This window comes from Meles meles, unplaced genomic scaffold, assembly GCF_922984935.1.
Source record: "Meles meles unplaced genomic scaffold, mMelMel3.1 paternal haplotype, whole genome shotgun sequence".
Lineage (NCBI taxonomy): Eukaryota > Metazoa > Chordata > Mammalia > Carnivora > Mustelidae > Meles > Meles meles.
Genome location: NW_025721272.1, coordinates 1 through 144,179, shown reverse-complemented (window position 1 = coordinate 144,179; position 144,179 = coordinate 1). Strand labels below are relative to the sequence as shown.

At 38.6% G+C, this 144,179-nt stretch overlaps 1 protein-coding gene and 1 long non-coding RNA gene across 2 annotated transcripts; both read left to right on the top strand.

The window, feature by feature from the left end:
- The first annotated feature begins 65,440 nt into the window (after positions 1 to 65,440).
- LOC123936271 lies at positions 65,441 to 116,354 on the top strand. Its single transcript, XR_006817200.1, has 3 exons — positions 65,441 to 65,547; positions 114,885 to 114,956; positions 116,295 to 116,354. It is a non-coding gene; the product is annotated as an uncharacterized LOC123936271 (long non-coding RNA).
- A 2,472-nt stretch (positions 116,355 to 118,826) lies between these two features.
- LOC123936274 (phosphatidylinositol 3,4,5-trisphosphate-dependent Rac exchanger 2 protein-like) lies at positions 118,827 to 139,994 on the top strand (the record flags this gene model as incomplete). Its single annotated transcript, XM_045996918.1, has 4 exons — positions 118,827 to 118,876; positions 126,165 to 126,266; positions 129,872 to 130,033; positions 139,989 to 139,994. Coding segments are annotated over exons 2-4 (264 nt in total), but the record flags the coding sequence as incomplete, so codon positions are not given.
- Positions 139,995 to 144,179: the final 4,185 nt, after the last annotated feature.

Sequence of the window (144,179 nt, the reverse complement as noted above, 5' to 3'; positions counted from 1 at the left end):
GCTCCATCTATCCTTGTCAGGATTGAGAGATTCCCATAACATGCCAGACTGATCCACAATCTTGATTGGATGCATGTTCTTACAAATCTTTTACAATTACCAGCTATAAACTTTACTGAAAGGTCTTTTTTCTGGCAGGATATGCTACTATTTAAAACATTACATAAAATACTGCTGCCTTTTTCTGATATTTAGCAATCCTACTCCCACCATCTATGTTAATCTTTGTTACATTATAATTATAGTTAAAATATAATAAAATCCAGTCAAAAATTAACACTAAATAAATCAAAATCCCAGCAAGGTTTTCAAAATGGAAGTTGATAATCTGGCTATAAAATTTGTATGATATTGGGAGGGAGACAAACCATAAATGACTCTTAATCTCACAAAACAAACTGGGGGTTGCTGGGGGGAGGTGGGGTTGGGAGAGGGGTAGGGAGTTATGGACATTGGGGAGGGTATGTGCTATTGTGAGTGCTGTGAAGTGTGTAAACCTGGCGATTCACAGACCTGTACCCCTGGGGATAAAAATACATTATATGTTTATAAAAAAAAAAAATTGGAAGGGGAGGCGAACCATAAGAGACTATGGACTCTGAAAAACAACCTGAGGGTTTTGAAGGGTCAGGGGTGGGAGGTTGGGGGAACAGGTGGTGGGTAATGGGGAGGGCACGTTTTGCATGGAGCACTGGGTGTTGTGAAAAAACAATGAATACTGTTACGCGGAAAAAATAAATAAATTAAAAATTTGTATGATATGCAAAAGGCCAAGAAATGGCATTCTTAGAGAAGAATTAAATAAGAGAAAGTATTATACAGATACCAAAACTTAATATAAAGCTATAAGAAGACAGTAAGAGTGAAACAAGAATAAAAAATAAACCAATAGAAAAGAAGTGTCCAAAAACAGACCCATGCATAAAAGGACACATCATCTATACAAAGGAAGTACTAAAGATTAGTGATAAAAATTAGTATTGGTGCTAGGTCAATTATACAACCATATGTAAAAGGTAAATCTTGAGATCTGTCTTATACCACCTACAAAAATCTATTCCTGAAAGAATTAGCTTGGAATTGTAAAAAATAAATGTTTTATAAGATAAATTATTTTTATAACCTTGAGGTAGGAGAGGTAGGAAATGATTTCTTACCTTTTTTTTTTAAGATTTATCTACTTATTTGAAAAAAGGGAAGGGCAGAGGGAGAGAAGCAGACTCCCTCTTAATCATGTGGAACCCACACAGGGCTCAATCCTATGACCCTGAGATCATGACCTGAGCCAAAACCCAGAGCTGGATGCTTTAAAAAAAAAAAAAAAAGATGTTATTATTTTGAGAGAGAGAGAGAGGCATGAGGTGAGGAGGGGCAGAGTGAGAGTGAGAATCTCAAGCAGATCTAAAGTCTGAGTGCTGAGTGCAGAGTCCAATGCAGGGCTTGATCTCACAACCCTGAGACCATGACCTAAACTGAATTCAAGAGTTGGATACTTAAACAATTTAACCACCCAGGCACCCTAGAAATGTCTTCTTGAACAGATTTTAAAAAGCAATAGCTATAAATGAGGAGACTGATAGACTAGACTACATTCAAATCAGGGATTTTTTAATCAAAGACACCATGGTGAGAGTGAAGAGGCAAGTAACAGTGTGAGTAAATATATGCAACACATATAACTGACAAAGTTCTCACATTCAGAATATGTAAAAACCTCCTAAAACTTAATAAGAAAAAGTCAAATGATCCAAGAGGAAAATGAATAGAAGATCTGAAAGGGTAATTTGCAAAAGAAAGTATGTGAGTGATATTTACTTTCATTAATAAATATATCAGAGCAAATGGAAATCACAATAATGAGGCACCACCACACATACAACACTAGCTAAAATTGAAAAGACTGACAACCCTCAATGTTCACATGGATGCGGAGCAACAACTCATTTGCTGCAGGAGGAAGCACACTGAGTTTGGTGGTGTATTCTAGATCTAAAAATTAGCATACCCTGGAACAGCTGGGAAGATGACAAGAATAGGAGGGCCCTAAGCACACCTAAACCCATAGATAATACTAAATAACACTTGCATCAATGTAAATAGCCCAGAAAATGACTCCAAGACTGGCAAAACAAACCCCACTAAACTAAGTGTAGAAGAGAGGCCAAATGGAAGAGCATAGGAAGGGCAGAGACATGGTTCCTAAACAGTCCCTTGGGATTATCCACAGCTGGAAGGGATGTCACAGGTAAAGAGAGGAGAGAGAAACAGGCCCTTACACTGGGGAACCTGAAAGGGCAAGACGAATCACCATAATATTTGGCTTAGAAAACCAGAGGGGTCAAATTTTATAAGTACTTATAATCAGTGGGACTTTAACCTGGGATTTAAAAAAATCAGTGGGCTTGGCTCTGGGAAAGATGGGAGGTCCATAGCAAAGAATCCCTACCCTTAAAGAGACAACACAACAAATAGTCCCACAAGATACAGCATAGAAGTAGCAGCTTGAAAAACGTGTGAAGCATATGGGGTGAGAGAGTTGTTTACTCATCTCAGAGCATGTCCGAGAGGGATTAGGTCACTGGCAGAATCCTGCAGGAACAAAGGAAATGGCAGGCACCATTTCCATCCCCATGTCTCCCAGCATAAACACACAGCCACCTCAGTACCTAACTTGATTAACAGTGTGCCCCACTCCCTTCATCCAGGTGGGCCTCTGTCCCAGTACTGCAGATACCCTCCCCTAGAAGACACGTGTGAAGACCTTGCAAATCAGCATGCATCCTGCTTCCATGCACACTGCAGATCTGTCTCCTCCAATACGTCTTGGCCAGAGACCAACCAAAGCAGTATCACAAAACTGGCAATGTGCAAGCAGCCTTGACAAGAGCCAGCACCCCTCCATACTGAGTCCTTCCAAGGAAGAGTGAAAGATAACTACACACAACAGTAAGACCACCCAACCCAGAAGTGGGCTGGTAGCAAACAGCTGGTCTGAATATAGCCCCACCCACTAATGAAAGCTTCTCAGGGGAAAATACCCTGCAATTTTGTGCTATTATATCTCTGACAAACAACTGGGGTGACTCAACTTCAGCCCAAGGTGGCCCCAGAGTAGCCTACTAACACCACAGGGACTGAAACATGCCCACAATAAGCAAAGAGAGCCATTACAGACAACTGGACTAAAGGAAAATTGACTCAGCCATAACATCAGGGTACATACAACACACATAGGAAACACGCCTGAAGTATCAGGTTCTGGTGAACAAGGGACAGGACACTGCAGGGCACCATAGGAACTCTTCTTCATAAGGACACTATTTTAAAGAGAAGGGGACATAGCTAACTTTCTTAATACCTAGAAACATACATAGAGAGTTAGACAAAATGAGGAGAGAGAAAAAATATCAAAGAGGACAAAAATCACAGCAAGAGAGCTAAATGAAATAGGGATGAGTAATATATCTGATAGAGAATTTAAAGTAATGATCATGAAGATACTGGGTTTGAGAAAAGAGTGGAGGACATCAGCAAGACCCTCACCAAACAGATAAAGAAGAACCAATCAGAGATGAAGAGCACAATAAATGGAGTTCAAAGTACACTAGATAGGATAACTATCAGACTAGAGGAAGCAGAAGAAAGAATTAATGGTCTCAGGACAGAGTACAGGAAAATAAGCAAGCTGAGAAGGTGAAAAAAAAAAAAGAAAATGGACAAAAATGAGAATAGACTTAGGGAATCCAGTGACACCAGGAAACATAATGTCATTGACATTATAGAGATCCCAGAAGGAGAAGAGAGAGAAAAGGGGGCAGAAAATTTATTTGAGGAAATAATAGCTGAAAACTTCCTGAATATGGGGAAGGAAATAGAAATCCAGACTGAGAAGGCACAGAGATGGCTCAATAAAGTCAACCAAAAGAGGTCCACACCAAGACACACAGTAATTAAAACTGTTAAAAGGTAGTAGTAAAGAGAGAATTTTTTAAAGCAGTAAGAGAAAACAGTCCCATACAATGGAAACCCTGTTAGGTTGTCAGCCTGATTTTTTGTAAAGAGTTTATTTATTTATTTGAGAGAGATACAGATAGTGAGAGGGAGCAGGAGTGGGGAGGAGAGAGAGAAGTGTGCTCCTGCTGAGCAGGGAACCCAATGCAGGATTCCATCCCAGGACCCTGAGATCTGCTGAAGGCAGATGCTTAATGACTGACGACAGGTGCCCCTGTAAGCCTGATTTTTCAGCAGAAAATTTGCAAGCCAGAAATGAGTGGCATGATATATTCAAAATGCTGGGGAAAAAAACCCCCCAAAAAACAAAAAAAACCACCTTGCAACTTAAAATAGTGTATCGAGCAAAGCTATCATTCAGAATAGAAGGAGAAATAAAGAATTTCCCAGATAAAAATTGAATGAGTTCATGACACTAAAACAATCCAACAAGAAATGTTGAAGGTGACTCTTCTAGTGGGAAGGAAAGGCCGTAAGTTAAGAAAAGCAGGAAGCACAAAAGCAGAAAAAGTAAGCATATTTGTAAAAATTAATCAAAGGACTCACAAAAGAAAAGGATGTAAAGTATGGCATTAAATACCTAAAACACGACAGGGAGATGAGGCAAAAATGGGTTCAGACTTAAGCAAACATCAACTTAATATAGACTGCTATATGCAGATGTTATATACAAACCTCTTGGTAAGGCAAAATCAAAGAACTATAATAGATATACAAAAAGTAAGGAGAGATAATCCAAGTAAATCACTAAAGAGAGGCAAATTATTATGAGAGAAGAGAACAAGGAAGAAAGGAACAAAGAAGTTCTATAAAAACAACCATAAAACGAGCAACAAAATGGCAGTAAGTGCATACCTGTGAATAATTATTATTAATGTAAATAAACTAAATGCATCAATCAAAAGACGTAGGGTGATGGAATGGAAAACAAATAAAAAAACACCTACACGCTACCTACAAGAGACTCATTTCATATACCTAAAGATACACACAAACTGAAAGGATGGACAAATATTCATCATGCAAATAAGTGTGAAAAGAAAGCCACAGTAGAGAATCTTATAGCGAATGAAGCAGACTTTAAAACAAAGATGATAATAAGAAATAAAATAGGGCACTACTTGATAATATAGAGGAAAACCCAACAAGAAGGTATAGCAAATGTAAATATTTATGCCCTCAACACAAGAATAAACAAATGCATAATATGGTTAATAACAAACATAAAGGTAGTAATCGGTAATAAATCGATTATAGTAGAGGGATTTAACACCCCACTTACATCTTTGGAGAGATCATCCAAACAGAAATTCAACATGGAAACAGGGAACTGAATCACACATTGGACCAGTGGATTTAACAGATACACTCAGAACATTTCATGCTAAAACAGCAGAATACACATTCTTTTCAAGTGCACATAGAATATTCACCAGAATATATCACATATTAGCTCACAAAATAAGTCTCAACAAATTCAAAAATATCAGTCATACCATGCATATTTTCTGACCATAATGCTATGAAACTAGAAATCAACCACAAGAAAAAAATCTAGAAAGAGCACAGACGTATCAAGGTTAAGCAACAAGCTATGAAACAATGAATGAATCAACCAAGAAATCAAAGAGGAAATAAAAAATTTCATGGAGACAAAGAAAATGAAAACACAATGGTCCAAAATCTTTAGGATGCAGCAAAAGATGTTCTAAGAGGGAAGTTTATAGCAACACAGGCATACCTCAAGAAGCAAGAAAAATCTCAAATAAACAACCTAATCTTACAATCTAGAAAAAGGAGAACAAAATTGAAAACAAGTAGAAGAAAGGAAACTGTCAAGATTAGACCAGAAATAAACAAAATAGAAACTGAAAACAAACAAACAAACAAACAAAACAATAGCACAGATCAATGAAACCAGGAGCTGGTTCTTTGAAAAGTTCAACAAAATTGATAAAACTTTAGTCAGATTCATCACAAAAAAAGAAAGAAAGAAAGAAAGAGAGACAGATAGAGATACAGAGAGATGAGAAAGAGAGAGAGAGAAAATCAAAATGAAAGAGAAGAAATAACAACCAACACCACAGAAATACAAAGGATTATAAGAGAATATTATGAGAGAAAATTACATGCCTAGACATTGGTCAACCTAGAAGAAGTGGGTCAATTTCTAGAAACATACAACCTCCCTAAACTGAATCTGGAAGAGATAGAAAATTGGAATAGATCAATTTCCAGCAATGAAAGAATAAGTAATTAAAAACTCCCAATAAACAAAAGTTCAGAACCAGAGAGATTCATAAGTGAATTCTACCAAATATTTCAATACTTGCAAATCAAACAACATGATACATCACATCAATAAGAGAAAGAACACAAATCATATGATCAATTTAATAGATGCAGAAAAAAATATTTGAAAAAATACATCCAATCATGATAGAAAGCTTGTAGGTTTAGAGAAAACATATCTCAAAAAAGTCTATAAATGAAAAACACATCACTTACCTCGGAGTCAATGGTGAAAAACAGAAAGATTTCCCTCTAAGGTCAGGAACAACAGAAGTATGTGCATTCTCACCACTCCTTCAACCTAATACTGGAAGTTATACCCAAGCAATCAGACAACAAAAAGAAATAAGAGGTGTATAATTGGTGAAGAAGAAATAGAACTTCCACCATTTAACAGAGGACATGATACTATATACAGAAAACCCTAAAGATGTCACAAAAAACCATTAGAACAGATAAATGAATTCAGTAAAGTTGCAGGATAAAAAAAAATCAATATACAGCTATCCACTGCATTTCTATACACTGGTCATGAATCAAAAGAGAAATTAAGAAAACGATCCTATTTACAATTGCCCCAAATTAATAAAATACCTAGGAATAAACTTAACCAAGGAGTTCAAAGACCTGTACTGAGAACTATAAAACACTGATAAAAGAAATTAAAGAAAACAGAAACAAATGGAAGTCATTCCATGCTTATGGATTGGAAGAACAAATATTACTAACATGTCCATACCACCCAAAGCAATCTAGAGATTTAATGCAATTCCTATCACAATGCCAACAGCATTTTTCACAGAACTAGAACAAACAAACCTAAAATTTGTTTGGAATTCCCACAGACCCCAAATAATCAAAGCAATCATGAAAAAAATAAATAAATAAAACAAAGCTGGAGGTAACACATTTCCAGTTTCAAGCTATATTACAAAGCTGTAGTCATCAAAATAGTATGGTACTGGCACAAAAACAGAGAGGATCAATAGAACAGAATGGAAAGCCTAGAAATACATCTATAATTATATGGTAAATTAATTTATGACAAAAGAGGCAACAGTATGCAATGGAAAAAGATAGCCTCTTCAACAATGGTTTTTGGAAAACTGGACAGCTACATGCAAAAGAATGAAACTGGACCACTTTCTTACACCATACACAAAAGTAAACTCAAAATGGAGTAAAGACCTATTTGTGAGATCTGAAACCATAAAAACCCTAGAAGAGAGCACAGGCAATAGTTTCTCTGATATTGGCCATTGCAACTTTTTTTTTCTAGATATGTCTCCCGAGGCAAGGGAAGCAAAAGCAAAATAAAGTATTGGGACTACATAAAACAAAACAAAACAAAAACCTGCTACACAGCAAAGGAAACAATACAACTAAAAGATAACCTACTGAATAGGTAAAGATATTTGCAAATGACATAGCTGATAAAGGCTTAGTATCCAAAATATACAAAAATATCCAAAAACTATACAACTCAACACCAAACAATACAACTTAAAATGGGCAGAAGACAGGAACAGCCATTTCTCCAAAGACGACATCCAAAGGGCTAACAGATACATGACGAGATGCTCAACATCATTCATCATCAGAGAAATGCAAATCAACATCACAATTACACCTCACACCTGTCAGAATGTCTAACATCAAAAAATAAGAAACAGGGGCGCCTGGGTGGCTCAGTGGGTTAAGCCGCTGCCTTCGGCTCAGGTCATGATCTCAGGGTCCTGGGATCGAGTCCCACATCGGGCTCTCTACTCGGCAGGGAGCCTGCTTCCCTCTCTCTCTCTCTCTCTGCCTACCTGTGATCTCTCTCTCTCGCTATCAAATAAATAAATAAATAAAATCTTTAAAAAAAATAAGAAACAGTGTTGGCAAGGATATGGAGAGAAAAGTACTCTCATCTACTGTTAGGAGGAATGTAAACTGGTATACCCACTGTGGAAGACAGTATGAAGGTTCCTTAAAAAATTAAAAATAGAACTACCTTTGATCCATAATTCCACTTCTGGTATTTCATATTCCAAAGAATATGAAAACCCTAACTTGAAAGGATCTATGCACCCCTATGTTTATTGGAGCATTATTTACAATAGCAAAATTATGGAAGTGTGCATTGGTAGATGGATGAACAAAGAAGGCGTGCTTTATACATATAATTGCATATTATTCAGGGATAAAAAAGAATGAAATATTGCCATTTGTAACAATATAGATGGATCTATAGTATATAATGCTAAGTAAAATAAGTCAGCCAGAAAAAGATAAATACCATATGATTTCACTGGTACATGGTAATTTAAGAAACAATATAAATGAACAAAGGGGAAAAAGGACAAAAAAAATACTCTTGGGCACCTGGGTGGCTCAGTTGATTAAATATCTGCCTTTGACTCAGGTCATGATCCCCACATTGTGCTCCTTGCTTGGCAGGGAGCCTGCTTCTCCCTCTCCCTTCTGCGTCTGCCTGCTGCTCCCCCGTCTTGTGCTCTCTGTCAAATAAACAAAATCTTTAAGAACAAACAAACAAACAAAAAACAGACTCAACTATAGAGAAAAAAATAGATGGTTACCATAGGGTAGTTGGCTGTTGGGATGGGTGAAATAAGTGATGCGGATAAAAGTACACCTATTTTGGTGAGTACCGAATAATATATGGAATTGTCAAATCACTAATTATACACCTAAAACAAATATAACACTGTGTATTAACTGCAATGGAATTAAAATTTAAAGAAAATTATTATATCTTAGTATTCAGTTATTCTACTCTTTTGGTAATGGAAAACAAGGCATAGGTACCCCAAAAGTACGCATGTACAAGAATGTGTGTGTTCTTCTTTGTCTTAGAGAAAAAATACCTTGAAAACTGAATGAGACTTCTGTTTTCCAACTTGGAAGTCATCACTTCCAAGAAGAATGAAGCTGAATGAATAGAACACCAATGACTTTTTCTTAGATTCATCCAAGAGTTGTGTCACAAGGTTGACCAATGCCTCCCAAATTGGTGACAGGTGAATATAGAGAATCACAGCTTACTGGGAACAAAAGCCCTGGAGAAGCTGGCTGCTGGAGTCAACCAAGGTAGGAAAAATTAAATTATAATCAACAAATCCCTGGAAGATCAATATGCACAATGATGGAGAGTTAAAAATTAGGACTGGGAGTCTTAGGGGCCCCACACTTCCATGAGTTACCTCTATGAATCCCATCAGGAGCTCTAACTGAAGATCAGGCAGCTTCCTTTGGGGAAAGGAGAATTAACCATTCTGAAATATGCCAAGAGCATTTTGTACTTCTTAACACAAGCCTACCCTCAAAGGAAACTATTTCACCAGAACCTAACCACTTTGGGTTTTCCAGAGACTTGACAGTACTGGGGGAAGAGAATTATTGAACTCCAGTTTCCTCTAGTCCTCCTGTCTCACCTAAGCAGAGACGGGAAGTGGCTCAGAAGCACTTGGGAAGGTCAAAGCCCAGTGGCATAGGATCACTAAAAGATTGAGACCTAATCATGAGACTATAAAACACTTCTCCTCACCCCAGTCCTTACCACCACCTCAATAATGCTCCTGCACAAAAGATTACAAAGAGAAGACTATAAGCCTTAGTCCTATTTTAAGAAATTTCAAGGAAAAGACAAAGACTGTGAGGGATTAAAAATAAAAAAAGTGACACCGATGAAATTTTGGCCTTTAATACTTAACAGCTACAGCAAATAGCAAACACAGCTCAACTCCTAGCCAGGGAAACATAAAAACTTCTGCTCACGGCTTATTCACATAGATCCTTTTCCTGAGAACATTGTGTCCAGGTTTCAACAAAAATTTAAAAGTCATGCTAAAAACAAACAAACAAACAACAACAACAACAACAACAAAACATAAAACAAAAAAACACAGCCTAAACAGATAGAGCTGTCAGAACCAGACTCAGATATGGCAGAGATTTTGGAATTTTCAAACTGGAAATTTAAATTAGCTATAATTAATAAAATAAGAGCTTCATGGGGAAAAGTGGACAACATGCAAATATAAGTAAGTAACGTAAGTGGAGAGATAAACTCTCTGAAAGAGAATCCAAAGAAAACAGCAGAAATCAGAAACACTGTTACAGAAATGCAAAATAAATTTGAGGGGCTCATAATTGGACTAGACATAGCCAGGAAAAGAATCAGTGAACTCAAAGATACATCAATAGAAATTTCCCAAATTAAAAAGCAAAGAGAAAAAAATAGTGAAAGAAACAGAACAGAGTATTCATGAATTGTGGAACGATTAAAAAATGTAGAACACAATGGGTAATGAGAATACCAAAAAGAGAAGAAGGAAAGGAACAGAAAAAATACTTAAAGGAATGGCTGAGAAGTTTCCAAAATAAATGACATACACCAATCCATAGATCCAGGAAACCTGGAGAACACTAAGTAGGCAAATATTAAAAAATCTACATTTAGGCATATTTTATTCAAACTTCATAAAATCAAAGACAAAGAGAAAATCTTGAATGAAGCTGGGGGTGAGGAAGAATGCCTACATACAGAGGGACAAGAATAAGAATTACATCAGACTTCTCTTCAGAAACCATGCAAGAAAGCATGAAAAAACCACAACCTAAAAATCTATTTCCAGCAAAATTATCCTTCAAAAGTAAACAAGAAATAAAAATTTTCTGAAACAAATAAAAATTAAGGGAATTTGTTGCCAGTAGTTCTGCCAAGCAAGAAATGTTAAGAGAAGTTCTTCAGAGAGGAGGAAAATGATATAGGTCAGAAACATTTTTGTGGTAAAGATTTATCTACTTATTTGAGAGAAAGAGAGAGAGAGAGAGACAGAGCAGCAAGGAGGGCAGAGGGAGAGGGAGAGAGAGTTTTAAGCAGACTCTATGAAGAACGCAGGACCTGACACAGGGCTCAGTCTCATGACTCTCAGGACCTGAGCCTGATCACAAGAGTTGGACACTTAACCAAGTGTACTACCCAGGTGCCCTAAAAACTCCTTTCTACATAAAGGAGAATATTAGAGAAGGAATAAATGAAGACCCTTCTCGGTTCCCTCCCTGAGGTAATGGCACCACATCCAGCACCTGGACCCTCCTAATATATGCTGAATAATATGGACATGGAACACCATGGATTGTTGACTAAAAGAAAAAATAGAAGACTTATGCCCCTGACTCATGCTGAAGATACTGAAATGAACATGGTGAGTTCTCAGACTCCAAGAAGAATCTACTCTACAGGAACTGGGTAAAACTGTCAATGAAAAATGAAAATATGATGAAAGTTATTTTACTTTCTGCTTTATAAATGTGAATAATTTTTGTCTTATGCAAAAGAACATTTTGTTATAGCATTGTAATCCTAGTTAAATTGTGGCATTATTTTGAGATTAATCATTAAGAATTTAAAGAAAAGGGAATTGAGTATTTATACTGTGGACACTATGAACCCTTTAAAAGCCAAATATTAGTTTTGAACTGGTCATTTGTGGCTAAAATTAATTAGAATGGTATAGAAGTCTTTAGACAATAGTAAATTGTAGTTTGTTGATATTAATACTATTGTTATAAAACCAGCTCAAGAAAGTGATGGCTAGCGTTCTCTAAGACAAATGCAAATGAGAACTAATTCAACACTTAAAAGCAACTCAGAAAATAAGACAGTAAGTGCTTCCCTATTAAATACTTTTATTGCATTTATTTCTATAGAACCATCTCCCCTCTCCCATAAACATGCAAAAGAAAGGAAGAACAGGTGAAGGGAGAAGTACCCTGGGAAAAATAGTCCACCGTCTGAAGTTTCACCCAGCTGGTGGTAAATGATTGATTTGCAGCTAGTGCTGGCTGGCCCAATAGGCTCCTGTCAGTTCTTTAAACTTAAGTTTAGCAGTTCTTTTAGATACAATGCTTTTGAATTTCATGGGTTGCTGGATACCTTAATTTGAGCTCCATGGCGAGAAAGCAACAATCTGCACACCTCCATCCTCTACTGCTCAAATTATGGGAGAGGGGAGATGGTTCTGTAGAAATAAGTGTCTGAAGACTTCTATACCATTCCAATCAATTTTAGCCACAAATGACCAATTTTCAGACTGGGAAATACATGCTTAGTGAAGCTGAGGACCTTCTTGCAAATCACACAGCTGGTGAGTGACTGAGCTTATGCTGTGTGATTGTTCTCTCAACCTCAGTACTATATGGTTTTCCTCGACTCAGATCTGGAGGCCTCTAGAGTCCTGTTTTAAGGTTAATTATAATTGTGTCTCTCAAATGGACACTTCAAATTCACATGAGCGATGAAACAATCAAATTGCCTTGTGTAGCAATTTTTAGTGCTCTTTGTGAATTAATTTGCCTGCAGTCCCCTAGGTTGGCCTCTGCATAGGCAGGACATAGTACAAATTCTACTTGAAAAATGTGGACAAAAAAATGCAGCTATCCAGAGTGCTGGAAATGCTTAGACAGCATATAGAACCTCACAGTGTTTAAGTTTAGAGGCCCTTTGGCACACAGGTTGGCCTTCTTGGTATTATAGCTTTAGCAGAAGCCTAATCCAGGTCTAAAGCAGAGGACAGTGGCTAGAAAAATGTTCTCCTTCCCCCTCTCCTACTTCATATCAAAAATTTCTTTCGAACTAATTAGCAAAAGTGGAACAATGTCAGGAGGATGAACATTTCATATTTTCTCAAATTCACTTATTATACTAGAAGATTCACCTTTCCCTATCCCAATCCTTTTGTATTAATATATAAATTAATTTATCCAGAAAGTTAATAATTTGACTCTTGTGCAGATGTGAGCAGCTGGATATGTATAGAATATACACAAAATGTATTTTTGAAACTGTTATATTTATTGGATAGCTACTAACTTCTTGCATGGTGCTAGAATAAGAAATATGAGTAAAATATTACTTGTCCTTCAAGAGCAAATATATTAGTTGGAGATTTATTCCCAAGCATTTGTTGAATTACCTTCAAGTTCTAAGCACCAAGCAAGTAATAAAGAAGTATCTATTTACCTTTATTTGCTGAATGCTGAAGATAAGTGTGGATGAGGGACATTTGATCCATCCTGGGGGAGGAGAGAGTTTAGGGCTGGTGGGAAGTAGAGAAGGTGAGACATCCTACAGGACCCAAAAGAAGTGATGACCGAATGGTCTTAAAAGATGAGTGGAAGTTAGCTGGCTAAGGAAAGAGGGTAGGGTAGATCTTCAGAGTGCCGGCACTGAGAAAGACAACAGAGTATACATTTCAGGGGTATATTTCAGCAGTGAACACTGTGTCTATGGTGAAAACAGCACTCCTTTCATTAAGAAAGGTAGAGCAGAAGAAATAAATTCTAAACTGTTGGGGCTAATAAATTCAGAAAGTCCACTTCACCACTTTGTGGAGTTACCTAAAACATAGATATTAATAAGAAGATTTCAAATGCATAAACTCAACTCTTTCCAGAAGATGTTCTATAGAATATAAGATGTTTGTTATAGTAACAAAAAGCACTTAATAAATAGGTCCCAAGGTCAAACCAGTCGGGAAAATGTAAATATTCATTGTGAATCTTAAGAAGGGACAAAGTGTACAGTTTTCCAGGAGGTTTGGATAATTTTTCACCTGAGCATCTTGAGAAACTTGTTCTCAGAATACACACTGGGAAATGACACGTCAGGACATGGATGCTACCTGGCTAGTCTAATAGACGCCATTCTTCGAATACAAGCTGACTCTCCTGAGATCATTCAAGCTAGAAACAGGGTGGAGGGAGGCAGCTATAGATACATTAATGGTGGGAAGACCCCAAAATGCAGAGTGAAAGTTGTCTAGATAACTGGCTTTTGACTTAACTCACTGCTCATCTGCAGTGTGCTATATATTAGGTCCTTCAGCTCTCCAAAGTGCCAGCTTTCTGCTATGGCCAAGAAGCATCTCCTCTTGTCTTCTCTCACTTCTTTATATTTTTCTGACCTCTTTAGGCAGTACAGTGACTCACATGGATATTAGAATCAACACTTGCTTTTATAGCTAACCTATTAGTTGAGAGAAAGTAGGAATTCTGGATAGGGATAGGAAAGGTTGATTGGGAAATAATTTGATCTGTTTTGGTCCCTAGACACTTGAGAAAATTGTGCCCCCCACAAAAGTCTAGTTTTCAGAGTCAAAAGAAGGTAGCTAAAATTTTAAATGAAAGCTATGTAAGAGTTATCTCTCATCTATATTGGAGACATCAGGGTAATTGGCAAGGGCTGGCCTCTTAGAGAGGATCTGAACTACTTTTGGACATCAAAGGGGAAAAAATAATAAATTTGTTCTGATTCCACATAGCCTTTAGTTTTACATCACTTGCATAAAGTAATTGCCCCATTTATTCTCCTGATGTCAATATGTATCTCCCAAGTGTTAATTTCAATAGGCTGTTCATATTTTTTATTATGCTTATAGATGTGTAAAATCCTATCTTTAAAAAGATCTTTACAGATCACAGAGGATAGTGCAGTAAGTTTGAGTTATTCCATTGTTCGTAGAGGTAGCCTTTATTGTGCATCTATTAGGATGCAGAGGATCTATATATAAGAGGAGGAAATGGTAGAGATGGAGGCACTTGGGGTATGTTGAGGGGAGTAGTTCTTGTGTTTGCCTTTCTCTCATGATTGACCGTGGACTCTGTGCCTTGTGGGACATGAGGTTAGGACAGTGCAGCAGTGATAGGGTGAGAACAATCACACAGGAAAAATGTATATAGAGAAAAATTTTATATTAAGCATGTTATGTTTACTTCACAGGATTGTGCTCGGTGTCAACTATGTCTAGCTTATACCATTAGCATCATTTTTTGTCCATATAGAAATTTATCATATAAATGCTTAACTTTTCAAAGTCACATTGTGGGAGAGGGGACAAAGATTGTAGAGTAGGAGACCCTAATTCAACCAGTCCTCTGAATTGAGTTGGATATCTGCCAGCCCACTCTGAACACCCACAGAATCAGCCTGAGATGTAAGAAGATATATCCAGATCTCTATAAACAGAATATCTCTGGTGGTTGGTTTTGAGGTATGAAGCAGGGAGCCATGGTTTTGAGGGCAAATATTGGAAGATAAATGGAAGGGAGAAGGAGCCTCCAGGATCCTGCACCTCTGGAGCACAAAAGCCTCCCCTCTGGGGACCAGGCACAAAGACCCATTAGCTAGCGGTGGGGAAAGGACTTTAGGGCAGCCCCCAGACTAAATCTGGAGCCGCGGGGGCACACAAGCAAACAGGGGGTGGCTGGCAGTTTTAGAAGCACAAAGGGCAGAGACTTGTCTGGACTTGGAAGTGAGCACTGGGAGTGGTACTGTGGGGTGTACAAACTAGGATGTTGCCCCTTTTAGCAGCACAAACAAAAACAGAAACAGTGTGGCCTACAGAGTTCACTGGAGAACAGAATGCGATTTCTCTGTTTTGAGACAGAAGTTTGGATATGGTCACTTCTGCTCTGACTCTTGGAAAGATGCAGAAAGTTGCCAGGGAAAACTGGCAGAGAACAAAAGCCCCTTAAAACCAGTTTTCGCTGAGCCTGTTCAACTCTGCCTAAACAGGGTTGCCTTAGTAATGGCATTACCAGTTCCAGTCCCAGAAGAAGAGGCCTACAACCTTAAAGTCCCTATAAAAGAGGTGCATATTGTTTGGGTTGTGATCAATAATTTCAACTCTGTACATTAAGCCTAACCCATGCATGAAAAAGGAAATAATTAAGATTAGAGCAGAAATCAATGAATTAGAAACCAGAAACACAACAGAACACACCAATGAATCTAGAAGCTGGTTCTTTGAAAGAATTAATAAGTTCAATAAACCACTGGTCAGACTTATAGCCAAAAGAAAAGAGAAAGGACCCAAATTAATAAAATTATGAATGAAAGGGGAGAGATCATGACTAACACCAAGGAAATAGAAACTATTATCAGAAATTATTATCAATAGCTATATGCCAATAAGTTAAGTGACCTAGAAGAAATGGATGCTTTCCTGGAAACCTATAAACTACCAAGACTGAAACAGGAAGAAATTGATTAGAGACTGATTAGAGCAATAACCAGTAAGGAGATTGAAGTAGTGATCAAAAACCTCCCAATAAACAAGAGTCCAGGGGCTGATGGATTCCCTAGAAAATTCTACCAAACATTCAAAGAAGAAATAATACCTATTCTCCTGAAGCTGTTTCAAAACTATAGAAACAGAAGGAAAACTTCCAGACTTTCTATGAAACAAGCATTACCTTGATCTCCAAATCAGACAAAGATCCCATTAAGGAGGATTTCAGACCAATATCCCTGATGAACATGGATACCAAAATTCTCAACAAGATCCTAAATAATAGGCTCCAACAGTATTTTAAAAGTATCATCCACCATTATCAGGTGGGATTTATCCCGGGGATGCAAGGGTGGTTCAACATTCACAAATCAGTCAATGTAATAGAACACATTAATAAAAGAAGAGAGAAGAACCACATGGTCCTCTCCATGCAGAAAAAGCATTTGAGAAGATACAGCATCTTTTCCTGATTAAAACTCTTCAGATGTAGAGACAGAGGAAACATTCCTTAACTTCATAAAATCTGTGTATTAAAATCCCACAGCAAATATCATTTTCAATGGGGAAAAGCTGAGAACCTTTCCCTTGAGATCAGGAACACAACAAGGATGCTCAGTCTCACCACTATTGTTCAACATAGTACTAGAAGTCCTAGCAATAGAAATCAGACAACAAAAAGAAATAAAATGTGTTCAAACTGGCAAAGAAGAAGTCAAACTCTCTGTCTTCAGAGATAACATGATACTTTGTGTGAAAAACCGAAAAGACTCCACCCACAAATTACTAGAATTCATATAGCAATTCAGTAATGTAGCAGTATATAAAATCAATGCACAGAAATAATTTTCTTTCTTATACATAACAATGTAACTGTGGAAAGAGAGAATTGAGGGGCACCTGGGTGTTTCAGTGGGTTGAGGCCTCTGCCTTCCGCTCAGGTCATGATCCCAGGGTCCTGCGTTGGAGCACCACATTGGGCTCTCTGCTGGGTGGGGAGCCTGCTTCGTCCTCTCTCTCTGCCTGCCTCTCTGCCTACTTGTGATCTCTCTCCTGTCAAATAAATAAATAAAATCTTTAAAAACAACAACAACAACAACAACAAAAAAAAAACTAATGATGGGGTGCCTGGGTGGCTCAGTGGGTTAAACCTCTGCCTTTGGCTCAGGTCATGATCCCAGGGTCCTGCGTTGGAGCACCACATTGGGCTCTCTGCTGGGCGGGGAGCCTGCTTCGTCCTCTCTCTCTGCCTGCCTCTCTGCCTACTTGTGATCTCTCTCTCTGTCAAATAAATAAATAAAATCATAAAAAAAGAAAGAGAGAATCAAGAATTGATTCCATTTATAATAGCACCAAAACCCATAAGATACCTTGGAACAAACCTAATCAAAGAGGTAAAGGATCTATACACTAGGAACTACAGAACACTAATGAAAGAAATCGAAGAAGACACAAAAAGATGGAAAAATATTCTGTGCTCATGGATCAGAATAATAAATATTATTAAAATATCTATGCTGCGGAGAGGAATCTATACTTTCAACACCATCCTGATCAAAATACCAATGGCATTTTTCCAAGTTCTGGATCAAACAATTCTAAAATTTGTATGGAACCAGAAAAGACCCAAATCACCAAGAAAACGTTGAAACAGAAAAACAAAGCTGGGGGCATCACGTTGCCCAATTTCAAACTATATTACAAGGCTATGATCACCAAGACAACATGCTACTGGCACAAAAACAGACTCATAGACGGATGGAACAGAATAGAGAGTCCAGATATGGACCATCAACTCTATGGTCAAATAATCTTTGACAAAGCAGGAAAATATATCCAATTGGAAAAAATCAGTCTCTTCAATAAATGGTGCTAGGAAAATTGGACAGCTAAATATGGAAGAATGAAATTTGACCATTCTCTTATATCATACACAAAGATAAACACAAAATGGATGAAAGACCTCAAGTGAGATAGGAATCCATTAAAACCCTAGAGGAGAACATAGGCAGTAATCTCTTTGACATAGGCCACAGCAACTTTATTCGACACATCTCCAAAGGCAAGGAAAACAAAAGTGAAAATGAACTTTTGGGTCTTCATCAAGTTAAAAAAAGCTTCTTCACAGCAAAGGAAACAATCAACAAAACAAAAAAACAACCTGTTGAATGAGAGAAGATATTTACAAATGACACTATGAAGGGCTGATATCCAAGTTCTATAAAGAACTTCTCAGACTCAACACCCAAAAAACAAATAATCAAGTTAAAAAATGGGCAGAAGACATGAACAGGCACTTCTCCAAAGAAGACATATGGATGGCTAACAAACACATGAAAAAATTTTATTGGCAGCGATCAGGGAAATTCAAATCAAAACCACATTAAGATACCACCTTACACCAGAGAGAATGGCAAAAATTAACAAAAGAAGCAGCAGCAAATGTTGGCAAGGATGTAGAGAATGGGGAACCCTCTAACACTGTTGGTGGGAATGCAAGTTGTTAAAGCCACCTTGGAAAATAGTGTGGAGGTTCTTCGAAAAATTACCCTATGGCCCAGTAATTGCACCACTGGTTATTTATCCCAAAGATACAGATGTAGTGAGAAGAAGGGCCATATGCACCTCAATGTTCATAGCAGCAATGTCCACAATAACCGAACTGTGGAAAGAGCTAAGATGCCCTTCAACAGAAGAATGGATAAAGAAGATATGGTCCATATATACAGTGGAATATTACTCAGCCATCAGAAAGGATGAATACCCAACTTCTGCATGAACATATATGGGACTGGAGGAGATTATGCTAAGTGAAATAAGCCAAGCAGAGAAAGTAAATTATCATATGGTTTCACTTATTTGTGGAACCTAAGGAATAGCATGGAGGATATTAGGAGAAGGAAAGGAAAAATGAAGGGGAGGGGAAATCAGAGGGGGAGAGGAACCATGAGTAACTATGGACTCCAAGAAACAAACTGAGGGTTTTAGAGGGGAAGAGGTGGGGGGATGGGTTAGTCTGGTGATGGGTATTAAGGAGGGCACGTATTTCATGGAGCACTGGGTGTTATATGCAAACAATGAATTGTTGAACATTACATCAAAAACTAATGAACAAACAATCCAATCAAGAAATGGGTGGAGGACATGAACAGACATTTCTACAAAGAAGACATCCAGATGGCCAACAGACACATGAAAAAGTGCTCCACGTCACTTGGCATCAGGGAAATACAAATCAAAACCACAATGAGATATCACCTCGCACCAGTCAGAATGGCTAAAATTAACAAGTCAGGAAATGACAGATGCTGGAGAGGATGTGGAGAAAGGGGAACCCTCCTCCACTGTTGGTGGGAATGCAAGCTGGTGCAACCACTCTGGAAAACAGCATGGAGGTTCCTCAAAATGTTGAAAATAGAACTACCCTATGACCAGCAATTGCACTACTGGGAATTTACCCTAAAGATACAAACATAGTGATCCGAAGGGGCACGTGTACCCAAATGTTTATAGCAGCAATGTCTACAATAGCCAAACTATGGAAAGAACCTAGATGTCCATCAACAGATGAATGGATAAAGAAGGTGTGGTATATATACACAATGGAATACTATGCAGCCATCAAAAGAAATGAAATCATGCCATTTGCGACGACATGGATAGAACTAGAGCGTATCATGCTTAGTGAAATAAGTCAATCGGAGAAAGACAACTATCATATGATCTCCCTGATATGAGGACATGGAGAAGCAACATGGGGGGGTAGGTGGATAGGAGAAGAATAAATGAAACAAGATGGGATTGGGAGGGAGACAAACCATAAATGACTCTTAATCTCACAAAACAAACTGGGGGTTGCTGGGGGGAGGTGGGATTGGGAGAGGGGGAGGGGGCTATGGACATTGGGGAGGGTAAGTGCTATCGTGAGTGCTGTGAAGTGTGTAAACCTGGCGATTCACAGACCTGTACCCCTGGGGATAAAAATACATTATATGTTTATTAAAAAAAAAAAATTGGAAGGGGAGGCAAACCATTAGAGACTATGGACTCTGAAAAACAACCTGAAGGTTTTGAAGGGTCAGGGGTGGGAGGTTAGGGGAACAGGTGGTGGGTAATGGGGAGGGCACGTTTTGCATGGAGCACTGGGTGTTGTGCAAAAAGAATGAATACTGTTACGCTGAAAAAATAAATGAAATGGAGAAAAAAAAACTAATGATGGGGGGGCGCCTGGGTGGCTCAGTGGATTAAGCCACTGCCTTCGGCTCAGGTCATGATCTCAGGGTCCTGGGATTGAGCCCCACATTTGTCTCTCTGCTCTGCAGGGAGCCTGCTTCCTCCTCTCTCTCTGCCTGCCTCTCTGCCTACTTGTGATCTCTCTCCTGTCAAATAAATAAATAAAATCTTTAAAAACAACAACAACAACAACAACAAAAAACTAATGATGGGGTGCCTGGGTGGCTCAGTGGGTTCAACCTCTGCCTTCGGCTCAGGTCATGATCCCAGGGTCCTGGGTTGGAGCCCCACATCAGGCTCTCTGCTTGGCGGGGAGCCTGCTTCCTCCTCTCTCTCTGCCTGCCTTGTGATCTCTGTCTCTTAAATAAATAAAATCTTTAAAAACAAAAAAACTAATTATGTACTGTATGGTAATTAACATAACATAATAATAAAAAAAGGAAAGTTACATTGTCTTGAAAACAAAATCTGGATGAATGTTGAAACCTTCAACTACCAACCCTTTCTCCCTTGTCCCCTAAAATCTCTCATATATATTGAACTATCCTTGAGAAGTGAGGTAATATTGTCCTGGAATTGGTAGTAAAGATTAATTAGATACTTCCTTGGTTGCTGAGACATGTGTATTAAGACACAAAAAAAATAGAACTACTCATCATTTATTGTGTAAAGAAATGTCTTGCATTATTTTTAAGTAACAGTGTTGAAACATTGCAGTTTTTGGTGTCTCTCAGATGTGAAGTAAAAGATCTGAGACATTCATTAGTTTTAAAAGTGTCATTTACAGGAGAAGAACATAGAGACTCTGTACTTAAGAGAGTGATAATTCACACATGTATTTTTGGATTGTAATTTGAGGGAATGGGAATAATGTTTTTATTTAGGGCATGTATTTCTAAGAATAAGTACAATATGTTAACAAGGCAAGAGAGACCCAGAACACTACTTTCTCTTCCCTTTCTCCAGAATAGGCTAATGACATCATTTAGGGCTTACTCCTTTGCATTATCCCCTCTTTGATAATCAGAGCCCCTCTTTGGTAGAGTAGTATAGATGTTACTTGAGTGCACCCACTCCTGAGATACTGGCTCACATTCCCTATATAGTGTTCAGACAGTGCTGTTGACCCCTGAGCTCTGATGTGTGCCAGGCTTCTGTCCTCAGGTGTGCCCTGTGTCCCCAGGTGGAGGGCACAGAGATCTCATTTAGCTTGAGACTTTTGAGCTTCTTCAAGAGTAGGACTGTTGATGAGGTCATTGAACAGTCTTGGAAGGGTCCTTGGCTGAAAATTTTGTGGTATGCTTTCTTTCTGTATGTTCTCTAGACCAAGGAACAATGCTTTGACATGGACTTCCCTCTCAAATATTTCTAACAGAGTGCCTGGCATGTAATAAAGCTCTTTTTCCTGCATGAAACTTATTAAAAGAAAAAAAAAAAGAACTACAGGGAATTTTTAGGAAAGGGAGAGTCCATGTCTACCTGAGGTGAGGATGAGAAATGTTTTGTGGATGAGGCTGATTTGAACCAAGAACTGAAGAACAGGTTCACTTATTCATTTGACAGATGTGAGAGCCTACTTAGTACATTTCAGGTACTGCCGCAAATGAGAATATGATGGTAACCAAAAACAAACACAAAAGGTCATAGTCTGAGGAGGCAAATAAACATTCATCAAATCAGCACATAGATAAACATAAATTTTTATGGCAAGTGACCTAAATGTCCAAACTAATGCTGCAACTTAAATGTCAATGTAAATGGTGAAATAAGTTATGTTCAACTTCATCTACGAAACTGCGGAAAATGCTTTAAATGATGTAAAATGATTACAATACAATGGATATTTAAAAATAGGTCACAAGGGGGCACCATGGTGACTCAGTCAGTTAAGCATCTGCCTTTGGCTCAGGTCATGATCCTGGTGTCCTTGGATCAAGTCCCAAGTTGGGCTCCCTGCTCATCAGGAAGCCTGCTTCACTCTCCCTGCTCTTGCGTCTTGCTCTCTCTCTCTCAAATAAAATCTTTAAAAATTAAAAGTGGTTCGCCTCCGGAGGCGAACCATAAGAGACTATGGACTCTGAAAAACAACCTGAGGGTTTTGAAGGGTCAGGGGTGGGAGGTTGGGGGAACAGGTGGTGGGTGATGGGGAGGGCACGTTTTGCATGGAGCACTGGGTGTTGTGCAAAAAGAATGAATACTGTTACGCTGAAAAAAAATAAATAAAAAAAAAAAAAAATTAAAAGTGGGACATAAAAGTATAGGATATAATCCCTATTTTATAAAACAAATGCATGTTTGCCCATGCATAGGAAAGTTGATTATATACCACATTGAGATTTTGAAGCATAGAGGATTTTCTCATTGAAGAGTAATGTTTTGGAGTCCTTGGGTGGCTCAGTCAGTTAAGCAGCTACCTTTGGCTCAGGTCATGATCTCAGGGTCCTGGGATTGAGCTCCACATCAGACTCTCTGCTGAGCAGGAGCCTGCTTTTCCCTCTGTTTGCTGCTGCCCCTGCTTGTACTTTCTCTCTCTGTGTGTCAAATGAATAAATTAAATCTTTAAAAACAAGTAAAGAGAGAGGGATGTTTTTGCCAGGAGACAAGTAGACTTGTTTTACCATTGTTTGAATTTGCATTTAGAGCCTTTGCATGCTTCAATGAGGAACTAAAGTTTTAACATATATTCTTTCTCTTTTCATTGCTTCTTTTTGGTTTTGATGGGGTAAGGAGTAAGGTGAAGATCCTTGAGAGAACAAACATTAAAGTTGTGAATACAAATTCAAAGGGGTACATGCACCCCAATGTTTATAGCATTATCAACAATAGCCAAGTTATGGAAAGAAACCAAATGTCAATCTACTGATAAGTGGATAAAGGAGATGCAGTATGGAATATGACTCAGCCATCAAAAAGAATGAAATCTTGCCATTTGCAATGATGTGGATGGAGCTAGAGTGTATTACACTAAGTGAAATCAGTCAGTCAGAAAAAGACAAATACCACATGATCTCACTCACTTGTGGAATTTAAGAAAGAAAACAGATAAATACATGGGAAGAGGGAGAAGAAAAAATGGAGAGGGGCACCTGGGTGGCTCAGTCATTTAAGCGTCTGCTTTGGCTCAGGTCATGGTCCCAGGGTCCTGGGATTGAGCTCCGCATCAGGCTCCCTGCTTGGTGGGAGTCTGCTTCTCCCTCTTCTCCCCACTCATGCGCTCTCTCACTATCTCTGTCTGTCTCTCTCTCTCAAGTAAATAAATAAAATCTTTTTTTAAAAAAGAAAGAAAAATGGAGAGAGGAAAACAAGCCATAAATGACTCATAAGGACAGAAAACAAACAGGGTTGCTGGAGGGATATGGGTAGGAGATGGGATAAATGGGTGATGAGTATTAAGGAGGGCACTTGTTGTGATGAACACTGGGTGTTCTATATGAGTGATGAATCACTGAATTCTCCTCCAGAAACCAATATTGCACTGCATGTTTACTAACAAAACTTATATTAAAATAAATAAATAAAAAGAATTAATGAACAGGGGCACCTGAGTGGCTCAGTGGGTTGGAGCATCTGCCTTCGGCCCGGGTCATGGTCCCAGGGTCCTGGGATCGAGCCCTGCATCGGGCTCTCTGCTCAGCAGGGAGCCTGCTTCCCCTCCTCTATCTCTCTGGCTGCCTCTCTGCCTACCTGTGATCTCTGTCTGTCAAATAAATAAATAAAATCTTAAAAAAAAAGAATTAATGAACAAATTTAATAAACTTACAGGATACAAAATCAACATTCAGACAAAAATTAAAAAATTTTTTTTAAATGAATTGTAAATAAAACATTCTTTCAGTGGTCTTATTTGTGTAATAATGAATTAATACATTATTACCTGGAATTTTGTCTGAGAAAACAAAGGAATGTCAGATTTTACCTTTGGAAGAAATCCAGCTTCAAGAAAATTATGTTTTGGTGAATTTTTCCTTTGAAACTTGAATGGATATGACAGATACTACAATGTTCTGTTTCCATTCTTCTTCTGGAGCACACTCAGGGGAACTGTTCTTTCCTGACTGCTTATAGTTAGGTGTGTCCCTGGACCTAGTTCTGCCCAATGCTGAGGATCCTTTCTGATTTGGATTGTACAAAATGCCAGTAAGAGACCCACCTGCTCTGCTCATCCTTGTGAGGCAAATGTAGAAATACGTGTTAACATAAGACTCCTTCAACTCAGGTCCCTGAGTGACTACTGAGCAGAGACTCTTCAACCCTTCCTACCGCCCCCACCTAATACCACCCCAGGCCCATGTTGGACTTGTTAACATAAGTGAAAGATACACATTTGTTGTTTAAGCCACTGAGATTTGGAGCATTCAGTGTTTCCACAGTTAGCCTATCCTGAATGACAGGGACAGCAACTTGAGCTCCTTACTGACACTGGCTCGTCCAAAGATCAAAAGAGCCTTCTAAATATCCAAGTTTTCTATTATGACAGATTTCCATGATGTGGCCATTTTCAGTGGACAGTGGAACTTTCTTTTAGAACAGTACACAACATTGTAGTAGGGAAGATTACATGAAAATGCCTGGAGAATTATTTCCTTCTGTGATTTCTAAAGACCATGTGTATTTAGTGCCAAATGAAAAATTGCCAGATGACAAATGAAAAACTCAATCAAACATCTATGTGTTTTCAAATAGTATCTGGATCCTTCATATCAGACAAAACATCTGGTTGACTGCTGAACTGGAATGTTTTGCAGTGGATATTTAGCATTGTCCATAAATAGGACTAAAGTCAATAATGCAGTCCAAGTTTGGGCATAGAAATCCTCTGTTTGGTGAAGTGAACAAGAAATAGACATAAGCAGAAGCAGAAGCATTAGATGTTTTGTTAAATGCTTTGTAGCTCTAGAAGTTGGGAGATTTGTTCTCCTGATAAAAGATATCTCTTAAAAGTCCACTGTCAATAATAGACTAGTTCCTTTTTTAAAAATAGAAATTTTCTCTCTCTTAAAATGCAAATATGACAGAGGTAGTCACAACAATTTGTCAAATACATGAGCAAATAGGGGCACCTGGGTGACCCAATCATTTGAGCCCCTGCATTTGGCCTCAGGTCATGATCCCAGGGTCTGGGATCAAACCCCACACTGGGCTCTCAGCTCAGCAGGGAGCCTGCTTCTCCCTCTCCCTCTAGCTGCTGCTTCCCCTGCTTGTGCTCTCTCTCCTCCATTCTCTGTGTCAAATAAATCAATAAAATCTTTAAAATACATACATGCAAATCATGGAAGGAAAGTTGTCTGGGTGTTTAGGCTAGAGTAAGCTATAAACTAGGAAATGGGTAATTAGAGAAAAATATGAAGAGGGAAAAGCAATTTCAGGAAGTAAGCAAGACCTCTTCAAATTAAGTAACACAGAGATTTCTCAAAGTTCTATTCTTCCTACACAGACAAACACTTTATCTTTTTTCTCCTAAAATGAGATTTTCATATAAAACGTGCAAATGGATTCTGGAATTCCTGAGAGAGGCACACACACACATAGATGCACAAAGACAGAGACAGAGACAAAGAGAGGTGAACTTTTTTCATAATCAAAGACACAGCAAGTATGCTATGAACAAGAAAACTGATAAACGGTACTTTTGAGGGGGGAAAAAAGCATTGATGTTCACATGTTTATTTGGGCCACTTTCCCACAGTTAACTGTGTTTTAGTGCTAGCCAATGATTTCTACTTTTTAATGTACTGTTTTCCATAAATTGATACAGTTTAGAGAGACAAGGAGTCCTGGTCTGCTTCATAACTGTGAGCCTTGTGTCTGCCTGATGTCAGCTACATTTGTTCTGGGAAATTTGCTGCTTCATTGCTGTTGGCCTCACAACAGGATCACAAAATACTTCAAGGTCATGTACAGTGTCCTCTGGAATGAAGTAGAGGAAACCCGATTTCCTGCTAGAATCAGTTGAGCTTCTTGTACAAAACGTCACTATTGGCTACAACCTCTCGTGTGGCTCTGGAACTCTCTGAGGGAACTGGTCCAACGAGACATGGGTATGGAGCAGGAATTGGCCTGTTGTTAATTTACTTGGCCTCATGCTGATGAATAATAATGAATTATATGTCATAGATTCTTATCTGATGGGAGCATAAAAGGTTTTAAATCCCCATACTCCCATCAACTCCTTTGCAACTAACTGAAACTTAAAAAACCGGCATTTTTCCCCCCTATTGTTGCTTAGGATGGCTATTTAATAGAAAATATGTAGAAATGTCTGGATGGAGATAATACTTCAACTGACTTGATAATAATCAGATTCCTGCATCCCTTCCTTCAAATCACTGAGGACAATTGTTCAGATTGATAGTTTTACATTGTATGTCTCAGTGTAGTTAACCCAATCTCATCATCGTTATTAAGTATTAAAACTCCTGAAGACCCATTTCTCCACCTCCTCCTCTTCTCGCTTTGTTTTTCCTTGTGAGAAACCCACTGCTCCTATAGACTTAAGCTGGTAATAAATATGTTATTATAGCCAGCAATCATTTTTTTTCCTTTTTTGTTTTTTTTAATAGCCAGTGTCAGTATCAATTCCCCACCTTAGGTCACCTATTACTTCTGATCTCCAAACTTCAGTGTGCTATCACCTATATTGATCATTTGGCTTTCTGCCCATGGGAGATAGTCTTATTTGAGCTACTCGAGTTTCTACACGTCTTGCTGGGTGAGCCAAGACTGCAAGTCCCTATTACCCAGGCCCTTTCTGATGTTTGTTTATGCATCTGGGAGCCTTCGAGATGAGTAATATTTGGGCATAGAGCAGAATAGCTTGTTTCTTGCTAAAAAATAAATGGATTCCTCAAGCTCCACTGATGTTTGCCGTGTTGTGAATAATAAAGCCCTTTGTTTCTGACCCAAGATCTTGTGTCTTCTGCTAAGCACCTGGGAAACCGTTATAAGCTAACTTTATAGCCTCTAAGTGGAATAAAACCAAATCCATATCCACAGTCTATACCACCTGGATTGCGTTTATGTATGTGCTTTTGCCCCCAAATAGTAAGCCCTTCAAGATCAAGAGTCCTCTTTGCACTGCCTTTCATAAACTTCAATAAACACTCAGAAAGTGTTCAGTGGCTATGGTGATATCAACTTATATCAGGAGGGGATGGAATTTTGATATCAACACAACAAGGATATCATTGTGGCAACTTGTAATGCCATAAGAGGATGCCACTTCTTTCTTTCCCCTTACTCATCCTAACTCATGAAGTAGATGATGCCATGTTGTGGAGAGATTTTTCTGTAGGAAACAGATGTGAGGAACTAGACTGTAATGGAAAGATGCTGGGAATATCACAGACATGGTTACTCCACACTTCTGTCCCCGCCCTAGTAACAAAAAGCTTCAGCAGAACAGCCATTTGCCATGAAGAAGAAAAGCTCATGTCAGGAAAAAACAAGGCACAAAAAGAAAACAAAAAAGAAGAAGGAGGAGGAGGACAGGGAATGGAGCTGCTTCTTCTCTATATTAGTACAATAGCAAATCTTTGTCTCTCTCTTTACCGTTTACTGAGGAGGAACTGACAGCTTTCTTTGAACTGAAAACCATCATATGGCTTCCAAAGGAGTCCAGTAGGTGCAAAGATTCTCTGAGTAATAAGTTCCTTTATTTTTTTGAGGTAGGAAAGTCATTTCCCTGTCAAGTAAATATATGAACTAATTTCCTTCTCATTTAACCAGACATATTTGTTTATTTTTTAAAGATTTTATTTACTTCTTTGACAAAGAGAAACAAGAAGAGAGGGAATATAAGCAGGGGCAGTGGGAGAGGGAGAAGCAGGCTTCCCATTGAGCAGGGAGCCCCATGCAAGGCTTCATCTCAGAACCCTGGGATCACAGCCTGAGCCAAAGGCAGACATGTAATGACTGAGCCACTCAGGTGCCCCTGAACTGACATATTTGTAAGGCTAAATGATGCACCAGTAAATGTGTTGTACTGATTCTATGCCTGGGAAGGTGTTCCCAGGAGAGCAGACTCATTGGTGTGACCACCATAAGAATTCATGTTTCATATCTCCCATGGCAGGAAGCATCACTGACCTAAAGCCCAGCCACCTTCCTTTGACATCCATTTCTCCGTTTGGACAAAGCTCATGCTTCTCTGGCCTTGTTCTTGGACACTGAGTGTGGCAGGAATATTATAGCAGGTCCATTCCTTGGATGTGTGCTACTGTTCTGATGGGTGACTTTGGTTCAAGATGTCCCAGCAGCGTGTGGAACTCCCCTTACAAGTGAACTTCTACATGACTGTCTTTCCTTGTTTCTGTTCTTCTCTTGAGGTCAGACTTGCACCACAGTCTAATAGCTCTCCTACCTTCCCCCAACTCCCTCCCTATTTTCTCCTTAGGGACATTAGCCCTAATAAATTTCTAGCATGTTCAACCCTGTCTTAGTATTGGCCTCTTGAAAGATGGACTAACTAATGTGCCTTAGAAATTAACAATGCTATTTGTTGAAAGCATGGAGATTCTTAGAGCGGTTTGAGATGAACATAGTGTAATCTGAAATTATGAATATTCAGCTCATTTATAACAATAAAACTGAGAGTTCTAGGAATTTTGGAGGAAATTATAATAAAATGGCATTTATGCTGTGTACTTAGTATTTCAGCAGCTTTAAATTGTTTATTCTAACGCTGGTTATTTTTGTCAGGATAATGGTCTCCCAAATGCATCCTCGGTTTCTCAGACCATTCTTTTGGTTACAGAGGTGGTGTGCCCCTAATCCACTTGCTTTGTCTTCCTACAGTCTTCAATCCTTATTGTCTTATTCATCCTTTAAGATTGGTTCCCATTGTCTGTGAAGCCTTTGCAGCAGCCTCTTCCCAAGCAGAGTATTTCTCTGTGTTTTCCTTGCTTACAAAGGACTTTTATTTAATGTTACTGATTTTACTCACTTCCTGTCATATTTGTTATATTACCATGAGATCCTTGTGCTATCTCTTGTGGTGGAAGTGTCTTTTGGGTGGGTTGCATTTTATGAATATGTGGGTCCCTCTCCTTTCAAGGAGAAAGATCAGTGCCCACCTCACAGGACACATTCTGTGCACACTTACAGATCTGAGTGTAACTACTTTCTCAGTCATGGCTATTTAATAGGGAAGCACTTGAAAGTTTTGCAAGTTAGATCCCACCACTGGGGACTATTTTCGCCTTTTTTGCCTGACTCTTGACTGCTGAAAAATAATGTTAATTATAAAGTTACATGATGTTCTGTACTGATACTTTTTAAAAAGACAATAATGATTTAAGACCAGTCAATCGAATCTCTGAATGTGAAATTATAACTTCTTTCTAAGAGCCGGACAAATCTCACCTTTGACTTTTCGCTCTAATTGCTTCCAATGTGAATGCTCAACTCCATATTCTGTTATCCTCTTCAATATGTTACAGCATTTTTTTTGGGTCACTTGAGTGACTCAGTAAAGTGTCATGATCTCAGGGTCCTGAAATCAAGCTCTGAGTCCGACTCCCCAGCTCAGTGGGGAGTTTGCTTCAGGACTCTGTTTCTCTGTTCCTCTGCCTCTTTCTCTATATCAAATAAATAAATACATCTTTTTAAAAAATGGTACAGCATTTTCCATATTATCTCAATATACTGCCCCTCATACTGGAGTTGTTAGGAGCCATCAGAATGATTTGTGTTTCTGTGGAGAAAATCACCTTTCTTCCCCTGGGATTCTCATCAGTTTTCATGAGCCTTCTGCTAAAGGCCCGAGACTGTTAAAGATTTAATATCTGGACCCCTTTAAAGTCAGAACGAGATCAGGTCCCGTCCTTTCATCTGGGCACCTATAAAGCTGGGATGTGAAGAGAGAGACTTCTGACTTTTGCCAAATTTTTGTTATTCTCCAGTCTCTTCCCTCTTGCCTACATCTGCCTGTCAAATTGCACTGGAGATAGAGAAGATTAGAGAATTTATTTGCATATAACAGTCTCAAATGACCATTTTGTTTTATGGCTTTGTAAAAACATCACATGAAAATATTGGTGTTCTTTTAAAATATCATGATCTAACCCCCAGTGAGTGCATTCAACTGTATTTGGTTGGCAACCATTGTAGAAAAGTTCAAATTGGGCTAATCTTCCAAATTAGAGAATGGTGAAATTTGGTAAGAAATTTTCAGCCATAAAAGTTTGCTTTGAAGCAAAGCAAAAAGAAACTTCACCTGTGTCTTCTCTATTCCCCCAAAATGCAATAGCTCCCTATTGAATGTATAAAATTTTATTAGACATAATTGAATATGTTTTGAACTTGATTTTAAATTCATTCATTGTAATAGAAACTCTGTATTTTTAGGGTGATTTACAATGTTTCATGTAAGTAGTTCAACAGTAATCCAGGCACTGTGTAAGGGAGGCTCAGCGAATATTTCTGAAGTTCTTCTCTGGCCCATATGCCTGTATATATATGATACCCTATATAGTCACCTACTCTACTATTTTTCAGGGTGAGAATGCATGAAAATTTCAGTGGGTTCTGTAGTTACCATGAGTAGAGAGGTAGCAAGCATAATACTCGTCCCTCTGATTTCAGACCCCCAAAATATGGAATTCTATCTCACTCTTGCTGGAAATTAGCCTGGAGGTGAGCATAGATTTCCTTTTTCTGAGACCCTCCCTGATCTAAAATCTCATTAATCTCCCTACTCTATTGAACTAGAAGCATTTTATCAAGTATGGGGAAATGGTGTGTTATAGATGACAGGGAATGTAATCTTTACCCAACTGAAACTTGCAATATTTTTTTTCTTCTTTTTCATCTGAAATTAGTCTTCTGCACTAAATAGCCAGAATTATTGCTTTCTTCCCTGTTTCCTTTATTGCTCTTCCCAATTTAGAGTAATTATTGGTAGCTCACTGAGAAAAGATGACTTTGTGTGTCTTGGGGGAGTTCCTATAATAATCCACATGTCACCTTGCTTATGTCAAGATATAATCTTCAAAAATAAACAGGTAACTCATACCATATTCAATTAATTCAAAATGAATCAACTACATAAATATAAGGGCTAAAACCATAAAAGTCTTAGAAGAAAAGACAGTGTTAAATCTTCATGACCTTAGATTTTGGCAATGGATTCTGAGATCTGACACCAAAAGCAATAAGAGAACAGTAAGAGGAAAAAATAGATAAACTGGATTTCGGTGAAATTTTAAAAATTGTGCATGAAAAGATATTATCAAAAAAAGTGAAAAGATAACCTACAGAATGGGAGAAAATATTTATAAATCATTTATGTGGTAAGAGTTTAATATAGAGTGTATATAAAGAACTCCCAAAACTCCAGAGAAAAGACAAAAACCAATTTAAAAATGGGCAAAGACTTGAATAGACATTTTTCCAAAGAATATTTACAAATGGGTCATAAACACATGAACAGATACTCAACATCACTAATCATTAGGGAAATACAAATCTTAATGAGATACTTACTAAGATATACTACCATAACTTCAAGAAAATGGAAAAATAACAAGTGTTGGGGAAATTGAAACTCTCCTCCATTGCTGATGACAATGTAAAATGGTGCAGCTTTCCGTGAAAGAGTCTGATAGCTCCTCCAAAAGCTAGATGCAGAATTATAAGACCCAGGAGTTATGCTCCTATGTATATACCTCACATCATTAAAACAGGGATTCAAACAGATATTTGTATGCCAATGTCCGTTGGAACATTATTCATGATAACTGAGTGGTGGAAACTACCCAAGTGTCTATTAACAGATGAAAGGATAAACAAAATACAGTACATACCTCTGATGAAATACTATTAAGCCATAAAAAGGAATGAAGTTCTGATACATGCTACAGCCTGGATGAACCTTAAAAATATTATGCTTAGTGACAGAAAGCAGATGGAGAAGGACAACTATTGTATGACTCCACTTAACATGAAATATCGAGAATAAGCAAATTCATATACAGAAAGTGGTCTAGGGTTTACCAGGATGTAGAAGGACAGGACAATGGGGAGTTATAACCTGATTATATAATCTCTATTTGGGGTGATGAAAAGGTTTTGGAAATAGATGGTGGTGATAGTTGCATAATATTGTAGATGAACTAACACTGCTACATCATACACTTAAAAATGACTAAAATGGCAGTAAATAAATAAATACGTGGCTTTGTTCCCCTATACCAAATAGACAAACCAAATTTGGAAGATGGGTTTAAACATTAGTTTAAGCCTACTGAAAATTGATATTTATTCCCAGAAAAATAATTTAGAGTAGAAACATCAGTGTTTCATAAGAACCATGAGAAAAAATAAGTATTTAACCCTTTGTTCAGTAGGTTTCCTGTTTGTAGAAGAGAATTCTCTGAAAGAGGGACAGAAGTTTCCTTAAGCCTTGTTGTCATTGACATCTGATTAAGACAACCCACATTATTTGGGTTGGTGGAGTTTTCCATTAACTTCGTGTGAGTTTTTCTACAGGAATTTTAAATAAAAATTTTCCTTTAAAATTCTTATATATGCTTGTCTTAGTTACTAAATCTTGTAGTCTGTCACTATCAACAAAACATAAGAGCTCTCACTAAGGCAAGTCTCTAGTCAACTTTTCTTTCTTCTTATTTTTTTCCTGTATGAAATTAGTAATAGGATCTACTAATACTTTTAAATAATTACTTTATTTCTGCTTGGATGACCACCTGGATTAGGACTAAACCTTTCTAACTGCATAACACCTTTCTTCAGGGAAATCTTAAATCCTTGGACTTATTTCCATTCTAATTTGTTTTGTAATCTTAACCTTTTTGGAGGGTAAGGAAGATGACAAGAAGTGAAGAGAAATAGTAAGAAGCAGCCAATACCTAACTTTTTATCTTCTTACATGGCAACTGACAACACATTTAAAAAATTTCCAAAATTGTGCTTCTTGATGCCAACATACCCTTAGTTTGGATTTGCAATAAAATCTTTGCTGGAAGTAAAAAATTATTTGTAAGCTCAAGTTTGTGTAATCATATAAAAGTTTCATAATATAAAGTGGTATCTAGAGATAAAAATACACACAGAGAAACAAATATAGGCACATCACAATCCCAGATTTTCTGGGACATGATAAGGGCCTGAGGGAGAGAGGGGGGTGTATTTTTTTCCCCTTTTTATTTATTTATTTATTTTTTTCAGCGTAACAGTATTCATTCTTTTTGCACAACACCCAGTGCTCCATGCAAAACGTGCCCTCCCCATCACCCACCACCTGTTCCCCCAACCTCCCACCCCTGACCCTTCAAAACCCTCAGGTTGTTTTTCAGAGTCCATAGTCTCTTATGGTTCGCCTCCCCTCCCCAATGTCCATAGCCCGCTCCCCCTCTCCTAATCCCACCTCCCCCCAGCAACCCCCAGTTTGTTTTGTGAGATTAAGAGTCATTTATGGTTTGTCTCCCTCCCAATCCCATCTTGTTTCATTTATTCTTCTCCTATCCCCCTACCCCCCCATGTTGCTTCTCCATGTCCTCATATCAGGGAGATCATATGATAGTTGTCTTTCTCCGATTGACTTATTTCACTAAGCATGATACGCTCTAGTTCCATCCACGTCGTCGCAAATGGCAAGATTTCATTTCTTTTGACGGCTGCATAGTATTCCATTGTGTATATATACCACATCTTCTTGATCCATTCATCTGTTGATGGACATCTAGGTTCTTTCCATAGTCTGGCTATTGTAGACATTGCTGCTATAAACATTTGGGTACACGTGCCCCTTCGGATCACTATGTTTGTATCTTTAGGGTAAATACCCAGTAGTGCAATTGTTGGGTCATAGGGTAGTTCTATTTTCAACATTTTGAGGAACCTCCATGCTGTTTTCCAGAGTGGTTGGACCAGCTTGCATTCCCACCAACAGTGGAGGAGGGTTCGAGGGGGGTGTATTTTTAAACATAAAGTATACTTAAGTAACTTAAGGATAAAGTATTTATGATGTCAGAACCTGGGTAGGATAAGTAGAATTCAGTGACATGATAAGGGGATAAGATAAGGGCCTGAGAGGAAGTCGGGGAGAGATATATGTTAAACATAAAGGATACTTAAGTAACTTAAGGATAAAGTATTTATGATGTCAGAAATTGGGTAGGATAAACAGAGTTCAGTGACTTTGATTAGTCCTAGAAAGAAAACAGCTATAGTGAGCAGAAAAGAAGGATGGATAAAGAAAGATGAGTCCAAAAAAATGGGATTCTTGGAAGAACTACATAAAATAAGTGGGAGTGGGGACACTGGTGACTTACTCATTCACTTTCAAGTGGCCAGGATGTTGCAGTGTTAGATTACCCGGGTCTTTTGCTTTTCAAGACTGTTTCTTCACTTTCTTACCCCCACATATTCAGGGGGTATAGGTGTTCATGTTCGTGTCCCTCTAGTTTCTGCTATAAAGTTGTTGAAAGCCAGAATGAGGACTCCATCGTATTCTAAGTGAAAAACTCCTCAGATACCTAGCCTCTGTAGCAACTTAAACATTTCAGAAGAGATTTTAACTGTTACAATCAAAACAACTTCTCCTTCAGAAGCAAATGACCAATTTGACCATTGCTTTATATGATCTTCTAATAAGACTGTTATGGGAATAGTGTTTTGTCATTGACTCATTCCTTGATTGATGCTACCATGCTGCTATACCTCACCTTATGAGTTCTTAACTAGTGACTTTTTTTTAAAGTAGGCTCCACATTGAGTATGGAGTCCAATATGGGGCCCAAAGTCACAACCCTAAGATCAAAACCCAAGCTGAGATCAAGAGGCAGATGCTTGACTTACTGAGCCACCCAAGTGCAACTACTTAGTGGTTTTTTGACATAACATATCTGGGGAAATTATACTACTTTTCAAACAATGACCTTTTCTCCCCAGAATAGCACAATTTTCACCATGAAGCACACTGGATAATCATGCTCTTAAGAAATGGTATTTTGGGGCACCTGGGTGGCTCAGTGGGTAAAGCCTCTGCCTTCGGCTCAGGTCACAATCCCAGAGTCCTGGGATTGAGCCCCGCATTGGATTCTTTGCTGGATGGGGAGCCTGCTTTCCCCTCTCTCTCTGCCTGCCTCTCTGCCTACTTGTGATCTCTGTCTGTCAAATAAATAAAATCTTTAAAAAAAGTGGTATTTTAACATTATGATTTCAGACAAAGACATGCTTATCAATTCATTCAAAACAAGTTTTTAGACAGAGTACAACATGTGGAACAAATTTAAATTGCATACTGTGAAGGATGCACCCAAAATATTTTCCTCTGTGTATGCAGGACAAGCGAAAGAGATGAGAACACAGCATCTTCAGCTAGTTATTCACATGGGTTATTTTGAAGTGTTCTGAAGTATTCTCATGGTTATTTAGTCTTTATTTCACCCTAAAAATATATTTCTGGGCTATAACTTTGAGTGTAGATTTGTGTACTAGACAATGATGTACCTAAGAATGGTTGAAAAATTGTCAAAGAGAAAGATGGAGAACAAACCCTCCAAAGAATATATTTCCTACACCCCTCCTCTAAAACCCACCATCCACTATAGTCTTTTATTACATTTTAAGTATAAACTATATTTACTTTAAACTAGTTATTAATTACAAGAAATTATTTTCTTACAATTCAATTCATGTATTTTTCTAAGAAGATTATTTGGGTATCTTTCCTTTGGTATTGATATAAAACATCATAAATTTCCTTGTTAAATTTAATAGATTTTTAATTGAATTGTCAAGTTGCTTCACTTCTCTGAGACTTCCTTTCTTCATCAAAAAGAGGGTTAATAAAACTGGTGCTGAAAGTGCTGTGGGGTTTTTAAATAATTAATTAATTAATTAAAAAAATAAATGTCATGAGTAAATAGTTTCAAGCACTTTCACAGCATTTATTTATTTACTGATAAATGTTTTGTTACTAATGAATCGCTCCTGGGCATCTGGGTGGCTCAGTCAGTTAAGCATCTGACTCTTGGTTTCAGCTCAGGTCATGATCTCATGGGTCATGATCTCACGGGTCATGGGATCAAGCCCCACATGGGGCTCTGTGACCAGTGGGGAGTCTGCTTGAGGATACTCTCCCTCTTCCCCTCCCCCCTAAAATAAATACATAAATCTTAAGTAACAGTAATAATAAAATCACACTTATGAGATATTCAAACTGCATTCTTTGAAAATTAAAAAAGATAAATTTAATGGTTTTCTTTTTCCTTTAATGACTCTTCACATGGTGGCAGAATTTCACAAATGAAGTAAAATCAGTAAGCAAAGGAAGACATTGATGGAATAAAAGAGCTGAGTAAGTTATAGCCTCAGCCTTGAAGGAAATTGTACATAAGAATGTGCAGAATGTAAAAGTTTATGTACATTATAAAGAAATAGGACCACACTTTAAAAAACAAATAAGCATATCTGAGTTTATACACCAAAACTACAGTTATCTCCTTTAAAAATTTCCCCTGGAAAGTATACACTGTCATGCCTCAAAAACTTATTTGATTGAAAGATAAGTTATGATGATAAAGTAATGGGAATGGTATCACAGAGAAGCACTAGGATATAAAATGCCCAGAACATAGATAAGCGATTTTTCTAAAGGGGTGACTATTCTTAAGGATCTTTCCATGATCTATTCTCCTTTCAACATTTTCTTTATCTATCTATCATCTATCTATCATCTATCTATCTATCTATCTATCTATCTATCATCTCTATACATATATATATATATATATATATATATATATATATATATATTCTTACTTTTAATTCTAAGTAGACTCCATGCCCAACATGGGGCTTGAACTCATGACCCTGAGATCAAGAGTCACATGCTCTGCAGACTAAGCCAGCCAGGTGCCCCTCAACATTTTCTACATAAGACTATAACAAGGTTCAGAAATGCTGATCCAAAGGAGCATTCAATTGTTAAAGTCCCATTCAGGAAAGTAGGTCAAGCTTGGATCCAACAGTGTGGACATTTTTGCAATGGGAAACAACCAACCACAAAAAGAACTGACTTTGAATACCAAGTGAATAGACTCATTCTAGAAGATACTCTTTTTCTTGCTTAAAACTGTTGTCAGGAGGCAATGGTGGGAGTAAGGCGTAGTCTCATACCTTCCTATACAGCAGAAACAAGAATTTTCAGAGGATATTCGTGGACATACAAGAATATTCAAAAGGAGTTTATATGGCAAGAGAAATAAGGCTAGGGGGATGTGGCAGGCTCAGTCAGTTAAGTCGCTGTCTTAGCTCAGATCATGATCTCAGGGTCCTGAGATCAAGCCCTACGTCAGGCTCCCTCCTCAGTGGGAAGTCTGCTTCTCTCTCTCCCTCTGCTGCTCCCCCTGCTTATGTTCTCTCACTCTCATGCTCTCTCTCTCTCAAATAAATAAATAAAATCTTAAGGAAAAAAAAGAAGTAAGGTTAATGAACTTTGTGTGTCTGGAGGGGTCTACAATCAACCATAAGCATGGTACATGTAAATGGTCACCATATGAAACAGGTCAAGATCCTAATTCAGTGAGAGCAAGAATAACAGTGAATCAGGACACAAAGGAGTTCCTGAAAGTCATTCTAAAAGCTTCTGACCAGGTTCTTCAGTGTGCCCTATGATAATGTTTTGGTAATAGCGTCATTGCCATCAAACCCACTCATATATGACTTGGTATGTTTATTCCATAATGTGGGTTCATTTGTGTTCAACCAATTCTTTTTTGTCCCAAGTTAAAAAAAAAAAAACCCAAAAGGTTTTATTAAGGGGGATTCTGAAACTGAAAGGACATTGTGTTTCTGATCCAAATGGACACTGTATACTCTTAACACCCTGATTTGTTCACAGGTAGATAGAGTATCAGTCCCATTATAGAGTAAGCAGGGCCATTTGGTAAACATCCTTACATTAACCAAGGATTGTACGTGGTTAGTGCTTAAATTTGATTCCTTCAAAATAGACATACAGAGGTTTCTTTAGTACTATACTGACATATACCTCTATGTCAACATTATCATCATTCCTAAATGGGTCACAGTGGGGGAACTCAGACTTTTTAAGGTCCCCACTGAGGCTGGTTATTCTGTGTGTGGGCCTCTTGTGACATAGTTTTTGCTCTTCCCCATCCTGCTTCATGCCCCAAGAAGCAAACCTGGAAGTCTGCGTTATCCAAATTCGTCTGCCCTCTGTCATTTGGTTGGGTTTGACAAATGCAATGCAAGAGATTAGAGAGTGAGAGGAGGAAGAGGTCAGGGATTTATTCTTGCTGCTCTCTGCCTGGTTCAGGAGCACCCATGTTCCTTTACAGATGGCCTCAGCACTTGGTCAGGTGGCTTCTCTCCAAGGGATACAGCCCTTACCATGCTCCAGTAGAGCTCTCCTTTGGGACTTCCTGCTGTCTCCTCAACATCCTCTGTTGGTTCCTTATCCTTGACAATCAGTCCCTACATCAAATCCTCTTTGATTTCCCCATTGGAATGGCTTCCTGCCTGAAACATATATCTTCCATGTATTATTTTCTTATATATTATTTTTTTCTCATTAACACAAATATTTATTAACACTATTTATACACCAAAATAAGTTGAGTGTGAAGTTTGGATAACTTGAAGTCACCATTTGCTTCTGCACAAAGGGATTTTCTTATTTATTAATGAACATTTTTCTTTGTCATCCTTTAGTTTTTGTCCAGATATTGGCCACTGTCAAATATTTAAAATTTAGCTTAGTTTCTATTAAACAAAACTAAAAGTGATTCTGTGACAGTGACTGTATGGTAACCAAATACATCTGATGTCAAATGTCATTTAGAATGTTTCTTGGGACGCCTGGAGGGCTCAGTCTGTTAAGCATCTGCCTTTGGCTCAGGTCATGATCCCAGGGTCTTGGGATCCAGTCTTGCATCAGGCTCCCTGGAGCCTGCTTTTCCCTCTGCCTGCCACTCCCCCTGCTTGTGCTTTCTCTTTCTGAAAGATAAATAAATAAAATCTAAAAAACAAAAAACAAAACAAAGCAAAAAACCAACTTAAAAAAACCCCACCAAAATTTAGTAAACAAAAAACAAACAAACAAAAACCAAAAACACCCCTGATTCTTGATCATCTCTGTCAGTTTGTGCTACTTATGACAGAGAGGGCTGGGATTTTATAAATTCCAAGCCTTATCTGAACAGTGTGCATATAAAAGTGGTCTTTTAGTTTATTAAAGGGGTATCCATGAAGCTGTGGACCTCTGCATTCTTGTCTCTACTCATCAATAACAGCCATCCTTCCAACTATCCTCTTTCAGGCAACCACAGGTTTTAGGAGCTGGAAAGGATCCACAAATAGGTTGTGCAAGTTTACTGTGAGGCACTGGTATACCCCCAGAAGAAGGGGAAGTGGGTCTCAGCAAGCCACTTCTCACAGTGGTTGTTCCTGCAGATCTGGTCGAAGGAGGGCTGTTGATATTGTTGGGAAGATTTGCTGGGACTGTGTACTCTGAGCCATGGGAGGGCCTGGCTGGGGAGGGGGTTGGTATGAGCTATTGTTTCTTTGGTACCTGGAGAACTAGAGCCATGGTTTCTTTTGGTTCCTGGAGAACTAGAGCCATGGTCACTAAATGCTTTTACTGGTTGCTGGCAAGCCAGAGGAGAAGATACTGTAGGGAAGCAGAATTTGCCTGGAGAGATATGGCTGAAGCCTGAGGTTGTGTATGAGGTATTTCTCCATTTGACACTTGAAAATTTAAGTCACTTCTGCTGCTTTTCACTGAGTCAACTTGCATATTCGATGTTTGGGACTCTCATTCATTATTTAATATAATTCCCACAATGCGCTTGTTAGAAGTATCACTCTAAAGATCACCAAAACAGAATCATACTTACCACAAAGTTGTAACTTAGAAATAAATCTATATTTGACCATCTCTGAGCCTTTCTCCCCCATTTCATAAAGTTTCCTTCTAGAAGGTTTGTTAATACTTACTTAGCAAATCATCCATAAATATGCTATTATTATTCCCATTTTGCAAATGGAAACTAAAAATCAAAACCATCTACTCACTCCACCTCACATACTTGACTATTCACATTATCGTGATTTTACTCTGCCACTGTCTTTATCACAATGTCTTAACTAATGCAGGAAATTTTTGTCCAGAGAGCTAAAAGTTAAAAATAACTTCAATGTTCCTTTCAGGAACTTCCTGAAAAAGTCCATTTTTAATGAACATAAGATTGTTTGGCTTTTCAATAGATAGCATCCAATAATTCTTTGCTTTCCGATTTTTCCATGCCTTTACCTCAAAGCCCTTATTTTTCTGTACCCACAAATCCTAAAGCATTCTGCTTTGATCTTTATCCCTTCCTAATTAAAAGTCACCCCTTGCCTTGAAAGACTTGCCTTAAACCAAATACCGAAACTTCATATCACAACTTTGCTCTCTTCCTTCCAAGATGCTACTAATTTCATGGTCAAAGCAGTGTTCTCCCTTACTGAGGTAAGCAATAAATTCAGATTTACCTTTTCAACAGGTTATTTTGGTGGAATTTTTGAGGATCCAGCACTTGCCAACACTAACACTTAGGGACTTAAATAATCACCCAAGTTTAGCTAGATAGGAAGACGTGGAGCTGAGATTCAAACTGAGGCCTTCTGACCCTGGAGCTCTCCCATAAAGAGCACACATTTTTGCCTCTAATAAGCTATACTATTAAAAGAAAATGTGACAAATCACGTAGCATAAATGTTACTAATTGGTCACTAGAGTGTTTAACACAGTCCCTGATGGCTTTGTATAACAGTACTATCTTTTCAGGTATTCAGAAAAAAATTATTAAAAATTAGTCTTTTTCTTTTATCATTCCCCAAAGCTTAAATTTTTAAGACTTGTGTTACTTAGACTCACAAATATATCAAGGTAATTAGCAAAAGTAATAGTATTTCTTTATATATCAACTTGTCATATGAAAATATTGAGCTGTGTTTTATCACTACATATAAGTAAAAATGGGTCTTGCCTTTACATGGCATTATGCATCAAAGTACTGATATCCAATTTGTCTTCACTGTGCAGCACTGATTATTTTATCATCTGAATGAAATAGAGCAGAATTTTACTTGTTCTAAAAAAGTAGTTGTCATAATAAAAGTGGGCATTTCAATAAAACAGCATATGATTTTCCTCTTGAGATACCAAAGGCAATAACTCAGAGAGACTTGAGTAAGAATTATCATTTTTAAATTACATATTTGAAGGCAATTATGAAAATAGGAACTGATGAATAAACCAAAGGAGTCAAGAAAGTTACTAGAAAATTCTGGAAATAGATTCTCTTCCTCTTGTTTATTTTATTTTTCATGGTGACCTTTGGAAACTCTCAAATAAATCGGATGCAAACGGATGTTAATGTTTAATGTCTTTTAAGCCTGATAATATGGGAAGCAACTCACTAAGGCTTCCACTGAGGGGACTCTCAGGATTAACAGACTCTCTACCCTCTCTCTGTGAATCATACTGGCTGATTCCCACAGCAAAATGACCCTCAGCACTGCCATACTAGCCCCATTCTATCCTTGTACCTGTGCTCCCATCAGCTGAGTTGTATGCTTCCCTAGACGCAATTGTGTTTGATTTGAAACCTTGTCATTGTAATACTATAACAACTACATGTTAATACAACTTGACAACTACATATTACCCAAGATGACAGGTTGTAAAAGAAAAATGTTGCTGCTGTGAAAACTAAATTAAATACTTCAGAAAGCAAACTGCTTTTTAAAATGAGATCAAATCAAATAATTATAAAGAATTAGGGGGAAAACCCCTTTTAAGGCCTAGAAAAATTTTGCTGTTAGCTTTAAGATTTTTTTATCACTTGAAACACACTAGGAAATGTAGATGAATTAAGAGTATAGTTTTGTGAAAAAGACTATCTGGAACTCCAGTCACCAGATTCTTATTAAAAAAAAAAAAAAAAAAAAAAAGCTTTGGGTCTACTACAAAAGGAAGGTAAGCAAATATGTATTTATATGTTTGATGTAAAATTCAAAGTTCCAATTTAATATGTATCTCTTTTATGACTGTCTAATATGACTGATATTTCTTGATTAACCACTTGTGATGGTTAATTTTTTTAAATTTATTTATTTTCAGCATAACAGTACTCATTGTTTTTGCACCACACCCAGTGCTCCATGCAATATGTGCCCTCTCTATTACCTTCCACCTAGTTCCCCAACCTCCCATTCCCCGCCCCTTCAAAACTTTCAGGTTGTATTGCAGAGTCCATAGTCTCTCATGGTTCATCTCCCCTTCCAATTTCCGTCAACTCCCTTCCCCTCTCCATCTCCCCATGTCCTCCATGTTCTTTGTTATGCTCCACAAATAAGTGAAACCATATGATACTTGACTCTCTGTGCTTGACTTATTTTGCTCAGCATAATCTCTTCCAGTCCCATCCATGTTGCTACAAAAGTTGGTATTCATCCTTTCTGATGGAGGCATAATACTCCATCGTGTTATATGTACCACATCTTCCTTATCCATTCGTCCATTGAAGGGCATCTTGGTTCTTTCCATAGTTTGGCGACTGTGGTAATTGCTGCTATTAACATTGGGGTATAGATGACTCTTCTTTTCACTACATCTGTATCTTTGGGGTAAATACCCAGCAGTGCAATTGCAGGGTCATAGGGAAGCTCTATTTTTAATTTCTTGTGGAATCTCCACACTGTTCTCCAGAGTGGCTGCACCAACTTGCATTCCCACCAACAGTGTAAGAGGGTTCCCCTTTCTCCACAACCTCTCCAACACACGTTGTTTCCTGTCTTGCTAATTTGGGCCATTCTAACTGGGATAAGGTGATATCTCAATGTGGTTTTCATTTGAATCTCCCTGATGGCTAGTGATGATGGGCATTTTTTCATGTGTCTGATAGCCATTTGTATGTCTTCATCGGAGAAGTGTCTGTTCATATCTTCTGCCCATTTTTTGATATGATTATCTGTTTTGTGTGTGTTGAGTTTTATAGATCCTGGATATCAACCTTTTGTCTGTACTGTCATTTGCAAATATCTTCTCCCATTCCGTGGGTTGCCTTTCTGTTTTGTTGACTGTTTCCTTTGCTGTGCAGAAGCTTTTGATCTTGATGAAGTCCCAAAAGTTCATTTTCGCTTTTGTTTCCTTGCCCTTTGGAGACATATCTTGAAAGAAGTTGCCGTGGCTGATATCGAAGGGATTACTGCCTATGTTCTCCTCTAGGATTCTGATGGATTCCTGTCTCACGTTTTTTTTTTTTTAAGATTTTTATTTATTTATTTGACAGAGAGAGATCACAAGTAGGCAGAGAGGTAGGCAGAGAGAGAGAGAGGGAAGCAGGCTCCCTGCTGAGCAGAGAGCCCTATGTGGGGCTCAATCCCAGGACCCTGAGATCATGACCTGAGCCAAAAGCAGTGGCTTAACTCACTGAGCCACCCAGGCACCCCGCACGTTGAGGTTTTTTATCCATTTCGAGTTTATCTTTGTGTATGGTGTAAGAGAATGGTCGAGTTCCTTTCCTCTACATATAGCTGTCCAGTTTTCCCACCACCATTTATTGAAGAGACTGTCTTTTTTTCCATTGTATATTTTTTCCTGTTTTGTGGAAGATTATTTGACCATAGAGTTGAGGGTCCATATCTGGGCTCTCCACTCTGTTCCACTGGTCAATGTGTCTGTTTTTATGCCAGTACCACACTGTCTTGGTGATCACAGCTTTGTAGTAAAGCTTGAATGTGATGGTTAATTTTATATGTCAATCTGACTAGGCATTGACATGCTCAGATATCTGGTCAAACACTATTCTGACTTTGTGAGGGTGTTTTTGGATGAGATTAACATCTGATTAGGTAGAATGAGTAAAGAGACTGCCCTTCTTAATATGGGTGGACCTTATCAAATTAGTTGAAGGCCTAAACAGAACAAAAAGGCTGACTCTCCCATGAGTAAGAGGAAATTCCCCCTGCCTACTTGAGCTGGAATATCAGTCTTTTCCAACCTTCGCACTCAAACTAAACCAACAAACTTCATTTTGTCTCAGGACTATCACATTTCAGACTAGAAGTTACACCATCAGCTCTTCTGGACTCACACTGGAACTGTACCATAGATTCTTCTGGGTCTCCATCTTGTTGACTACTGATCTGGTGACTTGTACTTGAACATTTAAAGGTGATGGCAAAAAGAGGAAGAGCAAACAAGAAAGACTGAGGACCAGATGATGAAGTAAAAGAAAACCAGGAGAATGTGGGATCATTCAACCCCTAAAAGGAGAATTTCAATTAGCAACCAGTTGTATTAAATGCCAAAATATCAAGGAATATGAGGTCAAGGCAATCCCCAATGTATATAGCAATATAGTATAGTTTGTTGTGACCTTTATGGAAGTAATTTCACTGAAATGATAAGAATGAAGTCAGATTATAAGAACTGAAGAGAAAATTATATCTCTAGTTAATGAGGTCTATCAGACACAAGTGGTTACTTCTGTCCATTTTATAACACCATTGAAAAGATGGCAAAAGAAGTTTTTTCTAAAAAGTGATAAACCCAGAAAAATAATGATGAAATTCTAACAAGCTTTTGAAAGATGAGAAATGAATGAACTGTGGTTGTTGACTTAGCAATCTAGAAAAGGCAAACTGAAAGTGTGAGGGGCAAGCAGACAAAGAACAAGATGATTCATGTCTCAGAACCCTGGAAGAACTTGGTAACTTTAAGTCTTAGGGATCTCTGAAAAATCAGTTGGCAATTCGTTTATGAAACAGCTTTTCACATCTTCTCCAGTCTTAGGTAATCGGTACCCTGTCCTAATACTACAGAAGACTGGAAATTCCCTATCTAGGAATGTTGAAATCTTTCACCAAACAATATGAAAATTCTCCCAACTTCACATGTACATAATCAGGTGGGAGAATAGAGAATCACTGTCAGGGAAAAATCTGCCAGTGGTGAAAAAAAAAACTGGAGAAATACTGATATTTGTGTGCCCTTCAATGAAAAAGCCAGCTTATTGTTAAGTGATGTCCACCAGAGACTTATTCTGCTCATGCAAATTGAACTCTGAACACGAAATACAACAAGAAAATTTTTTAAAAAAAGCAAACAAACTATTTAAAAAAACAACAACAGAAAATGTAGGGGTACATGGGTGGCTCAGTTGATTCTCTCTTTGGCTCAGGTCATGATCCCAGGGTCCTGTGATCAAGAGCCCTCTGCTTCTTCCCATGCTTGTGCTCTCTCTCTGTCAAATAAATAAATAAAATCTTTAAAATAAAATAGAAAATTCCAGGAGGATCAAGAAACTTCAAAAGATATTTTAATAGGATCTTCACAGAGGTGCAAGATGATATTGCATCCACAAAACAAAAATGGAATGTTATTTAAAAAATTACCAAGCCTAAGAATGGGCTTTTGGACACCAAAAATACATGAGAAGTAGGAGGCGTGAAAGGTTAAGTCAGGAAAATCTTTCTGAAAATGGATAAAAAGGAAATGGACAATAGATGAAATTTAAATGGACAATAAATGAAAATTAAAACAAATTTAAAGATCTGTGTAGGAGGTCCAATATTTGAATGCTATGAGTTCCAGAAAGAAATACAGAGGAAAGTATGAAAATGCCTTAAAACAAAAAAATTCCTAGAACTGAGGAACACAGGTTTCCAGATTAAAATGACTCACTGGGGGTGCCTAGGTGACTCAGTCAGTTACACACCTGACTCCTGATTTCAGCACAAGTCATGATCTCAGGGTTGTGAGATTGAGCCCACATCAGGCTCTGCGCTGGCCATCGAGTTTGCTTGAGATTCTCTCTCTTCCTGTCCCTCTGGCCCTCCCTTTCTCTCCCCCCCCAAAAAAAAGAAGAGGAAAGGGAAAAAAAAAGACCCATTGAATGTGCAGCCATACGAATAAAGAAAGGCAAATAAGGACAAAAAAATCTTAAAAATTTGAGAAAGAAAAAAAAAATCAGGTACTATACAAAAGATAGATTCCACATGTCATTCATAGGAATTCTGAGCAGCACTGAGAAGCCCTGTGATTTAAGGAAGAGCACATCCAATATAGAATTTCTAGATGACAGGGAAATCCCTTCATGGAGGCCATATAGTAAGGAAAGAAAGGACGTGAAATGTGTCAGGAGTCTTGATTGCTGTGATACCTGAGGTAAGCAGTATTAAAAGGCATGATGAACTCATGACTGGCAATAGAATGGGCAATCAGCCTGGTCCTGATATAGCCCTTTGTATGCGGGGCCTTGGCCAGCTGTTGTTTGTTCCTGTATCTCTGCTGAGGCAGACAAAGGTGGATTCTGTGCTAATGAAACTAAGCTCCAGCTATCCAGTGGAAATTACCCCCACTGGGATATAGTCCTCTCAAGTCTTATTTTTGACAGCTTTCTAATATGTGATCGCCAATGCCACCAAGAATTTCCTAAGGTGGAAACATTCCCTCATAGGAACTACCTATTCCACAACTGCCTTTAGTCTCCATAATTACAGGTTACATGGAATATTATACCTTATATGACATGGGATTTTCAAGCAATTGGTTGTTTTCCTTTGTGACAAAGGCACACATTCAAAGTCCTAATGGAATTTATGTATTGGGCTTATTTTCTTAACAACCGGCACCAGAGAGAGGAGTCAAGATGGTAGAGAAGTAGCAGACTGAGACTACATCAGGTAGCAGGAGATCAGCTCGATAACTTATCTAAACATTGCAAACACCTACAAATCCAACGGGAGATCGAAGAGAAGAAGAACAGCAATTCTAGAAACAGAAAATCAACCACTTTCTGAAAGGTAGGACTGGCGGAGAAGTGAATCCAAAACAACGGGAAGATAGACTGCGGGGGGAGAGGCCGGCTCCCGACAAGCGGTGGAGCAAGGGAGCACAAAATCAGGACTTTTAAAAGTCTGTTCCATGGAGGGACATTGCTCCAGAGGCTAAACCGGGGTGAAGCCTGCGCAGGGTCAGCATAGCCCCAGGTCCCGCAGGGTCACAGAAGGATCGGGGGTGTTGGAGTGTCGCAGAGCTTGCAGGCATTACAACAGGGAAGCCAGCTACAGAGACAGAGCTGAGGAGTGAGCTCTCAGTTCGGGGTTACCTTGAACAGGTCGCAGGCTGGGTGAGCTCAGAGCATGGCTGGAGGCCGGGGATATGGGAGTGATTGGGCGCTGTTCTCTGGGGGCGCACTCAGGAGTGGGGGCCTGGCTCTCGGCTCCTCCGGGCCAGAGACTGGGAGACCACCATTTTCATTCCTGTCCTCCAGAACTCTACAGAAAGTGTTCAGGGAACAAAAGTTCCCGAAAGCAAAGCCAAGTGGATTACTCAGCCGGCGCCTGGTGAGGGCGGTGCAATTCCGCCTCGGGCAAAGACACTTGAGAATCACTACAACAGGCCCCTCCCCCAGAAGATCAAGAGGAAATCCAGCCAGGACCAAGTTCACCTACCAAGGAGAGCAGGTTCAATACCAAGGACAGCAGCGGAATTCCAGAGGAAGAAAAAGCAAAGTACGGAGCTCATGGCTTTCTCCCCATGATTCTTTAGTCTTGCAGTTAATTTAAATTTTTTTTTCAATTTTTTTCTTCTTCTGCTAAATTTTTTTTAACTTTTACCCTTTTCTTTTTTAAAGTTTTTAACTAATTTTCTAATATATATATATATATATATATATATTCTTTTTTATATTTTTTCTTTTTTAAATTTTTCTTTTTTTTTATGAACCTCTTTTTATCCCCTTTCTCCCCCGCAGGATTTGGGGTCTCTTCTTATTTGGTTAAAGCGCATTTTTCTGGGGTCTTTGCCACCCTTTTAGTATTTTACTTGCTCCTTCATATACTCTTATCTGGACAAAATGACAAGGCGGAAAATTCACCACAAAAAAAAAAAAAAAAAAAGAATCAATGCACAGAAATCAGTTGCATTTCTCTACACCAACAACAAGACAGAAGAAAGATAAAATAAGGAGTCAATCCCATTTACAATTGCACACAAAACTATAAGATACCTCGGAATAAACCTAACCAAGGAGGCTAAAAATCTATATGCAGAAAAATATAAAGTACTCATGAAAGAAATTGAGGAAGACACAAAGAAATGGAAAAATGTTCCATGCTTCTGGATTGGAAGAATAAATATTGTGAAAACGTCTATGCTACCTAAAGCAATCTACACATTTAATGCAATCCCTATCAAAATCCCATCCGTTTTTTTCAAAGAAATGGAACAAATAATCCTGAAATTTATATGGAACCAGAAAAGACCTCGAATAACCAAAGGAATATAGAAAAAGAAAGCCAAAGTTGGTGGCATCACAATTCCGGACTTCAAGCTCTACATCAAGACAGCATGGTACTGGCACAAAAACAGACACATAGATCAATGGAACAGAATAGAGAGCCCAGAAATAGACCCTCAACTCTATGGTCAACTGATCTTTGACAGAGCAGGAAAGAATGTCCAGTGGAAAAAAGGTATCCTCTTCAATAAATGGTGCTGGGAAAATTGGACAGCCACATGCAGAAAAATGAAATTGGACCACTTCCTTATGCCACACATGAAAATAGACTCAAAGTGGATGAAGGACCTCAATGTGAGAAAGGAATCCATCAAAATCCTTGAGGAGAACACAGGCAGCAACCTCTTCGACCTCAGCTGCAGCAACATCTTCCTAGGAACAATGGCAAAGGCAAGGGAAGCAAGGGCAAAAATGAACTATTGCGATTTCATCAAGATCAAAAGCTTTTGCACAGCAAAGGAAACAGTTAACAAAACCAAAAGACAACTGACAGAATGGGAGAAGATATTTGCAAACGACATATCAGATAAAGGGTTAGTGTCCAAAATCTATAAGGAACTTAGCAAACTCAACACCCAAAGAACAAACAATCCAATCAAGAAATGGGTAGAGGACATGAACAGACATTTCTGCAAAGAAGACATCCAGATGGCCAACAGACACATGAAAAAGTGTTCCACATCACTCGGCATCAGGGAAATACAAATCAAAACCACAATGAGATATCACCTCACACCAGTCAGAATGGCTAAAATTAACAAGTCAGGAAATGACAGATGCTGGCGAGGATGCAGAGAAAGGGGAACCCTCCTCCACTGTTGGTGGGAATGCAAGCTGGTGCAGCCACTCTGGAAAACAGCAAGGAGGTTCCTCAAAATGTTGAAAATAGAACTACCCTATGACCCAACAATTGCACTACTGGGTATTTACCCTAAGATACAAACATAGTGATCCGAAGGGGCACGTGCACATGAATGTTTATAGCAGCAATGTCTACAATAGCCAAATTATGGAAAGAACCTAGATGTCCATCAACAGATGAATGGATAAAGAAGGTGTGGTATATATACACAATGGAATACTATGCAGCCATCAAAAGAAATGAAATCTTGCCATTTGCGATGACATGGATGGAACTAGAGGGTATCATGCTTAGTGAAATAAGTCAATCGGAGAAAGACAACTGTCATATGATCTCCCTGATATGAGGACATGGAGATGCAACATGGGTTGTTAGGGGATAGGAGAAGAATAAGTGAATCGAGATGGGATTGGGAGGGAGACAAACCATAAGTGACTCTTAATCTCACAAAACAGAGGGTTGCTGGGGGGAGGAGGGGTTGGGAGAGGGGGAGGGGGGTTATGTACATTGGGGAGGGTATGTGCTATGGTGAGTGCTGTGAAGTGTGTAAACCTGGTGATTCACAGACCTGTACCCCTGGGGATAAAAATCCATTATATGTTTATTAAAAAATAAGAAATAAATAAAAAATTTAATAAAAAAATTTCTCATAATCGAATATAAATAGATGTTGCAAGTTAGGTTAATCACTACTATTTAAATAGGGACTACTATTGGATGGGTTATCTTACAACTGCCTTCCAGCTCACATGTTTAATCCAGATAATTTCAATGTTATTAAATTATTCCAGATCACAGATTTTTTTAGATGATTTCTCATTTATGGTAAGAGTTCAGGTTAACTTTAATAATAAAATTTGTTAAGGAGAGCACAAAAAAGGAAAACTAGGGATCCAATGCTTTTATGAATATGGATGCACACTCAAATAGAAAATATAATCAAGTAGAACCCACTAATTTGGTACCACATTTTAAAAAATAAAATATGACAGAAATGCATACAAATGTGAGAGAACAGAATGTAAGAGCTGAGAGAATTCTGCCTGGGATATGCATATCCCCTTCCAGCTTTTTCTTTTTCACTCTCCCCACATCCCACAGACTACACATGTCAACCTGACCTGGGGTGCAACTGTAGAGCACTTTCAAAGCAGCAGCCAAACATAAGAAGTGGAAATACACAGAACCTCCTAGGGCTTCACAGTTGTTAAAGTGAGAAAATCCTCTCTGGCAGCTACTTAGGGAATGTATGAATGAGATCCTGGAGGCAATGGGACACTCTTCAGGGATCCAGATGTTTGACTTCCAAGGCAGGCCCACAGATCATTCTGGGTGGCAGGTATGGCGAGTGTCAGAACTCAGAGTACTTCCTAAAATTCTGGCTCCTCCACTGGACATTGACTTTTCTCTCTTTTATAGATGATTTTGCAGTCAGAGCTGTTCTTGTCACCCCCAAAACTACTGTGCTTCTAATGGCAGGGACACACAGTCTTTTCCAGATCACCTGTGAATTCTGTGCCTTTGCCACCAAGGTGGGGCCACATACTCTCCTCTTCTTCCCCGTTTGTCCTTTATTTCTGCCTCATGTCTTCTGTCTTTCCAACTTTACCTTTCGGTTAGACCTTCCCTATACCCTGTTCTCAGTTCAGTTTAGGTTGGAACGCAGTCCAGCACTTTGGCAGTAGCTGCAGCTCACGCTGAAAGTCATGATTACTGAAGCTATGGAGTAGTTTCATAATGTTGGCAGCAATGGCTTGAAGTAATGGCAGCAGCGATTAGGTAGACTCAAAGGTGACAATTCTAATAGTTGCAAGTTGGGCAAAGGTGCCAGCATTTCCATAGTGATAATGTTGGGTTCAAGAGAAGCAACAATGGATAATGGTCATGAACAGAAACTTTTCCAAGGTGAGTTACTAGCCTCCTCCCTCCTGTCCTAGACATTGTAATTGCCTCTGTAGCATCCCCTTTACTCCTACTCCACTGGTTTCCATGAGATTGAACCCACCCTCAGTGCTAGGGATGACCTGGTTTGACCTAAGCCACTCATGACAACTTCTTGCTACACTAACTAGTTCAAGGAAAAGCAAAAATTCAGCCCTAAGCCAATCAGCATACATAATTCCTTCAGTCACATTGATTGCTGAAGGAATGAATCTGTACCATTAAAATGGTCCAATAAGAGGGTCACCTTGGTAGCTCAGTTGGTGAAGCATTGAACTCTTGATTTTGGCTCACGTCATTTTCTCAGGGTTGTAAAACAGAGCCCCATGTCATGCTGGGCGTGAGCCTGCTTAAGATTCTTTCTCTCCCTTTCCCTCTGCCCCTCCCCCACCTCTAAAATATGTTCAATTAGACACAAAGTTCAGAACTTCTCTTAGAGGTTGCTTTTAAAAATCCATTGCTCAGGGCGTGTGGGTGGCTCAGTGGGTTAAAGCCCTTGCCTTTGGCTCAGGTCATGATCTCAGGGTTGTGGGATCAAGTCCCACATTGGGCTCTCTGCTCAGTGGGGAGCCTGCTTCCTCCTCCCTCTCTGCCTGCTTCTCTGCCTACTTGTGATCTCTGTCTGTCAAATAAATAAATACAATCTTTAAAAAAAAAATCCATTGCTCAAGAAAAAAAAATACATTCCAAAACTTAGTGACTTAAAACATCAAAATTTATTATTTTCTTAATTTTGTGAGTAGACCACGTGAGTGTTTCTTCTTCTTGTCTTGCCTGAGCTCTTTCATATGGTTGCAGTCATGTGACAGCTCACTTGGAACTAGAGTCCCAGATGTTATCACTCTCATGTCTGACAACTGATGATGACTGTTGGTTAAGGTACTTTGACTCTTCTCCACGTGGCTTCCAATCCTACAGTAGGTTACTCTGGGCTTTTGTCTAGATGATGATCTCAGGTTTTCAAGAGGGCAAAAATGGAAGTTATTCTTTCTAAGGGCTTAATCTCTGGAACTTATAGATCATCACTTCTATCACACTCTTTTGGAAAAGGCAATTCACAAGGTCAGTTAAGACTTAAGTAAGTGGGGAAAAAAGACTCTATGCCTTAGTGGGAGCAACCAAATTGTGAAATTATTAAATGGTGTGGATATAGGGAATTCATCAAGGGGCATTAGCTACCTACAATCGTTGAATGAGATCAGTTATGCTGTAAAATACCACATGTTGTGTAACCCACTATCTAGTATTATCTTTAAAAACTTATGTAGGGGCGCCTGGGTGTCTCAGTGAGTTAATGCTGCTGCCCTTGGCTCAGGTCATGATCTTAGGGTCCTAGGATTGAGCCCTACATCGGGCTTTCTGCTCAGCAGGGAGCCTGTTTCCCCCTTTCTCTCTGCCTGCCTCTCTGCCTACTTGTGATGTCTCTCTCTGTCAAACAAATAAACAAAATCTTTAAAAAAAAGAGCCATTTACTATTTTTTAAAAATTATGTAAACTCTTCCATCTAGTGTATTTCAGTTCCATAACTTTCCTCTTAGAACTGGCTATTTGTTCTACCACATCTTGTGTGTATACACTTATTTAAGTGTATGTATACATGTCGTTAATCAAGATATGAAGTCACCACTAGTTTTCTCTTTTTGGTAATACAGACTTTTTTTATTTAAATGTTCCACTGGCATCAGTGTTACATTGAATTTGAAATTTGTATTTATAGATGGTACAAGATAACGGGCAGAGGGTATGTGTTTTTCCTTAATCCCTTCAAACCCCCTGCCAACGTTAGGTAAGAGTAAAAGAAAACACCCATTTCTGCAAAGGGAATGAAATAGAAACATGAGCAGGGGAGAGATTTCCACACATTTATGAAAGATAAAAAGAGGATGGAAGATTTTCAACAAGGAAAAGAGAGTGAGGCAGGTGTAGAGCAGAAAACGGGAGAAGGTCAACCTAGAGGAAAGTTGAAAGGTGTAAAGCCAACAAGAGTGAGAAGAGTGGCATATCTGAGAAGGCTATTTGCACAGCAGCCTAATGTTTTCCTCCTGACATGCTCATTTCTTTGCTTCCCTTCTCTGTGTTTTCTGATGCTTAGTGTAAAAATCAACCATCAGTCTCAGACTAAAAACACCTAAGGATTCTTCTCTAATAAGATGGAAGCATCGATATAGGCAGAATTGGAACTTTTGGTGCCAGAACCCCAGAGTAAAGTTCTCCCATTTTGGCAGTTGGAACCTCCACAGCTAAAGACCTGTTACCTGCCTGTACCCATTAAATAATTCATTTCATTTAGACAAGTCCTAGACACCTACATAAAAGTCTCAGTAAATGTCTATTAATGAGAGAAACCAAGTAGAAAAACAAACCCACATAAATAGAGGAAACACATCCCTGCTACAGAGAGAAACAATCCCATTCCCTTTTCTTAATTGGAATGAATATACTGTCAACATCACAAAAGGACTGGATAAAAGAAAGACAAGACAAAAGAAAAAAAAAGAAGAAAAAGAAAAAACCCAAAAAACCAACAACAACAGAAAAATTGTTGCTAGAAGAAACAAAGAAATTTCAGAGAAAGATTTGAGAAGGTAGTACCCCCGAGTACAAGAGCAGAATGCTACAAGAAAGAACAGTCAAGGTACAAAGTGGAACATTTATTATATATTTAATTATATGCCAAATGAAATATTTAAAGAAGGGTTAGAATATAATGTGAGTAGTTCTCGTACAACATAAAGAAAAAAACAAAGAGATTGAATGAGACAGAGGCAACAACAACAAAACGAGGAGATTGAACACTTGAAATAGATAAGATATTCAGAGTATAATTCTAAGAGATCCAACTCAACTAACAGGATTTCCAGAAAAATGGGCATACATTAACAAAGGTAAAGAAATTTTAATAATTTTAATTAAAAAAATTTCTATGCCTAGCATGGAGTTCAATGGGCTTGAACTCACAACCCTGAGATCAAGATCTGAGTTGACATTAAGAGTCAGACATTTAACCAACTGAGCCACCCAGGTGCCCCACTAAGAGAAAGAAATTTTAAAGAAATACTACAAAAAAACTTTCGCAGAAGTCAGAAAACACTATTCTGTTTGAGTCTATCAAGTTCCTAGTAAATTAAGAGAAAATTCACATGTAAACATATGCCTGAAATCTTTCTGTCAGAACACAAAAGAAAGAGAATTCCAAAAAACTTTCACATCGATAAAACAGGTCATTTACAAAGGATAGAGAGTCAAAGTCGCACTGGACTTCTAATCGCCAACACAACTGGTAAGAGAAAAATGAGCAATGGTATTTCCAGTTCTAATGGATAATAATTCTGAAGCAAATGCATCATGGCAAAATAACTACATTTTAGAGATCCCAGGACTCGGAAAATTTATATCTCATGCACTCTTCTAAAGGAAGTCATTTGAGATATAATCCAGTAAAATAGGTGTAGATATCAAGTGTTGTCAGTTGAATTGTATGCCCCCAAAAGATTTTGTCATTCTAGTCCCCAGTACCTATGAATGTGGCCTTCTTTGGACCAAAGTTTTTCAGATCAATTTAAGATGAGGTCATTAGAAGAGACCATAATCCAATATGACTGTGTCCTTCTAAAAAGGGAACACAGACATGCAGAGAAGAAAAACAATGTGAAGACATGGGGAGAACACATCTACAAGCTAAGGAATATCTGAGGATATCCAGCAATAGGAGAGAGGGATGACCAGATTATCCCTCACCGACCTTAGAAGAAATCAACCTTTTTAACCTCTTGATCTTATACTTTCAGCTTCCAGTACTGTGAGATGTTAAAACTTAGTTATGGCAGCCCTAGAAAATGAGTATACCAAGGGAAAAGACTCTGAAAAGAGAGATGGTGGAATTCACCTGAAGGCTTTGGAAAAACAATCCCAGGATGACAGTTTTTGATCAGGTACTTAATCAATCAGTCCAGTGTGGGAATGCAATCAAGGGCTCCAAGAAGAATGAACAGAATAAAGACAAAACAGAGCAACAGATAGTACCTAAGGGGCTGGAGAATATTAGTGATTTTCCAAAGAAAGGATATAGTTCTTCTTTTCACAGAAAATTAGAATCTCTACCAAAAGTAGAAAATAAAACCAAAACCTAAGAGACTGTGTAATAAAGTCATGGTTCAGATATGAAAGAAACCCAATGTCATGCAGGTCTTTCAGCAATTGATGGTGTGTTATGAAACAGAACCCATTTAACCTAGAAGAGGTCCCTGAGTGTCCTGAGTGTTATGAATTTGGACCTAAGGAGAAGGAAGTACAATTTTATTGTATTACTTATTTATGCAATGAGCATTATTTAAGTAGTCATATCATAAATACACTGTTAATTGATTTTAAACTTTTAAAAAGAAACGTGGATGTCTTAAATGTAGTTACAGAATACAAGATAAATATTATCAATCCTGACAGTACAGAACTAAAGATACCAATTAAAAGGTAAAGGTGGAAGGTGGTGAGTCAGAGAAAGAAAGGCAGAATTGTTAATAGTCTCATGTAATAATACAGTAGGTAGTCAGGAGACATTGCATAACTTTTCTGTAACAGGAAGGAGTATTTTAAGTGTGCTGCTTATTTACAGATGTCGCCAATATAAGAATTAAAACAACTATCAAAAATGGGCATACCTGGGCGCCTGGGTGGCTCAGTTGGTAAAGCAACTGCCTTCGGCTCAGGTCATAGTCTCAGAGTCCTGGGATCAAGTCCCACATCGGGCTCCCAGCTCTATGAGGAGTCTGCTTCTCCCTCTGACCTCCCCTCTCATGCTCTCTCTCACTCTGTCTCTTTCTCTCTCTCAAAATAAATAAATAAAAATCTTTAAAAATAAAAAAAAGGGCATACCCTCTCTCAACTTGATAAAGAACATCCTTGAAAACCTACAGCTAATATCATACTTAATGGTAGCAACTAGATGCTTTCCCACTAAGATCAAGAATAAGGCAAAGATATGTGCTCTCACCACTTCTATTTTATATTGTATTAAATCCTAGCTAATGCAATAAAATAAGAAAAGGAAATAAAAAGTATACAGATAAGGAAGGAAGGAATAAAACTGTCCTTGCTGTAGGATGACATGATTGTCTATGTGGAAATCCAAAACAATAACAATAAAAACCTCCTGTTACTAGTAAGTGATTAAAACAAGCTAGAAGGATACGAGGCAAATATAAAAAGCCAATTGCTTTCTTCTATACTAGAGATGAATAATTAAAATTTGAAATAAAAAACACAAGACCATTTACTTGGTAAACCTCATGTCCACACAAAAACCTTCACACTAAAGTTTATAGCAGCTTCATTCTTATTTTTAGTACCAAAAAATTATACTTAGGTATATTGTTAACAATGTATATGTAATAGCTATATGAGAAATATAATGAAACTCTGATGAAAGAAATCAATGAAGATCCAAATAAATGAAGAGATATTCTATGTTCATGGATAGAAATATTTCATATTGTAAGTACGTCAGTTCTTTCTAACTTGATATATAGATTCAACATAATTCCAAACAAAATTTCAGCAAGCTAACTTGCGAATATTGAAAAAACTATTCTAAAGTTGATATGGAGAGGCAAAAGACCCAGAAAAGCCAATCCGATATGGCGAAGAATAAAGTCAGAGGAGTAACTTTAAGACATGGTATAAATCTAGAGTAATCAATACAGTGCGGTACTGGGGAAAGAATAGACAAATAGATCAAGGAAAGAGAATAAAGAGTTCAGAAAAAGACCCACACTAACATAATCAATTGATCTTTGAAAAAGGAGCAAAGGCAATTTAATGGAGAAAGGATAGTCTTTTCACCAAATCATGCAGGAACAACTGGACAACCAATGCAAAAAACAAACCAAAAAAACCCCACAAATCCAGGCAAAGACCTTACACTTCTCAAAAATATTAACTCATGGATCATGGGCCTGAATGTAAAATGCAAAGCTAAACATCTGAGAAGACAACCTAAGAGAAAATATGGGTGACTTTGGGTGTGACAATGATAAAGCCAAACATTTTTTGGATAGAGTGCCAAAAATGTGATCTATGAAAGAAAATCTTGATAAGTTGGACTTCATTAAAATCAAGATCTTCTCTGCCAAAAGACAACGTCAAAAGAATAAAAAGACGAGCCACAGACTGGGAGAAAATATTTGCAAAAGACACATCTGATAAAAGGACCATTGTACAAGATATACAAATAGCTCTTATAGCTCAGTAATAATAAAAAAAACCTAATTAAAAATGGACCAAAAGACAGATGACAAGTATGCATATGAAAAGATATTCAGTCTTGTATGGCACTAGGGAATTATAAAATAAAACAACAATAGGATGTAACTACATACCAATTAGAATGGCCGAAATCCAAAATCCTGATACTGCCAAAGGCTGGTGAGGATGTGGAACAACAAGAATGTTCATTCACTGCTGATGGGAATGAAAAATGATACAGTCTCTTCAGAACAGTTTGGCAGAAATACACTCTCATCTTGTGATCCAGCAGTCATACTCCTTGGTATTTACTCGAAGGAGCTGAAATGTTCTATCTGTATAAAACCTGCCCAATAATGTTCATAGTAGCTTTCTTCCTAATTGCCCAAACTTGGAAACATTCAAGATGTCCTTCAACAGGTAAGTTGATAAGCTGGTACATCCTGATAATGGAATTTTATTTAGTGATAAAAAGAAATGAGCTATCAAGCCATGAAAAGACATGGAGGAAACTTAAATGCAGATTTCTAAGTAGAAGAAGCCTGTCTGAAAATGTACATAATGTATGATTCCAATTATATGTCACTCTGTAAAAGACAAAACTACAGAGACAGTAAAAAGATCAGTAATTGCCAGGATGGGGAATGGAGAGAGGAGTAAATACATAGAGAGCAGGGCACTTTTAGAAATTGTTTTCTGACCTGTAATGGTAGATATATGTCATCCATTTTTAAAAAGATTTACTTTTTATTGAAGAGAAAGAGAGCAAAAGAGCAAGGTGGAAGGGGCAGAGAGAGAGAGAGGCAGAGAAGCAGACTCCCCTCTTAGCACAGAGCCTGATGCAGGGCTCAATCTCTGCACCCTGAGATCATGACCTGAGCCAAAATCAAGAGTTAGACATTTAACAGACTAAGCCACTCAGGCACCCATATATCATACATCTGTTAAAATACACAGAATGTGCAACACAAGGAGTGGATTCTAATGTAAACTATAGATTTTCATTAAAAATAATTTATACACATTGGCTGATTAATTGTAACAAGTGTGTCACACTAATGCAAGATGTTCACAATAAGAAAATCTATGTTGGGAAGGTGGAATATAAGGGGGTTTATAGGAACTCTCTAGCCTAATACATTATATATCTGTTTTCAGTAAACTTGCTTTTCTGCTTTGGTAATGTGATTTTTTTTTCCTGGATTTATTATCATATATTTCGTTCAGTTTTCCATGATTGGTTTAGGAATAGTGTATATGGATTTTAATTATGTGATTGCCACATTTCAGGTGAGATGAATGGTACTTCTTTGAGAATACAAGAAATGTAATATTTATAGTTTCTTCTGGTCCCCTAAACAGGCTCATAATTCACAGACACAGTCATTTACATATACACCATTTTTCTCTGAGAAAATAAAAGGGTATCTATCTTGCCTTCCCCTGAAGAAATGATAGAGGAGAAGCAAAAGGCCACCTCTAAACAAAGACCATTTTTGTTTAGAGATAGAATGATTAAAGAGTTCCAGTGCAATTCATTCATTCATTTGATCAACAACTATATATTTAACAAGACTGTATGCCAGATTCTGGAGAAGCTGTGGTGACACTGTCTTTTCCTTCAAGATACTGTGGTCCTGTAAAGAATTCCGTCAATTGATCTGGCAATTAAAATGAACATAACGGATGCTATGATAAGGAAGAAGGACTGTGCTATGGATCTTGGCACTTAAGAATTCTGAAAGTACTCCTGCATGGCTGGGGTTCGTTTGCCAAGGTGGGAGTGGCATGAAATAAACCCTGAGAGGCTGGGTCATAAATGACATTTGCCTTTATCCTGAGGGATTTGAAGTAGATTCAAACCCTTCTTGTATTCCAGGAAAAACTCTCTTGACCTCTTCTCTTACTCTTGATGACCATGGATGCAGTTCCTCAAATGCCCTCACCAACTTCATACAGGAACAATCTAAGAGTGCCTCACCCTTCTTGCTTCCTGACTCCAGTTTTATCTGTGCAAACCTCTAAGCATTCATGCAAGGGCACCATGCAAGTACAAGGTCCTATGAATGCCTTATGGAGCAATCCTTGACCACCTGGGGATAGGAAATAATGATTAAATGCTTCCCTCTTTCTTCCCCCAGGATAGTTCTGAGCTGTATTTCAAAAGACTACACAGAAGGTCCTGTAGAAGAGAGCATCTAGTTTCCCACTGGAATGGTCAACTCTATTTTGTATTCTTGTATTGTTTCACTCTGTTTCTCTCCTTTCTCTGTTTCACTCCTTCTTCCCTCACTCTCCCCCCCCCCCCCAGGATCACATTACCTATATATTATCTTCACGTTAGCTATTGTCTCCTCTCTGCTTTCTAAGGAATCCAGGATAAGACACACAGGCAATGACATGAAAGACATATAATTTTTATAAATTTCATATATTATATATAGATATTGATAATAATAAGATACTATTATATATAATATATTATATATCTCATGTACATTTATATATATTAGAATGAAAACCTTGGAGGACACAAGAGAGGGTGTTCATAGAGGCAACAAGACAACCGGGTAGAAGTTTTTACGGGGATGAGAGAAATAAGGTATAGCTTGAGGTTTATGAGGTTGGAGAGGATTTTTAAAGGGAGCTAAGCAGGCAGATGGTATGATGTAAGAATGATATTCTTCTGAGATTAACCATAGACAAAAACTGGCTGCTTATTTTGCAGGCATGGCTGTGTAAGGGCATATTTAGCCAGAGTGGCTCCACTTTGGTTGAACAGCCATTTTGTTGTTTATGCAGTAAAACTTAAACTGACCCTGCCCCCGCCCCCTCCCCCCCCCCCATGGGAACTTACTTAAAAGCAAGTCCAGGAAACCAGTAAAATATGGTTGACCAGTTCCTGCTAACAGAGCCCAAATACAAGGGTGGGTCAGATCAGGTGGCAATAACAGAGCCCGAATTTAGGGATGAGTCGGTCAAGTGGAGACATCCAATCAGTGGAGTATGCATATTGTCTCCCTAGCTACCAAGGAGTGTGGGCCCTGCCTTTTGGGCAACTTTTGGGCGCCAATTCTGACTAAGGAGATAGACTAGTTCAAATAGCTACTATGGGGTGAACTGTAATTCAATTGGCCACCCATGTGTGACCTACCATGACTGTGCAGCTTTCTCTGTGTGTTGCAATCTCATTGGCCACCTGTGTGTGGCCATGCTCAACCACATGGCCTTTGCTTTATAAAAGTTAGTCTGTGAGGCTGGGGGTGGCCGCCCTCTCTGTAAGAGGTGGCCCTGAACGGTTGGTTTGATTCTCAATGCTCGGCGCGAAATAAAGCTTTGCTTGACTTCCGCTTTGTATCAGTCTCGCTCCTTTGATTACGGACCTAACAGCTGTAGGTCAAGTTTCCATAATGAGGAAAGTGATTATCCATTACATGTTAGATTACGGCTGTGAGGATGATTTGGGTTTGATCAAGCTAGTGTAGAAAGGACCACACTTTTAAGAACTTGAGAGTCTTCCCAAAGGAATCCTATTCAAACATTTATTTTGTTTGCTATGCCATGAACATTGTATCTAAAATTAAAATATGGCTGTGAAACTAAATTTTGTCCTTTTAGGTAATACACATTCTAAAATCCTAAAGTAATAAGTATTTTTAGAATTATTTCTTGTCCAAGACTCCTAATTATGCTTTATACAGCTCCAACATACCTATATCTTTATACTAGTATAGTCTAGAATCATCTATTATAGGCTAGAGTAGTAAAGGAAATGCCAGAATCAATTTTACTTATAAATAAAAAAGTCTGACTCCTAGAATTCTCTGTTTAACAAGATGGCTGTGCAATGAAGTGATCTTTCTTTTTTTTTTAGCCAGTGCTATTGTCTTTTGATGACTTCCACATCAAATCTGATTTATTACTTCACCTGGGCAAACACTAGTACCGGAATGGCAGGCAAGCTAAAATGATCTCTATCAGAAATACAAGCTGGGAACTCTTTTTTTTAGAGAGACATCTTGGGTTCTTCTGTCCAGGAGTTGTTCTTCTCTAATTCTGACCAAGGAAAACCTACTGTGCATTGTACTTTGGCTCTTTGAACTGTATAATAATAGATTCTAACCCGAACAAGTTCATGCATATGAAATAAACTTAATGGCTGGGCTAGTTTACCACTTAGCCTTTTCTCACTATCTTCTTTTTTCCCATCCCCTTTTTATTGGATGCTCCAACCTCATTACTATTTCAGGAAAAAACTGGGTCTTGTCCATCATTTTTGTTGTCGCTTTCTTTTTCCTGGCAGACAGAGCTTAAAGTTTCAATAGAGGAAGTGGGGAGGGATACAACACGTTCAGAGTTTATGAAAGACCTTATTTACCATCAAAGTGAAGGTTTCCAGATATTAGGGCCCTGTTTTCTTATGCTCTCAAGTCTTTGATAAGGAATTAAGAACTCCTGCCAGGGCTACAGAAGACACTGAGAGGCGCCTGGCAGAGGGCTCTACATGGTGTTCTGAAGCTGTTTATTAATTACAAATGGTATTGAGGAATAATACACCGAGGAACAGAAGAATGGGGAGAAACTGTTACTATCATAATAATTTCTATGGGCACTTTTGAGAGACAATTGGATGTGCACACTTGAATATTTTTCTGTTAACGTCCTTGCACTTTTTTATTTTTTCAAAGCATGCCTTGCAGCTTCCTTTTAACAGAATTACTTATATTTATAACACTCTCCTACTCAATTATAATTTCTTAGAATGGTGGCTCTCAAATATTAGCAGGGCTAAGAATAATATGAAAACCCGTCAAAAGAGTTTAGGGCTTGCATCTCTGAGATTCTCCTTCAATACATCTAGGATGAGGCCCAGAAATGTTTAACAAGACCTTCGTGTAATGGTCTGTGAAATACCTTCAGAAATATTTGCCTAGAGATCAAGTCTCTGTGGTCCTCAGGCCATAGGTCCATGAAATGCACGTAGAGTTACTCAATACACACGTTTGTAGATTCAAGGCAAATGGTTTGGGTAGGTAAAACCCCACTGGAGATTCAAGCTCAATATATTACTCTCAGAGATAAGGCTGAAGCTCTAGTGGGTTGTATATAAACTAATTATTTTTGATAGAAGGATAATGGCATAAACAGCTCTCAAACTTGGGGGGGGGGCAATTGGTTAGAAATATATATAGATATGTATATATTTATCTATAAGAGTGCCTGAATGGAAAGCGTGATTTATTTACTCACTTTTTACATTGGAGAAGGGTGGATGTAAGGAGGAAATGCATTCATTCCTTGTGGTACATTGCGTAAAGGCTAAACCATGTTTGATTTTCCCATTCATTGCTGGATGTGTGTTTCCTTTGTCCTCCCTTGTTTCTTTTGTTTATTGTTTACTAGGGGTTATGAGATCTGCTCTTTAATGCCCCTCCTCCTTTGTTCTTCTGCCACAAGGTGTGACGCCATTTGCTTATTTGTCCTTTGCTCAGAGCTACCTGTAGATAGGCATGCACAAAACAAAGGAAAATCATATCTTGTCCATCAGCTCCTCACACATTCAAAAGCTGTGCCCTTAATAAAAGAAGAATATTTCACTCCCTCTTTGCTCTTTGAGGGATGTAGGGATTCATCATGCTCTGAAAAGATATCTCTGATAATTATTTTAATGTAAGTAATGTGGAAAATATCTTTTATTTTTAGAGTTTTGCTAATGCTTTCAACTATTGGAAAAAATTAACATGCTACTTTCTTTCATCAAAACCATTCACTCTTCAGTATATTTAAATGTCATTAGTGTGGAGTGCTTCAAGTTCTAAGTAGGAATAAAATGACACTGAAAAATCAATGTGGATAATATAAAGACAAAAATATATATGGATTATTCTGCTTGGAATTGTAAATGTTCAGTGCTCATTAGCTTCTGATTCTGTTTCCAAGTGAGAAAAGGCAATAAATATACACATTACAATCAGGCCATGCTCTGTGTTTCTCTCCTTTTTCAAATCCTAAGAATATATCTGTATCTCTATACCTTTACGTGTATCTACATATCTTTTGATAACCACTCAATAACAGCTTTAGACAAAGCTGCTCATTTAGTGACACTGTGTTAAATCATAGCACCTCTTAGAAACAAAATTGGCACGAGTATTTTTGCCTGTGATTAAATTCACATACCATCTTGCTATTGAAAAAAAGTCATAGGCATGCAAAGCACCCCTCCAAAACAGCACAGTGCAAAGGGGGATGCTTATTCTATCTGGAGTCTGTTTGTTTGGGCCAGGGCTGTCATTTTCCCATAGTGTCTTCATTTATTATGCTAACTGACTTTCCAAGGGCAGGCAGGAGGGTATCTGCTCTGTGAATTATTCTCGGTTGGGGGGCTTTTAAAAGCAAACCTATTTTGTGCCCAAACAAAACCAAAAATCAATGTGTTTCTTTTCAAAGATGGGAGGGTTAATACCATGGTTGTTTTGTTCCCATCCAGTTATGTAACCTTGGGAACTTGTTTCTTTGCTTTCAGGATTTGTACAAAACACATTAAAGCTAAACAATAGGCGGGAGTCATAGAAGCAACCCTGGAGCTGTGTCTTGGAGTTCCTCCTCTGGGTTTGGGAATCTCCAATTAGTTTTATCTCAAGTGCTGACTCTGTGTGTGTGTGTGTGTGTGTGTGTGTGTGTGTGTGTGTGTTTAGTTAGCTCCAATTAGTTTTATCTCAAGTGCTGACTCCGTGTGTGTGTGTGTGTGTGTGTGTGTGCTTAGTTAGCTCCAATTAGTTTTATCTCAAGTGCTGACTCCGTGTGTGTGTGTGTGTGTGTGTGCTTAGTTAGCTCCAATTAGTTTTATCTCAAGTGCTGACTCCGTGTGTGTGTGTGTGTGTGTGTGTGTGTGTGTGCTTAGTTAGCTCCAATTAGTTTTATCTCAAGTGCTGACTCCGTGTGTGTGTGTGTGTGTGTGTGTGTGTGTGTGTGTGTGCTTAGTTAGCTGGCATGCAACACACTTCCCCAGGGTTGTTTCCTTTTTCCTGAGATTTGGCGAAGGGTAAAGTGTCGGAGTCACATGGATACAAAGCATTTGATGAATGTCCAAGTCACCGCTGTGGCTGTCGGAGCTGCCTCTCCTCCAGCCCCGGCCGCGTGAGGCCAGAGCCATGGGGCTCAGCCTACAGGTCCCGGGCAGGAGCCCTCTCCTTGTCTGCTCAGAGCCTCGCGCCTCCCGCGCCGGAGTTCCAGCTAGCGCACTCTATTCTCCCAACACCCCAGCCTCTCCCCAGCATGTAAAGTCGCCCATACCTCCTCGGACTTCTCAGAGGCAGCAACTTTCCCCTCTGGCCGGCGCGGGGCGGGGCACCAGTCGGCACCGGCATAGCGCGCAGGACTGCAGCCTTGCGTCCCGCCGCCCACCTCGTGACCGACGAGAGCCGCGGGGATGCCAGCGCCAAGAGCGCCCAAGACCTGGAGAAACAGCTTCGCCTGCGCCTGTTGCATGCTCAGCGAGCTCCAGAAGACCGAGCGGGACTATGTGGGCACGCTGGAGTTCCTGGTGTTGGTGAGTGTGTCCCCGCGCGGCAAGGCAGGGGGTGGCGGGCGGCGCGGGGCGCGGATCCCGGAGAGGCCGCTGGAAGCGCGCGCGGCATTGTCTACTGGGGACGGGGTACCGCTCCCAGCGTCGCGGGACCATGAACCCGCGCACGGACACTATGCTCGCCCGCACGTGGACCCCGGGCGGGGCTGTTTCACGCCTGGACACGCAATGAGTTTGCCAGGGCCTTGGAGATAGGCGGGCTTGAAAAGTTAGCTCCAATGGGAGAAGGCTCTTGTCCCCGGAATCCCTGCTTACCCCATCTTTCCTCACTCTTTACCCCGTCCCCGGCTGCCTTATGTAATTTTTTTACCCTCTTCTCTTCCTCCCCTGGGATTTTAAGACTTTGGCTTGGTGATTAAAGTCAGTTTACCACATTCAGGCACATTTAGTTAAAAGAAAAAAAAATCCTTGATTGCTTTAGAGCTTGAGTTCATTATTCAGATTAGATGGCAGCGAAGTCCCTTGGTTATAATAATCTTTGAAACATAGGATTCTGGCGGGGGCTAGAGAACTAGCAGCGGGGTTATGATCTCTAGCGGCTGTTGGCTATTAAAGCCACCTGTGGTGCTTACCCTGTTCTAGCTCTGCAGTCTCCTACTCCCATCCTCCATCCCGGGTTTAAATTTATTCCCCGCTCAGCTTCTGGATTCTCTGTTCACACTGAGCCCAGGAGAGTAGTATAATAAAACTAGTGTCAAAAAACTTCAAGATTTCATAGAAAGAACTGGCAGGAACTTTGTTTCAAAGTTTCAGCTTGACGTATTGGAAGGCTGCTCTGGAAACGTTTCATTCATTTTAGAGCCAGAAGGGGCAAAACTGAGTGAAAGAAACTTCTGAGACATCACTCAGAAATTGAATTTTTTCTATTCATTGTTGCAAAGACAAAAGAGCATTGGCTCCTTTCCACCCAGATGCCTGGGAGAGCATAGGACTGAGGAGCTCTTAGCCTTTGCAATCTAACTCACATCTTCAAACCTTCTGCTCCTTCCACCTCCGTGTTGCGTGCCCTCGTGGTCCAAAGGGAAATGTTTCAAAGGCCAAAACTTTCCGCTCAGTGTTCTGTAAGATGTAAACTTTCTGCTTATAATTATGGTAGAGGAATTCACTTCTTTGCTATGTCAAGAAGGAGAGAACAATGTTTCAACACAGGTTGACTTCTGGTTGACTTCTCAAATTAAAATCAGTATACCTGAGCCCCTGGGGCCACATTCTTTGGAAATATTTAGATATTTGAGAATATATGGGTAATTGGTGATAAATTGGATTGTTGTACACTTCCATGCAGCAATGTTCTAAAAAGCATGTTTTTAAGATTTGACTTTTTTACAAAGTTATTACAATTTTATTGTAAATATTGTAAATATTGTAAATATTGTAAATATTATTGACTATATTCCCTATGTTGTATGTTTCTATGACATTTTATAATCAGAAGTGTGTACTTCTTAATCCTCTTCATCTATTTCACTTATCCTCCCACCCCTCTCCCTGCTGGCAACTGCTTGTTTGTTCTCTGTATTTATGAATCTGTTTTTCTTTGTTGTTGTTTGCTTGTTTTGTTTTTTAGATTCCACTGTAAATTAAATTATATGGTGTCTTTCTGTCTGACTTACTTCACTTGGCATAATACTATCTGTGTTGTCACAAATGACCAGATTTAATGCTTTTTAATGGCTGAGTAATATTCCATTGTGAATTTCATATTCTATTCCATACCACATCTTCTAGATCAATTCATCTATAGATGGATGCATAAGTTGCTTACATACTGTAAATAATGTTGCAACAAACATAGGTGTACATATATCTTTTTGAGTTGGTGTTTTCATTTTCCTCAGGCAAATGCCCAGAACTGGAGTTACGAATCATATGATACTTCTATTTTTAATTACTTGAGGAACTTCCATACTGTTTTCCAAAAGGGCCCCACAAATTTACATTACCACCAACAGTGCATGAGGGTTTCCTTTCCTCCATGTCTTTACCAACACTTGTTATTTCTTGTTTTTTTGATACTAGCCATTCTGACTGATGTGAGGTGGAGATTTGACTTTTAATAGCTTCAGATTTGCCTTTCATGAAACTTCATTGGTGACAAAGTTCTTTGACTTTTGAAAAATCTGAGCCACTTCTTAAACTGTATTAGTTACTTCTTTCTAGAGGTATATGAAAAAAGTACTGTGCAGAGTCCTGAATTGTAGAAATAGAGATCTAACCTAATCTACATCAAAAACTAATTTGTTGATCTTTATTTAATATATGCGTTTTTCCTCTAACCTTAGCACTTGATTATTAAAATTGAAAACTTATTGCTAGATAGAGTTGGGTAAGAAATTGTGGGAGGGGATACATGGGTGGCTCAGTTTGGTTAAGCATCTGTCTTTGGCTCTGGTCATGATCCCAGGGTTCTGGGATGAAGCCCCACATTGGAGTCTTTGCTCAGCAGGGAGCCTGCTTCTCTCTCTGCCTGCTGCTTCCCCTGCTTATGATCTCTCTCTGACAAATAAATAAATAAAATCTTAAAAAAAAGGAAAAAAAAGAAATTGTGGGAGGTATAAAGTAAATTAATTATATGTACCTATTTACAAGTAGTTCATTTAATGATTTCATTCTTCTTATTTCATTCAGAAATTATGGACTCTTCCACTTTTATTTTTCTTTGTCCATTATTTTGTGCACGTACATCCAGTACTTATGCACAAACATGTTCACACACACACACAAACACACTAATTGGCCTGTCATCCTAAACAAAAGTTTACCCTGACTTATTTTTAATCATAATCATTGAAAGCCTCAGATCTACTTGTAATACACTTTTAGATTTTCTTTTCTGAGTATTTATTTTTTCATTATTATTTATAGTAACACTGAATATGCATGTATTATTACTTGTTCACCTTCTGTTGATGTAGTCAATCTAGTTCTAACTTTAACGTAAGCTAATAATATACCAAGCTTTAAAAATATTCAAACTCTTTGGCCTGGCGATTCTTTTTCTAGGAGTCCATCTTGAAGGACTGATCAGAAATGTAGACAAACCATAAAAGTGATTTTTAAAAAAAGTTAGCACTAGTATTAAATAAGGGATACATTTGTTGTAAAAAATCTGGTAGTGCATTTCTAAGTCAAATGTAAATATTTGTTAGATTAGTCATTGTTTTAGATTTCTGTCCTTGTTTCAGCCATTAACATGCAGGAAGGGTAACTCTTATTTTTATTATGAAGAGATAGAAAATGTATTTTTAGTTTTATCAAGAACACATTTTTGACTTACAAGCCCATAAATAATCAAACAAAATGGTATTTTTTCTCTTGATGAAATGATCATATGACCTGAAGGGGAAAACTTTTCATACTAAGATCTTTTATACTTCTTTTTCTTTTAAAGATTTTTAAAAATTTTATTTGAGAGAGAAAGAAAAAGAGCATGTGATCATGAACCAGGGGAGAGGTAGAGGGAGAAGGAAAAGGAGAAGCAGAGTCCCTGCTAAGGGGAGCCTGACTGGGGTTCTATTCTAGGACTCTGGGATTAAGACCTGAGCATTTAAGTCAGATGCTTAACTGACAGAGTCACCCAGGTACCCCTAAGATCTTTTATACTTCTAATTCCTTTCTGTTCTCATTTCCAACCCTTTCATTTTTTAAAGCGAGAACAACTTTCCCACCCCACAGATAGCTGGTATATAGAGTGATTCTCGCTTCCCATGGGATCTCTGGCTTCTTTTGTTTCTTACTAGCCCTTCTATCCTTTTGTATTCCCACTGGGCTTTCAGGGCTCCATTCCTTGAGGAAACTTCATAATCCTGTCCTCTCTGCTGTCCCCCCTACCCCATGCCAGGCTACAGTGCTCACTGCTTTGTAGTTTCTTCTTCCCTGCACCAAAGGAGACTTATACATGTATGTGTTTACTTTGGTCTCATTCTATTAGAATGTAAGCTTCTTGAGGACAGGCCCATATTTTACTTGTGTGTTTTTCCACAGAATTTTGTGCAGTGCTTGTGAAATCATAGGCCATACCAAGATCAGGATGTCTTCCCAGACCCATCTGAGTGAACAGAAGAAGGGCAGAGCAGGGCCAGCTTCATGGGTGTGCATGCTGTGCGCTTTGCTCTGGGCTTCGTACTCAGAAGGACCTGGAACTTGGTTTAGAGCTCTGCTAACACTGTCTTGAAATTTGTGCTAGTTTTATCTTTGAACTTGTGTTTTACAAGTGAAGTCCATTGGGATAGTAGAGTGTGAGTAGAGCTAATATATGAAAGAAAGAGAAAAGCTTTATATTTTAATACCTCTTTTTTTTAAAGACTTTATTTGACAGAGAGAGAGAATGAGAGAGGGAACACAAGCACGGGGAGAGGGAGAGGGAGAAGCAGGCTTCCTGCTGAGCAGGGAGCCCAATGCAGGGCTCAATCCCCTGACCCTGGGATCATGACCTGAGCTGAAGGCAGAGGCTTAACCAACTGAGCCACCCAGGTGCCCCTATTTCAGTATCTTTAATAACACATTTCCCCCTGCTTTTTGAGCAAAAGGCCTCACATTTTTATTTTGCACTGGGCCTGGAAAATCTTGTCGACACATTTCACTCTGGCATTGTGGCCGGTTGGCTATGACCATTTTTGTCTAAAATGGGACACTTCTGAGGGTGAAAGGGAGTGTTATTAATAATTACACTGGGAAACAGATGTAACCCTGGAGTGTTCCTGGTAAATCAGAATGTGCTGTTCTTCCACATTGCGGGCACATGAGTTACATGTCTTGTCATAAACAAAAGATTTTGAAGTTTGTTACCTGTCTAGGCGCTGACCTCAGATAGCCCAGAATCTGAGTCCTGTCTCTAATTTACTAGTTAACTTTGGACACATTCCTAAACCTTTCAAGCCCCATTTTCTTCATCTGTAAAATGGGGAACCAATAGCATTTCTCAAGGTTGCTGTAAGGATGAGATGATGGATGCTTTGGGCTCTGCCCAGTCCCTGACTTACAGGAGTGCCCTATATATGGTTACTGTTATTTCTTCTGATGCTACAGTTGCTACACAGAGGTACCCATACTGGTCAGCCTTAGTGTCTAATTTTTGCATGGGTGATATTCCTCTTTACACTTTCTGTCTCTGAGTCTCTTCTTTACTTCTTCCCCCAGTGTTTCCCCTTCTTTTCATGCAGTCCTTCTTCCCATGATATTCTTATTTTTTAAAAGATTTTATTTATTTACTTGTCAGAGAGAGAGAGCGAGTGAGCACACACACAAGCAGGGGGAGTGGTAGGCAGAGGGAGAAGCAGACTCCCTGCCGAGCAGGGAGCCCAGTGTGGGACTTGAACCCTGGAATCATGACCTGAGCCAAAGGCAGACACTTAACCAACTGAGCCACCCAGGTGTGCCCCATGATATTCTTATACATACTCTGTTGACTTAAGACTGCAAGAACACTTTGCAGTCTATAAAACAACAACCATAATTAGTATGCCATTTTACAGTTTATAGTAAATAATTGCATATTTATTATCTGATTTGGGTTGATATATATGCCTCTTACTCTTTCAAATGGTGCTCCGTAGAGTTCCAGGGTTCTGTGGTTTGGCTTCAGGGTTCTGTGGTTTGGCCCTCATAGAGGGTGAGCAGGAACTGAGTTGGATGGTTTCAGGCTTTCCACTCAACCTCTCCTAGCACAGCCCCATCTTCTTCTGATTTGTGCCTTTGCTAAAGCAGTTAGAAAAGCCTCTTACCTAGATAGTAAACTCCAAGAGAACAGGAGTGGTGCATTTTTCTCTTAGGTACAGTTTTCTTGGCCTAAATATAGTGGTGTGTAAATAGGTACACAGGGAAACAAACAAATCAAACAAAAGCAAACACACAGTTTGAATGAGTCCAAAAACAACTTCCTTCAGTCACGATCTAACTTTTTCCAGGCAAGGATAAACGAATTTAACACATTACCTTTAGGTTTGTGCTATCCCGGCTGAATTATGTGATCGTCAAATTCATATGCTGCCATCCTAACCCTCAGTATACAAATAATTACAATGCCATGTGGGCGAGGCAATGATAGAGTAATAAGCAAAGTTGCATGGAGGCATTAAGGGGCCCCTTCAGTCCGGGGTCAAGGGAAGTTTTGGGAAAGAGGTGACGGATAGCTTCTGAGGGATGAGGAGAATATGCCAGACTGGGAAGACAGCTAACTATCCATCCGGAAAGAGCAGCGTGTTCCGTGTGACCTTCATATGACATTTTGGGGCTGCTGGCATGACGGTGCATAGGCGATGCTGACAACTCTTTGTTGACGGAGACTGATAAGTTCTACATGCTTTTTGGATACTTTTGGGTATTGGTAGGAGGTGAAGTAAGTTCAGTCCAGTTTGAGAAGGATTGTGTGTTTAAGAATTCTTTCTCCCTTTCTTTCTTTCTCTCTATTTTTATTATTTATTTGAGAGAGAGAATGAGAGAGGAAGAGAGAGAGAGAGTATGAGGAGGGGAGAAGCAGACTCCCTGTTGAGCAGGAAGCCCGATGCTGGACTCGATCCTGGGACTCCATGATCATGACCTGAGCTGAAGACAGTCTCTTAACAAGCTGAGCCACCCAGATGCCCCAAGAATTCTTTTTTTATTTTTATTTTTTAAGATTTTATTAATCTATGTAAAAGAGAGAGTGGGGGAGAGAACATGAGCAGGGGGAGGGACAGAGGGAGAAACAGACTCTCCACTGAGCATGACCTGAGCCAAAGGCAGACACAACTGAGTCACCCAGGCACCCCTAATTGAAGAATCCTGACTTTAACTAAAAGTAGTAGGAAATCAATTGTGAGGGGACACCTACTGTCCTGTTAGTAGTAAACAAATTTGAGAGCTCCAAAGTTGGCACCGGAAAGGGATGTCTTGTGGGATAAAGTTACTAGGCCAAGATTTCCTGAATCACCGTCTCTGAATTTCACCTTGGGATTCCTTCTCTCTGTTCCCTATGTCTACGACCTCTCTGGTCCTCAGCAATCCACTTAAGCATACAGCGAAGACCTTTCCTTGCTTCTCTTAATCTGGGACATGTTACAATCTTCAAAACATTATTCTTGAGTAGGGAAGAACAGAGGCCAGTAATCCTAGAAACAACGTGAAACACAAACATAGTCCAACTTGTATAATAGAGATTCCTTCTCCTAACCAAGTGGCCTTTCAGGGCCGGAGACTCGGACCTATTTTTATCTTAAGCCCCAATGTAGTTCCTAACTGACCCCCTGGCTGGGCACACTCCTGGGCTGACTTGGGGGAGTGCTTTGTTTTCTAAACATTAACTTGAACATGTATGTATGAGGATGGCCTCAGGACACTGCCCTTAGGATGTCTTGAGTCTCGTAGTGAATACACCTTAGTTCATTCATAATTCAGATATTTGGAATATTAATCATTATGGCCAGAGCCTACTCCCTATACAGAGGAATGTATTTTTAGTCTTATGGTTTCATCTGCATAGTTGTACCTTATTATAATGCCATTAATATAAGAATAGTATCTACTGAGATTAGCTTTGTTTCTCAGCAAGAGAATTCTGTCAGTAGGATTGAGGAATGAAGACTGGAGTCTGGTTCCCATTGGGAGCTTCTGCCATTGCATTGGTCCAGGTAAGAAATGTGGAATGTCTGATTTAAGACAGAATCAATGAAGAAGATAAACAAACCAAAACAGAATAAAACCCAAAACAAACCACAAACAGGAAAACAAGCACCCACCAACTAGGAGACATCCTTGGTTGGAACTTTTGGTAGGTGTGTTCATTCAGAAGTGGAGGTTTCTGTAGAAGGGAGAACATTGTGTGGAACTTAAGCCTGTAGTTTGAAAACAAGATGAATACAAGGGACAGAAGAGCATTGGGAGGAGGAAAAAGGTGAATTTGGTTTTGGACTCGCTGGGCTGCAAATTCTGCTGTTTTTGAAGATATGAATATGAAAGTTAAGAAAGAATTTGGGGGGCGCCTGGGTGGCTCAGTGGTTTAAGTGTCTGCCTTCGGCTCAAGTCATGATCCCAGGGTCCTGGGATAGAGCCCCACGTCGGGCTCTCTGCCCAGCAGGGAGCCTGCTTCCTTTCCTCTCTCTCTGCCTGCCTCTCTGCATACTTGTGATCTCTGTCTGTCAAATAAATAAATAAAATCTTTTAAAAAAAAGAAAAAAAGAGAAAGAAATTGGGGCAAAAATTAGAGTTCTAGAAATTAACTTATCATATTTTTTTGAAGTCATCAGGTGGATGAGATGCCCTAAGGGGATGAACTTGAGGAAAAAAGCCATATAGACACAGGGTAGGTTGTTGGAAAGCCAGCATTTGAAGGATGGAGGAAGAAGTAGATTGCATTGGTGACCCAGACTGAGCCATCAAAGGTTGAAACAAAGAACCAGGGAAGAGTGATCTCTTGAAATCCAAGGAAGGACCTAGTAGTACCCAGGAGAAAGTCTTCCTTAGAACTTTTGAGAAGTAGGTGGTGGGAAGACTGAAAAGGCCCCTGGATTTGGCAATTAAATGCCTATCATTGGGCTTTAGTTCAGGAGTGTGTGAGCAGAAGACTGACAGACAATGAGCTGAGACCCCAGTGGAAGCTGAGGGATGAAGACCAGTGGAAAAACTATACTGAGACTTTGTCAGTAAATGCAAGGGGAGAAGTAGGTTAGTAACAGAAGCAGGTGATTTTGTCGAGGGATATTTGAGGAACTGCCATGTCACTAGGAGATAAAGAAGATCCTTGGCAGGATTCACTGCCACGAAACACCCACAACAACACATCGTTGCATGTGTTGCACTGTAATGCCAAGAGTGGGCCGGCTGTCTTGGATACTTTTAAATTTCTGCTGCTTCTCTAGTGTAGCATGTGAGGAACTGCTGGGATGGCCTTTGTGCCTCCTTTTGCACACTCACCAGCATCCTGCTGGGACAGTAGGGTGCGGTGCATGGTACAGAGCATGGGTTTAGGGAATCTGATGACCTGGGTTAAAGTTCTGGCACTGAAACTTACAAACTGTGTGTAACTTTGGGCAAATTACGTAGCCTCTTTATGCTTGGTTTCATATTTGGAAAATACATTTAATAATATCTCACAGGCTGGCCTCAAGTTCAAATCAGCTTCTGTAGGTATAGTGCTGATAGGTAGTAAGGGTTTCCTCTTTTTCCTTTCTCTTCCTGCCTCACAGACAGAGTCTGGTGGTTGTTGAGGCTACCTAGCCTGCTTCTGGGCCCTTTCTCTTCCAGCCTGGAAGCATACTGGAGGTTTTAATAGATAAGTTTTAATAGAAAGGTCCTGAGGAGGCTGGAGGGGCCTTCAGGATTGCTGGTGAGGTGTGGTCTTCGAGGAGGAGAGGGAGTGGTAAGGGTGTTGGAGATGCGGGTTGGGAGTGTGTGGAAGGTGCAGAGTAGTTTGCCTCTGGGAGGAACAAAGGAGGCAATGCCTAGAGTTATTTTAGAGGAGAGGGGAGTTGGAGGTTTCTGCCTGGTGACCTTTACTTTTATATGAAATTGAACTATTGTTTTCTTTGTGTTCTGTTTTGTTTGTTTTTGCTGAGAGTAAGGCCTATGAAGACAGTGGTAAAGATTTGAAACATACACTTTCAAGAACAGTAAGGGGAACTTAACTCAGGTATCTGAGGTTGGATGTCTGACTGTCTTTGTGTAATCATTCTTTTATTTATTTATTTATTTTAAAGATTTTATTTATTTGACAGAGAGAGATCACAAGTAGGCAGAGAGGCAGGCAGAGAGAGAGAGATAGAGAGGAAACAGGCTCCCTGCTGAGCAGAGAGCCCAATGTGGGACTCGATCCCAGGACCCTGAGATCATGACCTGAGCCGAAGGCAGCGGCTTAACCCACTGAGCCACTCAGGCACCCTCTTTTATTTATTGTTGCTATGATTTTTAACAATTTTATTTATTTATTTGAAAGTGAGGGGGAGAGAGAGCATGAGCAGTGGGGGGAGAGATAGAGGGAGAGGGAGAAGTAGATTCTTCTGCTAAGCAGGGAGCTCAACGAGGGTAGAGGGGGGAATGACTCAATCCTAGGACCCTAGGATCATGGGATCATGACTGAGCCAGAGCCAAAGGCAGAAGCTGTTTAACTGAATGAACCACCCAAGCACCCCATGCGTATTCTTTTAAAAGTGACTTTCTTAATGCAACATATAAATTTAGAAGTCAAAATAGAGAAGTAGCTTCACCTGATTTCTTATATTATGACTAGGTTCAAATTTTGGAAATAATGACATAATCATTTTTTTAAACCATGACACAAATTGTGTAGAACTTCTGTATTATTACATTTAATGCACACAGCAATTACTATGCACATTCTTTTGAAAAGGAACATTGATTTATCTGACAACATTTTGATAACATTACATTTTTTTCTCAGTACTGTCTTTTAGCATTGTTCTGTTGAGTGTTCTCTTATTATATACCTGGTTTATACTTTAATTCCAAATAAAATTGTTATATTTGAGTTTTGAGTACAATTAGTTTAACCTAAAAATAGTTGTTTCTGTTTACATGAATTCTTTAAAATTATTATCTATAATATTTACTTTTCATAATAGATGAATTTTTATTCTCAGTGTATTGTAATTGCATTAGCTATATTAAAATCAAGATTTCTTTGACTTATTATATTATTGCCTCAAACAATAACAAATTCAAAATCACCCCTTAATAAATGTTTCTTTGCTTAAAACTATGGTTGGGCCAATTTTCAAATGGTGTTCAGTATATTCATTCAAATCCTGAGACATCTTATAAAAACTTTTTTCAATTTTTTCCCATTCTCTGAATAATCATTGAATTTTATCCAAGAATTCAATGATTGTAATTTTAAGAAAATTGATATGTTAAGTTGAGGTTATGGTTTTTAAACATCTCTAGTTAGTATAGATAACTTCAGACTTTGATTCCATGTATAAATTTGTAGTATTCTAGCCTTACCATATAGCTAAGCATACTGTACAAAAAAGGACCTGTGTTGTTGGAGAGTAGCTAAGCCAAGGACATTATGTTCTGTCATCAATGTGAAATGAGTATTTTCCATTAAAAGACAACCCTTTCACTTGGAAAGGTTAAATGGTATAATACTTAAGAAATGATGGCATCGGGTTAAATTTAGAATACTGACATAAAAATATTCTCTGGGTTAATAGCAAAAATACAGTAATATAGAATATGAATGAGTAAACATTTTTATTTATTTTAAAACTTTGTTTCTCTGGGAGAGTCCCCTAAGAGTTGATGTCTGTGTTTGACTTTGCTTTGCTACTTTTGTTATTTTAATTATCTATTGAAGTTGTCTTCTTGACAGTAGAAGAGGCTTTATAGATGGTGACACATTTTCAGTGATTGTGCAGGAAATGTGGATGTTTTCCTTTGCTGCCTGGTAATGCTTCACCTTGGCCTCGCTTTCATGCTCCTTTGGTTTCTAGTTTTTTTCTTGTTTGAGACTATTGTCCCAAAGAAACAAATCTTAGGATTCCAGAAATAACATCTCCCATTCCAAAGTTTTTTTTTTTTTTTTTCTGTCAGTAGCACTTGGGGGAGAGCTATGGAAAGACATTTTATCATCTAGATGTTAGTCCCATACTTGCATATTCCAAGATTGCTTTAATAGTTCGTTATTTCCCCAGAACTAAAATTATGGAAGCAAAGGGAATTTTCATTTTCTACACTGTGTATCTGTGTGTTGGATTTTGTGTGACTTTAATATATTTTTATATGTTATGTAGGAATATTTTTGTATTCATATATTTATTCTACTAAAAATTTTTGAATATTTTAAACACTTTATGCCAGGTTTTCTAGTATCTCTTGAATAGTGAGATGTCTGGCAGAGATTTCTAATCGCTCCCAATGTCCAATATTCTTTTCTTCCATAGTGATAAAAGTTTTAGCTCAGGCCATGATTATCTAACTTAAGATTGCATGTCTCGGCCTCCCTTGCTGTTAAGTGTGGCCCTATGAATAGGGTCTGGGCAGTGGGTTGTGAGCAGAAGTGGCATGGGTAACTTCCAAGGTGTACCTTGATAATGGAGGAGTATGCACTCTCTCCCTTGTCCCTGGGTGGTGTGAGGATGTGATGGTAGGAAATGAGGCAGCCATTTTCGACAATGATTTCATTGAAATGGAGTCACATGTTGAGGATAACAGAACAACAAAACAGAAAGAACTGGTATCCTGTCAAAAATGGTCCTGTAAAAATAAGTCAGTATTTACTTAACTCTGGCCTAACATCATCTTTTTTGACATTTTTACATTGTGCTTCCAATTTTTCACTGATTTATGCAAATTATTAATGAATTGGCAAACTTTAATCGATTTTTCTGCCTTTGTCTTAACTGAGTAATCCTAACGTTTTAAATTTATTTCTAGCTTTTCTTTAATGAAAGTTCACCAGTGATTTCCCTGGATTACACTAAAACTACACTCTCTTTTGCTCTTGGTAAACTTTCTTTTTTTGTTGTTAGAAAAAGAACAGTATATTTATTTATTTTTTTAAAAGATTTTATTTTTTTATTTGACAGATGGAGATCACAAGTAGGCAGAGAGAGAGGAGGAAGCAGGCTCCCTGCTGAGCAGAGAGCCCGATGCGGGGCTCTATCCCAGGACCTTGATATCATGACCTGAGCCGAAGGCAGGGGCCTAACCCACTGAGCCACCCAGGCGCCCCAAGAACAGTATTATTTTTAACCTATGTTTCTATATTTTTTTTCCCTGAAGGCCAGGTTTTGTGTGTTTGTTGTGTATATTTATAAGAACATTTGTTCAGCTGCTTTGACTGAGGTTAAACAACAGTAGTTTAAACGACAAGGATTGTTTGTGACTATGAAAGCCGAATGTAATCAACATGGCTTTTTGTGTGTGCGTTCTGTCTTGGAGCTCTGCTTATTTAATTTTTCAATTCGATTGCCTAACAGTATTTCAGAGGAGTAAGCAGCTTGGCTCTATCAGGTCACTGAGTATCCCATTCCTTCTATCTTATTGCTCCACCATCCCCTAGGACCCATTAAATCAAAGTCTATAGGAGAGAAAGCCAGGCATCAGTATTTTATATAGTTTCTCCAGGTGGTTCCAATGTGCAGAAGGTTGGAGAACCAATACACGAGGGTCTTCTTGCCCATAGGGGTCGAAGCTGGCTTACAGATCCCTTTCTCATTCCAGCTCTAAGGGGACAGAGGCAAATTCCACACATCACTTTCAATCTCATCCCCTTGGCCAGAACGTCATTACATGGCTGAACCAGCTGCAGGGGAGACTGGAATAGTGCTATCTAGTTGGGTAGCCATGTATACGGCTGAAATTTGGGAAGTTCTGCACTAATATAAAGAAGTAGAAAATAAATATTGAGGAGCAAGGTGTAAAACTTAGGCTCCAGTGAAACATTAGGATTGGTTCTTTTTTTTTTTTTAAGACTTTATTTATTTATTTGACAGAGACACAGGGAGAGGGAACACAAGCAGGAGGGACGGGAGAGGGAGAAGCAGGCTTCCAGCTGAGCAGGGAGCCTGATGTGGGGCTCAATCCTAGGACCCTGGGATCATGACCTGAGCTGAAGGCAGATGCTTAATGACTGAGCCACCCAGGTGCCCCTAGGCTTGGATCTCAGAAAATCATAAAAATTAATTCTTGGGTTCCTTTACTATAAGAATCTGTTCTACTTAACATATAATTTGGATTATTTCCCCCTAAACTAATATATTCTTGTCCACATAGAAATCTATCTAATATTTTATCTATCTCTTCACATGTTTGTAAGAGCAATGTAAAGGGTTTTTTTTTTTTTGTTTGTTTGTTTTTGTTTGGTTTTCATGCTTTTTATTTTTGTTTTTGTTGTTTTATTTTCCCATTGGTTTTCACTACAGGAAGAATGAAGAGAGGGTTTGGAAATTTTGTAATTTACATGTTTATAATTAAACATGTTTTTTTTTTCCTGAAGTCTCAAACAAATGATAAAACTGTCCCAGGAAAATCTGGAGATCATTTAATATGTCTTTGTTGTATGTCAGGCACTGGATATTCATGTATAACTCACAACTCCTTTCAAGGCTTGTATCATTTTAACAAATACCTAAGTATAGTCTGGTTAGTTCCTCAGTGAGAGAGGGGGGATTCTGAGCCAATCCATTGTGCAGCTATTCCAAGAGGTTCTGCTGGTATTTACTGGCCCAGGCATTTCTAGATTGTGGGAGCACTGTGATTAATCAGGACTCAGAAAACCAAGGCAGATGTTGGGATCAGGGCGCAGAACTTGTTGACTCTGGAAGTACACAGAAGCTAGAAGTCAGGGAGAGACAGTAGTTCATTTCAGGCAAAGGAACAAGAGCAAAGGAGCAACAAGAATCGCCTGGTCAATCCAAGACAGGGGTCAGAGCCAGGCAAGCACTCAGGAGCCAACAATTACCCAGAAGTCAAGAGTTTCCAGGACAGAAATGAGGAAATGCAATGAATCATTTAAAAATAGACAACCTTAGTTCTACTGTTGGATATCTGTTAGTGTGTATCATTGCTAAGGGTGATTTCAGTGTGGATCATTTTGGATCTCCATGTGCTTAATTACTTACTACTTACTCTTGGTTTTATGTGTTGAAAGTGGCTCATGGGTGTCCTCTATATGATTAAATCATATGCTATTTGAAACAGGGATTAAGTACACACACGCACACGCACACACAGACACACATCCTCACTCTTCAAAATGTATGTATTGTTCTGCATTCAGTGGATAGTGTATAATTGGCGTTGGTAGAAAGCATTAATGTAATTAAAACACAGAGAAAGTGAACTATAATTCAAATGATTGTTATTCCTGGAAGTGCTCTATTTGCCAGGACTACTTCTTTTGATGGGATAGACGAGGGAGAGGAACAGGCATTGTGGTAATCCCAGAATGACGTTTGATAAATAAGCCATGGTCTATAGGTGGGGCCATTTTTCTTAGCTTCTAGCAAGGACAGTTAGCACAGCTGTGTAATCTTAGAGTCCAGAAGGGAATCATGCTATGGATAGATGAATATAGCTTTCAAATAAAATATGAGAAGTTGATGTTTCTCATGTATATTTTGAAATAATAATTCTCACATATAAATTGTACCTTCTCTGTATGGTGAAATTTTCTGAGGATAGCAAATATTCTTTGGGCTTTAGGGCTGTTTTTTTTTAAAAAAATTATTTCATATTTAAAATTGACTTAATTATAAGGAATTTAATGAGTTATATTATCAGAAAAAAATTTTTTTTATTTGTTTATTTTTAGCGTAACAGTGTTCATTGTTTTTGCACCACACCCAGTGCTCCATGCAGAACGTGCCCTCCCTATTACCCACCACCTGGTTCCTCAACCTCTTACACCCCCCGCCCCTTCAAAACCCTCTGGTTGTTTTTCAGAGTCCATAGTCTCTCATGGTTCATCTCCCCTTCCAGTTTCCCTCAACTCCCTCTCCTCTCCATCTCCCCATGTCCTCCGTGTTCTTTGTTATGCTCCACAAATAAGTGAGACCATATGATACTTGACTCTCTCTGCTTGACTTATTTCGTTCAGCATATCTCTTCCATTCCCGTCCATGTTGCTACAAAAGTTGGGTATTCATCCTTTCTGATGGAGGCATAATACTCCATTGTGTATAGGTACCACATCTTCCTTATCCATTCATCCGTTGAAGGGCATCTTGGTTCTTTCCACAGTTTGGCGACCATGGCCATTGCTGCAATAAACATTGGGGTACAGATGGCTCTTCTTTTCACTACATCTGTATCTTTGGGGTAAATACCCAGCAGTGCAATTGCAGGGTCATAGGGAAGCTCTATTCTTAATTTCTTGAGATTATCAGAAAATTTGAAAGTTTAGTTGATAACTTCAATAGATTCTTAATTTTAAACATTCACATTTCTATAGTTGAGTATTTGGTTCAGATTCAACTTTAATGGCATCAGAAAAATATATGCAAACTTAAATGAGAGGTCCAGGAAGTCAGCCAGGATATTTGAATAAAATCTTAAAAAAGAAAAAGTCTGCTAACTAGACTTAAAGAGAAAATTATAGCTTTACTATATTGTATTATATATTCTTTCTACAAACCATTTCTTTTCCAGCTTGTCAGTATTAAAGTTCCAATTATTCTGTGATATTCTAGAATTTTCTTTTCTAGAATTTAATTTTTGCCAAGTGAAATCTGTAGTAATTTTGTAATAAGTAAAGAGAGAACTAAGCAATCAGTAAAAAAAAAAAAAAAAGGAATGGAATTGGAGTGATTTTTAAATTTATTTCAAAACCAACTTACATGTGAAAAACCTTTTAACAGTGCAATTTATGTCTCAGGTCAATTTAAAAAATACCTCTTTTAGGGGCGCCTGGGTGGCTCAGTGGGTTAAAGCCTCTGCCTTCAGCTCAGATCATGATCCCAGGGTCCTGGGATCCAGCCCCGCATCGGGCTCTCTGCTCAGCAGGAAGCCTGCTTCCTTCTCTCTCTGCCTGCCTCTCTGCCTGCTTGTGATCTCTGTCTCTGTCAAAAAATAAATAAATAAATAAATAATCTTTAAAAAAAAACAAAACCTTTTTTATACTAGGCCTTATGATTTAGTCTCTTCAATAATTGTTTTAAAAGCATAAGGTTCAGGTATTTTGATTTTTTTTTTTAAGATTTTATTTATTTATTTGACAGAGAGAGACACAGCAAGAGAGGGAAGAGAAGCCTGGGGAGTGGGAGAGGGAGAAGCAGGCTTCCCGCTGAGCAGGGAACCTGATGCGATGCGGGGCTTGATTCCAGGACCCTGGGATTATGACCTGAGCTGAAGGCAGATGCTTAACGACTGAGCCACCCAGGCACCCTTGATTCCTTTTTTAAAGACTTATTTATTTATTTGAGAGAGGGAAAGAGAGAATCTTAAGCAGACTCCCCACTGAGCACAGAGCCTGATTCCAGGATCAGTGGAGACCACCCCTGCCGAAATGAAGAGTCAGATGCCTAAGTGACAGAGCCACCCAGGCACCCCCAGATATATTTTTTTAAGATTTTATTTATCCATCTGAGAGCGAGAGAAAGCGAGAGAGGGAGAGAACATGAGTGGGGTGAGGAGCAGAGAGAGAAGCAGATTCCTAGCTGAGCAGGTAGCCCCATGTGGGGCTTGATCCGGGGACTCCAGAATCATGACCTGAGCCGAAGGCAGACACTTAACCAACTGAGCCACACAGGCCCACCAATTTTGATTCTTAATATTCCAGGGCATATTCATTAAGCACGTATTGCATGCCAATCACTGTTCTAGGCTGGGAGGAGGAGTTAAAAATCCCCTGTTTCATGGAGCTCCCTTTTTAAAACAGTAGATACAAGATAAATGAGTGAACTATTTGGTATATTAGCTAGTTTAAATGGCAATGAGAATGAGTGAAGCAGATGGAGAATAAAAATCTGTGTATGTTTTTACATTTTATATAGGTTGGAAAGGCAGAAAGTCACTCCTCTCTGCAAGGCTCTAAGAATATTTAAAAATAACTTTTTTATTTTTGTTTTTTGACACTCTTAACTCAGGCAGTACCTAAGAGGAAAGTGCTACTCAGGTCTCTTGTTCAGCTCTTCAGTATGATTATAATTTAATGATGAAATTAATTTTTTTAAATTTTTTTTTTAAGATTTTATGTATTTATTTGACAGAGAGAGATCACAAGTAGGCAGAGAGGCAGGCAGAGAGAGTGAGAGGGAAGCAGGCTCCCCGCTGAGCAGAGAGCCCGATGTGGGACTCGATCCCAGGACCCTGAGATCATGACCTGAGCCGAAGGCAGCGGCTTAAACCACTGAGCCACCCAGGCGCCCCTAATGATGAAATTAAACCCAGATATACATTGCTAATAAATTTAATGGAACAGATTAGCAATAGCTTAGTGAGTGTAAGACTTAAGGCTTTAACTAGTTAATTCTTTAGCTGTCATTTCTCAGTACACTGACTTTAATAGAGTAGGCACATGGTTTTTTGGAGGTTCAGCAAACTAACAATATATCTACCTCACCCTGTCACTGTTACATGTTTATGCCATTGATAAGCTTATTTTGTAGAGTGTTTGTCAATACGGTTTCACATCCTGGCAGCTTTGTGTCTAGTGGGAATTGTAGCCCGGGTTAGAATCCATCACTGGTGGGAACCAGCCAGCTGAGCAGTGCACCACCTCGGGGAAGCTTCTGCTGGAAATGAAGTGTCCTTCAGCCGTGAGTGGACGAGGTGTGGGGGTGACAGGTTGGGGATCCTGAAGGTGCAGCAGGATCTCAAGCCAGTTTTATAACTGTTACCTTAGATAATCCCAGATGAGTTAAAGCTAAGGTATGGAATGCTTTTTTCCGTTTTATCCATTAAGGTCTTCCCCTGAGAGGAAAAAGGAAGGGTAAGGAGTGTACCTTGTAACCCCTCCCCATTCCTTGTTCGGATAGTATTAGCTCCCTTGTGGCCCTATAGAAGTGACTCCCTGGAGAAGTGTGGACAGCTGGAGGCAACCCTGTGGCCTATAAAGTGTCATTGGGAGCCACAGCCAGAGACTGCGGGGGAGGGAAAGGGTCACTTCAGGACTGTGGAAAACGCTCCCTTTCCCCTCAGCATCCTAAGGCCTTGTTTCTTGTGTTATTGTCAGTAGAGTCTGGGAGCTTGGATTCTGGTGCTGAAATTTTTTTCCGGGTTAGTTCTATAAATGATATTTTTTAAGCAACCTTTTTGTGGAGTTTCGTTCTTTAGTTCACTGAATTTGTAGCACAAAGGAACGGAAAGAGATTTATTGCTATCGTCATTACCAACTTCAGAATAGAAATTGGTGAGTAATTATACTTACATTAGACTTTTAAAAAGTATAACTGAGGGAAAGGGATGCAGCTGGCTGTATTTTTTGATAAGGTTCTGTGCTTTCCTCTTCCGTTTCTCTTTAGAGACCGTTCTATGGCTAATACATCATAAATGTGAAAAGGAAGTGCAAACACAATTACCACAGAAAGTCAAAATCTCTTCCATTCACTTCTTTATGCTGTTTGTGACTTGTCTGCCTGATTGTTTCAAAGTAAGAAAAAGCTTGGGATTCTTATCTATCATTATCAGTGGCACTGGCTTTGAGTGTGTGGTGTGGTTCTGACAAAACTGGGACAAAATCAACCTTCATGCTAGCAGCCATTGTACCAAACTAATCACAAGAATGTGTGCAGAATATACACAGTGAGCTTTAAAGGCAAGTACATTTGTCTAATGAGATAATGCAAGATACAATGCAAGGAGGGAGATCAGATATAGAATGAACATTCCGTTAACTCTGTAACAAAATATTCAGTGCCATCAGTAGCTCTTCCGTGGGGGCTTTGAGATTTTCTGTTCCACTCTGCTCTGTTTCTTAGTCCTCATCCAGTCCTGAAGCCCCCAGAGGAGGAGCTGAGAGCTGATGGGGCTCCTTAATCAAGAATACAGTGAATGTGGATGAAATGATCCCTGGGAAACAAGGCTGGGTTTAGAATTTGGTCTAGGATAACATCTGGACATTTCAGAGGTCACAAAAGGAGCTGGGGTCAAGGATTAACACAGCTGAGGTCTGCAGTCTGTGACACAGAGCCAAGGAGCAGCTTCGGGGGATTTCCGCCATCTTTTACACTTGAGAAATATAGCTCCTACTCCTTAGCTCCTTCCCGTGCCCTCTGGTCTAGCCATACCCTCTCCCCTTTCACTTTCAGGTTCCTCTAGCAGACAGTTTTCCTGGACTGACCAGGTAGCTTTGAGTATGAGCTTCAGGCTTATGGTAACTTCTGAGGGGTGGATAATTCCATAATGATAAAGATTAGTATCAGTATTTGTAATCCAAGATGAGGTAGATTTTGACTGCTTTCATTAAACTTATTTCATTAGATGATTAGAATAATCATTTAAGCCATTTGGTTCATAGTTACTCCCTTAATGCATTTTTTTTTCACCTAGAAAGGTTTACTAATGTTTTATGATTCTTGTATAATTTTGAAGAATATTTATCAGACTCAAAGAACTTCCCTGATAACTCGAGTCTGGTCTTAGCGACAAACTGTGCCATTTGGAAATGCTTGAAAACTTTCCTGACCACTTGTTTGAAGTTTGCTGTTTATTTTGATCAGCAGGTTCACTTGGCTACCCCTGTGGAAATGTTACAAGGGTCTTCTTTCAGTTCATTTCTGGTCCCAGGTTGACACAGATGAAGTGAGTTGCTCCAAACAGAAGCAACAGAGTTAGAGAATCTTCTGCCTATCATCTGAGCCAGCCTTGCTTAGCATCTTACAATTCCAGTTTCTATGGCTTGATTTGTTCTAATTCCCAGGACCTGGACTATTTCTTTTCCTTTTGATTTATACCTTTGCTATAATTTGTTTAGAAATTCAGGAAGTATGGAAGAAAAGTTAAGAGAGAAATCAGTTATCTCCATTTTGGGAAACCAAAGAGCAAAGTGGTTTTGTTTATTAATTTGATGTTGTATGTTTGAATAACAGTTGTTGAGAGGTTAAGGTCTTTTTCACAGAGTCATAATCTCTGAATTTCACATAAAACAGTATAAGGTCCAGAGAGAACTTAGTTTTCAAACTGCCACCCCAAACTGAAAACAAAAATGAGTAAAAAAAAAAAAACCCCAAACCCCAAAACCTCAATGAGAGCTATTCCTATTGACATGAAGAAATACTGTAATGATCATCAGCCTTTCAACAACATGGGATTAATTATCCCAGTAAAAAGAACAATACCCCTAATCTATTTTCACGCTTCTATGTCTCTGATGGAACCAAGTCTTAAGAGGATTCCCATAGGGGGCTGATGTATTTTCCAAAGTCCTTTGTTGTGATGAAATATGGAAGGTTATTTTCTAAGTACCAATTTGTGAACATAAGCATATGTATGCCAAGGGAGATTTGAAATTCAAGAAACTGATTTATATGAAACCACTTGTTTGATGTGATGTCCTTAATGATTTGGTTTTATTTTCATCCCATCCCTATGTCTAAACACATAATTAAAGTTCACCATTGTGAGAGGCTCAGATGTCCTTGCTTTTGGCTGTAATAGTAGAATTTTGATTTCCAGTACCAGTAATTCTTATAAATGAAGTCTACTGGTGATCTCCACAGAATGTAGGCTATTACTATATATGAAGAGGCAGAAAAAGTGTCATTTTAGTTTATATTTTTCTATGGAAATACCTTACACTATGAGATTAGGCAGGTCTTTTAGTGTTGAAAAATATGAATGAAACCTCCTGTGGATTCCATTGCTTCTTGTAGCTGCTGTGGAAATTCTGTCGCAATGCTTTCAGACCCCTTGACCACACTGTTGTACATATTTACTGTTGCACTGACTGCCTTCTTGCCTTCTTTGAAGCCTTTCCCAACCTGGCTTCTTGACCCTTCTTTTCAGAAGAAAGACTCCTAACCTTTTCCCATGACCATCTTTTAACCATATAGTTTAACTCTGCCCCAGTAGGATCTCCTTTTGCTTCCCTGTGGCATTTGACATTGCTCATCAGTGTTACTTTTTTGAAATTTCCTCCTTGGGTAGCATCCGTTGGGTTCACTGATGAAAGTCTATAATATCCCCTTTGCTTTCAACTCTCATTCTTGGCTTTTCATTCCCCTTTTTATATAAATTTTATCTGTCTTTTTAATAAACTTATCAACTCATCATGACCTCTACAATTACCTTTACATAAAGTCAAATACATCATTCCAGTTAAGATGTCAAGTTCCAAAGTCATGTCTTCTATATACGGGACATTGCACCGTATGTTTCACTTTTTTTTTTAATATTTTATTTATTTGACAGAGAAATCACAACTAGGGAGAGAGGCAGGCAGAGAGAGAGGAGGAAGCAGGCTCCCTGCAGAGCAGAGAGCCCGATGCGGGGCTCGATCCCAGGACTTTGGGATCATGACCTGAGCCGAAGGCAGAGGCTTAACTCACTGAGCCACCCAGGCGCCCCATATGTTTCACTTTTGCCTCCAATTCTGTCATTATTTTTCCTCTCTTGGGCCCTACTACCTTCTTATAATTGGCATTTTCCAATTTCCCTAGACTGGAAAGCTCGGTGTCTTTTTGGTCTTCTTGTTTTTTATCCCCTATCAAACCAGTTTCAATGCCCTATTGATTCCCTCTTCTGATTGTCTTTAGACATTTCTAAATGTCTCCAGGATGCTGCTACTTAGGTAATGAATTGATCTTCCTTTGTTCAGGAAAGATGTAACAATGACAGAACAGGCAGAGTGATAACCATGCAACAAACATGCCCAGATTAGTTTTGCTAAAATACTATTTTCATCTTTTTATTTATTTATTTATTTTGCCAAAGACAGACCTTACCTCCTTGAGGCTCACACGTCCTAATTGCCCCAGCTGACATTCTAGAACCTTCATAAAAATCTCCTTACCATATCTGTTCACACTTACCATGGTAACAAATCTCTCCTGTAGGGTTAGTTTGTTTCTCAAGTAATCCAGTCAGTTATCTTGCTGACTTATCTGATTGCCTCTGCTTATGCTCTTCTTTCTGCCGGAATAAACTCTCCTCTCTTCTTGGACACCCATAGTTTACTTGCCTTGTAAGACTCGATTCAAATATCACATTTCTATAAAGACATCTCATACCTCTCTTACCGTTCATGACCTCCCAATGTTTTGTTATTCATATCACAAATTTCATCATTTTAATGCTACTTGTCTTGCATCATCATTTATTTGGTTTCTGATATTGCTATCAGCTTAGGTCATGATCCCAGGGTCCTGGGATTGAGCCCCACATCAGGCTCCCTGCTCAACGGGAAGCCTGCTTCTCCCTCTCTCACTCTCCCTGCTGTGTTCCCTCTCTTGTTATATCTCCCTCTGTCAAATAAATAAATAAAATCCTTAAAAAATAACAACAACAAATGAACTGATAGATCTGGTCAATGTTACGAGTGTATAGCCTGTGCTTTTCTGTCTCTATGTCCTTTTCATTGTGTTTTCTCTACGTATCTTTAAGCAGAAACTGTGCCTTTCTCCTATTTTTATTTTCTATAACTAGTTTATAATGCACTGCCAATCCTATAGTGAACCTAGAGAATGAATGAATGACCAAATGCATTGAAAGTGAAACAAATAAATGTTAGTATACATCTTTTTAAAAAATCTCTTACATTTCCAAGTACATAAGAGTCTGAATAAACTATAGGAAAAGATGAGGGCAATGGAATTGAACAAAGTGTTGGATGGATATTATTATCAATAAGTAGGGCAAGGAAGTAGTGCCTAAGTAAGTATTATATTTTAGCATGTAATTATATCTTTTCAACCATATCTTATTCATTTAATGTTCCCAGTATTTATCAGGAATTCAGTAACTGGTTTTTGTGAAATGAATACATGAATTGTGTCTCATATATTTTTAAGTATTTGCTTAAATAATAATGCACTGCCGCAGCTGGTTTCCAAAGTTGTCTCCCCAAGGACCTTTACCTCCCAGTGGTCACACCTTTTTGGCATCCTTTCTTTGACTCTGAGCTGGCCCTGCAAGTTGCTGTTGACCAAAGACTCCTAGGTCTAGGTCATAAGAAGCTGTGCAGCTTGAAGAAAGTTTTGCTTTTGTGATGCTTTGCTTTGAAGCCAGTCACCTTGTAGGAAGTGGACCTATTCTGAGACCACTGTGCCATGAGAAGCTTGAGCCATGTTAAGAAAATCACACGAAAGTGAAAACACAGTCACTGTACTATAGTGTAAAAATGTACCTGTAAGGAGAGCCATGCACTTAAACTCATGTTAAAGGTCAGCTGTTTTGTGTGTCCTATTTTTCGCATACCACTGTTTGTGCAATTTACCTGTAGTTTTTAAATTGCTATACTGTATCCCATTCTGTGAGTGTATCACAATTTATCCATTCTACTCTTGATGGAGGTTGGAGTAGTTTCCTCTTGTTGACTAATATGGCTAGTTTTGCGGTTAGCAGTCTTATAAATGTCTTTGATAAAAGTAGGTACCCCTTTCTGTTGGGTGGTTTTGAATTGTTTTATGGCTATTTTGCATTGCATTAGTTTTGTGTCTACAAGTAGCCTATATGCCATTTTAGAGTGTAATGACTAGGGTGTATGTGTTTCTCTTTCTTATCATAATGCCTACCAAGCAGAGTTTATAGTTTAATTATTCAAGAAATATACATTGATTGTTCATTTAGAAATTTTAAAGCACATCTGCTTGGCTTCTCAAAAAAAGTTCTAAATTAATCATGGAGTTTGTACTCCAGTCATTAAGGACAAAAAATAGGGAATATCTTTTTAATTAGACATTCCTGTTGAATAAATAGCAGTTTGTTGGAAAATATTTCATCTCCCCAGAGCTATTGTTTATTGCTTTACAAATAACATGAGAAAGAAAATCACTTTTCTCATTATGATAAAAGAAAGGGTAGTAATAAACAACTGAAGTTTCTGTGTACTATTATCATACCTTAGGGTTCTAAGCTTCAATAAATCACTTGTTAGGATAGAGCTTATAAATTATCAGTGTGTGTAACTTGAGAAGAGCGTTAGAGTACATATTTTCTATTTGATGAGCTATGTTTTAGAGCTGCATCATATCATTTATTATAGTATAAATTAATGGGTACTAAAAGTACAACATTTTTTCCTTCACAGCTAATCAACTTGAGGAATTTTCTTGTTTTTTGCCTCTTTGTCATAACACCTGGATTATTTATTTTAAAAATTACAATGATAAAACTATTCCAAATAGGCCAGGTCTGATTACTTTCCATTCCAGCAAATTTACTTTAAGTGCCAATACCATATGGAAAAGTTTGACTCTGATATACCAGACTTTTTTTTTTCTTTTTTGGTAAAGTGTAACTCTTGAACAAAAAAAAATGAGTGACATGGAGGTTTAAATTAGTTTCAGATGGTTTATAGTTTGTGGTTTGTTGTTGTTAACTCTAAAGAATCTGAAGGATATATAAAAAGATTAAAGAATCTTTTCAACTACCAAGCTTAAAATATCCGTGTTTATGAACAAATGCCATGCATTTTCTATCTTGGTTTATCCTTGTTCCTTTAATTCCTAGTATTTTTTTTTTTTTTGAATACCGTGATGTCTTTTGCATCTTCCCATTCATCTATTTATTCAAACATTTACTGAGTGTTTTTTGTGAGGTAAACATTACTGTGGGCCTCCCATTTTCAGAGACTTGGCTCTTCCCTGGAGGAGATCAAGTGTACTGGGAATACCAGCTATATAGACGGATACAATATAATATCAGTAAACCTGAGGAAAGTAGGATCAGAGCAACTCGTTCTGCTTAAGGGAGTCCAGGAAGTTGTACACAGCAGATAACATTGGAAGGGAGACATGAAGAATGTATAGTAATTTGAGCAAAAAAGTGGAAGGAAAGATCTTCTGTGCAAAGAGAGTAGTGTAATACAGAGGCACAGATATGAGAGAGGTTTGGCATATTCAAGAAACAATGATAAGTGCGGTTTTCTTAGAGCTTAAAGCACACTGGGATAAAGAAGAGGGGGAAGACTTGAGATGAAGAAGGTTACCTTTTCCACTGCCAGACATGAAAAGCACAGCCTTCCCCCAGAATGACCTCCTCTTTTTTATCTTGGAACAGAACAGTAATATGGGAACTGGTAACCCTTGGTACAATTGGCAGGAATTGAATAAAAAGTAGGCTTTTTGATCAGCAAAGAAAATAGGATTGAGTTTTCTAAAAAAGTGTAAAAAGGACAAATGGGAGTAAAACCCCAGCATAGTCTCAGAGCAGTAAGTAATCAGTGGTCATTCCCAAAGTAGAGATGCTACAGCTAAGAAGGAAGGAAGCCTCCATTAGAGTGCCTTTGAGCACCGGGCATGGTTTTCTTTATTTCTTCATCTTCCTTCATCAACCTGGGTGAAACCCCAGAGGGCAACTGGATGGAATTAGGTAGACACTAATGTGGTTGATAGCAGAAATAGGCAACAGAGTGATTATGATAGGGAGATGGGCTGGCCTGAGAGTGAGAAAGTAAAGTTTAAAGGCATAAATCCAAATTTCTGCACTTCTACAATTACTGGGAAAGAGATGTTCTGTGTTTTAAACAAGCCCCTAAAAGAGGGGAACAGTATTATTAGAAGACTGTTGGGAAAGTAAATGTGGTCTTACCAGGACGATGTTGGTGAAGACAGGTGACACTGGATGGAGGCATCACCTCCATTTCCCTTTGTCCTGGAGGCCATATTTTTAGAGATAATTACAGAGAAGAGAATGGCTGGGGAGGTAACCAGGGTGGTGAACGGTCTGGGAAGAATATTGCAGGCAAAAGAGACAACGGACCTGAAGCTGATCAATCCTCCCATGGAATAAAGGAGACAAGACAGTCAAAAGCAAGAATTGTCTACAGTGAAGGCAACAACCACTAACTGGAAGTCCGAGGAGTAGATTTAGTTCTATGAAGAATTTAGTTCTATGATCTTTCTTACGACTTTCATTGACAATAGGGAAATAAACAACTTTGGAAGAAATACCTCCAAGATAATGGGTTCTCTGTGTATTGGAAGTGTTCAAGCTGTGATGGGTGCCAACTTGTCAGTATTGCTGTGATTTGTAGGCATTTTGACTAATGACCTTGAGTGTCATTGGAAGATGTCTGAAAATGTAAAATATGACACTCTTGATAGCCTTAAGATGTATGTAAACCAGATGGCCTCAGCTGGATGCATTTAGGAGCCCTGATGCCAGCGAGCCCTGGGCATGTGGTAGGGCTGTGTGCGAGCTTTCATTGGAGATCTGACTGGTGGGAAATGACCTAGTTGCTAAATTGAGATGAAATAACAATTATAGCCATTAGGAAATGAATGCTTGCTAGTGCCCAATTCTCAGCTGGGTACTTTATACACACTGTCTGACTTAGTCATCACAACAGACTTGGGTGGTGGAGTTTATTAAATATCCCTTCTTTTATCAATGAACAAAGAAAGGATTGACTAGATTGATTCCAGCTCCAACATTTGCCAGCTGTGTCACTTTGGAGACTTACGTTGTCTCCATGCCTCCGTTCCCCCATCGAAAAGTGTGGATAGTAAGAGTGGCTGCCACATAGATGAGAGTTAAATATGCTTAGTACATAGTAGATGCTTAATACAAGTTTGCTATCATACTTTAATTTTGACTATGGCTCCAAAGCTCATGTTGTTTTCCCTGAGTTGCAGTGGGTTGGGGGAATGTCACAGCTAAAGAAATATGAAAAAATATTAGAATCTTCATTCTTTACGGGGGGGAATATATATATTAAATATAATATTACCATATTATATTTTATATATATATATAAAATAAAAATATATTGTTCCACTTGGGAGTTTGGGAGAGAGCCAGGTAGCAGTTGATGATTACATGAGTAGTCTCGTATATTTATGTATAAGAACGGTGTACAGTATTGGAGTTATATATTCTTAAGGTTAACAACCTCTCAACACCAATCCAAAATGCTACTTACTTTATAAAATTTTTCCAGTCCTCAAACTGGAATGGGATTATGTTTTCCTTTAACTGCCCACCCCTGCACACACCCCCCACCCCTGACCCCGAATGTTCTTACTTGCTTATTATTTCCTGATTTATATCATGGTTACTTGTGTACTCTCCAAAGAACCTGAAGCTCAGTTTTGGCCTGGCCTTTAGCATCTCCTCTGTGGTATTTCTTGGAATACCTCAGTTCTGGTATGCAGGTACTCCAGTCTTTATTTGAATTGAGCCACATTATTAAGTTTTCATTTTTATCCTTTTTTTTTTTTTACTGACCCCTTTAGACAATACTGAAAGGCATCCACAGAACATTTGCTTTCTGTAGACCATAGAGTTTGTTTTTTTAAAGCAGATAGGCTAATTCCTAAAATTTTAAGTTTGTGTACTTCTTTAAAAACAAACATTACTTTAATGAAAATAGATCCTGAATCTGGTATCTGCATACCAATGATTATGAATCAGTGGGGGAGGAAAGAAACTTTATTTCACTCTGGCTTCAAATGGCTTTCATGCAAAAAGACTAAATGCTCCCTTTAACTGACTCAGTTGCACAGATGTGTGGATGTGTATGCCCCCCTTCATCACCCAGCCATGCTGGTGCAGTGATGCTCGAATGTGCACACGCATTGCAATACCTTCCACCTCTCCATCTTCACTGTCACTTCGTTTAAATTCTTATACCTGAGTTATTGTACTAGGTTCCTCATCGAGGTGCCTGCCACCATTCTGGACTCAGGTAAGCCCCCACCCTTCGTGATCATGAACGTTCTATGCACAGAGCTGACCATGTTCATGGACCTAGAATGCCACAGGAGTTTCAAGCAGTGAAGTTGGCCTCAGGGTCCTTCTGAGATCTCCCCCTCCCCCCAACAGATTTCTAGCAGCAGTCTTTCCCTGTCCTTTCCCTTCTGCCAGACCCCTTGGATTTTATGCTCAGAAATATAGGTCGTTTTTTGTTGTGTTATTCACTCTTTGATAACCCCTTAAATGTTATTGTAGTTATTAGGGATGTGGGCTCTACATCCAAATTTTATTTCCTTCAACTTCCACAACTGTAAGATGGGGATTATGTTAGTGCCTAAGTCATAGGATTGTTATGAGGATTGAGTTAATATTTGTGAAGTAGTACATCAGTGTACCTCTGTGCTCTGTCCTGCTTTGGGAATGTGTGTCATCATGCCTTTATTCCTGTTCCTGCTGTTCTCCCTATTTTTAAAAAAGATTTTATTTATTTATTTGACAGAAAGCATACACATGAATGGGGGGAGGAGGGGCAGAGAGAAGGGGAGAAGCAGGCTTTCAGCTAAGCAGGGAGCCCAATGCAGGACTTGATCCCAGGACCCTGAGATCATGGCCTGAGCTGAAGGCAGATGCTTAACTAGCTGAGCCACTCAAGCACCCCTGCTGTTCCACTGTCTTAAGAGTTCTTCTTCTCTATCCATTGCTTTAGAACCCTCCTCTAAAACATCAGTCTCTTAGTAAAGCCTTTCCATGTTACCCTTTACATGCTCAGAAAGATCTGATACTCCATCTACTTCTGAACCTTGAAAACAAATTTATATGGAACACACTGTGATGCAAATATTTTTATATATATCAGTGTCCTCTACTGAATCATCAACCCATGAAGTCATTATTGACTTATCATTGGTTCCTCAGAAGCTAGCTCAGTGTCAGGCACATCATTTTTAATAAAATCATTGGACAATTTTTTTTTTTTTGACTGAACAGCAAAGCATTTTACAACAGTATGTGGTGGTAGTATTGAATTTCAAGATTTCGTTTGGACTTTGGTCCAGAGCATGGTGTTCTTGTGTGATTCTGATAGATATAGATTCATATCTGCATATGTGTAGTTTTATTAGTGTATGCCTGATTGAATACAATCATTCCTGCCAGTTTGCATTTATTTAACTACTTCTGGTAGTTTATAAGAAATTAATCTTCTGACTTCCCATGTAAAAATGCAAGCCGAGAGTTGTGGTGATTCCGTGCCAAAGATCTGTTGCTGTTCACCTGGAAGACTGACGCGTCCTCTGGTTCAAGCTGTGCTTTAATAAACAGGAGCTCCAACACTTTGTGATGGGAAGTACAGCTAAGGACTCTTTGAAGTACACAAGCGGATCATGCTGAATGCTTTTCTAGGTCATGTTCATTTCATAAAAACAGTCAATTCCCAGCCATCCCAGAAGAGGAAATGCTGAAGGTCCCTCGCTGCACTGCGGGGCAAGGAGGAAACCAAGGGCTGCGAGCGGGAGGGGCCCCACCGCCTAGCCTTTCCTTGACTAGTAACTGGTGGGCATGGAGCCCAGTCACACAGGTCCCCACACACAGCAGCTTTCAGGCTAAATTTGTGCCGCTGCTTCAATGCAGAAGTTTTTTTGTTTGGTTTTGTTTGGTTCCCATGTTGATTTCCTAATCATGACTTGTTTTCAAAGCCAAACACGATAGCATCCTGAACACTCATCAGCATTTGGTCAGCTTTGCTGCCAAGCTAATTAACAGATTTTTATTTAAAGGGATGAGAATAAAGGGGATGATTTTGGTAAAGAAGTACCATCGTGGGAAATTTGATTTTTCTCTTCTGTTTAAGGATTGTTATTTCTAATTTTTGGACATTATGTTGTAAATATTAATTCCACTGGCCATGTTTGCTTTAATTTGAACACACACAGTTTTCAGATTCTGCTGACCATTGATGCTGACACATTTGTGATGGATATTACCAAGTTATCTTTTTTTTTAAAGGTATTTATTTATTTGAGAGAGAGACAGTGAGAGAGAGCATGAGAGAGGAGAATGTTAGAGGGAGAAGTAGACTCCCTATGGAGCTGAGAGCCAGATGCTGGACTCGACCCAGGATTCTGGGATCATGACCTGAGCCAAAGGCAGTTGCTTAACCAACTGAGCCATCCAGGCACCACCCCCAAGTTATATTTTTAAAAACCTGATGAGTTATTGAGAAGGTACCACTTTGGATCTAAATGCCAAGATCAGAGCAGCTACTTGTGCGCTGACAAAACTTATTTTTCTTTCTTTTCAAGGATGGGAAAACAACTTTTTAGTCTGGAATAGCAGGCCTCTCACTGCTAAGCCATGAAGCCTGAGAGTCCCGAAACCAGAGGCAGAGAATCCTGGGGAGGGTGCTTAGTGTAGGGGGTTAAAGGGGAATCGGGAAGGAATCTCTCTTCCCTGGCATGACCAAACATTTGGAAGGGAGAGGAGCAGCTAGGCCATTAGAGGCAATTTGAGTGCCATGTCCGGACAGGGCATTTGGGCTTGGCTAAGGTCCACAAATTATCTGGGGTGTGGAGCTGCTCCAACCTTGCATACAACCAGTGCTTCCCACCAGAAATATCCAGAATGATGTCTCTTTAATTCTGTTATCAGGACCATGAGGTTTCTAGCAGGGAACAGCTCTGCTGGAGGCTTTCAGGAAGCTTGATGAGTAAGAAGACTCATGTAGTGGTGGAAAGATCTCAGGCAGCTGTCACTTGGGAGATGGAAGTTCAAGGTTAATTTCACTTAGTTGGCAAATGTGTATTGAGAAAAAAGTTCATTTTCATAATGCTTCTTTTGGCTGGAGACAGGAGAAATGCAGGAAAGATTAACATTTTTCTAGGCTCTCTTTTGGGCTAATCAGGTTATACTAATGAAAATATTTTAGTGTGCAACGCACAGTATTAAGTGCACCATGTGTGTAAATTCTTTTAATTCTCACAGTAATCCCATGAGGTAAGTGCTCTTATTCTGCCTTTTTTACGGTTGGGATATTGAGGCACAGAGAGATGAAGTGATTGCCCCGGAATCACCCAGCTAAGTGGCATAGCTGGGATTTGAACCTCGTCTTAGAGTTGAGCTTCTGCTCTTTGTCAGGACACTGTACTGCCTGAGCATGCGGGGAGCATGTAGATGCAATAGTTGGCTTGGTCTCTGAACTCTCTGTAACACTTCATGGAGCATTGATTTATCTCACTGGGTTTAAGCTATTGATTTCCATTTATATTACTTCTCTCCTTCTGTAACCTTCCAAAGGCAGGGGTTTGACTTTGCATCCCTGGCACCAGCTTGCATTCCTGGCACCTTAGGAAATTCTGGAACACGGTGCCAGCAATCTGGGGTCCAAGAAGAACAGCAAGGCTGGGAAATTCAAGTGACCCTGTGACCTTTCTAGCTCTGGTCAGGGGAATAGAGATAATGTGTCAGAGTTTAGAAGTCACTGAAACCAAAGTTAAAGATGAATAGAATCACTCATTTCTGATGTGTTTTTGTTTGCTCTCCTTTTATTATCAATATCTTCATCTTTCTAGAACTATGTAAAGCTGGTCAACATTTCCCAGAACATAAGCTAGAGAGACCGTTAGCTAGCAATGCTAAATAGATCAATTCAGAGCCTCTATTGACATCATAAAGCCGGATTCTTTTTCTCTGACCTGGCTGGGCACCTTTAAGATATTTATTATTTCTTTCCAACCTGCCATACTTCTGCAGGGATTCTGAGGTTATCTCTGAGGCAAGCTGTGTGCATTGGGAGCAAAGGTTCAGTTACTGAATGTGTCCAGAATGAAGTCGCAGACTGAGAGTTCCTCTCCAGGTATATTTCAAGTTCATCTCCTGCCTTGTTCCCCCAAGCCCCCATCTCGTGCACTGGACTGACTGTTCCCACATAGATCTGGTAGCTGCTAACCTTGGGTCTGGCCTTTTCGATCATTGCCTTTTCGAGATACCCGATACCCCATTTCTTCCTCGTTTTGGAAACCCTTCTCAGTCTGTGATGTTCAGACTCCACCTTTTCTAAGCATCTGTCTAGGATCTCCCCACCTGCATTTGACTTCTTCCTTCCCTACTCTGATCATCCTTCTTTCTAGACTGTTCTTACTAAGGCAAGCCTCATATTAGGTATTTGAATGTGTCTGTCTTTTTCATTGGGAATTTTGGAGGACCAGAAATTGTGTGTGTGTGTGTGTGTGTGTGTGTGTGTGTGTGTGTGTGTGTATACATGTGGCTACTCCCACGTACATAAATATACCCAATGTCTTTGCTGTCCCATAAGGCAGAATAGCAGGTACTCAAAGATACTTTTTCCATTTGAATGACCACCCTCCATCTTCCTGTTCACCTTTTGCCTCCACACATCATGGATGCCTCATTCTGATACCACAGAAAATATTTGAACACTTCTGCCTTCTAGTCATACAGTTTTTGGATTGTCTCTCTTCCCATTCTTTTCATTTATGAAATGCTACAGAGTGCACAGCCACCTAGCATCTGCCTGGCCTCAGTTCTAGCCAGCACTCCTCCACTTGCCCCTGCAGTGGGACGAGGACTAGAATCAAAGCAGTAGGGCTGCTGATGATAGAGGTTTGGTGAAAGTCAATCCACTCCATAGCAGACATTCTCCTGGCAACCCTTCTGTCATTACTCCAGGAATGTTGCCTCCAAGGAGGAAACTGAAGCTCATGGAGATGACGGAGTGCAGCTGGGATTCAAAGCCAGATTTTGCTACCAAATCCCATGTTCTTTCGCCTACCACTCCTTAAGCCTCCTAAGCCCTGAATGTGCGTGACACGGTGCACTCCTCATCACCCTAGGGACTCTTTACTGAGAGAGAAATTGGTAGCCCCATTATCCACAGAGAACGAGCTCCACCCAAGGTCCCACCAGTGATAGTGGGAGAGCCCATGATTCAAGCACAGGTGTTCCCCCCTCTTCTCTTTCCATTGAACCACACCATTTCCTGACTCCCCAAAATATATATATATATATAGGAGACTTTGCGTGTCTTCTTTCTTTCCCAGGGTTGTTGCCCGCCACTCATTTTTTTTGTCTTCTAGTCCCCCCCCACTTAGTTGTGGAGCCTTGGGCCCAAGTTAGGGGTCTCTTACTTGATTAGTTTATCCTTTTGTTGGAAACTCAGAAGCTTCCCAAGGTAAAGCAAGCAATGCATACATAACAAGCAGGTGGTGATAACTGGTCAGGTGGAGGGAGCCTGTGCCCCATCCAAAGGGGCAGCGATACTCACGTCCAGTCAACTGCTGCTGAAGACTGGGACCCCAATGTTCCAGAAGCTCCTGCTTTTCCAGAGTAAGCTGGGATTCTGGATTTTTATCTGAGTTTTCCAAATTTTTGAAATGCAGAACAAGCAAACCAATCATGTGTATGGACCGGATTTCCGGACTGCTGTTTTGTGGCCTCTGCCTGGGGACCTGACTCGTCGCCCATACTTTGCTGTTTGCTGTGATTTCCCTATCCTGTAGAGATCTGGGTTTGTGACCTTGTTTGGGGGAAAGGAGAAGGAAATTAGTACATGAGATACAGAAAAAGAAATTCAAAAGTGTTAATATTTGATTTAAAAGATTCATGCTAAAATAAGTGGGGCACATCTAAATTTACATTTAAATATACATGGCATCCTAATTTAGCGACCACAAAGAATATCAGATTTCCTCAAAATAGAGTTTTCCCCAAATTAGTTATCCCTCTACCTAAATTTTGCCTAAGAATGATCTTTAAATGTATTTTAAAAACATCTAAATCTTAGATATTTTAATAATTAAAAATTTCCAGATCTAATTAAAGACTTCTAAAGAATAATACTAATATTTTATTTTCTATACATGTAGTTTGATAAGCATTTAAACTGTTTAGCCAAATTAGCATAGAACTTACACATATATTAGCAACATTTTAATAATGTTGCTCTATATTTCCTGCAAAATTATTGATGATTTTGTTATTTTTAAGTAGAAAGCTATGACTTCATTATAAAAATTTAAGTTGTCTCACTATTAAGTAAAACTAGCTTTATATGTCAACCTTTAATTAATTACTGTGGTATTGCTAAATTCAGTCACCTTCCAAAGACTCAAAATTATTGTCCCTCAGTCTGTGGAATGCACTTAAAACAGGCATTTAAAATCACTTGTGTGGGGATACACTTGAAGAAATACCACATTTGTAAACAGTGATCTTCCTATTTTTAAAAAAATGTAAATCACTTAATCCATAATGCAGACATGTTTACAAAATGAATATTGTCTGCCAGATGAATCAGTAATTTCTGTATTTTAATGCTTCTTAAGCTGCTCATTTTTAAAAATGCGAACCCCTTTGTTGGATCTTTCGAGAGTCCTAGACATGGCTGGGGAGGGCTGGTGCTCTCTGTGTCATGGAACAGTGGTTCTCAAGCCTGTCTGTACGTTAGAATCACCTAGGAGCTTTAAAGATACATATAGATCTACTTCAATAGATCTGACTTGCTTGGTTTGGTGTAGGGCTTGGGCATTGTTTTCTTTAGTTTTGAAACTCTCCCCAGGTGGCTGTAAAGTGTAGCTAGGTATAAGAACAGTCCTAGGACTTCGAGGAGAATGGCAGCCATAACTGATACAATGCACTGAGTTTCAGCCTGGGTCCACCTCACTCAAGGTCCCCAGCAGCCTACCCAGATTGTGCTACTGGGGCTGTGGCCCGTGTTCCCTTGGCCTAAGGCTGAAAGCCTCCGAGGTTAAGCTCTATACACCTAATGCAGTGGGGCAGAGGGGGTTTAATCTAGCCCCACTCGTGTGTCTGTGTGTTTTCCTTAATAATAAGTGCATTTATGGATTCATTGGGCTCTGTACTTGATGTCCAAGTTATTTTTAATTTCCCCAACAACTCTAAAAGTAGTGAAAATTATTATAACTTTACAAGGAGAAAACAAAAGAGCAGGGAGAGGGAAGAAAGTAATATGCCCAGGGTCATACAAGAAGGAAGTGTTGGGATTTAAATCCAGGTATTCTAACTGCAGAGTTCACACGCTTAAACCAAAGGGTTTAAATAAAATGCTCATGAAGTAAGGCAAGGAACAAAAATGGCCAAAGCTGCTCAGGGGCAAACACTAGGGAGTGGTGAGGACTGGGGAGCGCAAGGAGGGCAGCACCCCTCTGCTCTACCAATTGCTGCCAGGCAGCAAGTATAGTTAGCTCATCTAATGTTTTAAGAGGTACTCTAAAAAGTCTGGAATATTAATTTTTAAAATTATTTATTTATTTAAAGATTTTATTTATTTATCAGATAGAGATCCCAAGTAGGCAGAGAAGCAGGCAGAGAGAGAGGGGGAAGCAGGCTCCAGGCTGAGTAGAGAGCCCGATGCAGGGCTCAATCCCAGGACCCTGAGATCATGACCTGAGCCGAGGGCAGAGGCTTTAACCCACCCAGGCGCCCCCCAAATCTGGAATTTTTAATATGAATCTTCCTCAACTTTTAAACTAGCAAACCTCTGTTACAAATTATGCAATCTTCACTGTTCTTCGTTCTCATTAAGGGAAGCCCTGGTCAAGGACAGAGATACTGAAAAGACAATATGAGCAATGCATTAAGTTCTGTGAAAAGAAAGCATGTAGATTCTTTTGGGGAGGGACTTGGCTTTCCACAGACAGGACCTGCATTGATCTACACAAGCTCTTTGTGTTACTCTTCTGAAACTGGTATATACTGTTCTTTGTGACACTAAACTAAGCTGCAGGTACGGGAATGTCTTATTGATCTGAAGGTCATAGCAAGGATATCTCTCCAGTTTCTTTGTCATCTCTGTGGTCTGTGGTTCAGCACAGATGAGGGTATCATGATATCATAAACACAAGTGTTAAGATATAACCTGCCCCCATCAACTTAATATCCTGGTTTTGCTTAATTTTCATGTATAAATTTCTCATTTTTCTGCATGTGCATTAATGAGTCTCAGCTGGGAAGTATGATGAACATTGTCTTAGTATTTATTCATTCAACAAAGATACAGTCTGAGAAGTATTTAAGAACTTGGAAAAATAAAGTGTTTTATAATTTAAGGAACATTGCTTCAAATCTGATTTGGTCAGATATTGAGCCTTTCTAAATAATACCTAAGGTTAAGGAACATTAGTTATAAGCAACTTTTTTTTTTTTTCATTTTATTTTTTCAGTGTAACAGTATTCATTCTTTTTGCACAACACCCAGTGCTCCATGCAAAACGTGCCCTCCCCATTACCCACCACCTGTTCCCCCAACCTCCCACCCCTGACCCTTCAAAACCCTCAGGTTGCCCCAACCTCCCACCCCTGACCCTTCAAAACCCTCAGGTTGTTTTTCAGAGTACATAGTCTCTTATGGTTCGCCTCCCCTCCCCAATTTTTGAGACATAGATTTCTCCCTTAGTGTTCTAATACAGCACAATAGTTTAGAAATTCTTAAAACAGTGCAGTGTTTTGCAAAAAATGTCATTGTTAAGGGCAGTATAACCATGGGACCTGAATTATAGCACTTTGATTTAGAAACAGTCAAAAGCTTATTTTTCATAGCCTCTATAGCAACGGTTCAGATTCCATGAGTTTGAGTTATTCATCTGAACGTAATAGGAACTGTCTTCTTGTTAGAGGAATCAAACTGAGTTCTTTTAGGAGATGTAGGGGGTCATAACTGGTACCTTAGAAAAACAGGGGCAATGTAATTAGATATTCTTAAGGAAAAACTTCAGATGAATACATTTCTCTAGCAAAACCTAAGGTTATGAATAAAATTGCAATGTTTATTTTAAAAAATAAGTTTTGAAGATGATGGATTGTTTATTTCAGAACTTGAACTGTTCAAAATTATCCTTGGCTTAAGTTTGTAAACAGATTTCAATATATTCTGTATTTTTTTCTTTTAATGATGAGGAAATAATTATTAAAATTTGTTCTAAATTTATAAGTATTTAGAGATAGGTGTTCTCCTGTTTAAGAATTCTGTTTCTTTTAAATACAGGTAGGTCCTGAAATTAATGCCATGCTTCAACTCGACTTTCTAACCGTACAGCACATTTTATTGGACTGTGTTCTTTTTCCAGATAGTAACATCCATTTGTAATCATATGATTGAAGATGAAATGTTCAATTTGTACATAAAATTCTAGTTTCTTTGAAAGAATACTAATGTCTAACTTTTTGAAAATTTAGAATTACTACTTCAGTTTGGTAGCTACGTATTGAGTATTTTATCTAGTAATTCTATTGGTTATCTAATTAAGAAATAAAAAATATGGGCCAAAGGATTGGAGGAAATCTTCTGGAAGGAAGTGGGCTTTGATCTAGGCCCTGGAGGATGGATTGAAACCTTCCTTCACCACTGCAATGGTGGCTGCAGTTCTTATCAATGACACTGGTGATTGAAGGGAAATGACTGGAATTAGAGTATGACTTTGAGACGAGGAATGGCTGAGCGATAATATTTAAAAAGGCAGATGAAGTTCTGTAGGAATGATTTATATAATTTTAAACTGATTATTGCTCATCTACTATCATCTGGTCCTGGGTGATTCCACTGGTTAAAGCATACATCTGGTGCAAGCCAGATCATGCTTGCTGCTTCCTCTTCTTTTTTTTTTTTTTTCTAAGGTTTTATTTATTTGACAGAGATCCCAAGCAGGCAGAGAGGCAGGCAGAGAGAGAGGGGGAAGCAGGCTCTCCCCTGAGCAGAGAGCCCGATGTGGGGCTCTAACCCAGGACCCCTGGATCAAGACCTGAACTGAAGGCAGAGGCTTTAACCCAATGAGCCACCCAGGTGCCCCTCATGCTTGCTTCTGTCCCAAGGCTGTAGACTACACTTACTATCTCAGAAACCTGCAGCATGGGTCATCAAGCAGGTGGCTATTGACAGGCAACAGGAAAAAACCTGCATTAGCCAGCCCAGGAAACTTCTCTTTTGCCTTTGACAATTATTCGACATGGCATACATACCAGAACAAAAATTCAGTAGGAGTTGCCTTAATATTGTCACTGAATGTATTATTCTAAGTTTTCTGGTAGAGAAGAGAGAAGATTCTTTCACTGATTACAGCCTTTTGATGTCGACTAATTGTTTCTCTTAAATCTTGAACGAAATATCTTCCTGTACTTGCAGAAGATAATACAGATGACTCTGAGTTATTTACATATAATCATATATTAAGCAGTTGTTGGAAAATTGGAATTCAAAAAAGAACACTGGAGAAATGAAATCGTTATACCCAATAAATTTAACATGTTTTCATTACGCATCTGTTATGCGTGAGATTCTGGGCTAGATTCTGCGAGAAAACCAGGGAAACAGATTTAATCCTGGTCTTTAAGAATTTTATCAGTAACTACCATTGCTGACTCAGTATTCAGGAGAACTGCTTCACCATGAAGTCCAGATAATGAGTATGTGATAATGACATGTGTATGGAGCTTGTGCTATGTGTCAGACCGTATAAAATCCAGGATACATTAAGAGTAAGAGCTGTGCCTGGAGAGGACACAGGGGTTAGACCCTAGAGGACAGTATATGCAAAGGAGATCTATACAATTTGAATATAATTTGATAGGTATATAATTCTATCCTAAAACTAAATTTTAAATATTTTGAGGGGAAGAATTGTTTCATCTTTTTTCTTTTCTTCCCTTCTTCCTGCTCCATAGTTTTCTCCTCTTCTTTTAGACAGTTTACTTAGTACACTCTTTATGTTGATTGCCCTCCATACATAATGATATATAATAAAGTTTTACAGATAATGGGAAGTATAAGGTTTAGAGTTATTGTAAAGCTACCGAATAGAATTACATGGCCTTTCATGCTTAGATTCCTTAAAATTAGTATAATGCATAACATTTTCTTAATAAGCCTTTTATTATGGGTTTTAATTTTTTTATTTTCACTGCTTATGTATCACAGACAGACTGTGATATAAATTGCTCACCTGAAGATGATTGAGAATTGGCACTTTAACTTATTTTTAGAGTGTCATTTGTAGTCCTAGATAAAACCACATTCTCCCCAACACTTGGTATCGTTAGTCTTTATTATTTTAGTTCCTGGTATTAGTGTATCTTATTTTCATTTTAATTTGATTGTTCCTGAAAACGGATGACCCAAGCTGCTCTTTTAAGCGTTTATTAGCATTTTTGTATCTTCTTTCTGTTCAAATGTTTACCCGTTAAAAAATTGTAAAGTATTTCTTTTTTTTTATTATTGATTTAAATATTTGTATATTCTACATAAGGAACCTTTGTCATACTTATGTATTACAGATATTTTTCCCCAGTCTGTGGTTTGCCTATTAATTACCCTAATTAATGGTGTCTGGGTGCGGGCAAAACTTAGATTTAACATCATAAAAGCAACAGTTAGCTTTATGGAGAATGAATGCTTAGGATAATTATTATCATTATTAACTCCATTGGTCATCTTCAAAGGAGATTTTATGCTGTTTTGAATTCATTAGTACATTGTTTTGGATGTCTGAAGACTGATTCAGGGTTTCAGGGTTTGGGATGTATCCTATGTCCTAAACCCTTATAAGCTCCTGTATTTCTCTCTGTAGTAGTAATACAATAATTTTGGATGAAAACAAGGTAACTCTAAGTATTTAAATTCCTCAAATGGTGACAGGCCATTTCCTATATTTTGTAGGTGAAACTAGTGGGTAGTATGCTAACCAGGCAGACTTTGGTCTGCCCCTGGCAACTGATGGAATTCGTTAGCTGAAAGTAGGTACTCAATTGTATTGTGCTCTTTAATGTGGTCTTAACTTACATGCTATAATTAGGTTAAGAGGACAGGATTTTCAGAAAATTGTCTTCTGTAGCAATATTCTGTTACAGATACAAGAGCTTACTCAAATTCTGTGCTTTTTATTCATTTCAGGAAAAAGTCCCTACAATCAAATCAAGTAGCCTTAAGTGGAAGATTTCTGTGCTCAAAGATATGAGGGAGTGCCATCCTTTTCCAAAGCAGGGCTAGGAACTTTGGAAATCATATTTAGAAACTGAACTTTATTTGGTTTCTGTTTCAGCCTCTGCATGAGGTCTCCTGACCTGACTATTTTAATTTCCCTGTGGGGGAGTGTGGGTCTCATAATCCAGTGAGCCATGGGAGAGTTGGTGCTGAGTCAAGCAGGAATTTATTCCAGGCTCCCTCATATCCTGGCTGCTTGACCTTGGAGACGTTACTTCACTTCTTTGAGACTTAGTTTCTCCATTGCTAAAATTCAGCTAAGATTATACCCAAACTTAGAGGATTATGGAAACATTAATTGAATTAATTTATATAACTGGTGAAAAAAATGGACACTTTATTTATTATATAATTAATAAATTAAATATTATTTCTCTATCTGTGGTAGAAATAGTATGTTTGAACAGTAACCTTAATTTTTCTGTAACCTTAATTTTTCAGTAACCTTTCTTTTTCTGGTCATGTGGCAATGGCTAATTATTTCATGTCCCTTTATTCATATGTGTTCTTATTAATTAATTCTTTAGTGAATAGGCATCAAAGCAGTTATGTCTGTCTTTACTTAGCCAACTGAGAATTCAGAGTTGTTTATATTTCTTGCCACTGAGAAAAGGGCAATGCCAATTTATATGAAATACTCTTATTTTAGCTTTTTTAGTTTAGTATTTGGGCAATTTTCTTGATTCAAATAATGTTTAATATTTTTCTTAAACAGTCACCATCCATATATGAAAATGTATAAAACATTTCCCATTTCTGAACAAATATTCCAGCGAGTGTGGACTTTTGACCCAGGGAGTTCATCATTCATTTCTATCACTTTGGAATGAGAAAGAACCCAGTATGGCCACATCCCATTTATTCTTCACTTAATGAAGTGATACATAAGAAAGCAATTGTTGACAGAGTTTATAAGTCGTAATTTTTGATGGCTTCCTTAGTTCAGTCTACAGAACAGAAGGGAATATTTAAATGAAAAAGAAACAGAGAACAGAAGAAATAGCCATGCATCTATTCCTTAACTGGCATTTTAAATGATTTTGAGAAATAAAAAATGGGATTACTTGGATCGGTGTTTATTAATTGAAATGGGGTGTACTTATGTGTGTGTGTGTGTGTGTGTGTGTGTGTGTGTGCATATGGATATGTGAAAAACATTTATATTTATGGAGGTACTAACAAAATTCATTTCACCGAATGAGAGATGCCGTAGCTTCATCACTCATCTTCCTGCTTCTGAGCTTGCATCTCATTTTTTGTTATCAGAAAGGTACCAGAGTCCATCTAAAACATAGGCCAAGCCCTGTCACTACTCAGTTGGAAACCTTCCCCATTGCACTATGAGTAAACGTCGACGTTCTCATTATGGTCAACAAGGTCCTATACTCTGCCGTCTCCTTACCTCCTTACTCTCTGCTCTCATCCTCTACCTCTTTTCCTTCTCTATAAGGTGATACTATTTTTGGCCCCTGCTTACACATGAAGAAACAGAGTCTCAGAGATTTCTTAATCTAGCTTGCATTCAGTCCATTGTTCATTTATGAAACATTGAATTTCTACTTTGTGCACAGCACTGGCCTGTTGTTCTGGGTATAAAGGCGGTTAAAATACTGTGTTTATTCCCATCAGCTTCAAGCTAGTGGGGGAGAAGGGTGCATACATTTAATACAATCAAGTAGTACATGAGGTACAATCATGAGAAAGTGCACAGGGCATTCTGGAAACCAGAAGAGCAGAACCAACCCCAACCTAGAGAATTAGAGCAAGGCTACCTACAGAAGAGGACCCTGAACCACTGTTAGGGAGGAGTAGAAGTTGACTAAATTTGGAGTGGAGGAGGGCATTCCAGGGAGAGGGCATGGTGAGGACACAGGCACAGAGTACGAAACAAGGTGATAAATGGACACTGGGAGATGGCGGGTGTTTCAGGACCATAAACTTAACACAAGGCAATAAGCGATAAACAGACCGTATCGCCTCTTCCACCCTGGGAAGCAGGGTCTGGAATGAGTTTTACTGTCTTAGGTCCAGGGAACTGGGATGAGCAAAGACACCAATTCCTGAGTATCAAGCTGATAACCCACCTCTACAGTGTGACTCGGCACTATAAAGTCACGTGCTACTTCATTTCTGAATTTTATTCCAATTCTTTATCAGCTCTAGTGTCCAAATCTAAATCCTATTGCATTTGGAAGAGGCCATGACAATAAAAATTATTCCCCGGTAGGTGCCCTTTTCCCTTCCTCCCGCCTCCTCTTCTCCCCACTCCACGTCAAAGAGCATCTGTATATACGTGTAACTTTCAGACCAATGATAGCAGGACACATGCTCCCGTCTCCCTGAATAATATCATTGCTGCCTGACGTCTTCTTGCTGGGGGCACTTAGGACTTCCAGACAAACCCCCAAATATTGGGTGTAGTTCTGATTAGATTTTAGTTTACTGTTTAGTTTGTTCTTTATATTGTTTGCATTTTCAAGCTCTAAGCTCTGCAAATAATTGCCCTAAACCATGTTAGTAATGTGCACTCAGCCTAGGGACAATTTCATGTACATCCCACTAAGGCTGCTTCTTGAGGATCTAGGATGATTTAAGTGTTCTGAAACACAGAAAGTACTGGTATTAGAGGGTGTTTGCTGTTTTGGAGCAGTAAGCAAATCTCTTGCATCTTTGTGGTTATATAACAAAATTCATAAAGTTTTGAATGGACATTACCTTTTTTTGTTATTTTACATAACCAAGGTCAGAAAAAAATGCATAAATTTTTGTTGTTATAATTGCTGTTTTCGTGTAAGGGAAGTTTTCTCGTTTACCTGCATCCAACTTGCTTCATGAATATTCAGCTGTTGATGGAGCTGCAAGCTAATATCTATGGAAATGAACTCATTAATAGTATTTTCCTGGCTCCTACTTGGTTCATGAAGTATACAGACTATTTATGATATTTCCTATTTCATTTTCCTCTTGTCTTTTGAAACATAGTGGGATTATTGATAATAATTGTTATCTCAGATTTTCAGTTATTTTTTCTCATATTTCTTGAGTGCATAAGCAAAATCTTTCAGATATTTGCCTTTTTAAAGATTGTTAATGTATTTTTACAAAGCAAATTATGAATAAAAATTATAAGTGGCTTAAAGACAAAATAAAGATATTTTACATATTTATACATATATGATGCTAATCCTGCTGTTAGTGCATTGATTATCACATGTTGTATAAAAAACTGATTCTTCTTGAACCTTCAAGAAGAATTAATTAGAGATTAAATGTACTGTTATTTAGAGATTAATTTAGAGATTAATTAATCTAATTTAATTAATCTAATCTAATTAATCTAAATTAATTTAGAGATTAATTAATCAGAGATTAAATGTACTGTATTTAATGAGAATAATATCTGGCAAGTATATTTGGTGATATAAAATAGGAAAAATTAGTAGTTCTAGCTAACAGTGATATATTGGTTTTTGATGTAATAGTTGCTTCACAAATATTAATTTATTTAACCTTTGCATGAAGGTTATAAGAATAAATACCATATTATTCTCATTTTACAGATATTGGGACTGCATCAGGGAGGTAAATGTACTGGTGAGATGTCTTGTATCTAGCATTTGGTAGACCTGGGGTTTGAATCCAGGCAGACTGGCTCCAGAATTCAAACTTTAAACCGCTTCACATTCTTTTTTTTTTTTTTTAAGTTGACAAAGTCTACAAACTGGACTGTCTGTTGTCTCAACACCTGTGCATTCCTTCCCCACTGATTGAAAGTACCACGTGCTTCATGGGGCATCTGGGGGGTCAGTTGGTTAAGCCTCAGGCTCTTGATTTCGGCTCAGGTCATGATCTTAAGGTTGTAAGACTGGGCTCCAGTGGGGCTGTGGGCCAGCATGGAGTCAACTTGAGGATTCTCTCTCTCCTCCTCCCTCTGCTCCTCTCTCCTCTCCCCTGTGCATGCTCGCAAGTGTGCTTTTTCTCTATAATGAGTAAATTAATTTAAAAAAAAAAGCACCACTGGTTTCAGATACAGAATTCCCTCCTACTCAGAGTGTTTTCTGGGCTCTTTTCTGTTCCACTGGAGTGTACTAGCCCCAAACTAACTGTTAACATTACTATACTTTAGTTCCTTTTAGAAGTAGAGTTCAAATAGAATGAAAATGGAAAGGAAACAGAACTACAGACTGATAATTGGATGGTATGTTGAATATCTAGACATGAAGAAAGGAGAGAAGGGCGTATGGTAAGTCAGAAGGGGCAAAAGGATGTTGGTAGAAAAGTCATATGTATCTTAAGGATAGGAATGAACAATTTTAGGAGTTCTGAAGAAAAGGTAAAATAGATACAGAAATTTCTAAATAACAAATTTAAATTTAAATTTAAAATTAGTTCAAGCATATATGTATCATGAAGCAAATTTAAAAAACCTTTCTTCTCTACCTTGTGGGATTTTTATAGTGAGCTAGAACAGAGTGTGAAAAAAAAAAAAAAGAGGTCTGGATACCAGGCAGAGATGAATCCTTGTGTTGGGATCCTCAAGTCATTTCTCTGGGTTGTTTTCCAGCATTAAATACTTTTCCTTCCATCGCTGCTACATTTCCTTTTCTTTTCTTTCTTTTTTTTTAAATATTTTATTTATTTGATAGATATCACAAGTAGGCAGAGAGGCAGGCAGAGAGAGAGGGAAGAAGCAGGCTCCCTGCTGAGCAGAGAGCCCAACGTGGGGCTCAATCCTAGGACCCTGAGATCATGACCTGAGCTGAAGGCAGAGGCTTTAACCTACTGAGCCACCCAGGCGCCCCAGCTACATTTCCTTTTCATGGGAACTGAATTCTCAAATAACGACTTAAACAGGAATAGTGTTCTGCACTTTAAATTTGGGAAATGACCAGTTTCCTGTGCCAGAGAAAAATTTGTGCTTGAGAATATAATCTATATAGTGTGCTTTGTACTTCCTGCTTAGCCTTTTCTTTCATTGTGCTATGTTTTTTAAGTTATCTGATATCACTGTGAATTCCTGAGCAGCACAATGTGAAGTATTATATTAGAACCACAATAGTCTCCTGGCATCTCTGACTAAATATTTGTGCAATATTAAAAATAAGTTAATTGAGCCGACATTTTATTGAGGAAACATTTTCACAAGTATGTTCGTATAAGCTTATGAATGGCCCTTGGAAATTCATTTTATCCCATATCGATCACCAACACCGGAAACATACTTTTATCTTATTAAATGGCACCCAAAATTCTGAGATATTGGAAATACCCTTTTTTGTTATTAATTCAGAATGTAATGAAAGGTTCATTATTTTCATCTGACTTTGAGCTCTTTTACAAATATTATGACTTGTAATACATAAAGGAATAGATTTTAATTTTTGTTCTATAATCTCGCCTAATGCACCACATTTGTTTAATGGTTCTCTTGGTGCTATAAAGAGTTGATAGCATTCAGAAGAGCTAAGGCAGCTCCAAGGATATTAGTCTTCTTTTCTGTACCTGACTTTTCTGTAGAACTTTTTTCAGATTGGCCTGTCATTTTACTTTATTTTAAACTATTAAATATTTTTTTAATAAAGTGACTTTTGGCAATAAATTTCTCTTGGCTTATATATTCCAAGTATCATTTGATTCATGATGATCTTGTGTTCCTTATATTGTTTTGGGTGATGTCTTTTTCCGGAATGGTCAGTGATACACCAAACTTCAGGAAAAAACCAACTAAATAAATAAGATTAAGAAGTGCCCAATGTTTATAGTCTGCTTTTTTGAAACCCCTCAGAGCTAATCCTCCTCAACACACCTATAAACACCTACCACACACCTATGCAGATACAGGATGTCTCATAGGCAGGGAATGCAGCCAAGGCTCTGAGCCTTGGTTTCCTCACACATTAAATTAGGTTAATAATAATAGTACTTTGGGATGTTTGGGTGGCTTAGTTGGCCGAGTCTCTTCAGTCATATTTTCTACACATTTCAGAAATTTAAAAACTAACAAATGCAAAGAAGGTAGAAAAAATTAATTCAAGACCAAACTGTAAGGTGTTTATAGAGACTGCAGCCCATCTATCATCCTTGAGAGGACTTAGAGCACAAAGTACTAAGAAAAGTTGAACAATGTATGTGGAGTAAGGCCACACTATGGCTTTGATTTCAGTGATGTGCTTCATGATCTTGGTATGGACAGAACTCACACAGGCTGATAAAGTAAAATGACAGGCCCATCTGAAAAAAAAATGTAAACTTTATGTTAGAATTAACATCTAATATAATTGTTAATGCTTTGGAAAAACAGACGTTAAGTCAATAGGCTCCAGTTTACTTCGTGCTTTTTCTTCAAGCTTTTTCTCTTCTCATTGGGGGAATTTTTCACTCTTAATACTTTAAGACCAAGTACCATTTTAAAACTTAGAACTCTAGGGCTCAGTCAGGGGACCATGCGACTTGATCTCAGGATGCTGAGTTCAAGCCCCATGTTGGGTGTAGTGATTACTAAAAATAAGCAAACTTTGAAAATAAAATCAAATAGAAGTGCGGAATTGTAAGGGCCTGGTTGGCCAGAGAGCGCCATTTCCTTGTGGGCTTGGGTTGACCCTGCCCCTCCCAGAGGAACTTGCTTGCAGGCCCCGGATATGGGGGCGGGCCAGGTTGGATGGAGACATCCAATCAGTGTGGTGCACATATATTTGCTGTGGTGAATTGGGATTCAATTGGCCACCCCTATTGCTGACCCAGGGTGACTGTGCAGTTTTCCTTGTGTGTTGCATTCTCATTGGCCACCTGTGTGTAGGCCGGGCTCAAGCACCTCTATAAAGGTTAGTCTGTGAGGCGGGGGAGTAGTAATAGTCTTTGGGGTAGTAGTGGTAGTGCGCTAGTCCTCGGGAGCATGGGGTCCTTGGGACCAGCATCATCGGGAGCATTGTAATCCTCAGGAGCGGAGCGTCATGAACCTCGCCTGGGAGAGGCCTCGCCGCCTCCTTTGCTGGGGAGAGGCCTAGCTGCCTCGCTTCCCCGCCTCCCTCGCTGCCTCGCCGCCTCACCGGGGAGCGGCCTGGCCTGGCCTAGCCTTGCCTCATAAGAGGAGCAGCCTGGCCTCGGCTCGCCTAGCCTTGCCAGGTAAGGGGAGCGGCCTGGCCTCACCTCGCCTTGCCTCGCCTGGTAAGGGGAGCGGTTGGGCCTCGCCTCGCCTCGCCGCCTCGCTGGGTAAGGGGAGAGGCCTGGCCTGGCCTCCCTTCACCTCGCCTGGTAATGGGAACCGCCTCGCCCTGTAAGGGGAACCTCCGGAGTCGGTGTCCTTGTTGTGGTCGCCTCTTTGTAAGTAGGGCCCCCACTGGTTGGTTTGATTTTCGATGCTTGGTGGAAGTAAAGCTTTGCTTGACTTTCACTTTGTGTTGGTTTTTGTCCTTTGATCCCGGACCCTAACAGAATGATTACTATTAAAGAAAGCTTTATAAAAGGTAACAGGGCCTTGACAAAACCTCAAGATTATGTGCTGAAAATTTAAAGGGCTACAGAGATTTCTAAGTCACAAAAATCAGTAAAATGAATTTTATATAAATTAGATGACAATATTAGTGTTGAGAATAAAAAATAATTGCCGTTCAGTTTTGGTCTGGGGCTAACAGGGAATAGTGATGACTGCAGTGGGTGAAGGGAACTAACTTGTGGTTGCTTTTGCTCCAGGCTATTGCTACCATTCAGGAATGTGGAACCTGGGTTGATTTTTTTTTTCCCTAGCATTTGAAGAGGGACTGTAATGATTGATTTTTATGTAAATGTTTTTATTTCCTTAAAGGGTAGCAGTTGAAACAATATTTTAACCAATTGTGTTACGTTCAAAATACCTCTACTGCTTTCTATCTCCGCTTTAGACTTAACTCACTGCCTTAAGTCAATGGAAGTTAAATATCCAAGAAAGATGGCTATTATTAATCTACTTTCATGGGCTGAGCGGTGAGGATGAGATGTAGGAATTGAAATCACAAAAACACACAAGAGAAAACCAAAAACTTAACAAAATAACAAAAATTGGCAAAAAACACACTTCAGAAAAGCTTGGTATGCTTTGAAATCACTTAATAAGTATTCTGATTCTTACTCTCCTTTCCATTTTATGCATCTCCGAGATTCCATTGATCATGGTTTTGGTTTTTCCTTCATCCTCTGTCCATTTTCACTAGTGGCTCTCTAACCACCTATTAACCATCCTTGAAATCTTGTGCCTTGTATGTGGTTAGATTACTGATTACATGCTGATCCTTCATGAATTCTTGCCCCTGAGAAGTCCTGAAGAGCACAATTCTGTCATGCTGCCTTTTAACACATTGAGGTCAAACAGAAGACACTAAATAATGTTTTAATTATCCTCAAATCCTGAAGAAATTTCAGCCAAGGAAGTTTAAAAAGTATCATTGTATGGTGAAAAATGATCTTCGTCTAGATGTTGGTGATGTTAATTTTGAAATAATAGTTGTTTTGAGAAAGAATAAAACATCTTTTCGTGGGAAATTGAGTACATATTGACAGGCTCTCAACAAATAGGACGTAATAAATCCTTTTGGTTCTGAATCATGAAAAAACACCAACATTCCAAGATTTTTTCCTCTGGATATTGTCTGGATATTGACATACTGTTTGGTATCCCTGTGATCTTTTTAGGCATCTATCTGAGTAACCCAGAGTGACATGTATTTTCCTTTAATGGTTTGTAGAGAGATAGATGCCCAAGAGAGAGAGAAGCAGACTCGCCGCTGAGCATTGAGCCCGATGCGGGACTCGATCCCAGGACCCTGAGATCATGACCTGAGCCGAAGGCAGCGGCTTAACCCACTGAGCCACCCAGGCGCCCCTTGTCCCCAAATTCTGAAGGATATATTCCCAGGGAGAAACTACTGTGAACCAGGGTTTCACCTTTTACAACTAAGCTATTATTCTCAGGAGTTACTGGGTTTTAAAATTCTGGTTTCCTATAAAAAATTTAGTTCTAATCAACACCTTGTTATTTTATTAACCTAATGTTGCCTTCACAATATCTTTTTTTTTGTTTTTTTTTTTCATGCAGGTATTCTTACACTGAATGAACCAGTGTGCTGCATCAAAAATTGATCAAAATGTAACAGAAGAAACAGTGAAGGTGAGAAGAGGCACAGTCTGCCCTCAACCCAAGCACACATTCCCTTTTAGTTAAAATTTCTTCTGTGGGATGTTACTCTAGGCTCTTGAGCTTCTCCTCAGTTCCACTATAAGTTCTGTGCCAGTCACTTGTGTGGACGACCCTGAGATAAAGGGAAAGAGGGTTTGGGAAAAGAAACAGAGTGATGAGGACGTAGAGGCGTAGAAGACATGGAACAATTTTTTGCTGAGGCCTTTGGGCAGTTGGAAAAGAGGAAGAAAAACAAACACATGACCAAGAACCTCAGTGTCTGTGAGCAGGGGGGAACAGAGCCCTAAGTGGGAGCATTGCCTGAGGTGGCTTAGGAAGCAAGATGTGGACAAATGTGACTTCAATCTTTGATCACCAAAGAGTAAATGATTTGGGTGGTTCCGTGGTGCAGAAAATGTCTGCATAATGTCTTCAACTCAGAAACACATGTATAAGCCTTTCCTTTTAGGCTGCAGGAAAGGAAAATAATGAAGAGTTTTGTAAAGGGGGAGGAGGTAAATGAAAATTAATTGCACTACTGTTATTATTCATTTAAGCTGCCTAAATTATTATTGATGTTTATTTTTGGTGCTGATTTGCTGTTTTATTTACAAAAAAAAAAAATTCCCAAGGATTTTTATAGGCTCTTCTATTTTTTTATAAATTAAAAATGAACTTTTAAATTCTCTTACCATGGGAGCATTTTAGTTTGTGTGCTTTTGGTCCCGAGCAATAGACACTTATTATTCAAACAAGTTGAAGACACATCAGCTCTCATTTGGGGACTCCAGACAGAAGAGAAGGTTCAGGACTTGTGACTCAGGGAGGTCGATAAGATTGCCAGGTTCTGTCTAGCTCTTCACTTTCATCCAGGTTATCTGCTTTGCCCCAGGGCTGGCTCTTCTCATCCCTGCAAAATGACCTTGTAGCTGTCCAAGCTATCACTTCCAGACACAGAACCTTTCCAGAGGGGAAGCTGTCCATTCCAGGATACTGTTCCAGAGACCAAAGAAGCCTTTGCCCCCAAAAGCCTGCCAGCAAATCTGCCTGCACTATGTTACCTGCTGCCCATTCTCACTAATGGGTTGGGGACTGTCACGCTTGGATTTAGTTATTCAGGCTTTTCCTGAGAGCCAGGAATGGGTTCCTGGTTCCCAGAGCTGTGTAGGAGTAGAAAGGATGTCCAGACAAAATTGGTCCTCTGCCCTCTGCGTGGGTAGAAAGGATAAGCATGCCCTGAAATTTTCAGCTTGCAAAGAGAATACTATCCTCTCATGGACTTTTTTTGTTGACCTGCTTCACTATTGCACTTATTATATTTATTTGTAGATGCTGTTCTCAAATATTGAAGGTATCCTTGCTGTACCTAAGGAATTTTTAAAAGGCGTGGAAGAATGCCTGCATCCAGAACCTAACACTCAACAAGAAGTGGGAACCCGCTTTCTTCACTTTGTAAGATCAATTTCTGTTTATTTTAGAAGCTCTGCCCCATCCCCCAGATTTTAAGGTTCAGCTTTTGGCACAGTAGCGTGTGAGAACTCAGTGTAGAAGTAAAATGTGACACCGAAAGTTTGGGGTCTTTTAAGGCCAATGAAATCTTCCACTGAGAGCCAGGAAAGGGGTGAGGTCCTCACATCATCCATTTTATTCAGTGAAGAACAAACAGCCTTTTCTTTTTTCCAGCAAGTTAGTTCTTGGCATCCTCTGTAGCTTTGAATCCTAATGAATATTCAGGCTGTTCATAATGAATGGATTTTTATGTTTCCCCCAAACATAGAGCATTTCCCTTTTGAGGCAGAAAATCCTTACTCTTACAATGGCTTGATGAGCCTTTTGTGAGTCAGAATGTTGCCTTGTTCATGGGCTGGTAACAAGCCTGCAGGTGAAGGAGCCCTGTCACTCTAGGTACACAGATGCAGGAGTCTCTTGTTTTTCAAGGGTAATTTCTCAGAAGGTCTTACTGAGTGGTGCAGAAGAATAACCAGTCAGTCCTCTGTTGCTTCAAATTACACATCATGCTCGTGTAATCATTTTCGTCTCTTTGGACAGGATAGTTGAAATTATTTGTGCAATTGATTTATAAAGAAGTCACCTATAAAATGAAAATTATTTTCAGAACTGAAGGGCATTCATAGCAAAAAAAAAAAAATAGTGCTGCTATTTATAGCATTCCACTGATGCTAATTTTCACCCACCTGAATTCCTCTCTGTACCAAAATGCCATAAAATTGATGTTTTATTTAAAAATGCAAAAGAGTATTTTGTCACAGAAGTCAATTTTTGTTTATGTTTATTTCTATTTAGCCTTTAGAAAGTTAACGGTATGTAATTTTTAGGTCTGTAATTCTGTCTGGAGTGGGCAAAGCTGCATATGTTCTTTTTATAATCAGGAAATATTTCATAAAGGTACTTAATATTAAATGGAGAGAGGCTCCTTGGCGCAGGAAGATCAAGCCGTACTTTCCTTGGGTATGACTGGAAACCACGCATGTTTGTGTGCACTTACTGCAGACTGTTCCTCTTCATGAAGGAATTCACATCTTCAGCCAGCTGGAGCATCAGCTGCCTTAGTCCAGGGCCTCATAGGGGAATCTTGCACTCTGACATCCATTTCCTCAGTAACACACTATGAATCTGTCATCCATGTATTTAGCTAAACTATTTCTGAAGCGTATTTCCTTCTGGGTCATACCATCTCTTGAAATAAGTAACTCAATGTATTTTTTGCTGGCTATATAAAATAGCACTCAGTGTTGCTTTCCAAATGTATGTCATGGAAATTCCAGAGGGTGTACTTTGGTTCTAATATTTGATCAATACATTTTCTGTGTCTTCCTCTTATTGGAGTTGCTTTGGTAGATACTCATCCTAGCCGCTGAGAGAAAAATCTAATGACAGAAGGAAGCTTAGAGGTCATGATGGTGAAATTACTCCCTTTTTGAATGTACCCCTTCTGTGGCAAATACGAAGGTTATTTATCTTGTTCCTACTTGATCTCTTTTAATGAAAGCTATAAACACTAGAAGATCTTTATGTTAATCCTGAATCTGCCTACCACTGCCCATTATGGATTGCCCTTGCAATGTCCACCAAGTGGTCTTAGTTTTGTGTTTTGGAGCTACACAGTGTTGTAAGTCCCATTACACTATGACAGCTGTCTGAAAGTAGCTACCATTTCTTTACTTTATTATACTAACAAATGATTCTACTTGAAATGACCTCTCATACTTTGTCACAGAGAGTCTCATATTTGGAGACTCTAAGTCCATCATTATCTTAGTCACTTGTTGCTGACTATTCTCTTGTTTGTCCATGTCCCTCCTAAACACAGCTGTCCAGATTGGTGCATGTGAACTGCAGGGTATTAGGTCCCTCTATTCCTGCATGATCAGGCACATGCTTTTCCCTGTTCCTAAAATGCTTTCTTCCCTCACCCTGCCTGGGAATGATGCATTCATCTCTCTGAACCTTGCTCAGATACTACTTTTTTTTTTTAAAGCTGTATCTGAACCGTCTCAGGAAAGCTAAGTACTCTCTTCTCTGTAATTTGCTACCATTTGACTCATTTACTTAGTATTGCATACCTCATATTGGACTCTAGTTCATATAACCTTTTTTCCTAGATGATTCTTCTTGAATCAGAGAAAATTGGTAAATGAAGTGTGCTTAGATACATACACGGAGTAGAGCTCCCAAAATATAGTAAACGCTTTGGACACATAAAATATGTTCACAAACATCACACAGGTTGATCTTTCCAAATAGGTATTACCATGACTCTAACTTATCCTTATTCAAATTCACAGAAAGACAAGTTTGGTATCTATGATGAATATTGTAGTAACCATGAGAAGGCACAGAAATTGCTTCTCGAACTTAACAAAATAAGAACAATCCGCACATTTCTTTTGGTAAGTATATATATGAGTGTTACTATACGCTGTGATTTGTTGCTAGGCTCTCTAAGGAACCAAGAACTAGTGTCAATGTGGTGCAAAAATTACTCATGGGACAATGCTTTAAATGTGTCTGGGCTAGGAGACTAGAGTCCCAAAGGACTCTAATCGTAAGAAGGGAGAGTTGGCAGAAGCTCATGGATGGGAAATCACTGATAATGGCCTCTCCTGGCTGACTATGAATTGTTTGTGAGAACCTCAGATTCTTAGTGAGAGAAGATATTTATGCCAGAGTTCATCATTGCTTGTATATCCCTCAGCTCCCTAGGTTTCATTTGCTTTTGCTAAGAGAGCTGTAAGTGGGGCCATCACAGGAAGGAAGCGATTTGTGGGTATAGTAGAAAAGAAATTTAAAGATTGAACTTTCTCCTGCATAAGTTCCTTACTCACTTTCCACAGAAAGAATAAGAATATATGTTTTTTTTAAAGATTTTATTTATTTATTTGACAGACAGAGATCACAAGTAGGGAGAGAGGTAGGCAGAGAGAGAGGGAGAAGCAGGCTCCCTGCTAAGCAGAGAGCCGGATACGGGGCTTGATCCCAGAACCCTGGGATCATGACCTGAGCCGAAGGCAGAGGCTTTAACCCACTGAGCCACCCAGGTCCCAAGAATATATGTTTTATTTCTTTAGGATAGCACAGAGAAATGCATATTTTGGTAGTAATTTGGACAATTTAATTGCCCGTGAGGACCACATTGTAAGTGTACAATTCAATACTATTTAGCCAATTGTGGAGTGGAGGAACCATCCCCACTATCCAGTTATAGAGATTTCTAGCACCCTGAAAAGTCCCTCATGCCTGCTCATGGCCCATCTCTACAACCCCTGTAAACTCTAGGCTATCAATTGATTTACTTTCAATCTCTGTAGTTTGCCTTTTCTGGATAGTTCTTAAAAATGGAATGGTTCGGGGCACCTGGGTGGCTCAGTGGATTAAGCCACTGCCTTCAGCTCAGGTCATGATCTCAGGGTCCTGGGATCGAGCCCCGCATCAGGCTCTCCGCTCTGCAGGGAGCCTGCTTCCTCCTCTCTCTCTGCCTGCCTCTCTGCCTACTTGTGATCTCTTTCTCTGTCAAATAAATAAATAAAATCTTTAAAAAAAAAATGGAATGGTTCAATGTAATATTTTACACCTGGTTTCTTCTACTGAGTAAATGTTTTGAGGTTCATCTCCATTGTAACATGTATCCATATGCCATTCATTTTTATTGCCGGATAGTATTCGTTGTATGGCTATACCATATTTTATTTATCCATTTGCCGGTGTATGGACTTTGGGTCAGCAAGCAAGTATGATTAATGATGGGCCTTGAAGATCTTTTCAGAGAGAGGTATTAGTATAGAAAAAGTCAGGAAATGTCCAGTTTGAACTGTTTTATCAATGATGGTGAGATGAACATTCATGTACAAGTCTTTGGATATTTTCATTCTCTTGGATGGATGCTAAGAGTGGAATTGCTAGGTCATAGTAATTGTATATTTAAGAAACTGCCAAAATGACTGTGCCATATACACCAGCAATGTACGTTTGCAGTTTCTTTATATTTTTGCAAACACATGGTATTACCAGTTGCAATTGTAGCTGGGTTAGTGGATGTGTAGTTTATCTCAAGATGATATTTATTTGCATTTCTCTCATGACCACTGATACCAGGCATGCTTTCAATGTTCTTATTAGACATTCATATATCCTGTTGGTGAAATGCTTATTCAAATCTTTTGTTCCATTTTTAAATTGAGATGTTTATCTTATATTGAGCTATAAGTGTTCTTTATTTTGGAACACATCTTCTGTATCTGACATATAATTTGTGAATATTTCCACTCAGTGTGGTTTGTTTAAAAATGTTATCTTTTGGACATCAAAATTCTTACATTTTGTTGAAGTAGGATTTATTAAATTTTTTCCATATGAACATATTTTCATTTTATTTAAGAAGTCTGTATTCAGGTTTTATACTTACTTTGTTAATTTTTTTCCCAAGTATTTTGCTCTTTTTGATGCTGCTGTGATTGGAATGATTTTTTCTTTTCTTTTTTTAAATTTTTTATTTATTTCTTATTTTTTTTAATAAACATATAATGTATTTTTATCCCCAGGGGTACAGGTCTGTAAATCGCCAGGTTCATACACTTCACAGCACTCACCATAGCAGATACCCTCCCCAATGTCCCATAAGCCCACTCCCCCTCCCCCAAGCCCCCTCCCCCAGCAAACCTCAGGTTTTTTTTGTGAGATTAAGAGTCACTTATGGTTTGTCTCCCTCCCAATCCCATCTCATTTCATTTATTCTTCTCCTATCCCCTAACCCCCCATGTTGCATCTCCACGTCCTCATATCAGGGAGATCATATGATAGTTGTCTTTCTCTGATTGACTTATTTCACTAAGCGGAATGATCTTAATATCATTTTTTGGACTGTTCATTGCTACCATATAAGCATTTGACTTTTATTTATTTTTGTTTATTGTATATTCTTGTATCGTGTACTTTAAATTCATGTATTAGTTCTAGTAGTTTTTTTGGTAGACTCTTTAGGACACTTTACATATAGAATGAAGTCATCTGAGAGTAAAGACAGTTATATTACTTCCTTTTCAATATAGATGTCTTTTTTCCCCCCTGGGTTTTGCGCTGGTTAAAACCAGTTTACTATTGAATAGAAGTGATAAGAACAGACATGCCTGCCTTGTTTCTGATCTTGGGGGAAATCAATCAGTTTTTCATCATGAAGTGTGAAGTTTACTGTTGTCACAGATGTCCTCTTCCAGTTGAAGAAGTTCCACTATATTCATAGTTTGTCAAGAGTTTTTATTGGGACCTTTTTGCTTTTTCCAACATAGGTGTTTAAAGCTATGATTTTGTCCTACACACTGCATTAGTTTTATTCATAAAATTTTACATGTGTTTTCAGTTTCATTCAGTTATTGAAAAGGTCTCGTTTCTTTTGTAATATCTGTCGTCTATTCTTTATTTAGAGTTTGTCTTGGAAGGCAGTTCTGCATGGGACTGTGTCCCTGCACATTTTCTGAGCGGAGGAACTGACTGCTTTTGTTCTGGCTGATCTTTAAAGGATGTTTATATCACGATATAAAGGATGTTTATATCAGAAGGTAGAGATATTCTTTTCCTCCTAAGTGGCGGGCAGTCACGCCTGCTGCCCTCATGAAAGATGCATGGTTCTTAGCTTCAGGTCTCCTTTCCTGGTATCCATGTGCATGGGCCACCTGGTCTTTCTTATGTTGCTATTTGGGAACTGAGCCTTGGCAAACTGGCCCCAAAATAATGATACTCTGGCTACTGCTATTGCTTTCAGGGAAAAAAAAAAGTCCTGTAGCTCTGGCCTAGGAGTTTCATGTGTTCTTCCAGCATCCAGAAATCTCTGGCCGGTTGACTTTTGAGCTTGTCAGTAGGGTAAAATCTTAGAATGATGAGTTTTAACATTCCGTTACTTTATTTCCCAAGGTTGGAATTTTCCAGATTTCTTCCTGTAGTTGACTTTTTAAATTTAATTCTATTTTGGTCAGAGAACATAATTAAATCATTTAAATCTTTTTAAATTCATTAAGACATTTTTATGGTTTAGCATAGGGTCTGTCCTGGAGTTTTTTGTTTTTTGTTTGTTTTTTTCCCCCTCTCTGTATGCTCCATGTGTGCTTAAAAACTATGCATATTCTGTAACTGTTGGGTGGAATGTTCTATAAATGTTAGGTCAGTTTTGTTCATAGTGTTGTTCTTCTCTTCTTTCTCTTTTCCTCTAGGTGTTCTGTCAGTTATTGAGGGTAGGATATTGAAATCTATAGGTATAATTGTTAAATTGTCTGTCTTGCCTTTCAATTATGTCAGTTTTGTTTTATATGTTTTGGGGCTCTGTTGTTAAATATATATTCATTGAAAGTGCTTGTATTTGTATTTCTATTGATCATAAAATGTTTTTCTTTGTCCCTAGGGATATTTCTTTTCTTAAAGTCTGTTTTGGCTGATATTATTATAGCCATGACACTTCTTGTACTGTTTGTGTATCTTTTTCCAGTATTTTCCTTACAAACTATTTAGGTCTTTGAATCTAAAACATGTCTCTAGGAGACAGTATATAGTTGGATCTTGCCTTTTTTTTAAAATTTTACTTTATTTAAATTCAATTAGCCAACTACAGTACATCATTATGGATCTTGATTTTTTTATCCAGCCTGATCATCTCTGACTTTTGATTGGAGTGTTCCATTCATTGATCTTTAACTGAATTATTGGTATTGTTGTATTGACAGGTACCATTTTATTGTTTTTTCTGTATGTGTTTTTGTTGTTGCCCCTCTGTTCCTCCTTTACCTTCCTTAGTGTACTGTTTTATTTCCTCTTTTGATTTTTTTGAACTATTTTTTGGGGGGGTGATTGCTCTAAGAACAATATTCATCTTAATTTATCAAGTCTTATTTCCTGAAGTTGGTTGTTGTTTTTTGTTTGTGTTGTTCTGTTTTGTCTTTTTGTAACTTTCCTGGACTTGATTTAAGAACCTTGACTCTTGTATGTACAACTGCTCTCTCTACTCAATTTTTTGTTCTTTAATTTAGCCTCTCTTTTTAGGGGTCACTCCAGTAACTGCTTAACTTAGTTCTGCCGGTGGTTTGTCAGAGGTGACCAAACATCGTTAATCATCTTGTCTATGGATCTATGTGTTACTTTAGGGGGGGTGGGGGAGACATTCAGAGAGTAGGCAGTTTTCAAGTCAGATCTAGGTTTTTCTTTCCATGGGGACACCGCTTCCCCCTTGGGTCTTTTCTACAGATGCACAGCCTGATATCTGCTCCAAAGAGGGCTATAATCTCAGGCCAACGGAATTGTAGGTATTCTCCATTTTTCTTATATAGTGTGCTAACTTTATTGACAACGCCCTCAGGAGTGAGATATTTACTTTCTGCAGCCCCACCTGAAAGCAGGTTTTCAGGGTCTATCACTATGTCAGGGCCCCTGTGATGCGGCCACTGCAGGAGAGCCACTGTGGAAGCACCATTTTGATAGGGCCACTGTGCAGGGCGAGCTGAGGAGGGCGGAAGCATGAGGAGGCAGGGGGAAGGTGGGAGAAGCTCTTGTGAGAATGCTATAGACTCCCACCTTTCTTACCAGAAATTTCCGCAGTTTTTCATGGAAAAAACACTTCTCTGTTTTTTTGTTTGACTTTAGTTGATTTCCAGAGCCCTGAAGTTGATATTTTCGACAATTTTGCTGAGGTTACAGTTGTTTTTTTAGGAAGAGGATTTACTGATCTCTTTTCTCTGCCACAGCCAGAAGAGGCTTCTATGCCACTAAAATTTTAGAGCTTTTTAGGAGGTGTTAAAGCTTCATTGTCTTAGTGAATCCAGTCTGTTCTCAGCACAGTTGACTCTTTGATCCCCTTGATCTAGTTTATTGACTGAATTGTGTCAAGCCATGCCAGTCAAGTCCGAAGAGTGTTGGTTTTTAGATGATCCTGCAGCATAGTCTGGTAGGAAACCTGGCTTTTATAATACCTGCTCTGGTACTAAGTGATCTCTAATTACCTGAATGACTTTAAGAAATTGATTTTATCGCTGGTGTCATTTTCCATCTCCATAAAATGGGGGATAATAACAGTCACCCTTGGGAAGACAGGTAAGAGTTTACAGATTTGGTGGTGGTATTATTTGGGTACTTGGGTATGCTGGCACAGTTTTCATCATCAGGGAGATCTGTGGGAGCTCATTTAGAAGATATTCTTTGTAGACGCATGGAGAGAGAGTTGGCTTTCATAAGCCAGTCTAAAGTGACAACCCACCTCTGCTATTATGAAGACAGTTCATGATCTGTACAGTCCTCTTAGACAAGGAAATAACAGTGTGTTAAGCAGTCATGAATTTCTTAGGGTACCTCAACACGGGGCTAGGGAAAGGGGTGGCTGTGTTTATAAGGGGCGCTAACATATGTAAGGATGCTGAAACATCACTGGAAATACAGTGAGATGTACATAGTTGTGTTTCATACGGTTCCTCTGGGGACAACACCATGTGGGGTTGGAAAAAAATATTTTGATAAACTGATTGCAATGGGGGGATGAAGCCCTCGAAGAGCATGCTTGAGTCAGAACACTTCTTTGCTCCCCTGTCTTCTAAAGTGTCTGGGTGAAGTTAAAGTCATGATGTTAGTTTTCCTGACTCAAATACACTTGGCTAAAGCCAAGTTGCTCACAACAGTCTTTTCTTTTTCATCCTTTCCTGCTCAGCTCTTGGTCTCTCTTCTCAATGAATGTAGGACAGTAGTCTCATCCCTTGTAAAATGCTGGTATAAAGGTTGCTAAATTATCAGTATGATATCTGAGGAGCCCTTTTCTCCGTTTATTACATATTTATCGACTACTTTCTTTTTGCCAGTCCCTCTGATAGGCATTGTAGGAAAAGGATTTGGCACAAGTTTCTAATCTTTTTCTTTTTTAAATTGATACTTAAATTATAAAATAAAGACCAGATGCTTCAGAGGATATAGGCTTTTTTTTTTAATCAGAGTTGATTTTCCTTCTATTTCATGATATTCTGATTGCTGCTTTTGAGATTTCTCCATTCATCTTGCCTCTCTGGTGATCATACCTGACCTCCTTCTCAGAGACTGACTGGCCATTGTCACTGGTGGGGTATTATAGCTAAAAGTGACTGAGTAATCACTTGGTTAAAACATGACAGTTTTACAGGCAGGAAAACTAGCATTCTGAAATCAACCCAAAGTTACATCACTAGTCAGTGGTGAGGATGTATAGAACCTGGTTGTCTTCAGGCCCTGCTCTTTACAACACAGCACAACACCACAATTCAGCTACAACACAACTCCTTTTATAAGCAGGATTGATCTGTGTATCTTTGTGTCTGTTATTTATTTATCCATCAGTCCATTCATCCACCCATCTGTCCATCCATCCATCCATCCACCTACCCATCATTTATTCCTCCATCTCTATCCTATTTCTTTTTCCTCAGACTTTAGAGGATAGTACATAAAAATTAATTTTAAAGGTATGTATTTAAAACTTATTTTGGTTTCTATAACTAACGTGATACGAAAATACTTCTCTTTGTCTTCTGTCAATGTTCTTTGTGATTTCACAGGCTCATCTCAGAGAAAGAAGGTATAAAGACAGGCTTTCAAAAGATTTTAGCAGAAAGTTTTATGATAGAAGAAAATTTCATGGCTCCAGCTTTAAAAAATTGCGATTAATTATTTTTATTTCCACTGCAGAACTGCATGCTACTTGGAGGACGGAAGAATACAGATGTTCCCCTGGAAGGATATTTAGTAACACCAATACAAAGAATTTGCAAATACCCTCTCCTTTTGAAGGTATTTTATGTGTTTATTTCACGGTAGTATTTTCTTGTATCTGCATATTTTGCTGCATATTTTGCTTTAAAATGTTTTTCTTTTAAATAATCTGATTTTCTAAAGAAATGGCAGATTATACTTACTAGGGAAAATAGCTATTTCATCACATATATATGGATTAGGAAACAAATCTTTTAGGAAAAGAGACTTTTTAGTGCTCTTTGTAGAAAACTTATCCGTTTGAGTTTCATTTAGAGTAAATGCATTAGTTTCAAGATAGATCCCATTAAATACCTTATGACAAGTTTATATTGCATATTGTCTACAGGGTTCGTTATCTTAAGTAAATCTACTATTGTTTATTTTTTGACTTCCCCTTACACTGGTCTCCTCTTGATGCTAATGAACTTAAAGTGAAAGTTACCTAATTTCACAGTTTGGTTTTTGAATCAGTATTACAGGGAATGTTGTGGGTCACATGGGACAATAAATGGTAGGATGTAGAACGACGGTGCTAAGCAAATACTGCCTGTGGACGCATTAATGGTCGTAGGCCATTGTCTCATTACAATGACTAAAAGTGTTACTGTGAAATACACATTTTAATGTGCTAATTATGCTTGTACTGTAAGAATATGTGAATAGATTAGAATAGCAATTCTGGAAATGGTGCTTCTTGGAACTAGAACAGCAGTTTGGGTTGGCGGTTGAGCACAGGAACTCTGAGTTCAGATCCTAAGTATTCTGCTTACTATGACTGAACACATAACCTAACTTCTTTTTTTTTTAAAGATTTTATTTTTATTTATTTGACAGACAGAGATCACAAGTAGGCAGAGAGGCTGGCAGAGAGAGAGAGAGAGGGAAGCAGGCTCCCCGCTGAGCAGAGAGCAGGATGTGGGGCTGGATCCCAGGCCTCTGGGATCATGATCCGAGCCAAAGGCAGAGGCTTTAACCCACTGAGCCACACAGGTGCCCCCACATAATCTAACTTCTTAAAGCCTTGGGTTTTTATTAATGAAGCAGAAAAAATGATGATGAAATTGTAGCGTATGTCTGCAAGGATGTGTATAATGGATGTGTATGTCTGTGTATGTGTGTATATACATATATACATACACACATATGGAAAATGTATTACATAAAAATAGTAATTCAACTTTTATGCAAATCATTTAGCACAGTATGTACTCCGTATATGTTAGTTATTATGTACTCCGTATATGTTAGCTGCTATTATTCATATATATTTGATTCTGATTTATCTTAATAGATGAACTACTGCTTGCTCTCTAAATTTTTAAAATATTTCAATATGTTTTGCACATATTAACTGGTGTTCTTATTGATTTACTTTTTGAGAAACAAATGTAAGGAATTTGAACTTAAAATACATTTTTTTAACTACAACTTCCATGAGTTGCATAATTGGGTTTTTGTGTAAAATTTCTTTGAAAACAATTTCTCCTTATTAAAAAAACAAGTCAAAATTGCTTGCTTAAGCCACAGAGGGAAGCTAACATGGGGATCTTCAGTTCTGCAGAACTTTAATATGGTCTTCAGTTCAGGAAGATTGGGGCAAACGTGACTCCTATCTTTCTTTTTTTTTTTTTTTAATTTATCAGAGAGAGAGCGAGAGTGAGCACAGGCAGACAGAGTGGCAGGCAGAGACAGAGAGAGAAGCAGGCTCCCTGCTAAGCATGGAGCCCAATGTGGGACTCGATCCCAGGACGCTGGGATCATGACCTGAGCGAAGGCAGCCGCTTAACCAACTGAGCCACACAGGCGTCCCGACTCCTATCTTTCTGAGAGTCCTTTCAGACTCTTGACTTGGTGACTCAGATCACGTCAGCTGTTCCTGGACCTGATTTTGGAATCCCAGGCATTTTTTTGTTGTAAGAGTCAGAAGGGATAGTGCTATTAAGAGAAGGATATCATGCTAAGTAATTGTTCTAAATCACTTCTGGATGGGGATGACCACCAGATAGGGTTGGCTGATCTGACCTCTACAAAGATAGAATAATGGACCCATCCTTGCTTAGGAAGAAAAAGATCAACTCAGAGCTCCTTCGAGAAGTGGAAAGATGACATCTTTCCCCTTCTTTGGATGATTATCTTCACAAAGAAACATGAAGAAACTATTTATTTGTGTAGTAGATATGTTGGTGTTGATAATTTTTTTGTTGTTGTACCATTGTGCCTATAGTCTCTTTGATTTTGGTTGGTTTTATTTATTCAGAGAAAAGCATTAGGAGTTAGGCTGTGTGTTATACAATCTATCAGTCATCGTTGTGGAACTTGAAATTATTGGCGTGGCCAACCAGTTAATGTTGATAGAAAGTAACTGACAAAATATTAGTACTACTCATTTTTCTTGCTGTTTCACATTGTCTACATTCATATCTCAACTTCACAGATATGCACTGGCACAATTCCATAGGACCTCAAATCACAGTCTGCAGACTGACTTGACCACTTCACATAATTTACAAATACTTCTGCACTTTAGAATTTTTAGAGAAGCCAGCATATCTCTTTTATGGATTTGTGATCCAACATAAGTTTTTAAATCTTGTCTTGGGAGTGATGTAATGTGCACTCTTCTGGTGCTAGCCCTGCAGAACGGAATGTGAACATACTGAATGCAGGGTCAAAGTTTATGGCAGAAGTTTCAACAGTAACAGACCTCAAGAGAGTATAACAACTGCATAGTTTCCCACTGGATGTTAAGAATGAAGAAACTTATTTTAAAGACTTGCCCCAGGATTTCTGTAATTGTGTTAGTTAATGTGATGATGGCAACTGTAGTAAAGAGAAAATGACTAATTAAAAAGCAATGTGGTCACAACTGTCTAGACAGTGGGTGAAGATGTTTATTTCGTGCTTCTAAACACCAAACAAAACCTTTTAATATATTTAAAAGATTAAAGATCACGCTTGCTCTGATATCCTGAATGGACAAAACCATAAAATGCCAAAAAAAAAAAAAAAACCCAAATCAAAACAACAACAAAAAAAGCTTTGGACGGGCCTATGGCAATTCATTCACTGTAGAAAGTGAAACCGAGTTATTGGTGTAAATAGCATAAATTGCTCCGTTATTGATGGAGTATCATGGAACTTGTAAGTTACTTATTTTGCTAGCGTATAAGACATCATTTAAAAATTTTGCTTTACTCATGGCATGTTTTTGTAGTTTCTCAAAAGTGTTTTAGGAAATAAGGCATTGAAATTATTTTTGAAATTATGGGACATATTTATTTAAAGACTTACTGTTCCGCTAAGACTCTAGGAAGACATACAGAGTTCTATTTCTGTTGGAGCAGAGGTCAATCTTATAAACAAATTACATGCTGGAGGTGAGATACTTGAGAATTCAAAAGGAGAAATCTAATTTAGTTTTTAAAACAAAATAATTTTAAGGCCAAAAAATTAAAGGAGCTGCAAAATGTGTGTCAGGGTAACGTACATTCATTGATCTGAATTTCAGTGGAGTTTGTGATGTCCCTTCTGAAGGTGGCTCTCACGATCTCTGCAGTTCTCATTTCCTGGTCATTCTGAACCTGCTATACCAGAAAGCTGATCAAAGGGCGATTTGTTTTTTTTTTTTTGTGTATAAACAGGAGTTGCTGAAGCGGACTCCAAGGAAACACAGTGTCTACGCAGCAGTAATGGAAGCCCTCCAAGCCATGAAAGCTGTCTACCCCAACATAAACGAGGCCAAGAGGCAGATGGAGAAGTTAGAAGTTTTAGAGGAATGGCAGTCTCACATTGAAGGCTGGGAGGTACATTTACTCTACTCAACAGTGGAGCTTAAAATAGTTGTGTTATGTCTTATGCTGCATGTAGAATTGTTGACATTGGATGGAGCCATAAATGGTCATTTTCCCAGATAATGGCAGAGGGCTATAACCATTTCTGCAAAGTGCTGTCATTATTATTTTTAAATCTCTTTAGAGTGGCAAGTTAATTGACTTAACGTCAACCTGAAAGCTTTGTCATAGAGCCTTCTAATGTTGTGTGGGTTATAAGCTTTGGTGTTTCAGTATTTGTGCATCTTGATTATCCTTTTCCCTGCCTTCCTTTGGTCAATAAGTACATAGCCTGAAACCTGGAGAGAGTAAGGAAGGGGAGTAACGCCCGGTATGTGTTCTATGATACTGTTATTTTCAGATTCTAAATTAGGTGTTTGATGATGAATTTCATGTTAAGGTCACTTAATCTCTTAAACTGCATTTCTTTGCAATTATTTCATCATTTCTAAATGAAGAAACTGTCTTATGATGTGATTTTCAAGGTCCATTCAAGATGAAAAGTCTTACGGATTTATGACTCATTAAAGAAAGATTTTTTTTAAATGATAAAAGAAGCAAACAAAAAGTGATATTCAGACTCTGTTATATGTTTTCATCCATGGTAACTTTGAATCCTTGTTATTTCATGGGGTTGGAGCCCTATGTTATTTTAGTGCTATATAAAGCATAAACTGAAATTTTGTCTTTAAATTGACTTAATTGAGATGAGATGAGCTTTCAGCTGGTATCATTTAGTTTTATAAAGTAAAGCAATTAAGACATTTTTTAAAGGGATAGAGAAGATTTAAAATGTTTCCAACCAAATAATGTTTTCACACAAATTCGAGTGAATTGCTTTGTATCTTTAGGACCTTATAATTGATTTGTTTCATATCTTCAATATGTTGGTTTCCATTTAGATCTAAAATTAAATCCATTCAAAAATTATATCCATTCAGATTTGCAAAGAAACCTCAAACGTTGACCTCCGGGAATTCCCCAGTTTATCCACCCTTCACCATGAAATTTTCAAATCCAGCTGGGATGGAAGTTTTCTCTTCATCTATATTCTTTCATTTCAAGTGTCCAGGGGGACCTCCCATTTCAGCATGAATGCTAATTATTTCAGTCAGTTAAAATGGTTGTGTGTTTTGCAGTTGATTCATGATGATAATTCCTTTCTTGGGGAGCGCTTGTCCTGCTGGGTTGAGGAAAATGGACTGAAGTTTGCTTTTGTCGTTCTGTTGTCACGCGAGCATTGGAAGAAAAACTGAACATGCTTTAAACTGCAGGGTTTCTCATTGATATTTGCCAGGCCTTTTCCCAAAACAAAACCTCACAGGTTCTTCTCGGTACTCTAGGGGAATGGAATCTGTCATAATTTTGTTCCTCCTCATGTATATTCCAAAAAAAAAATTGTATCTACTGCAGAATTAAGAGATTCTTTAAAAAGTTGATATTTCTTGCTCTGGGCATGGCAGTTACTCAGAGGAAGAATGTGTGTGGATCATGTTCCGTTACTTACAGCCCCTAACAGGGGGTGCCTCAATCTCACCAGCGCTCTCTGTTTACAACAAACAGTTGAAGTGCAAGAGAAAAATGCAGCATCGGGACAGAGGAAACTGGCTGCAGGAAATCAGATTTAACTACAGTCCCAGCAGGCACAGAGGAGATCATATGAGTTCAGGTCCCCAAAAAGGGCAGTGACGCAGATTCTATTGGAGTAGGATTTGAATATAATTGCGTAAGACACAGCCAGGCTACTTTGGGGGGTTTTGGGACATTGAGGGAACGGAGCTTGGAGGAAGGCCCAGCTAACTGGTTGGCAACTTTTGATAAGAACATGATTCCTCATCTCAGTCCACCAGCTTGGAGAGAGGGGGAAAGCTCTTATAATACTCACACCTGGTCTGTTCCTGGAAGCTTTGGAGAAATTGCTGATAGGACTCCCGATTTGTCCAGGAGAGAGGGGTAGTCTTACAGGATGAATGCAGGCCCTGGGAGGGAAGGAGGATAGTTACAGAGCTTTCTCTGAATTGCAAACAAAGATTACTGCTCAGCTTGCAGAGAGCTTTGTGTATGTTTAGAGTTAGCTCTAGTGGGGTTAGGACACGACCAAGGGCAGATGTCAGGTGGCATGCTGGCCAAGAACGGAGAGTTCCTTAAAAAGCCTTTGAGGTGAGAAGTCTTGAGCTAAGAAGGCTGCAAAACAACTCCCTGTCTAGTTCCTTCCCCAAGCTCCTGCAGACCCTTGAGGACCACCTGAGGGATGACACCCTCGCTCCAGTAACTATAAAATTTCTTGAATGGTATCTGAATCTGATACAGCATGAATCAGCATTGTTTTCACCTTAGGTGGATTATTTATTTCATGTAAGTCAATTATCCAGTCTTATTTTCTCATTAATCAAAAGAAGGCTTTTTATAGTAAAAACTGTCTGGTATCTTGCCTGTCTAATATTTTGTGCTATAAATTATCGTTACATTCCTTTATGTTGAATTTAGGTAAACAAGTGATTGAAATCTATGGTCCCAAATTAGATAACACAGAGTTGAAACATGATTTTCTCTAGTCCGGACTCTAACCCTTACTTTGGGGATGATGCATCAGACCTCTCCCACATAGTATGTGGATTATTACAGGAGTCAAATGAAATAAGTGGAAGTGCTTTGAATACTATAAAATCCTACGCAAATGGGAAGTATTTTAAAGCTCGGGTTCAATGGTAGGATTTTTACCGTTGAGAAATTCCTATTTGTCTAATACAAGCTCCTGACTACTGAAGGTATTATATCACTTCACTTAAGGTTAGATAGCTCCAAGTCACAGAAACTAAAAGAAAAATTAATTTAAAAAGATACGGAGTAGCTCACAGAATCAGTAGAAAAGCTATACTCTCAAGGGTGTCTAGGCAGCCAAAACTGGTAGGTAGGTTCATCAGTGCCCTGAGTAAAATGGATAGACTCTAATAATGTTTTCTACCGTTCTATTACATCACTCAAGATTCAAGATCAAAATCTAAGATTCCTGTAGTCTTGCCTAGGGGAGGACAGAGGTCCTTGTTGGCCAGTCAGCCACTTTCCTTTTGAGGAAAGGCTAATCTTCCATTGTATGCAATCTTGGTGAGCCCTTAACAGTTCGCTGAGGTTTTATAATCCCCATTACACAGATTTAAAAAGTGAGGGCCCATATGATTTACCCCAAGTGCTTATAGCTAATGGATGGCAGAGTTTAAACCTATATTCCTTGTCACCGTGTAATATTGTATCTACTCAGAAAAAAATTAAGCTAATTCTTTAGATTACGTTGATTGCTTGCCATTTAGAAGTAAATTGACTATAGAAATTAGGTGTTTGTCATCATTTACATAGTGACTGTCATTACAGAAGATCTGTAGTTTAATTGCTCAGATTTGAAGTTCTGCCTTTTATTAGTATAATTTATGATATCTCAGTTTTATGTCTTCTCCAACATTCAGAGCATTGCACAGGATATTCTGCCAAAGGTAATTGTAGGGCAGTGATCAGTGTGCTTGGAAAGGAAGTTCATTAGTTGTTTAATCAGAGTCACTGATTCATTTCATAGAGCAGGACCAGTCGCCGTCTTGGTCTGCTTTTTGGCTGATTGATAGTATTGTAATGGTAACTCTAATCTTTGGAGTCCTAATGAACTCTGTCAACAAGGGAGTATCAAAAAGCATTATATCACTTGGTAATTCAGCTTTATATCCGTGATAGCCTTGTTTGGAATAGATCTCTCAAATCTGAAAACAATCATATTAAAAGATAAGAGGGAGAATTATTAAAATATGAAGGTGCTGGAAAAAATAAGATCAAAATAGTTACTGCATTTTATGAAATAGAAACAGAATAGAAATTTGACACCTCTTGGCTTTCTGCGTGGAGAAATATAATGGCACAAACCTGTTTTAACATCCATTTCCTGCTTTTTATATATGATTGTGTCTGACAGTATATTGACTTCAAGTCATGTTCTCTTACTTTATGAGTATGAGTCTAACAGAGGTTGTGATGAGAATTTTTTTTTCTTTTCTACAAGGTGATTTGGTAGATACAAATTTGTCTACTGCCTTGAGACAGAATTGATTTATAGATGGCCCTTGTTACTTAAGGATAGTTGGTTTGGGAAGAAGGCCATTGAAAGTCAATCTATGTAGAAAGGGAGCAGAATTTCCTAAGTGGGAGGGGGGAAGCTTGATTGGGACTTCATTTCGATAAAACGAACATTTATGTTATTAGTTTTATCTAATAGATGACAGAATCTAGGTTAAAACATCATTTAATAAATTGAATCTCAAAAAGAGTGAACCAAATGCTAAATCTTGCTGTGGGACATACATTTTATGACATTCTATGATAAAATGATGTGATATTCTTCATTTCATGTTTAACTTTTCTAGTAGATTTAAAAGGTTTTTTGAAAGAATATTCAAATGCTTCATTCATTTTCTTGAGACACTCCTTTGATACTGAAATCATTCTCTTATGAGACGCCCACCTAGTTGTCATTCTTGTCAATTTTCTTTTCTTCCACCGTGAGTGGGTCTAGCTCTTGTTAGATCTTCATCTGTCAGTGCTTTGTATATGATTGGGGGAAGTTTCAGGGCCTCCTGTCATCCTCCTCCTTTGCCAAGATTATGCCTTCTCTCTGCAGTCTGCGTTTTTCCAGTATTGACATTCAACATTGAGTTGACAAGATGAATGGGGTAGACTCTGGTGTTAAGCAGGGAGCGCTGACAGTGGGGTCAGATAATTAGTGACTAGTTTCCTATTATAGTGATTTTTTGCCTCCTCATAGCTGCAAAGAATCAGTAATGAACCCTTCCATAACATATTAAGAGAACTTAACATAAAAAGATTTACCTTTCAAATAATCCAGATGTGGTTTAGCAATAGTATTTTCATTGGGTCTTTTTCAGAGGTGGGGCTTTGTTCTATTGTTGCAGTGCTTCATAAATCATTTTAATGTTTGAAGACACACTGGAAATTAGAAAAGGGGCCATAAAATAAATCCACACGCTCCTGACTGTCTTTTCTGGGTGTTGTCATTTTCTGAAAGCATACTTTGTCACCTAACTTGTGTCCACCTATGGAAATTCATCATATTCCACATTAAATTAAATTACATTAAATTCTGTAATGGCACTTTGAATTTACTAGTCTTTCATGTATACTGACTATATAATTCACACCTGATTATACCTCCAATTCATAGAATCAAAATTATTCAGCTTCTTAACAAATTAGATTCTGAATTATCACCATTTTCTGGCTGGATCTTGACCATGAGACACCCACAGTGGGAAGAGGAGCCATTGGTGAGGAGGGTTGCCAACATGGACTGCCGCTGGGTCCTGGCTTTAGTGACTGAAGTCATGGTTTGCTCCATCCATTTCAGACTGATCTTTTCACCCTATCAGAAGGTGATACTGAAATGGTGTACTTTGTAAGTCTGACAAAGAAAACCCCTAAAGAGTGATTGAAACCTGAAACCACGACATGGAATGAACTATATAGTTAATGATAAACAAATAATCATACACACACAGCTATCTCTAAGAGTGTTAATTCAGGCCAGCTCTCATTTTGTTGCTACTCTGTTACTGCAGTGATCACACTGCATTTAATTCTATGCTTTCATATCTGTTTCTTCCACTAGAATCTGGAACAGGGGTCATGTCCCAAGCCTTTGCACCTTCTGGGACCAAGGAGGAGGGATGAGATAGGTTTCCACAGACTGGATTAGAAAGAGAAGCTTTTGGAAGGAGAGGCACTGGATGAGTAGATTGCCACCCATAGTGCAGTTATTAATGGGTGGTTACTTCTCCCCTTGAACGGCCACTCAGCCTCCCTTTCCTGATTTAATAAAAGTGGTCAGGATTAAAACCATCCATGGAACGTCCTTGCTGGGGCTTTGCTGTATTTAGTTCTATATATATATATAATTCATCACAGGTGTGATTTTACATGATAAATGTTGCTTCTTAAAGGGAAATGCATGTTAAAAAGGATAAATCATCTAGATGAAAAAAGTACATTATTTTGGTTATTTTTTAAGGGATTGCTGAGACAGCAAAAGTCTGAATCATATGGGCAAACACATTATTTAAAAATATCTGTACTGGGGCGCATAGGTGGCTCAGTGGGTTAAAGCCTCTGCCATCGGCTCAGGTCATGGTCTCAGGGTTGTGGGATCGAGCCCCACACCGGGCTCTGCTCAGCAGGGAGCCTGCTTGCCCCCTCTCTCTCTGCTTGCCTCTCTGCCAGCTTGTGATCTCTCTCTGTCTATGTCAAATAAATAAGTAAAATCTTTAAAAAAATTCTGTATTGAATATGTACATATACATATTACATTATGGGCAATAGCTTTCAGATAGTCCAAAATTAATGATTTATACAAGCCCTCTTACTTTTTTTTTTTAATATTTTATTTATTTGACAGAGAGAAATCACAACTAGGCAGGCAGAGAGAGAGGAGGAAGCAGGCTCCCTGCTGAGCAAAGAGCCTGATGCGGCGCTGGATCCCAGGACCCTGGGATCATGACCTGAGCCGAAGGCAGAGGCTTTAACCCACTGAGCCACCCAGGCGCCCCCTCTTACTTTTTAAAATAATTCTTTATACCTTGCCTTCAAATGTTCGTTTATGACTCTATGATATATCACTGTACTGTTAAAATAGCTTATTTTAATGGGCAATATTTTTTTCACAGACACATGAAGTTCCATCTTTGTAAAAGTATTTCTATAGGGTATTTTTTTTTCCCATAGTGAAATAATCTGCCGCCTTCAATATCTACTTGGTGACCCATGAAAGACTGTACAAAACTGATCTAACCAAACATCTTTCCCTTTCTTTTATTTTCCTTCCTCCTGTCCTCCCACCATATTTCTTTCCTCCTTCCTTCCTTCCTTCCTCCCTTCCTCCTTTTCTTCCTCCCTCCCGTCTCCCTCTCTCCCTCTTGCTTCCTAAAACTTTACAGAGAAGCCAACTTGCTAGAGATTTATACAAGGAAAAAATGTTTAACACATTGTTTGGCATGTTATAGAAATGTTAAAACCCTGACTTTAGTATTCATCTAGAGAAAAGTGTTTATCATACATGATTGTTCAATGACTAAATATGGAATTGCCAAAGAAAAGATTTCTAGATTTAAAAATTAGCATCAATTTTCAAAATGAAGATAAAACACTACCTAGGTTATGTAACATTATTTAGGTATAAGTGAATATTCACCAGTGATGAAATATACCAGAGATGACCATGTGGTATATTTGCGACCATGGTAACACGATCAATGCCTATCTGCCCTGGGACTAGGAAGCAGTCAGGACTACCTCAGGCAGAGACCTGTGCTCACCTCTATCTCCCTGTCAGCAGGGTTGCCATAGGATGCACTTGAGCACCTGGAATCAGGTACTCAAAGCCTCCAAGGCAATTTTACTTAGAGTGTTCCACATGCATCAGCATTTACTGGAATGACGTGGGACCTACCCCAGCTTTACTCAGTTTCAATCTCCGAAGGCAGGACCAGGGAACCTGGGAATTTCAAGAAGCATATCAGGTGTGTCTCCCAAACTCTAAACTTTGAGACCCATTGCCCTAGAGGCTTTGCTGTCTTCTGATGATCTGCCTGGCTTGTTTTACTGCTTCGACATTTTTTATATTCTAGTTCACTTGCCTGACGTTGTCATTTTGATAGACTTTAGTGCTCCTGACTCTTACCTAGTAATCTGATGTTCATCGCCATACTATATTTCAATTCCTTCCGTGAATTTTGTAGCTTGACTTCTTTATTTCTAACCCCAGAAGCTCTCCTGGGATTTCTAGGTAAATGAAAAAAAAATTGCATGTAATTTCGAAATATCATACATTTCATTTACTTTAAAGATAAAGTCGTGAGGGTTTTGTTTTCTTTTGTTTTAGCTACAGAGAAAGGTAGATTTATCATGTAAGCAAGGGGAAAATAACACAACATTATTTAAAAAGAGACGCTTATTAAGTGTCTACTTGTACATGGGATGGATTTGAAGTGAGAGGCATATCATGACTATACAGAAGACGGTATATACACTTGGTCAAATTTTTGATATTTCTAACATTGTATGTCTCTGTAGTTAAGAGATTCTTACTGATTTCTAGTTGCCATTGTCCTAGTAATAATGCACAGATTCAATCATGGTAAATCAAGGGCACAATGGTTCTTCTTGACCATTTACAGCTTATACACATGGTATAAAGAGAAATGCTATAGGCCATTCATTTAGAAGGAGATTTTTTAGACAAATGTGTATGTTCAACACAGATTCCTTCTAAGTGCGTAAGCAATCCTCCTGGATTTATTTAATGGACATTTCATGTGATAGTAGTAGTTCACTATTATCTAATACTATTACTATTCTACTCTGGTAGAAGATAGTAAAGGTACCTAATGTACTGATTCTTAAAGCTTGCTGTTAAATATTAAAGACATATCATTACAGGGATAGAAACGTCTTGGTAGGATTTAGTAAAATATAATAGGAGTGATGTTATGTTTATATTGTGAGATATACTTTAAAAGATAACAAGATTGTTGGGCTCTATGTCATTACCCCACAAAGTTTCATTAATAGATTATTAAACAGATGCTTTGGGCTGTTTTTGAAAAGAAGTGTTTTACCTCACAGAGGTCAATTAATATTATTCTGGTTTTTGATCAGGAGCTAGGAGCTAATGGGAACTTATGGTAATGACTTAAACATAATGTAGTTTTTAAAGATTTTTTAAAAATTGTATTTATTTGAAAGAGAAAGAGAGCACAAGTGGAGGGACAGGGACAGGGAGAGGCAGGCTGAGCCTGACCCAGGGCTCCATTCCAGGACCTTGGGATCATGTCCTGAGCTGAAAAGAGACAGTTAACCAACTGAGCCATTCAGGTGCCCCCAACCATAATGTATTTGTAATATTAGTAAGGGGTTTTATAGTTTGCTATGCTACCAATCTAGATTAAATCAAAAGTCAAACTAAGCATACAATAGAGGAAAATGATCCAGAGGCGTTGTTGACTAATGGAGCACTTGGAATTACCTGTAAGATGGAATTGCCATAAATGTGTTAATCCAATCTTATAGAATCAAGATATATATTGTAGGGGTCTGGAGAAATACTGATATCACTATATGATTTATTTGCCAGCTTGCATCTGGGTGGTCGTGTTCACTTCTGAAGATGTTCCGTATTGAGGGAGACCCTCACAAACTGGAGAAGGTTCAGAAGAGATCTTCAGGGATCTTGCAGATCTTTCCATAGTTTGGCTATTGTGGACATTACTGCTGTAGACATTTGGGTGCATGTACCCCTTCAGATTACTACATTTGTATCGTTAGGGTAAATAGCCAGGAGTGAGAGTGCTAAGTCATAGGGTAGCTCTATTTTAAACCTTTTGAGGAACCTCTATACTGTTTTCCAGAGTGGCTGCACCAACTTGCATTCCCACCAACAGTGTAGGAGGGTTCCCCTTTCTCCCCATCCTCTTCAACATCTATTGTTTCCTGACTTGTTAATTTTAGCCATTCTCATTGGTATGGTATGGTATCTTACTGTGGTTTTGATTTGTATGTCCCTGATGCCGAGCGATGTTGAGTTCTTTTTCATGTGTCTGATGGCCATCTGGATGTCTTCTTTGCAGAAATGTCTGTTCATGTCTTCTGCCCATTTCTTGATTGGATTATTTGTTCTTTGGGTGTTGAGTTGGGTAAGTTCTTTATAGATTTTAGGTACTAGTCCTTTATCAGATATGTCATTTTCAGATATCTTCTCCCATTCTGTCAGTTGTCTTCTGGTTTTGTTGACTGTTTCCTTTGCTGTGCAAAAGCTTTTGATCTTGATGGAATCCCAATAGTTCATTTTTGCCCTCAATTGCCTTGCCTTTGCTGATGTTTCTAGGAAGAAGTTGCTGCAGCTGAGGTTGAAGAGGTTTTGCTACCTGTGTTCTTCTCAAAGATTTTGATGGATTTCTGTCTCACAATGAGGTATTCCATCCATTTTGAGTCTATTTTTATGTGTGGTGTAAGTAAATGGTCCAGCTTCATCCCTCTGCATGTGGCAGTCCAATTTCCCCAACACCATTTGTTGAAGAGACTGTCTTTTTTCCTTTAGACGTTGTTTCCTGCCTTGTCAAAGATTAGTTGACCATAGAGTTGAGGATCCATTTCTGGGCTCTCTATTTTGTTCCATTGACCTATGTGTCTGTTTTTCTGCCAGTCCCATACTGTCTTGATGATTATAGGTTTGTAATAGAGCTTGAAGTCCAGAATTGTGATTCTGCCAACTTTAGTTTTCTTTTCAACATTCCTCTAGCTATTTGGGGTCTTTTCTGGTTCCATATAAATCTTAAGATTATTTATTCCATTTCTTTGAAAAAAAATTGATGGTATTTTGATAGAAATTGCATTAAATGTGTAGATTGCTATAGGTAGGTAGCATAGACATATTCACAATATTTGTTTTTCCAACCCATGAGCATGGAACACTTTTCCATTTCTTTTTGTCTTCCTCAATTTCTTTCATGAATACATTATAGTTTTCTGAGCACAGATTCCTTGCCTCTTTGGTTAGGTTTATTCCTAGGTGTCTTATGATTTTCGGTGCAATTGTAAATGGGATTGACTCTTTAATTTCTCTTTCTTCTGTCTTGTTGTTGGTGTATAGAAATGCAACTGATTTCTGTGCACTGATTTTTTTTTTAAATATTATTTATTTATTTGACAGAGAGAGATCACAAGTAGGCAGAGAGGCAGGCAGAGAGAGAGGAGGAAGCGGGCTCCCTGCGGAGCAGAGAGCCCGATGTGGGGCTCGATCCCAGGACCCTGGGATCATGACCTGAGCCGAAGGCAGAGGCTTTAACCCACTGAGCCACCCAGGCGCCCCCTGTGCACTGATTTTATATCCTGACACTTTACTGAATTCCTGTGTGAGTTCTAGCAGTTTTGGAGTGGAGTCTTTTGGGTTTTCCACATAAAGTATCCTATCTGCAAAGACTCAAGAGTTTCACTTCTTCTTTACCTATTAGGATGCCTTTAATTTCTTTTTCCTGTCTGATTATTGAGGTTAGTACTTCTGGTATTATGTTTAATAGCAGTGGTGATAGTGGACATCCCTTCTGTGTTCTTGACCTTAGAGAAAAAGTTCTGTTTTTCTCTGAGAACGGATATTGAGAATGGATATTTGCTGTGAGTTTTTCATAGATGGCTTTGATGATATTGAGGTATGTACCCTCTATCCCTACACTGTGGAGAGTTATGATCAAGAAAGGATGCTGTACTTTGTCAGACGCTTTTTCAGCATCTATTAAAAGTATCATATGGTTCATGTTCTTTCTTTTATTAATGTATCACATTGATTGATTTGCAGATGTTGAACCAACCTTGCAGCCGAAGAATAAATCCCACGTGGTTGTGGTGAATAATCCTTTTAATGTACTGTTGGATCCTATTGGCTAGTATTTTGGTGAGATATTTTGCATCCATGTTCATCAAGGATATTGGTCTATAATTCTTTTTGATGGGGTCTCTGTCTGGTTTTGGGATCAAGGTAATGCTGGTTTCATAAAATGAGTTTGGAAGTTTTCCTTCCATTTCTGTTTTTTGGAATAGTTTCAGGAAATGAAATTCTTCTTTAAATGCTTGGTAGACATCCTTAGAAGCCATCTGGCCCTGGGCTCTTGTTAGCTGGGAGATTTTTTTTTTTTAAATGACTGCTTCAGTCTCCTTACTGATTATGGGTATGTTCAGGTTTTCTGTTTCTTCCTGGTTTAGTTGTGGTAGTTTATATGTCTCTAGAAATTCATCCATTTCTTCCAAATTGTCAAATTTGCTGGTGAATAGTTGCTCATAATATGTTCTTATAATTGTTTGTATTTCTTTGGTGTTGGTTGTGATCTCTCCTCTTTCATTCGTGTTTTTATTTATTTGGGTCCTTTCTCTTTTCTTTTTAATAAGTCTGGCCAGGAGTTTATCAATCTTACTAGTTCTTTTAAAGAACCAGCTCCTAGTTTCATTGACTTGTTCTACTGGTTTTTTTTTTTTTTTTTTTTTTTAGTTTCCATTTCATTGATTTCTGCTCAGATCTTTATGATTTCTCTTCTCCTGCTGGGTTTAGGCTTTCTTTACTGTTCTTTCTCTAGCTTCTTTAGGTGTAGGGTTAGGTTGTGTCCTTGAGACCTTTCTTTTTTCTTGAGAAGGGTTGTATTGCTATATACTTTCCTATCAGGACTCCCTTTGTTGTTTCCCAAGGATTTAGAACAGTTGTGTTTTCATTTTCATTTGTTTCCATGATTTTTTTTATTTCTTTAATTTCCTGGTTGACCCATTCATTCTTTAGCATTATTCTCTTTAGCCTCTATGTATTTGAGTTTTTTTTCCAACTTTCCTCTTGTAGTTGAGTTCTAGTTTCAAAGAATTGTGGCCTGAAAATATGTGGGGAATGATCCCAATCTTTTGATGCCAGTTGAGACCTGATTTGTGGCCCAGGATGTGATCTATTCTGTAGAATGTTCCATGTGCACTAGAGAAGTATGTGTAATCTGTTATTCTGGGATGCAATGTTCTAAATATAACTGTGATTTCCATATGGTCCAGTGTGTCATTTAAAGGCTTCATTTCCTTGTTGATCTTTTCCTTAGATGATCTGTCTATTTCAGTGAGGGGTTGTTAAAGTTGCCTACTATTATTGTATTATTATCGATATGTTTCTTTGATTTTGTTATTAATTGGTGTATATAATTGGCTGCTCCCATGTTAGGGGCATAGATAATTAAAATTGTTAGATCTTTTTGGACAGACCTTGTAAGTATGATATAGTGTCCTTCCTCATCTCTTACTATAGTCTTTGGCTTAAAATCTAATTTATCTGATGTAGGGATTGCTATGCCAGCTTTCTTTTGATGTCCATTAGCATGGTAACTTGTTTTACACCCCCTGACTTTAAATCTGGAGGTGTCTTTAGGTCTCAAATGAGTTTCTTGCAGACAGCATATCGATGGGTCTTTTCATTCTTGTTCTTTTCTTTTTTTTTAAATCCATTCTGATACCCTGTGTCTTTTTACTGGGGCATTTAGCCTACTTACATTCAGAGTAACTATTGAAAGCTATACATTTAGTGCCCTACTATTGCCTGTAAGGTTACGGTTACTGTATGTTGTCTTTGTTCCTTTCTGGTCTGTTACTTTTAGGCTCTGTCTTTGATTAGAGGACCCCTTTCAATATTTCCTGTAGGGCTGGTTTGGTGATTGCAAATTCTTTTAGTCTTTGTCCTGGAAGCTTTTTATCTCTCCTTCTATTTTCAGTGACAGCCTAACTGGATATAGTATTCTTGATTGCATATTTTCCTCATTATATTGCTCTGATTATATCATGCCAGTCCTTTTGGCATGATCTCTGTAGCTTGGTCTGCTTCCAATCTAATATTTTTACTGTTGGAGTTTACCGACCTCTTGTCCTGGGCTGCTTTCAGGATTTTCTCTTTGTCACTGGGAATTGTAAGTTTTACTATTAGATGATAGGGTGTGGGCCTATTTTTATTGATTTTTTAATTTTTTTTTATTTTTTTATAAACATATATTTTTATCCCCAGGGGTACGGGTCTGTGAATCACCAGGTTTACACACTTCACAGCACTCACCATAGCACATACCCTCCCCAATGTCCATAACCCCACCCCCCTCTCCCGACTCCCTTCCCCCCTATTTTTATTGATTTTGAGGGAGCTTCTCTGTGCCTCCTGGATTTTGGTGCTTCTTCCCTTTGCCCAATTAGGGAAATTAATTCTCTGCTATAATTTGTTCCAAAATATCTTCTGCCTCTCTCTTTCTTTCTTCTTCTGGGATCTCAATTATCCCAATATTATTTTGTCTTACGGTATCATTTATCTCTCAAATTCTGCCCTTGTGGTTCAGTAGTTGTTTGTCTTTTTCTCAGCTTCTTTATTCTCCATCATTTGGTCTTCTAAATCACTTAATTCTCTCTTCTGCCTCATTTATCCTAGAAGTAAGAGCCTCCAATTTTTTATTACACCTCATTAAAATCTTTTTCGATTTCAACTTAGTTAGATTTTCATTCTTGTATTCCTCCAGAAAGG